This window comes from Scleropages formosus, chromosome 7, assembly GCF_900964775.1.
Source record: "Scleropages formosus chromosome 7, fSclFor1.1, whole genome shotgun sequence".
In the NCBI taxonomy this organism is placed as follows: Eukaryota; Metazoa; Chordata; class Actinopteri; order Osteoglossiformes; family Osteoglossidae; genus Scleropages; species Scleropages formosus.
In genome coordinates this window covers 31,800,839-31,945,017 of record NC_041812.1, presented here as the reverse complement: position 1 = coordinate 31,945,017, position 144,179 = coordinate 31,800,839, and the positions used below count along the sequence as shown (strand labels likewise).

Here is a 144,179-nt window from a genome sequence, read left to right as displayed (position 1 = left end):
CACCCTCTGGCTCTCTGGCTGCTTCCTGGAGAAGGAGTGGGACCTGTGAGTCATGGAGGTGAGCCTGAAGGCAGGGAGTAAGAATGGGTCAGCAGGGTCCAAATGCATGCGCTCGGGAAGATGACTCCATCTTCATAACCTCATGCATCTCAGCCTCATGCATCCCCTCACCCAGGTCCACACTGGGTGGTCCTCTGACATCTTTTAAAATGTTTGGATCTATTCTGCAAGCTAACAGCTAAAAGGGCATTTTTGTTTAGTTCTGGTAAAGAGAGTATATCTTTCAATCGGAAAAATATATCTTTAAAAACGCATTTGTAGATGAGGATTTATAGCATCTGCTTGCCTGAAAGATCCCCTGCAATTTTATTATATGCAGAGGTAAAAAGTTTGTGCCATCTTCTCAAAATGACTTGCAGAAAATCAAAAAAAAAGAAAAAGAAAAAGATCTAAGACCTGTCTGAGCGCGGTTGTTAAATAATTCAGCTTTTATGGAGTGAAAAATATATATAAACATGGGTCAGAAAGTAAGCAAACATTCCAACAAAGGACAACTGAATCTGACCTACAGGAAGGATTGCATGTCAGAGTGGAGACTGCAATGAAAAACAAGGTTACGTCAAATGTTCTCAGATCCAGTCATTTCCATTTAAATATATATATGTGTGTGTATATATCTATATACTGTATACACACACACACACACACACACTGGAGGCAGTTTAGAGTCAAAAATCCACCTAGAACACATTTTTGGACTGTGGGAGGAAACCTACACAGATCGAACCCATTGCACAGCTCACTACAATGGCACCCAGACCATTCTGGTCTTGCTCCTCTGCAACTATTTTCTGGCTTATGCGCCGTTAAGTTCTCGACCCCCATTAGCCCTCGTGTGCTGGTTTCACGTTTGCTTATAGTGACCCTGTTTGGACCAAATGATGCCAACTTGTTTGGTGAGTGTGAATTCGTCTGCATTGTTTTCGTTGATTTCTTTTGCCTGTATTGTTTTGTTTTGTTAATTTGGATTACTTGCTGTATGCATGCGTTGTATGTAAGCATTTGTTAGTTTTCCAGTACGCAATAGTTACACAAGAGCTGAGCAAGTGCGGTGCACAGCCATACAGTATTATGGAGTAATTAATGAAAGGAAACTGCGCAGTTATGTTAATACATGGGTGTCCCCTGTGGGGCTCAGCAAAGCATAAAATTTTCACCAATAGTTATTACTTATTCATTTAGCTGACACTTTTCACCAATGCAGCTTACAATGTGAGGTTTTTATACTAACCTACTTACAATGATTTTACCATTGATACAGTAGGGCATTCTTACCGCACCCATTCGGGGTAAGTACCTTGATCAGTAGTACCCAACACTACAAGTGGAATTCAAACCCGTGTTCTTTGATTACAAGGTAATGATTCTAACCACTATGCTCCCTGGTGGCCCTAGAAATCTTGGAATAACCAAGTTATTAGAGTTATGTCTTCTTACTAGCCAAAAGAGAGCAGACAGCAGACACACACACACACACGTACTGCCACACTAAGTCAGCTGCAGACACAGGTAATCCGTTTAGACCGATCAGACATGCAGATAACAGGTTGAAAACTAGTTCATCCTTGTCAGAATGATTCCAAACTGGATTATTTCACCGGAATTGCTAGTTCGCAGAAGGCTCACAGTGCCGCGACTGCAATACAGACTATTATTATTGAAGATTCCAGTCAGTTGTTTAAAGGGATATTGAATAAGACAGAGTCTCTGGCATGGTGGCCACTGCTTTGTTTGGACACCACTGGCATTCTCCTTCAATGAGTCATCTAACATCCTCAGTCAAAGCCGACTTGTTAAAGCAGAGCGGCAGCAGTATAACATAAACAAATGCTCCCTGACTACAACTCAACGATCTTTTAAAATCCGCAATGAATCTTTTGAAGATGTCTGTCCACATCGGTGACGGGATACTTGTAAAGGTACGGAGGATTGTGTTTCGCATAGTTCCGACCGCAGCCCAACATACAATGCATAAGAGGCGCTTAATGCATGTGTCTAGTCACTATTAATGCTGTTGAACTTTCTTGACCTGCCATTTGACCCGCTTTCAAAAGAGAAATGCAAACCACAGAAACAGCTCCCACCTGGCACCCTTTGACCATCCAGTGACTTCTACATGGATGATCTCTTCTCCGGGGCTGGCTGGGGTCAGGCTACATGTTAGCAGAGCGTGCTGGGAATTGCTTGATATAGACATGTGTAAAGACACAGACTGCATGTTTTCACCAGTAGTGACAAAAACTTAAACTTGTGAAACTCCTTTTGACCCTTGTTAGCCAGCTTGCCAATCCTGGTTTAGGAATGGCATAGGTCCTGGGTTATTTTGGCTCACCTTCACCTTGCTGGTATGAAACACACTTTCCTTGCTGCCAAAAACCTGCTCAGGGCTGGGTGCTCCTGCACTGTACCAGTTGGTTACCTTCCTTCTTATCATCCTTGTGAACTGAGTGGTGGTCAGAGTAAATCCTGATTTTAAGGCTCCATTTTTGTTTATGTGGCACAGTGATGTATTGGGTAGCGGTGCTGCCTGCTGGCCCTTGGTTCTGGGCTCAGGTGTGGATTCGAATCCTGTTCAGTCTGTGAGGAGTTTAACTGTTCATTATATGTACTTGAGAGTTTCCACCAATTGCTCGGTGTTCCTCCTTCAGCCCAAAGACATGTCTTAGGTAAATTGTTGAATCCAAATTGCCCTGAGTTTGTGTGTATCTGAGTGAATGAGTGTGTGTGTGTGTGTGTGTGTGTGTGTGTGTGTGTGTGTGTGTGTGTGTGTGTGATTGCCCTAAAATGGACTGGTATCCCATCCCTCGTGCCCTACCTTTCTAAGATTGGCTCTGGACCACCACAACCCTGACTTGGACAAGCAGTTACTGGTAATGGATGGATGGATGGATGGATGGATATTCATTGTTCAGTGAATTTGTTGAGCTCTCAGGCAATAACAATGGGCTCAGATGGCTGCAGTGCTACACATAATCTATCATCAGTCAATCTGCACAGGAGCATTTCAATGAAAAGCTGGAACAGCCAAAAGTTTAATCTATGTTCTCTTTCCTACAAGCACTCGAAGGGGTTGACAGGCACCGCTGGAGGAGACAGCACATACACTTTAGATGAGCAATGCTCACCACAGTACACCATAGGAGGGCAGACTGCTGAGCCGCTCTTTCTACATCTTTTCTGAGCGCCAGCTGGTCTCCTGACTCGAGGAGCACTCGGGAACAATCTCCTTGTGATGATGACGGGTGGGTAGCAAGGATAGGAGGGTGTTTCTGCATTGTGAAAACAATCAATCAGTAGCAAATCTATCTGAGATAAAAAGGGACAAAGTCAGTCACTTGTTCCTCTTTTCTCCATTCGATCCTCCAGGCTACACAATTGGAATCGTGGCTATCCTCGGATGCTGCAGAAGCCTTTGGCGGATTATGCTGAGTTACGCTTCAACTGCATAAAAAATAAAACTGATGCTTTGATCCACTTGTTGTACAGAGGGTGGTGAATTTATTTTGAAACCTTCAGGACGGCGCTCAAACGGTCTGTATGAGGTATGGGTATGAGAAATCATACCCAAGAAACTCATTGTAAACCCCACCACGACTCTCGAAGCCAAACCTACTTGGGTAACGAGAAAGAGTGATGGTCCAGTTTTTGCGGCTAAAAAACTCAAGCACTTATCCAAAGTGAATGAGTCATGAACATGATTGCTTGCAAAAGGTGACAGGAACCTCCAGATGCATATGTTTTTTTGACCCCTGACAGCACTGCAGACACTTTTCCTCCACTTCACCCCCATGGCTCCATAGCATAAAGGAGGCCTATATGACCTCGGTAAAGTTTAACTTTTAGACTACATCTCTTCATCCTGGGTCAAAGGCCAAAAAAACTACCATGGCACTTTGTTTAATGCCACATCCCGGGCCCACTCAGCACCAACATCCCACAGTTCCCCTGCCTGCTGAAAGGAGTAGAGCAGGGTGACCTCATCATTCTCTTAACAAGGCTCTTTAGCTGCAGTTTGATAGGCGTTTGTGTTCGGAGGCCAGGGAAATGATTCCCGCTACTCGCAGACCACTCCTGAACACAAACACAGACTTAGCTTTCTAAATTATGCATTTCCCCAAAGCCGTCCCCGCGGTGCATTTTTCATGCATTTCAAAGGAAACGAGCAGACAGATCAAACTGAACACCAAGAAGCAAGGAAGAATGAAAAGGAAAGAAAAGGGTGCTTTTAACCGTTCTCCCCTGTACTGCGTAAAAGGAAGCCTCATTGCAAAAAAAAAAAAAAGAGTTTTGCAATTGACAGCTTGCCTGTATAAATGTTAAACAGTTCATACTTAAGTGCTTTAAAAATCAGCTTCAGAATGAAGCTGGTTAACTGCCTAAATGTGCTCCTTTCAGGACAACGTGTTCCTCCATGAATTGGGCCAGAGGCTTTATAGGTATCGATCGGTTTTGTTTGGCGCCGTGAGGAACGGTAGGTGCAGAGGGTCATGGGTACCCGGGTAAGGTCCGCGCTGCACAGCAAGCTGCTTGTGATGAGTCCTGACTGGCAATGTGGCTCCTGTCAGCTCTTTGCAGGCGGCTCATTACGGTGATATCTGTCCATGCGACAACTCAGCAGATACCATGCTGCTTTCACAATGTTTGCTTGCTTCAAAAACAGGTTTATTATAAGCCTGGTTGCGTGTTTACCTTGCGGAGATTGTCACTACGGAGACTAAGTGCAATCAAAGCTCATTAGCCAAAAGACCGTTTGGGTTTGTATGTATTTCTCCTTTTACTGCACAATCCGCTGATAATCACTTAAATATGGCCAAAGATTTTTAAGGTTTAAGAGACATTTGTGCACTGTTTTTCTCGTTGAAGACTTCTGCATTGCTCTGTAGTAGGTTACAGGTGCAATATGCTTAGATAGCCAGGCTCAAGGAAGAGATCCTGGAGCGTTCCAGCCCAAGAGCGCTGTGTGACTAGGGCCAGACGGGCTCTCAGCAATGAACCCCCCGTGGGCGGGAACACGGAGGGAGAGTAGCTGTCAGGACCAAGGGAATGAGGAGCAGGAGCCTAGTGACCGTGCCCCACCCACACATTCACAGGGCTGTGTCTGGGCAGAAGACCTGCATTCGGGATGTCGGGGTGTTTTCCACCTCTTAGTCGCCAATCAAATTCCTAAGGGCTGACACCCTGTGGCTCACACAAGAGCTTTATTTTTCTTGTGGGACCATTATATCCCAGAAAGAGATATGATGTAATGAATCCCTCCCAGCAAAATTAATCCTCCTCCCACAGTTACTTTGTAACCTCGAGCAACTTTATCAGAGGGAACACATTAAAAAAAAATAAAAACAAGCTCCAGATGATATAGAAATATATGTAGGTGGTTTCTCAGGATGACGAGACACCGTGAGGCAAGAGCAAACATAGCGTGCTGACTGGTTCTCATAAAACAGAAATCTTGGCATGTTCCAGCTTTCTTGGAAGCTTAAGCATAGGGCAACAACAGACAAAATGAAGTTATTTCTTTCTGGTCATCCTGTAACACAGCTTTACTTTCTGTCCGGGAACACAGCTCTTCTCCCTCTGTGATCTTCTCTGCAGTCTATCCGATTATGTCACATATATGCATATTCCATCGCCTTTCCACTATTTTGCACTCAGTTTCCAACCAGTTCTAGATAGCATCACTGCGGGTAACCGACCAACTCGGCGAAGGATGGTGGCAGCAAGAGGCCTACCACCAAAGATGGAAGCCCTGCAGCTACAAAGATGCTGTTTAAACGTTGTCGCTGACATTTCAAGTGAGTGCCTCTGGAGGAAAGGAAAAAAAAACTCCAGCATTTTCAAAACACAATGTCTTTGCATGAGGAATGAACCCTACACAGTAAATTGTTCACACCAGGTTTGACACCTCTAATTGCAACATCATTTCAGTATTTCCTCCAGAACCTTCCCGGACACAGTCTAATGCATCATTCGGGGGATGTAACTCCATATGCATATTTCAATTATCCTTTTTACGCTGAATAAGGTTTTAAAGTGGCAGCTGTTGAGTTGCCCTTTTCCCTTGATTTTGTTAAAATTCTTTGGGAAATGAGATTATTCCTTCTCTCCCCTAACATATTACTCTAAAACCTGTACACAAGCAATACTGCTGGCTGTCCAGTGTTTTCTCCAGTGAGCACTACATAATGAAAAAAATGAACTGCTTCCATATTACAGTAAATAACAGTACCAACGAAAGGCTTAAATAAATGTTTAATACAACATCTATCCCAACCTTTCAAACTTTCAAACTAATTTAACCCTTGAAACTTCTCAAGGTGCCAGGAAAGAAGACTGGAAGCACACCATCGTTGGACTTTTAATCCATAGTTGACTCTATTGGCTAGAGAGAATTGGTCGGAAGTTTCAGTCGGTTTTTACAGTCAGCACTCTTGAAGCAACCTAAATCTAATAGAATTAAAACTAAGAGAATTCAGAAAGAATTACTGCAGTCATCCAGATTTTGCCATCCAGCTTTGCTCACTGGTGGCAGCAACCATCACTTTTGAGTCTCCGCCCCTTCTTCTGCCAAATGCCTTGGAGCATAAATTCAGATCAGAGGTGAACAGGAGAGGCCTTTCGGTTCTCCCTAAATGGACCCATTAGTTCAATTGCATCAAAAAGTTAAATGTTAATGGCTTGCCTGTAATAGTAATGGGATTTTGGATGGACCCCATCTGACAAGACAGGGGGCTAATTACTGACCCTTGGCTTGGTCAGAGCCATATATAGGTCAGTATGGTAAATTTGCAGTCAACTGATGTAGGCTGACTTGCTATGGTTTAGGACTGTTGGGTTCTAACCTCTTCCTAAGAGAATTTAAAAATGTGTAAATTACTTTTCAACACTTTATTACGTGCAATGATTCTGAAAAGGTGTCAAAAATAAGCTCAGGCAGTTAAAAAAATTTTAATAGTCCTGGATTTATTAAAGTTTAATCTGAAACAATCACAGATTTCTAAAGTAATGGGTGGGTGTTAATAGACCTAAATGCTTTCATTTGTGGCGCTGGAAATATTGGGTTCCATCAGCACAAAATGTTTCCAGAAGCCCACGCATACATATTCATTTCAATCGAAGGAGAAAATGGAGACGGTTCTCTCTCCAACTGGTCTGAGCCCAGGACCCCTGGGACAGGACTGTATGCTATAATGGCAGACTCTGAGTCGAGGATACTGTACGGGGGTGGAGCCTAGCGTCCTCACCCTCTGCTCAACGGGAAACATCCATCTTCGCTCCACGTGCTCAACTTACGGATGCCCAGTCAGCTCCTTGACCCAGAGGTCTGTCATCGGCTTTCGACAGCGAGAGGAAAAGCAGAGAAGGAGCATTTCCACCTGAGCTGCCACCTCACATCTGTATCCTGTAGCTTTGCCCCAAGGCCATTACCTGCCAGCACCCAGTGAGAAACACAACTAATGCACTCCGTCTTCCACCCAGCTCTTATCTGAACCCCTTTTTAAAAAATTGTTCCATACAAATTTTTAAAAAAGAAATAAATGTGCACATTTGAAAAAGACTGGTAGGCTATCAGTAATGATTGTCTGCAGCACGCGGCCCTCTTGGCCCTCCCGCCATGCTCAGAGAGAAAGCTTCACCCTTCTCTACCTTTTTATTCAGCGAGTACGGATTGGAAGGAAGACAAGAATCACTTGAACAAGCTCACACCACAAAACTCCATGAACAAAAATGTTTCCCAAATAATAGACTGGCTCTGTTGGCTGTGGAAGCATGTCCCTGGCCTTGCTTCACTTGGACCAGAACGTATTCCAAGCACCCAGCAGAACCAGAGCAACAGTTGAACTGATCCGTCTTCTCCAAAGATTACTTAAGGCAACTAATTCTGTCACTTTTTTGCTTACTTTGCTCAAGTTGCAATTGATTCCTAGCACTAGTTGTAGATTTTAAATGCACGAGAAACACTTGTAAGTGGAGGTTTGAACAAACAAGGAATTGAGAGAAGATTCAGCCATAAATGCTGTTATGTGCATTCTTTGCCTATGAAGAAGAGTCTGATGTTGCTTTTAGACTTTCCAAAAATGACAGCATGCATCTCCAGGTGAAATATTTCATTGGCATGACATAGTATCACTGCGTCGACATGTATCTAGAAAGCAACAACAGATATCAGTTAATGGATGGTTATCTTTGTTCATAGCAGATCACACCCCCTCTGTCACTGTGACAGCTCACACATATATATTATTTCACTTAATTTTCAGAGCAGAAGAAACTTAAAATGCAAAGTGATGTTTATTTTTTACACATTCCATTCACATTCATGCCCACAGCTTCAGTGTACGTGTGAAATTTAATAATGCTGTTAAATCATTTGGGTGCCTTATTTTTACCTGAACATATCAATTTATATATTGATGGAACTCTATCACTCATTCTGAGAAATTTTAATAGGCATCCATCTTTTGCTGTGTTTTTGCTGTGTTACTTGAACACTGGTGTCCAAAAGACCAGCACTGTCATAATGCACAAAACAAAAAAATTGACTAAGTACTTGAGTGCATTTGTATTTTGCAATGTGGACAAGCAAATATGAAATAATGATAAAACGTTAACCTTGACGTTTATTTTCTGAAGGCCATCAAAGAGCTCCAGCGAAGGAACACAGAACAAATGTAGTCCATAAGAAAGTTTTTAGCCCAGAAAATCCAGATCTCTAAAGTCACCTCATACTCTGTGCCCAAGTGTTTCCAGATGTTTAATACTGAAAACCATTTTTTTCCAAAGAGAATAAAAAATCTTTACCAAAATCTTCTCTCTGTTGTGGCAAATGTTTCTGTTGCACGCCTGGACTAGAACTGTCGAGTGGTTTGCCAAGACTCATTTCAAACGGGGCCTTCTCTGCGCATTATCTACCTCCACGAATGTACAGGACTTCCTTCTTTTTTGGGATTCCCCACCAGACGGCTTCAGGGAAGCTACAATCACTGCCAGATTAAAGTGTTTCAGCAAAGCAAACTCTGGCAATCGCTGGCTCTAGATGATATTATAATTATTAAAATATAAATCCTATATCTCTTCAACTTTTAACCTCACATATGTTTTTTATTCCTCCCCTGGAGGTGTCCTTTGTGAGCTTTGCAGCAAAAAATGAGGCGGTGTGATTAATTCTCAATGTGAAGGGAGCAGCGGGATTGAGACGCTGAAAACAGTGGGCCCCGGTGTCCTCTGATCCATCACAGGCCAGAGCAGGCGGTGCTGCTCACTGCGGACGGTGATTAATTTTAAAAACAGCAAGAGCAGTCTCGCATGTAACCCCAATATCCAGTTACAGAAAAGAGACCCAGTTTCCAAAGGGAAAAAATGAGAGCATAATAACAGGGAAAAGACTTCTCAGTGTAAAAAATAAGTGATCCGCAGTACTGCATGCTTTCTCACACAATGTAATTCCCAAGGAAAGAAAGCAATTTTTAAAATTTATTTATTAATATATTTTTATTATTAAATTATTACATTTTTAAAGTTGAATTTGGACACAGCAGCAACCAGACTACTAATGCGTTGAACTCAGTGTGGACATGGGGAAAAAAAAAATCACAATTATTGATCAGCCAGTAGGGCATCGAGAATATCTATACTGTTCCCTGCAGTTTAACGCTCTTTAATGTAATGCAATAAAACAGCAGATTATAGTTAAAAACAGGTCTTTAGCCTTGTTTGGCAAAATAAACACGGCAGAAATACTTCCACAATTTGTCTGTCTTCATCAGATCATCAGCGGCAAATAGCTCGTCCCATTTGTAAATGAGAAGAGGCTATTCAGCTCAGGCCTAAGCAGGCATTACAGATCCTTAAATGATAACAACCAAGGGATTTTTATCAGCTTTGAAAACAACCAATGACAGCCCAAAAAGATTCATATCAACACTGAAAAGGCCAGTCACACCCTGAGAAGATTCTTATCGACTTTTCGGAGTGCGGCACTTCCAAAAGCAAACACATGTCAGGATGTCGTGGAGGACCCATCAGTCACCCAGGATTGATTGTGTTACGCAAAGGAAACACTCCTGAAGCAAACCCGAGTCCCGTCCCACAGGAACCCTCCGCAGTTACCTGCCGAAAAAGTCCATGGACAGATGCATTCAGCTGAGAGACACAGTTAAGTGTTTGTCGGCAGTGATGTCCTTAGACGTAGCATCATGCATTGATTTGGTGAGAAGTGTATGATTTAGGCAAAGCATCTCTTCACACAGTATTTCTAGCGGACCAATTCACGTTAAGAACTTTGTCAAGGGTACAAGAGCAGAGCCCTTAAGTAGACTACAGCCAAGTTAAATCTAAATTCTTGATACTTGCGCTGCCTTTTTTGCCTGTAAGTTTTAATCAGTTATTCAATACAGCACACGTTATTAAGAGCATTTCTCTTTTTGTTGTGTGTATAGCTAAGCTGTGTCAAACAACTTGTCAGGTATTGTGGGATCAAAAAATTACTGGTAGTCTTCAGCGGAGTTACTCATAAACTAAGGTGCAGCACAGTATGGGTGGCGCTGGTCTCCCTTCGATCTCAGGCTTCAATCGAGCTCAGACTGTGTGAAGTTTATCGCCATGTTCACACGGACGTCCCCTCACAGTCCGAAGACGAGTGCCTAGAGAATCGATGACACTAAATTGCACTTAACGTTTGTATGTGCGAGTGAATAAGTGTGTCACTACCCTGTAATGGACTGGAATTCTGTTCAGGGTGTACCCTGCTTCGTACTCTATGTTTCTAGGTTGGGCTCCACACCACTGCGACCCTGTGCTGGGCAAGTGGTTAGTTATCCGATGGATGGATGGATGGATGGATGGATGGATGGATGGATGGATGGATGGATGGATGGAAGGAAAAACTGAGGCTTGCTTGAGTATCGGGAGATACATTCCTATGTGGGGAGATCACACACCTATATTGCAAACTACCCTCCGACTGGATATGGCACGTTCAGGAGCAGACTGTTGTCCCAGCCTTCAAAACTGAACAATACTCAGGACCCCAACTGAAAAATAATTGTGACAGAGCGCAGAAATCTTGCGCTTCAGCTCGGCTGCACAGTCAGGAACGCAGCCGTGAAAGTGCGGCGGAAGAGTTTAACACCTGCGCTCCTTCAAAGGGCTCGTTGCGCTGATATCCTGACCTCTGCCTTTACAGATCAGTTCATTTCCACAGGAGGTGAAAAGCCATCTCCAAGCAACGTACCTAAATTCACTCATAGCACACACACCTATAGCCAGACCTTGACTGAGGAACAGGTTCGATTACAGCTATAGCTGAGTGATTACATGCTATCACTAATGAAGGTGTTGTCTCCTCCATACCTCCCCTTGACAATCTAAGAGTAAATCACCGGTGTTCCAAGTTTCTTTGTGTATCTATTCTTAGGCTCCCCTGAGCGGACTGTGTCCTCAAATCACCTAAAAGATAGCGAAATGCTGTGAGATTAAAAAACTGTCCGTGTGCCACCAGTCACAGCGAGTGTTTGACTCGGGGACGTCCCCTGCCAGAAATCCAAAATAGAAACAAAGGAAAATGTTCTTTTCTGTTCCTTGTCTGGCCGAATCAGGAAACAGCAGCTAGGAATATAATTTCATAACATGGGCCCCGGGGGGTTGCCGTTCCGCCTCATTACGTGGGGCTGAGCCTCTCTCTCTCACTCTCCTCCTCCACATTATCTCCGCTGGTGCAGAAACACGGCGTTTAGGAAACGTTTGCAGGGAAGGCGTACTTTGATGCTGCCCGAGCGCATCCAGAGGCAGGGGTGCGAAAGCTGGGAGGGGCGACTCTACGAACCGGAGACCCATCACCGAAACAAAGCCTTGGGATGGGAGGTGTCAGCCTGGCCTGACTTGGTTACTTTCAGCATCTTTGCAGGAGACTTGAAAGAGCCAGATGTACAGGGCATCACATCAGGCCGAAGTGCAGCCAATCTGTGGCCAAACTATAGTACAGGATGTCTAGGTATGGTACGAGCACCGGTTTGATCATCCCCACCAAATAGTTGGGTATCAAGGCATCATTAAAACATATTCCCCTATGGTACGAAGTCCTTATTTCCCAGAAAATCCCTTGTAATGTTTGTTGCAAGTGGCAGAGTTTCCCAGAGACGGAGCTTTTCATCACAGACCATGCACTTCGAAGAAATCTGCTTAATGGTTTTATGGGACTTGATGGGTTTATGGGATTTGCAGGAAATGACACCATGTCCCCAAGCAGACACTGAGTGGTATCGGAAGTTGAGCCACACCAGTACCAAGCCAGGACACGGATGTGGGAATTTTCTTGATGTGGGGTTGAACTACTGGGTTGTGATCACCAATGACTTTCAGCGCAGAATTCCAGAACTAACGTGTTCCCATAGCGGGCACTGGGGAGCCCAGGGACCAAGGAAAGAGACTCAACTGAAAGGTTGCCTGTTCAAGTACAACTTCAGTGGCTTCAGTACCCTTGAGCAGGGTGAAGTGTCCTATCTGAAAGCGTTAGCTAAGCAACGAAATGATTATAATAGAATGGAAATTTCAGGGCTTTGGGTTTGCTTTGATTCAGAGTTTGACTAATTAGCTGTCCAACAAAAGGTCCATCACAGGGAGCCGTTTCGCTGCATTTCTTCATTATGTGCTTTGAAATGAACTACAAAGTGTAGTACAAGTTAACAGTGAGAAAAAAAGATGTGTTACATTTTAATTTTTGCAGCTACACTGAACACTTACTCATGCAAATCAGGGAAAGTATCGTGGTAAATATTGCAGAAGTATCCTCTCGACATGGACCTCCAGCCTCCGAGTTGCTGTTTTTGCCGAGACGCAATCGACTCGGCGGTCGGGGTTTCATGCTAAGCTCATTTCAGGATTCACCGATATAACAAGTCACTTTGTGTGAGCTGAAGATGCCCAAAGCGGCAAGATCTTGCTGACTCAAACAGCTCTCAGAGCCCCTCCAGGTGTGGTGAAGGGGACGGTTATCCAACATGAAGGCGGCTGAACAGTGGCTTCCTGAAGGCAAGGTGTTTGAAGGGTTTCCACCAGGACATTTACACTGACATTTATTTATTTAGCAGATGCTTTTCTCCAAAGCAGCTCCAACGTACTCTATGAAGCGTTATCAGCCCACACACCTTATTCACCAAGGTGACTTACGCTGCTAGATACACTACTTACAATGGGTGAGAAGGATCCCAAATTCCTCCTTACACAGATATGGCCCAGCAGCACTCAGGATGAATTAACCTAGTTGTGTATTGATCAGTGGGCAAAACCATGAGAATTCTCTGCCAGTAAATATAGCCACGAGAAGTGTAGGAACCACAGGGCAGCAGGTGGCATAGTTGTTAACAGTGCCATCTGAAAGACACAGATTCGAATCCCACATCCAGCTGTAATAACCCTGATCAAGGTATCTATCCTGAACTGATATGGTAAAACGTATCCAGTTATAACTGTAAATAACTGTAAGTAGTCAAAAGTGTCAATAAAATAAATAATTGTTTTTGTGTTTGAAGAAATAAATGAAAGCTGGATTTGTAACGAATATGATTTCTGCTTCCTCATCAAGTTGTGGCAAACAGAAAGGATAGCGGTGAACAGTGTGTCACCCTGATCCTTCTCAGACGTTTTCACACTGTGCGTTTCATGTACTTTCTTCAATTGCACCACTTTCAAGCCCCAACGTTCAAACATCCAGCTTGTACCTCCCAAGAGGAGAGGGCTAGAAACCAGCTTGTATCTCCCTAAAAAACGGAAAGACAAAGAGAGTTAAAGACTGATGGTGTAGGATGGGGGGATGGAGTGACAGACAGAGAGGAAGAATCAAATCAAGTCTCCAGGACAAGGTGCGGTTCAGAGCTGTCCGTAGCGGCGAGCTGTAAAGCACACAATCTGAGGGATTTGGACCACAGAGAGGGAGGGATCAGCAGCGGTTCGAGATGCTGTGTGGGGTGGAGAATGAGGAGCTTAGCCAGCGAGGACGCCACTGGCAGTGAGCAGAACGGACCAGACGGCTGGGCCTGACAGCAAAGGGGAAACCTGGCGCCAGGTGGTCGGGGAGGGGGGAGTCTCTCACTGCTCCCTGGCTGGCATGGGCCCAGGAGACAGTGCTAACCCCCAGTCCTGCACTCTGGGGACAATTTGCTCACAGAAACCTCCTGGAGGAGCTGCAGGGGCACTGTCCTGCACCATCCGCTGTGATCTGTAAAACTGTAAGTGTGTTGCTCAGAAAGTTCAGAAAGCAACCAGTTAGCATAAAATAAATGCTGCATCTAGAAACTATCCGTTGTAAAAGGGATAAGTTGTCAACTCCTTTCACAAAAACAGAGAAGGCATCTGAAGTCTGGAGTGAGATTTCCGACTTTGGCCCATGCCGTGACCTTCGAGGGCAAAGATGAGCAACGCAGTTCTCTCAGCAAGCTGCTAGGGGGCAGTAGAGGGATTGGCTCCCAGGTCCTTCCTCATGGTCCAAGAATTACAAAAAATCGGTTCCTGATTTCCCCCAGAGTGAAGCGTGGCTCCCAATAAAGTTTCATTAGCCCCACTGCACAGGCCACAGCACTGCAGCAGTATAACAGAGTGCCGTTTCCATGGAAACCGAGGGTTGACTGGCATGTCAACCCACTAACAGAATAAAACTGTCATGCCATTTGATTTGAGGTCGTCACAACTGGGCTGGCTTTTAGAAAGAGCCCTTGTCATGACATTTCAGAAATACCTGAATCCTCACTCTGTTTCTGCTCTTACAGGTTCTTTAAATACGTGTCAGCGATGCAAAGAGCTTCACCACATGAACTCTGCATTTTTTCTTTAATGTGCAGAACACACCTGGTAATAGGTATGTCAAGTCTGTCAGTGTTTTCAAATCGCCAAATTAAATTTAACGGTTAGGTGATGAAAGGCGGTTCAAATATTTGTTAGTTCAAATATTTCAGCATATTTGCCATTGTTTGAGTGCTGACAAAGTCTAGTAAGGTCACCACTACCTCAGCAGCACCCTTTACACTGGCTGATGGGTGAAGCTGCAAGGAATTATCGCCAACTACCTCCATGTCTTAAAACACTCCTATTGATCTTAGATAGGCTCCAAGAAATGTCGTCATTCGGGGATCAACTTTTTCTTCCTCAGAAGTGTCAGAAAAGCTGACCTCAGCAGAAGTTAAAATCCTTAAAATTTCAGTCCTGAAGCAATACTCAACCTAATTATAATTATACGGCAATATAATTAAAATTAATAATTATAACTGATACTTATTATGATTCTACAATCAGATCCAGTGAAGTAATAAGAGTAATAATGATTGTAAATACAGGGGGCGCAGTGGCGCAGTGGGTTGGACCACAGTCCTGCTCTCCGGTGGGTCTGGGGTTCGAGTCCCGCTTGGGGTGCCTTGCGACGGACTGGCGTCCCATCCTGGGTGTGTCCCCTCCCCCTCCGGCCTTACGCCCTGTGTTACCGCGTAGGCTCCGGTTCCCCGTGACCCTGTATGGGACAAGCGGTTCTGAAAATGTGTGTGTGTGATTGTAAATAGTCTTCCATTCATCCTTTATTAGTAACCATTTGTCCAAGGCAGGGTCACAGTGGTCTGGAGTCTATCCCAAAGCCCTTTCCATAGAGTTAGGCACACCCTGGTCAGGATGCCAGTCTATCAGAGGGCAAACTCACACATATACAAATACAGGCACTTTAGAGCTACCAGCTGACTTGAAACACGTCTTTGGAACGTAAACCCACACAAACACGAGGAGAACATGCAAACTCCACACAGGCTGAGCAAAAGTGAAATCCTTATCTGAACCCACAGCCCCGGAGCCGTGAGGCATCAGCACTACCTGCTGCGCCACCATGCAGTCGAGATTTTAAGTACTGTGGTTTAAATGGTCCAAGTTGTTCAGTAAATATTCAGTAACAGCCAACTCTCCCAAATCGTCAAATCGGATGCTTTTCACCAAACCCTCTGGGGTATGTTTGTACGTGAAAGTAAGCCTCGTGCTCTTAAACGCACTTCTGGTTCTGCACACTACCGAAGGACTCAGTGTTCAGTGTTCAGTGAGGTACAAGCTCATTCTTGTCTTGTGCAATACCAATCCATTCTAGATCAAATATTAGTGTATCGTGTTTCATCTGGGTGTGCAGTTGCCTCGCGAGCTCTTGCAGCACATTGGAAACGGAAGGCCTAGAGGTGGGAGAGCAGTGCAGAAACATTAACTAACAAGAAACTGAAAAATGCTCTCTGCGGTACGCATCACACTGACCTGTCCATGCTTAAAAACAAACACACAATATCGCTGCATTTTGTATCTTCCTTTAAGCGATGCACTGAACTCCTGAGCAAAATGTATACCCTCCTTCAGGAAACAGACCAACTTGTTGTTTATTTTCCCTGCCATGGGAATAGTTATTTTAAGTTTTTTTTTTTTTTTTTTTTTTACAAATAGGCCTCTTCGTACAGACGTTATATAAGCATAGCTGTCATTTTTTCCCCACCAGCTTGCATGTATTTCTTTCTCCTTGGCAACCAGACGACGTGATTAGGAAAAGGCGTTTCCAGACAGCCCTGCTTTATTAGGTGCATGGAACACGATGCATGTGCAGAACACGCCAATCAATCGGTCAATCCGTTTTTATGGCCGAGGCTGTCCAAAGAAGTGCTCTGTATCAATGGGGAGCTGAAAAAGCCATAAAGCCCGCAGCTGACATCTGGGGAAAAATTTAAAATTATTCTTTACAGCCTTGATGGAAGGAGACTGAAAACATATGAAATATCAACATGGAAATATATCAGAAGCACAAGACAGTGGTGGCCACAGCACTTCGGATCCATCGGTTCTGATGGTGCTGAAGCACAGAATGGAAAAGATGATAAAATCTGCTCAGAAAATAATTTTATTGCGATTTTGTGTTAATTTTTATTGTGTCCGAGTTGCTGTTCAGAGGTTAGCGGTTTGAGCCTGGCTCCGGCACTCTGCAGTTCTTTGTCTGATCCGAGTCCACGGCCAACAATAGGAGCACATGGTTCCTGTCTGTTTAGCGCCACCTACTGGTGTCCGTGGCAGAAGGGAAGTTTCTAGGGAAGCAACCCGGCATCGGCCTCTGTGACCTGCAGCAAAACCAGCCAATGGATCCTGTATAATAACTGTGATCCGCAGAGTGGAAAAACGGTGCATGACCACCCATGTGTTTGGGGACAAGTCAGAGCACGATGGGTCAGGAGCAGCGACCGCATGCTGGGTCCGCAACCTGGAGGGTGAAGTGCCCTCGCTACGCCTCTGAGCTACTGCTGAAGCAGGACTGTTAAATCACAGGCAGCCAAAGGTGTAAACTGAGGTGTAAAACTGAGAAGGCTTTAGACAAGACCATCTGCTATGTGTCTAAAGAGTCCAGGGTGAGAGCGACGCTCAGGTTGCTGGAGGAAATCTGGGTCGCTCAGGCGAGAAGAGAGGGGAATATGGATCAGCAAGGAGAACAGTGACAGAACTGTTTCACCGTTATTAATGCAGCTCATTGCCTGTACTTTCTGTGCTTGGTCTGATGTGAAGTGCTCCTGTGTTACGGCCACCTTGTTGTGACGCCACAAAAAATAGAGGTAATGTCACAGACCTGAAAGCTATTATTATTATTATTATTATTATTATTATTATATTTGGTTACTTATGTGTCTTCATATGTATTTTGTACATTGTATAGTGCTGCGACCACTGAGAATTTCCCTCTGGAATTACTAAAGTTTCATTATTCATTATTACTTTTAATTTATTTAACTGATTTTTTTCTTCACAGTGGCTTACAGTGCTAAGCTTTTTACAGTGTTTTATCTATTTATACAGCTGAGCAATTTATAGACCTTTTTACCGTGTCTGCCTTTCTCAGGGGTACTATGCTGAGGGCAAGGATTCAATCCTGGGTCTTTTCGATAATAAGGACATGACTCTAACAACTGCACCACCTACTGCCGTATTTACCAAGTCATCTGTCCCTGTTCTGGTGATACCAACGTCTCAGAGGTTCATCCCACAAATTAATGGTCAGATCATGTAATGCAGGGGCACGGTGTGTGAAGATCCCGTGTTCACTGCTCGGTGCGGTGAGCTCGGCACTGCCCACACACTCACTCTGTCATGGAAGGTGTCACACAGCCTTTCACTGATGGTGGGGGGAGTGATCTCCAGCACCTGCAGCCATTGTTCCCCTCAATCCCTCCCTCCTGTGCCTCTGATCACTTCCTGTGGCAGAAATTTCCCCTCCTCCGCATTGCACTGTAGGACTGAGCGACTCAATTTCCAGCACAGGGGTTCAACCACCCGGAAAGGAGGGAAGACAGTTAGACACAAGCATGAAGAGCACATTTCTTTTCCAAAGCGCTCTAACATCAGCCAGAGGCATCCGACACCTCACAGAAGAAGTTTGTGTAAGATACGACACTGGACACCTTCAGATGCACATTCCTACATTTCCAGGGTGACCGTGGTCAAATGACAGTGCATGGTGGGATGGGAGCTCAGTGGCAGATGGTGAGAGGATCCCCTTCAGTGGTGTCTATTAAACAGTGACAGGAAGAGCCACAGGAGGTGACAGGAGGTGATAGGGGTTGAGGGTGAAGGCAAACTTATACTGCCATATACAGTAGCCCCCCCCCAAAGCCTGGCAGCCAGCACGAGTGCCCACAGTGACACAATCCCATCAGCTGTTCCCCCTTCAATCCCCTCTATGGAGTGGGATCACCCATGGTCAAGACACGCTCACTGCAACACGGTGGCACATCCTGGGTTGTGTGACTAGATATGGGTTTGATCCCCACTCAGGCAGTGTGCAGTCTGCATGTTCTCCATGCGTTTGTATGGGTTTCCTCCAGCTGCTCTGGTTTCCTCCCACAGTCCAAAGATGTGTGTCAGGTGAACTGGTGGTTTTAAAATGCCCTTTGTGTGAGTGTGTGTGTGTGTGTTTCATTTCTCTGGTGTAGAGCTGGAATGTATACAGGGAGTTTAGTGTTGTGTATCTGGTAGAGGAAGTCACCTCGGCTAAGGCTGTCATTTAAATACTGCACAGTAATCATAGCACATCACTGTGGAGAAAATGAACTGAGAGACGTGTGCACAGCATCCGCCGTGACACAGTGTGCTTCCGGCTGAGGGGGTTCTGAGCAACTGTATCCATGTGGGACAGTCCGATAGGAGGACACCATGCAACAACTATTTAAACAGATGCATAACCAGAGATTTTAACTAATACGCAGGGGGGTGATAAACCGGATTTAATTTCAACCATAATTGAAGCAGCAATCATAATTACGAGCAACAGCTGGGGGCTGAAATTACACCTTGTAAAAATACCGCCTTGTACTCCACCGCCGGGCCTTGATAACATCTCGTAACATCAGCAAATCACTGCGGTCCCCGTTGCCCATAAATCATGTCTCGCATTCCTCGGGTCAAGCAGCACGTTTTGGAGACCGTGCTGTAGGAGCATATTTAATCTGAGTTTGCACATGGACCAGCTCTACATGTTAAAAAACAATGGAAACGCACATGAAAGCACTCATTCATCAGAGCTGTCACAGCACTGCCACGTTTTAGTTAATGATTAACATTAACTCTGTCAAACATTAACAAAGAGTGGGAATGTACATAAAAAATCAATTTGTCTTTCATCCTCCAGTGCTCAAAATCATGACATAAATCTGCAAAAGCATTTGAGCGCTCATGGAATCTGTACAGATGTGCATAATGTATGCATACGGGTGTTGAAATCATAAAAATAATTCCAGCAATGAATCAATAATGGGATGAGACTCAGACTGACCTGCAGGTCATGCTGTGCTCCTCAGCGGCATCCAAGCAAGAAAAGTGTTTTGTCATACATGTGCATGCTGAATAAAGTTGATTATGAATTTGATTAATGATCATTGTGTCTCCTGCTGATGGTTTCTGATCCCCATTCACGCTAAAAAAATCAAACTACACTGACCACACTGTATAACACCACTTAATTAAAGGTTTTCCAGTCAGAATTCACTTACTGGTAGCCAGGCATGCAATCCTGAAAGGACTGATGTCATTTCACTAGTAGAGAAAAAAAACACATGCAGCAAAATGCTTACCTTGAATTGTTTTACCACCCCATCATCATTGTGTAAGTCAGGCATTACCATGTAGGTAATGAGGAGGCGCTCATAAAAAGGCATCTGCCCTTTGGATAAGCCACTCATCATACATTTATTTTAATGGCGGCTGTCTGTAGCGGTAAATCTGCAGCACAGACGTGTAGCTGGCCGTATCGCCTGGGCGTGTAGCAAAGAATAGACTTACTTGAGCACCAGATAATGGCACAGACGAACTGCACCATCAGTCCTTGCTGTAGCTTCTATCACCAGCCATGTGTGTCCCAGGCCGTGGGTAACGAGGTCTCCTCACTTAAACTTCTCTGATGAAATGACCCCCCTCAGAACTGCTGAATCCCTCTCTACATTTAAGAAATGGGTAAAAACTCTTCTCTTTAGGACTCACGTCTCCCTTGATCTCGTAAGTGCATGATAAGTGTGTGTTTATGTTCAATAATTTTTAAGAATAATTTGTTTAATGGGGGGTGTGGTGTTGCAGCAAGTTTGGCCGGTGCCCGCTGTGTGGCAGGGCTGGGGTTCGAGTCCTGCTTGGGGTGCCTTGCGATGGACTGGCGTCCCGTCGTGAGTGTATCCTCTCACCTTTTGGCCTCGTGCCCTGTGTTGCCGGGTTAGGCTCCAGCTGGCCACGACCCCATTTGGGACAAGCGGTTGTTGACAGCGACAATTTATTTAATAATTTACACATTCGTGTGATGAACATTGTGCATATGGTGAAAAAAACAAACTAGCTGTACTTAATCACACGTCTGTAACTATGTCTTTCTTTCTCCTAATGAAATGCAAAAAATGGTATTTTCTATGAATGTATAGTGCTGTGAAAAAGTATTTGCCCCATCCTGATTTATTTTGTCTTTGTGTAAATCTCATGCTAAATGGTTTCCGAAATTTAAAACAAAGACAACCTGAGTAAACACAAAATACAGTTTTTAAATGATAATGTTATTTACTGAAGAAAAAGTTATCTAATACCAACTGGGCCTGTGTGAAAATGTATTTGCCCCTGTAGTAGATTTCCCCAAATCTATGAAACTGCATTCATAACGGGGTTCAGCTGGACTAGATGCAACCAGGCCTGATTACTGCCAGCCCTGTTCAATCAAATCAGCATTTAAATAGAACTTTTTGAACAGCATGAAGTTGGTTAAAAGGTCTTCTTACCCAGTAACACACTAAGCCAAATGTGAAAGAAATAGACATAATTCATCATCATCATCATCATCATCATCATCATCATCATCATCATCTTCTTCTTCAGGAGGAAGAAGAAGAAGATGATTGAAATGCATCAGTCTGGGAAGGGTTACCTAGCTATTTCAAAGACTTTGGGACTCCAAAGAACCACAGTGAGAGCCATTATCTCCAAATGGAAATACTCAGCAGAGTAGTGAACCTTCACAGAAGTGGCCGACCTTCCAAAATTCCACTAAAAGCACAGTGACGACTCATCCAGGAAGTCACAAAAAAGCCAAGGACAACATCGAAGGAACTACATGCCTCTCCTGCACCAATAAAGGTCACTGTTCATGACTCCACTATCAGAAAGACACTGGGCAAAAATGGCATCTGTGGAAGAGTGGCGAGGCGAAAACCACTGCTAACCCAGAAGAACATTAAGGCTCATCTGAATTTTGCTAAAACACACCTTGATGATCCTCAAACCTTTTGGGAGAATGTTCTGTGGACTGATGAGTCAAAAGTGGAACTGTTTGGAAGAGAGGGGTCCCGTTGTATCTGGTATAAACCAAACACCAAATTCCACAAAAAAGAACATCATACCTACGGTCAAGCATGGTGGTGGCAGTGTGATGGTGTGGGGGGGGTGTTTTGCTGCTTCAGGGCCTGGGCAACTTGCAATAGTTGAGGGAAATAAGAATTCTGCTCTCTACCAGAAAATCCTAAAGGAGAATGTCCGGTCATTAGTCCATCAGTTGAAACTCAGGCGCCACTGGATTATGCAGCAAGACAATGATCGAAAGCACAGGAGTAAGTCAACCTCTGAATGGCTCAAAGAAAGCAAAATTAAAGCTCTGGAGAAGCCTAGTGAAAGTCCTGACTTGAACCCAATTGAGATGATGTGGCAGGACCTTAAACGTGCAGTTCATGCTTGAAAACCCTTCAGTGTGGCTGAACTAAAGCAATTCTGCAAAAAAGAGTGGGCCAAAATTCCACCAGTGCTGTGAAAGGCTAACCTCCAGTTATCGGAAGCATTTGGTTGCACTTATTGCTGCTAAAGGTGGCACAAGCAGATTTTAAGTTTAAGGGGGTGAATTAGTTTTTCACATGGGTGATTGGTGTTGGATAACTTTTTTTTTTGCTTTAAAAAACAAAAATTAAAAAATGTATTCTGTGTTTACTCAGGTTTCCTTTGTTTTATGTTGTATTTTGTTTGAAGATCTGAAACTATTCAGTATGAGATATAGTCAAAAAGAGAAGAAATCAGGATGGGGCAAATACTTTTTCACAGCACTGTATGTCACTTTGGAGAAAAGTGTCTGCTAAATGAATAAATGTAAAATGCAATGGTAAAGCCTTTATGCAGCTACTCATGTAATGTATATTGGTTCATATGGTGGACTGTGACAAACTGAATGTACTCAAGAATCACATGTCTGCACCCAAATCTCTCCTTCTGTTGATGAAATGCTTTAATTGTATTTTTCTCTGAGATGTATGTCACTTTGGAGAAATGCATCTGCTAAATGAATGAAGGTAAATGTAAGTAAATATACAGTATCATTTATATGTAATAGCAGCACTCGTCTGCATCCGTCTGGAGAAGGTTAGGGTCCTTTGTGTGGCCACAGTGAGTACTGCGCAAAGAAGCTAAGGTGACGCAAGTCGTGCTAATCTGTTTTTTGAACTCAGCAGTGACAATATGATGCTGTAGGCACCTGCTGGAGGACATCAGCGGAACAGGGATTCTCCTCTGTCTCGTTTTGAAGGTAGATGTTTAAGGTCTTTCTACATCTAAACAAGTCATCTGCCATGGAGCACCAGGTTAGCAAATTTAATAAAACTGCAGAATCATTTTCTCCTTGAATATGCAACATGATAATCATAAAAGAGCTCTTTCCACCTAACCTGCTGGAATGCGAAAAATCATGCTAATAGCACTCCAGACATTGGCTTGCAAAAGTAGTTTACATCTCCATTCTGAAATATAGATTGACTGGGTGGATGAGAACGACATCTCGCCATGTGGTGCACTCCTCCTTTCTCCTGCAAAAAAACCCACATCCACGTAAACCATCACACCAGACATCTCAACCACCACAAGTCAACTGTTAGCACCCTACTCTATCACTTCTAACTCCGAGACTCCTGCTTCTGAAGACTTCCTCCAAGCAAAAACAAAGACCTACACTTTCTGGAGAGCAAACAGCAGGTAATGCAGTCAATGCACAGGATTTCTCAGTCTTACAATGTTTACTTTAATTAGCTTCCCTTTCACATTATCGTTCAATCCACAAATCCAAGCTCTACTAGGACATTAGCAGAAACAGTGAAGGGAATGGTTTTTCACACACCACAGTCATAACACATAATAAAGCTAGAGAAACACAATTTAATAGCCAGAAATAACAGAGATAAGGAGAGTCAGACTGGTGTAAGAACAGGTACCAAGTACAGCCACACTGCTTCTGCATTGCTTTCCATTGTGTACAGTGTGATCAATGAGAGCTCTCTTCCATAGCTTCTTGAACCTGTAACGTGCAGAGATAAGCAACAGATGGATAGCAACGGTTCCTGGGAAACTGAGAATATACAAGCTGGTCAGAAAGTGGCCGTGTGGGGACCACATGTAGAGGATCCAAAGCAGCAGGTCCAAGTGTAGAATCACAGCCAGTGGTGTAGAGCTTCTAGTTGCAGCCAGCTGGAGCTTTGTGGAGCACCCATGTGAACTAGACTCACAGGTGTATCAAATACAGATGAGATTAAACAGTTTGCCTTGGTAACATCAGCAAAGTCTCTCACTAGAAGTTGCGTCCCTTAGCCTAGTGTTTCTTTCAGGTCATGGGACAGCAGTGGTGATCAATCACTGTTTGCCTGAAGCAACCATACTAGTTCATCCAGTCTGCACCAAAGCCAGCTTGTGCCTTCCTCTGCCATCTGTTGGACTGGTGTCTTTCTGCCTCGGCCACTGAAAGCTAACTCCCAGTATTCTCCAAGGTGACTGAGCTGGAAACAAGAAATGACCAGGCTTTCCAAGGATGTTTTTGCACCTTCCTTCCCAAGGATCTTTCAGCTCTATGACAATCATGGCCTTGATTTGGGGGACCACATGACTACAATGGGCCATAGATTTCTTTGAACTATGTCTAGCACCTCGAGTTGCTTGTCCAGATCATTGTCCAGTTTGTGCTCAAGTAGCTTTGAAGGATGCCGCCACGTTTAGTTTAGGCTGGGGTTGTGCTCCTTTTCCAAGCCCTGCTAAAACTGATGTTAGATTGTGTCTGTCAAGGTTTTATACCTTGGATTTTTTGCAGGTTCTAGGGTATTGCTGTTGTCCATATAATGAGACGCTTGACTGGTCTTCCCCAAACCTGTATGTAGGAAAGGGTGAGGCAGTGGGTGGGCCTTGATAAACACTACAACCAATCATTAGCTTTTATTGTTCTCTGATATCATGCCCCCAAGTTCCACCCGGGACACCCCACAGCTTGAAAATTACACTACAGTCATTTATGACCCGCAAAACCAGATTCATCTTTTTTCGTCATTTTTGTCTGACACTTATTAGCAGCAAAGAAGATGCAGCAGGGTTTGTCCCAACAGCCCCACTACAGTGCTTATACACAGGTTACTTAAAGATTTGAAACAAATGGCGGACAGCGGGGATTGGGGGAGGTCTCCTGGGGAGACACGTTTTAAAAAAACCACCCACTCATCCAGCTTTGCCTACAGCATGGACCCTGGCACCAGAGTATGAGAAAGCCAGCGGGAAGAGAACATTTGCCGGTCCAACAGAGCAGGCTGTCCGCTCTGATCCAGGAGCACAGCCACCCGAGGCCCATTGACAGAGATCTGCCACATTTCACAGCTCACTGTTAGCTTTGTTCAAATTGGATGCACTTATTATAATTGCATACAGCAGGATACTCGAGTGTATATTAATGCTCATAGTATTTCCATCTTTGGAAAAATATATTGTTAGTGGCACAGACGCCGGCCACAGCTGACAACACCGATTCTATTTTTTGTCCGTTTTCTAGTGTTTTCTACTGTTTCTGTGGAGTACTGTTGCATTTTACCATTGTACATTATCGGCCCCCACTATATTTTCACCATGATGGTTCAGTGAGTCTCTCTCAATGACTCAGCCTTCTGAAAACGCTCAATGAAGTAAAATGGCATATAATGCATGAGTCTTGGTTTTGAGTCTGTAAATGGAACATCTGAGTGGTTCTAATGACTCCACAGCGAGATAACCATAGAGGAGTCAGTACTGAGTCAAAGTAAACCGGATGCAATGGGAGTGAGATGCCAGCGGATGACTGATGAATGACTTGTCTTTGGGGAGCAGCCCCACATGCAATTTCTATGGGCAGTCACCCCCCTTCGATCAAACACACATACACATGCTGATGCCTTTGATTTTACATGTTGATGTATCACACTTAATCCCACTTTGATGGCATAAATGATTTCAAACTCTAATGCACTGAAACTCAAATGCGACAGACGGTTTAACAAACCAAAAAATGTTAATACTTTTCACACACGTCTTATAAGTGGATTCAATTTTTAAGATATAAAAACATAAAAAGAAACAGACAGACGCACACACCCCAAAGACCAAATACATTTCCTAGAACTCTTGTTTCCATGAAAAGAGCACAAATAAATACCACTGTCATAAAACACACATTACCTTGATTTACACCATAGGTTGTAAAATCACTTTGGCACACATCTGCGTTCCTCTGTGGGAAAGCCAAACATTTTCTTCAAAGAAAAAAATGTCTTAATGATGCCAGTCAATATTAATTAACTTTCCCAGCCACAACTAAACCACTAATAAACAAGCATAAAACCATAACCTAACTTACTATATCACTTCATAGCAGTACCTTTAGCCAATATGACTAGAGGGCATTTTCCATTTCCTCTAAGTGCTAATTTTGCCCTTTGATAAGAATCATATGAATTAAAGTTTTTTTCTCCTACTTGCAGTACTCATGATATTACATATTATGACCTACATTGATTGTTGCCATGGCAATGACACAAACTAGAGCAAGTCCAAAGCTTTAAGAGCTTCCCCAAATTTCTCCAGGACAAACACAGAGAGAAGCTTGTTAATTATGTTTTAAAATCATGGATTAGAAAACAGTTCACTAAAGCCCCTATTTATAGCAACTGTTCAGAGCTCGCAGCAGTAAATTATGATTAATTACATCACATTTTTTTTTTACTGGAATATTTTATTCTCGAAGTTGGTACAAGTTTTCAGTTACACTGGGTAAATTCCACGAGACCCACTGTGCATATGTATCTCCAGTCATAAAGGTACTGGAGGGGTGCATCTCCTACCTCAAGTGAAGAAAGTCATTTGGATAAGTAATTTTCTTGTTGAACTAGACTAAATAGATTTTCTTAATGATAATATGAAAGCATTTTATACTCTGGTGCATTCGCATTTTTAAAAATGACTTTTATAAATATATAAACGTGTGTGTGACTAACTGCTAACTATACCAGCTAAGCCAGAGGAAAGGGACGTAGGCAACCAGCAGGGACTCCGGGAATTTGAAGGCGACATTGAGTCACTCGGCTAGCGCTGTGACTGACAGATTAAACACAGGTGGTCTTTGAAAGCACACCCACTCATGGACATGACTCAGTTCTTGTCACATATGCGCCAAGGTGGCTGCACTTAAGGGAGTGTGTGTCTCCTGCAGGTGGTACCCTCGAGTGCTGACATTAAGCTGCCCATGTGTGTCAGTGCAGTGGACGTCTCCTCCTCCGGGGTGATGAGGCTGCATGGGCATCTCTCTCGGCTCTACTGCAGCCCCGTGTAGTGATGGGACTAGACGTTCAGGAGCGCGTCAGCGCGGAATAGCTGGGGCACAGAGACCAGACGTCGTCCCAGGTCAGAGGGACCTCAACTCATCATGGTCTGGCTCTGGATACAGGATGTCAATGGTGACGAAGGCCTGAGTCCAAGGCTTGTGAAAAACAGTTTTCTGAAGCATTCTGCAAAGCCAGTCAAGAATATCTCCAGTCAATCAGAACTTCAGTATGTTGGTCACCTGCCCACCGTGTCTACGGAGCAAGCCAGCACTGTAATTAACACAAAAAAACAACATCATCGAAGCCTTTAAAAATCCTCCCAGGAGAATATCACCAAGGATCTTGTCTTTTTGAAAAAGAATGTGTCTAAAATAACCATCTGTCACTTTCGCAGCACAAATGGGGGGCCTACGCTGTCTGGACTGGCCATCGCTAGTCCTAATGTTCTTCTTCCAAAGCACTGACTTGCCATCACACGCTGCTTCTTAAATGCTTCACATTTTCATTTTTAGCTTTCGACATAATAGCCAGTCATCATTTAAATGGATCTCTGCTTCATAAACTAACCACTTCAGTCTGACAGCCACAAAACCCTGTATTAGGAGAAAAACAGAGATCTGCAGGTTTCCTCTCCTCCCTCGACAAAAGAGTGAATGAAGCTGTTTGATGACCCCCCCGCACACTCACATACATAAACTACACAAATGCAACACACAAAAGTAGCTACAGCCACTCTCTCTGCAGATACAGCCGTGATCAGAGTTGCTGCCATTGGACTCAGGGGTCACAGGTTCAACCCCCACCTCTTGCTGTAGTAAGCAAGGTAGTAATGTTGAGCAATGGAGTTACCTTTAATTGCTCTAGTAAAAATTACCCAGCTGTACAAACGGGTAAATTATGTTTGGCAGCTTAACACTGCAAGTTGCTTCGGAAAGAAGTGCCAGGAATAAAAGTACATCTGATTGCTTCACTGCTGTCACCATGCAACAGAGTCCTACTGAGGTGCTTTGTACTCACTTGTTTCGAGTATCCTTCATCGTATAGGGAAAAAAATTTATTTACATTTAATTTTAAAATTTTTTTTACATTTTAGCTTTAATTCAGTTCCCTGCACATTTTCATTTTTATTTGTTTTAACTTTAATTATATTCTCGTCTTTTTTCTTTTTAAATATATTACTCTTTAAATAGGGGGCGCGGTGGGTTGGACCGGGTCCTGCTCTCCGGTGGGTCTGGGGTTCAAGTCCCGCTTGGGGTGCCTTGCGTCGGACTGGCGTCTCGTCCTGGGTGTGTCCCCTCAACCTCCAGCCTTACGCCCTGTGTTGCCGGGTAGGCTCCGGTTCCCCGCGACCCCGTATGAGACAAGCGGTTCAGAAAATGTGTGCGCGCGTGTGTGTGTGTGTGTGTATATATATATATACTCTTTTAAATATATTGTCTTGTTTGCACAGCCTACAGGTTGTATGTGTGTATAACTGTGTATGTGACAAATAAAATCTTGAATCTTGAATCTTGAAAAGAAAGTATTTTCCATCAAGGATGCTCAAGCTTTTGACCAGGACTGTATCAGCACAAGTGAGCAGATTATGTGCTACAAAAAACCAGAGGATCATAGAGAGCCAAAGAAGCCACTGTCCTAAGCACAAACACAATAACAGCAGCAGTGTGTAACCAGAACAATCTGTAACAGCAGAGTAACAAAAGAGTTTTGGAGGCATGGTGTGCAGATGCAAGAACTCTAGTGACCCTGAACTTTCGCCAGTACTTGCCTTCTTACAAGCACAGTGTGCAATATCTGTGGCCCAGGTGCACTCCCAAAAATTCAAACCTGACAAAATTATGGGGAGTCAATGGAGAAAGACACATTTGTCACAGTCCTACTTTATTAATATTAGAGACCAATCAGACAGTTCTTTGCTATGTTCATCTTGTATGAAAATTTTATCATGATGTACAGCCAAAAAATAGCCCTCCACACTTAAAATGGGACAGTTTGGCTGCCATGATCTCAGAAACAAGCAGAAGAAACTTTAGCACCAAATCTTCTCAGCAACAGCTTGGACCAACCTGACATCAAAAACTGGGATCTGGAAACAGGCTAACCGGGCCAACATATCCTTCCACAGCCAACAGCTAAAACTTCTTAAACACCAAAAGTCACTCGGCAGAAGGAATTAGTTGCACATTGCAATTAAGTCACCCATTTGAAGGCAGCATAAATACTGTAGCGAAAGCTAAACGTGAAGATCTCGAAATCAGACGATAAAACATCTTGATCCTAAGTAATTGTCCACCCAAAAGGTCAAGCAGCTTTTCTTGAAATGGGGAGGAAATCCCTCAGACAACCAACTGTCCATGCATTGGCCAAAAGACAGGCAGCAAACATCTCATAAATAAAAACAAGCCAAATGGAGGTTGTGCTGGCTGGGGCAGAAGGAGACCATGTGGAAAGGACTTGAACAAAACAGTCATGAAGAAGAGGGGGGGTGCATATAAAGTGGAACATGCAGTACTTTGAGTCAGACTGCTGGGAGTGTTAAAACAAACTCAGGTCAAGTAGACAATGGTGCCTCTAAATGGTGCCTGTAGGCTTTCAAGCACATTTTAGAGTACGAACAATGAACCCAAAGTGCTCCATTTCTGTGAGATATGATTCAGCCGGAAAGGCCAAAGTCATACATTACAGTTGCGTTTTGCTGATGGTCCTGGTGACATTGTATATCTGTTGTATTGGACAGGAAGGATAACGCATGCAGTGGACCCTTTATGATCCTGCGCTTAATTACATTTTTTTTCTGAACATTACTCTAGTATTTATTCACCTTCTGATCTGTTTCATGGAAAGAAATGTTGGATCCACCTTTTTCGGCCATGAAATCACACCCAAGCTGGTATGAGGACCGTGGGCTTTCTGGAGGCTTCATATCAAACCTGTTTAATGAAAATGAAACTTGACATTCCATTGCTGCTTTTGTCTTCACGTTGAGCACATGATGGAGGCAATACCCATCATTCTTTTCTACTGTTATAGGTTTTATAACCCTCTACAAACTGCATAATAGGAAATATTACCAGCAAAACTCTTTCCATGGGAGTCATATCATTAACTGTCCTATTTCCATAACAAAAGGACCTCAAAACATTTTACATTTGTTGGCCAGCAGACCTGAGCCAGCTTTTAATGGGCCAATTTTTATCTGTCCATCATGAAAATGACAAAGCTGCTTTTAAAACTAGGCCTCTGTTCTTCAGCTTGAAACCACTGACCTTAAATTGCATGCAGCACGGTAGCTCAGTCTCGTTCCAGAGGTCATTATGCAGCTTTACAACGGCCTGAGTAAATTAACCACTTTGCAAGGCCTGTTCTGAACCCATTTAAGTGCCCAAAGTCGCTCTTCAGCAGGCTGAAATAAAGTATAATCTTGATGCAAATTGACTAGGTCCTACCCTTGAGATACATCACCATATCATGTAATCTGCATGAAAATGGCAAATGTTATCAATGAGTTTTTCCAGTTCATCTCATGTGAATGCAAAGTTACGGTATTTCCACAGTAAAGAAAGGAAGTCAAAAGGTATTTTGTTCTGACGGTTGATGAGGACACAGAAGCCTATAAGCTGGGGATTTGAAAGTATGTAATAACCCAGTATATTTGCTTAATAGCTCTAGCCAGGTATGAATGACAAAAACAGGAATTTATAAGGTAAAGTATATACAGCTCTACCCAAAACCTAGTGCAAGATTCCTTAAGATTTAAGACTCTTTCAAAAGACAAAATAATGTGATAAGATACTGGAGAAACTCACCCAAGTGCAAACTTCTTCTGAAGTAAAGCTGCTAACTTGGTCTTTAACATATAAAGACCATCAACGGGTTTACAGTTGCCTATGAAGATGGTCAACAAAATAAATTAGCAGCACTCAAGACATTATTATTTTATAATGAATTCAATATGTTGCTAAACATATTGTGCAGATTTTTATGCTGTCGCAATGTGTGCAGCAGCCCTGCTTTCAATCACTTCTGTGAAATCAACAGTCCCATGAAGAAGGGTTTCAAAAAGAAGACCAAGGCTCCACCTGCTGGATGTTGTCGTGTCTCAGTGATGTGGTTTGATTCCCGCTGTACGAAGCTGAATGAGAGGAAAGGAACGCTTGTCATAACCAGGCTGCATATAGTGTGGCTAATGTGGACCGACTAAAAAGCATGGAGACCTCTTCAGCCTTTCAGCTTATTTTTCGGGAGGGATCTTACATTTTGTTTGGTCAACTTTTAAAAAGCAGACAGAAGGCAAATTCACTTCATATGGCACTAATAAATACTAGTAAATACTATGATTGTGCCAGAAGTGTGTTCTGTCCAGACATCACAGGCAATTCTTCCATGTCTTTCATTTCCACAGACGGAGAGTATTTGTTAACATATTGGTGATTTTTTTCCCTAGCCAAAGGGTGTTTTTTCCAAAGCCAAGTTTGCGTATTAAAGTTTTCGTTGAAAAGTGTTTTTTATCAGTAAAAGTTGCATCACTTGTGAGCTGTTCTGGCTTATACTTGTTAAGTTTTACTTGTTACGCATTGTATAGGACTGTGTCCTGAACAGACGATGGAAAACAAAGAAAGCCCAGTGCCTGAGGTTACGTCATCGCCAAGATGCTCCCTTGGGCGATGACAGTTTCTTTGCAGATGTTCCACCACACAGGTGATGTTTTAGGTGTTTGTGGAGCGCATGCAGTGATCAAGGGCAATGATCCTGTTGGTGGTTTTACTGCTATCTACCTAGAACTTGCGTATATGTTCATGTGCAAACCATGTACAATTATGTCTTTTAAAAACAATTTACAGAATATTGTTGTTACGAGAGCAGTGCTATCAATACAGTAATTCATGAATACGATTATTGTTGGCTCTTGATGCAACTTTTTTACCCAAAATTCCAAGATATTAATTATGTAGTGCCACCCACTCTTATCCTGACTATGAGGGCGATGCCCTGGGTTCTGTTCTGTAGACTAAAATGTTATAACCCAACACGAAAACAGCGTTGTAACAGAATAAACATTCAATTTATTTATCATTCCCAAAGTTTGCAAATAGAAAAAACCAAATAAGTATTAACCCTAAAAAATTGTGCTGTACAATACACAAAGGTTAATCCAAAGTCCTTTCAACAGATTACTGAAATAAATGCAAATGACTAAACCATTAACAGAAGAAAAGGCTTCACAGCAAATACTTAAGTATTAGAAACAGCAACTAACATCAGTTATACACTCATGCAAACAGAGTCTAGAAGTTTCTTAGAGAACCTTGCCACTCTTAAACCAAAATTACACTGGTATATATAATAATCCAGAATACACACACACACATTTTCAGAACCGCTTGTCCCATACGGGGTGACAGGGAACCGGAGCTTGCCCGGTAACACAGGGCGTAAGGCCGGAGGGAGAGGGCACACACCCAGGACGGTACGCCAGTCTGTCACAAGGCACCCCAAGCGAGACTCGAACCCCAGACCCACCGGACAGCAGGACGGTGGTCCAACCCACTGCGCCACCGCACCCCCTCCAAATAAGTATTAACCCTAAAAAATTGTGCTGTACAATACACAAAGGTTAATCCAAAGTCCTTTCAACAGATTACTGAAATAAATGCAAATGACTAAACCATTAACAGAAGAAAAGGCTTCACAGCAAATACTTAAGTATTAGAAACAGCAACTAACATCAGTTATACACTCATGCAAACAGAGTCTAGAAGTTTCTTAGAGAACCTTGCCACTCTTAAACCAAAATTACACTGGTATATATAATAATCCGGAATACACACACATTTTCAGAACCGCTTGTCCCATACGGGGTGACAGGGAACCGGAGCCTACCCGGTAACACAGGGCGTAAGGCCGGAGGGAGAGGGGACACACCCAGGACGGGACGCCAGTCCGTCGCAAGGCGACCCAAGCGGGACTCGAACCGGAGACCCACTGAAAAGCAGGACCCGGTCCAACCCACTGCGCCACCGCGCCACCGTGCCCCCGCGCTAATCCGGAATATTTTAACTTTATTTTTAACACCCTTATGTTGCAAGCCTGATCACAGCTTGAGGATGTTGAGACGAAAAATATAATGGCCGCTTCACTCTCAAGAGCAAGAGAAAACCTCGCAGTTTACCTCGTCTGCGGTCCATGCAACAACCAGGAAAATTCAGGATAGTCCACTCGCGTTTCAGGAGTGTGTGAGAACTCGAGTGAGGCATGAGAAACTTCACGCATTTCTGGTAGCATGAAACGCTATTGGGTTCTTCTTCTCTATGGCTGCTCAATGTGACGGGCTGGAACCCTCAGTTTTCTACAACAATGACTCGTTGGACACAAACGAATACAAAATGGAAATGTATTTTTATCAACTCTGCAAACAGAACGCACTGCCTGTCATTGCACAATCTAAATAAATATTTTCTCTCTTTGGTTACTGTTGGAGCAACCAGAAAATTTGAACTCCCCTTCGTTTTTGCAACGTTTTCCCTCTCTTGTTTCTGGGGTCTCTCGCTCTCGTTTGTGCTGAACCCTGCAGTCCCAAATTGCGTCGCAACGGTTTGCCACGAACGATGTGCAAGCTGCTCACAAAACTGACTCACTCACTCACACTTTCAGAACCGCTTGTCCCATACAGGGTCACGGGGAACCGGAGCCAACCCAATAACACAGGCAGGAGGGGGAGGGGACACATCCAGGACAGGACGCCAGTCCGTCGCAAGGCACCCCAAGTGGGACTCGCACCCCAGACCCACCGGAGAGCAGGACTATGGTCTAACCCACTGCACCACTGCACCACCGCACCCCCCTGACTCACTCCCTTCTCCTTATACCTCAGACACTACAAGAACACACCCTTCTTCCAGAAGCATCTCAAAGCTCCCTCTCCAGTGTGTTCCATCCCTCCTATCTCTAATTGGTTTCCCTCAAACCAAAACCCAATCAGCCTGTAATCAATACAAGACTGACAATGTCACACGTGTTGTAACCATTCTAGCACGTGTTGGCAAGGCTTTGCGCAAACTGTTTGCTGAAATCATTAAACTTTATTTAAACCCTCAAAAAAATAAACATGCAAACTGGTAACATTACGGGGCTATACTCTTCCCCTTCTAAACAGATTAATGCCCTCATCAAACTTACATATGGTGGCTTTACAAAGATTTAACTATCACCTCAAGTTAAGTGTACCACAACAACAGCAGAGTGCCATAGGGTGACCCCAGACAGTATGGCTGGAACAGCGTCCATGACCTCCGTAAGCTCTGCAACTAATAAGTACTCCTCTGCTCAGAATATCCAGTGGCTGATCTGAAGGTTTTCCAAGCTCATCGTTCGTAAACCGTATCGCTGGTCTTGTCTCTCTCCTTGACCATTCAGGTAATACGCTTTCCTGTACCGCCTCACAAACATCCTGGTCACTTGCTCACTCTTCTAGAGCAGTTTCAACCACAGAGCCTGAAACAGGAGACGCCTCAATCTTAACAGCATTTTTTAAACTGGTAGTGTGGTGACCGAAGGGAAGGTACACCATTCTTTGGAGGTTTTACTGAAACAAAGCACTGGAACACTCAGAGTGCACAAATAAAAGAGTATATTAAGAACAGTAGCTTGTGTCACAATCTGACTTCATATCGCAGAACCTCGTCTCTTCTCGCACGAAAAAGCCCGCGTTATATATAGTGCCGCCAATAACAATTCCCGTTTCACTTAAGAAATAACCAATGACAATTACCCTTTGTCAACTTACACCCTACAGGCTGGCAGGAACCTTTCTTTTATAAAACTCTCAATGATTCATTCTTGGTGTAAAACACCACAGGTAGCATCAGCCCCTCCCAGCTCAACTTCACCTGTGACCCCTGCTAAAGAAGAATTGTGACCTCCATTTCCACAGGGGACCTGGCTCACCCCAGATACACCAGCTAATGGTAACACATTCTCCCAGTTCTGTCCGTCAAAAGTAAAAGGCTGAAAAACAACCTCGGAATCTGAGTCATAAAAGGGTGACACAGTTGTCCTCATCATGGGATCACTCTTCTGCTTGCAAGCCAACTGTTTTGCCTTAGACAGACTTTGTAGCCCAGTTGCTCATCTCTGCAGAGGATCTGATTCATCCATGTTCCATGGCAGTTTCACTAAGCACCAAATGGGAAGTAGATGATTACAGTGAACTGTCATGCTTGCCCCAGAACAACTCTCAAGCTTAATTTGGTACACTGGGAGGTTTTCCATTCTTCCCCACCACAATGTAGGGTAAGGATCTCAACTTACTCTGCAACTTGTGCTTACCGGTAACACCAAAATCCCTCCGTAGTACATGGTCTTCTTTTCCCAGAACCTGCTCTTTGACTAATTTGTCGTGTGCTCTCTTGTTCCATTCATGACTCTTTTCAGTAGCTTTTTTAGCTAATTAATAAGGTCTGCTTAAGTCTACTCTCAATTTTGTGACCTACCGTTGATATTGGACTCCATCACCCTCAGGTGACACACCAAAACACGAATCTATAGGCAGACAAGATTCCCTGTCAAACATCAGCAGATAAGGGGATTCATTTCTCCTGCAGTTATGTTCCCATCATGGACAGCAGAGTCCTGCTGAATCTCTCCGGTTGGGGATCCCCCTAAGGTTGGTAGGGTGTCATGCGAGACTTTCTGATCCCCAATATTCTTAGGAGATCGTGGATCAGCTTTGACTCAAAGTCATGCCCCCGATCAGAGTGAATGCAAGCAGGGAGTCCATAGTGTTCAAAGTACTTCTCAAATAGTACTCTGGCAATGGTTGAGGCCTTCTTGTTTGTCAGAAAGGCCTGAGTATAATGAGTGAAATGGTCAGTCACAGAAAGCATGCTCCCAAATTCCCATGAATCTTGCTCAAGTGACAGGAAATCAGTTCACACCAAACCAAGTGGCCCTTTACTCTTAATTTTGTTCAATGGAGCAGCTCTCTGAGGAGGAGTCTTACGTGCAATGCATCTGCCACAATTCCTAACATACTCCTCAATATCTGCACCCATCTTCGCCCAGTAAAACCGGTCCTTGACGAGCTCTGATTACTTCTCCGATCCTAAATGGCCACAATCATCATGAAAGGGCTGGGGTACCATTGGAACATATATTCTGGGCAAAATGAGCTTCTGTGCCAAATAGCCTTTGCACTACTCTATAAAGCAGATTGCCAATCATTCACAGCTCTGGATCCTGTCTCCGTAATAACGAGATTTGCCAATCTTCACCTTGCACATGAGCAGATAAATGCCCATTCTTGATAGACTCCTTTACCGGGGATATAATGGGTCAAACTCTTGAGCCTTTCCCAGCTCGGTGCTGCTTATCTGTTCCAAGCACCCTACATCAAGAGCGTTGGAAAAGCATAACAGTCCAGAATGGCTCGAGGTGAAACTCCCAGGAACTCTGCACATGTTGGCAAGCCTTCATGTTCTTTTCCACAGTGAATTTGCTTGCAGAAAGGCTTAATGCTTTCAGAAGAATACTCTTGCCACTTCTCGCTCTCCTTGGAGAACACATTTTGTGACAATGAGTCAGCATCAATGTTATGGCAAACTGGTGAGTACCGAATGGCAAAATTATATGTAGAAAGCGCAGCAAGCCAGCAATGGCCTGTAGCATTTAGCTTTGCAGTAGTTAGAATATATGCGAGAGGATTGTTATCTGTTCTCACTGTAAAACTCATTGCATACAAATAATCATGAAATTTGTCCGCCAAAGCCCACTTTAGTGCCAAGAACTCGAGTTGGTGGACAGGGTGGTAGTTCTCCGAGGGGCTGAGCTTTCGACTTGCAAATGCGACTGGCCTCAAACCCTCTGGGTAATCTTGATTTAAGACTGCTCCCAATCCATGGAAACTGGCAACAAAATGCAATATATAGGGCTTAGCGGGTCAGCAAAAACCAGATTGGGTGCATTAGTAAGGCAATGAATGATTTGCTTGAAAGCAGTGGTGCATGGGGGGGACACACAGGTGGAGCAGCGGGCTTGGCCCGGGCCCGCTGTAGTGGGTCTGGGGTTCGAGTCCTGCTTGAGGTGCCCGACGGCAGACTGGTGTTCTATCCAGGGTGTGTCCCCTCCCCCCCAGCCTTGCACCATGTGTTGCAGGGTTAGGTTCCGCTTTGTCACGACCCCATTTGGGACAAGCGGTTGTAGTCATTGTGTGTGTATGCATTGGTGCATGACTCATTCCATCAGTCACTGAATGGCTCACTCACTTTGTAATATTCTTGCTTGTTGATCACGCCAGCAGCCTTCATGCCCTTTTGGCATGGAGTATAGCCCCTGGTCAGCTCGGTGAGGGGTCGGACTATGATGGAAAACTTCTTTATAAAAGAATGGTAATGCCCAGAACCCCAGGAAGGACTGAAGAGATGGAATATCTGTTGACTGTTTCCAGTGAGCTACTGCTTCAATCTTAACAGAATCCATCACAATACCATGCTCTGACTTGATATGCCCCACGTATGTCATCTGTGTGCGACAGAACTGGCATTTGTCTATGGATTGTTTTAGACCGTTCTCTTCCAGTAAGTCTAGAACTTTGAAAAGGCGTTCTTCATGTTGCTCTAATGCTTGTCCAAAAATGATTAGATCATCTAAACACACCACCACTTCCAACAGATGCATGTCTCCCACTGCCTTCTCTATGAGTCTTTTAAATGTCGCAGAGGCCCCGGTGACTTCCTGCAGCATTCTCTCGAACTGGTAGAAACCCAGTGGGCAGATGAAAGCAATCTTCTCTTTATCTTCTTCCGCCATTGAAATTTGGTAGTATCCACTACGTAAATCTAACACAGAGAACCACTTGCTTCCATTTAGACAATCAAATGCATCGTTGATACGTGGTACAGCATACTGGTCAGGGATAGTGTGGCAATTCAATGTTCTATAATCCACACAGTTTTGCAATTGACCAAATTTCTTTCAAGTAATGACTATGAAGGATGCATAAAGACTTCTGGATTCCTTTATGATACCTGCTGCTAACAGTCCCTGTAGATGACGCCGCAAATCATCCAGATCAGCAGGTACCAAACGGCAGGATCTCACTCGAAAAGGCCTATCATAAGTGAGTCTGATCCTATGTTCCACCCCCTTTGCCAAGCCAACATTTCATTCACTCAGTGAAAACACATTGACTCGTTCAGCTAATTTTTGCAATAGCCTCATATTCCACTCTTCAGGAATAGATGAATTTCCAAAATCAAACAAGGCTGGATCAATCTTTGTGGATTTCTTGGTGTCATTATTATTTGCAACAGTCACTGTCTGCGACATGTAAGTGTGTGATAATAGTGCCAGCTGGAATGGAAACGTCTTTGTTTGACTCACTGCGCAACATGACCAGAAAGTTGTCTTTGTCCACAGCTGATGAAAATAATACTGTGGGCTGTACCAGCACACCAGAAGAGAGAGCAAGAGTGGGAGCTCGCTCTGTAATGAGAATGCTTTTCTCAAAAGACTGGGTTTCTTGAATTTTACAGACTGCAATGCACTCACCAGCAACAGGAATGATCAAAGGGCCAGGACTCACCCATATGACATCAGCCATTTTGTCTCCAGCATCCAGAAGGACATTCCCGATCTGGGCTGGTGTCTTTGCTTGATGCCAAAGAGAGTACACATTCAATGAATAAAGGGGATCAGCACTCATACCCTCGTGGGTGCCAAAGGTGAAAGGGCGTACCCTTTGAAAATTAGTGCCCAGCAAAACAGCAATGTTGTCAGAACAACATGGATCTGGGCAAACCAAAAGAAGAACAGTGATGGGATTTACATCAGCCATCCCTTTTTGTGGAAACTCCCAACTCCACCTGCACATATCCCCGATAAGGGTGACTATCAATCAGAGTCACTTAGACCCCAGATTGCTAACCCGCTTACAGGACACAGTGGTATATGTGTCAAATGCTTATTATACCAGCTGTCAAAAATAGTCACCTGTGACCCGTTGTCAAGCAGGGCTGTATAGATCCTCCCCTCCACCTTGACCTGAGCAGTGGTACTGCCAAAGCCTCTACTCACATGAATATTTGAGGGGCTGCCCTCAAGCAAAACACTTGACTCTTGTTTAGTGGCTCTCACTGTGCTTTGTGCAGAAATTAACTTCTGGATCACTTCCTGTGGGTCTTCTGGTCTGTTGCATTTTGCAGCAGAATCCCATCTTCACCACAATGAGAACAGAAAAACCCACTCTGTTGACGACATGAGTGCGAGCCTCGCTGTGGTATATCTGAGGATGGCAGCATGTGATCTGACTTCTCTATGACTGCAGTAGCAGGCTTAACTTAACTTAGAAAACAGATAAAGGTTTTCTTATCTCTTTTTTTAGAGCTTTCACATCTTTGTCATTCTCTGGATGCTCAGTGGAGTCAGTTGTTACCATGCTGGACTCCTGAACCACTACGTGATGAGGTGGCAGCAAGGCGGAACATTCAGATAACTGAAGCTTCAAGGCTCTCACTTCAGCTTGCAGCTCTTGCTGCTCTTGCTTCTGGTGTGTTGGTACAGCCCACTATCTGCATGCGCCACCACAGTTTTGACCTGGACAGGCTTCACTGTGGACTTGTCAGGAAGCTTCATATCCCTTTTCAGTGCAGATCTCACTCAGCACTTGTAAGAAATTAGGTGGGTTGTCTCGTCGTTCTCTCAATCTCAGATTAAAAAACATCATGTTAGCTCCCACAGGTCCCTTAATGAGCTGGTCTGGGCGTCCAGTGTTTGCATCTTTTGCTGCAAGACCTCTGTTCTGTATGACTCTGCTCAAAATTTTCTCCATTCTTGAAAGAAACTCAGAGAGCCTCTCCCCAGGTGCTGACAAAGAAGCCTGAATGCAAAGGAAAATTCCTCACCAGTGTCAGCAGACCCAAAAGAATTCTCAATAGCTACAATATACTCTTCGGAAGACTCGTCAAGGTTGCTAAACCGAACTACCTGGGCTATCTCCACTGCTGGACACCTTAAACTCTCTATAATCTTTAACCTCTTTTCTCTGTCTTGCCTCTCACAGTTATCTACCATGAGACGTACTTGCTCTATCCAGTTTTCAAGCTTTTCTTCACCAGGTGGGTTAGGGACAACTCCTGAGACAGTACATAACCTCCTATACACACTGCTATCCACAGACAGCCTGCCTTGCCTCCCTCAATTCAATTCAATTCAATTCAATTTATTTTTATAGAGTGCTCTTCTCACGCAGTGACACAGAGCGCTTTAACACAGACATAAGGCAAGAAAAAGATACAAACAAAGAAGACAGTCATCTAATGGCTACCATAATAAAGTACTTTTACAGAGCTATAAGTATGCCTACTGGCCACTAGGGAAAGGAACAAAAACTCTCAACTGAAAGTTGAGGGAGAAAAAAAAGCCTCTGGGGGTTCACAGGCCAGTGGTTGCCCACCCCTCCTGGGCATTCTAGATTCAGTAACAATTGTAAGTCAGTGTGTGGCAAGTAATAATGATTATGTTGCTAAATGGCATCTTGGGTCCCCAGCTCAGCATGGAACGTCTCGTTCATCATGGCACATGGACATCATCCTCAGTCAGCATGGGATTCATCTGTTACCACCGGCTGGCCTCCTCAGGTCTTATGTGGCGAGGTAGTGCTCAACAAGAAAATAGAGCAGAGTTAGTAATACACACACATTTTCAGAACCGCTTGTCCCATATGGGGTCGCGGGGAACCGGAGCCTTCCCAGCAACACAGGGCGTAGGGCTGGAGGGGGAGGGGACACACCCAGGACGGGATGCCAGTCCGCTGCAAGGCACCCCAAGCGGGACTCAAACCCCAGATGCACCGGAGAGCAGGACCCGGTCCAACCCACTGCGCCACTGCACCCCCTTCGAGTTAGTAATATGTTACTTAAATTTAATATGCATTTTTATAAAGATGATAAACAACCAAGGCAGGTAAAATTACATTTCGAGGTGGAATGCCTGAGTGAACATGTAAGTCTTTAGTCGGGATTTGAAAACATAAACAGACGGGGCATTTCTGACAGTAACTGGTAGACTGTTCCACAGTTTAGATGCTCTATAACTAAAGGCGCGACTTCCTATTGAGGTCTTATTGATCACAGGTACTTTAAGGTAACCTGCATCTAATGAATGGAGATATCGTCCTGGGATATAAGAGCTAATGATCTCACAAAGGTAAGTCAGAGCAATGCCATGTCCTGCCTTATAGGTCAAAAGTGCATATGATGGCTTTGGGGGAGCAGGCCTGGAGGGGCACAGTGATTTCCTCTGGTCAGTCTGACTCAAAAGATTGTTGACTTCTTGCAACTTCGACCTGTTCATCTAAGACTTATGATCCTCCATGGCTTGTCACTGCCCTCTGGCAACATGTCCAAGGGGATTGCATTGACATTTACCCTTTCACGGCATTCACATAAAGCCATCAGATGTTGAGTCTGGGGGTCATACATTCTTCCCTGGACTCTAACTTGTCCTAATGCTTTGATGTATTTCAAAGTCTCTTCAATGAGATAATCATTGTATCTTCAGGGACATCTTTCACCGGCAGTGCATACTCAGGGTTAATAGCTTCTCCCTTACACCAATTACAGACTTCAGTCTTGCTTCAGTTGTGGTCACTGTGCCTTGCCTGATATTAAACTTGGTTTAACAGCTAAATTCCAAGAGTTCTAATGGGCATGTAAGTTTATTAATGATAATTGATAAACTGTTATGGAACTTTAACACACTAGTTTTCCTTTCATAACCTCACACTGCAAAGGTTACATATTCTATATAAAATTAAACTGCAGAGTCAGTTCAGATATTCTGTTGCCTACTGTAATTATCCAAAGTTAATTTTATCCCAGTAGTGCTTCCATTTCCTGTAGCGCTACCCTCTGTTAACCTGACTAGGAGGGTGGTGCCCTGGGTTCTAAAGACTAAAATATTATAACCCAACATGCAAATAGGATTGTAACAGAATAAACATTCAATTTATTAATTTTCCCAAACTTTGCAAATAGAAAAAATTCACCCTAAAAAATTGTGCTGTACAATACACAAAGGTCAACCCAAAGTCCTTTCAACAGATTACTGAAATAAATGCAAATGACTAAACCATTAACAGAAGGAAACGCTTCACAGCAAATACTTAAGTATTAGAAACAGCAACTAACATCGGTTATGCACTCATGCAAACAGAGTCTAGAAATTTCTTCGAGAACCTTGCCACTCTTAAACCAAAATTACACTGGTATATATAATAATCCGGAATATTTTAACTTTATTTTTAACACCCTTATGTTGCAAGCCTGATCACAGCTTGAGGATGTTGAGACGAAAAATATAATGGCCGCTTCACTCTCAAGAGCAAGAGAAAACCTCGCAGTTTACCTCGTCTGCGGTCCATGCAACAACCAGGAAAATTCAGGATCGTCCACTCGCGTTTCAGGAGCATGTGAGAACTCGAGTGAGGCCTGAGGAACTTCACGCATTTCTGGTAGCATGAAACGCTATTGGGTTCTTCTTCTCTATGGCTGCTCAATGTGACGGGCTGGAACCCTCAGTTTTCTACAACAATGACTCGTTGGACACAAACGAATACAAAATGGAAATGTATCTTTATCAACTCTGCAAACAGAACGCACTGCCTGTCATTGCACAATCTAAATAAATATTTTCTCTCTTTGGTTACTGTTGGAGCAACCAGAAAATTTGAACTCCCCTTCGTTTTTGCAACGTTTTCCCTCTCTTGTTTCTGGGGTCTCTCGCTCTCGTTTGTGCTGAACCCTGCAGTCCCAAATTGCGTCGCAACGGTTTGCCACGAACGATGTGCAAGCTGCTCACAAAACTGACTCACTTCCTTCTCCTTACACCTCAGACACTACAAGAACACACCCTTCTTCCAGAAGCATCTCAAAGCTCCCCCTCCAGTGTGTTCCATCCCTCCTATCTCTAAATTGGTTTCCCTCAAACCAAAACCCAATCAGCCTGTAATCAATACAAGACTGACAATATCACACACATGTTGTAACCATTCTAGCACATGTTGGCACGGCTTTGAGAAAACTATTTATTGAAATCGTTAAACTTTATTTAAACCCTCAGAAAAATAAACAAACAAACTAGTAACACTACGGGGCTATGATTACAATAACAAATTGCAAATGTCTAAGAATTCTATTGAAATTCACAGGTATTATAGAGTGTTTTTACCCAGCCCTCTGTGCTGTGGTCCTCAGTGACTGCTAGTGGACTGAAGGCCCAAGAGGAAAGTTTGTGTATACTCCGATAGCAAAATAAATACAGTAGCTGGCTGCTGCTTAAAAGACCAGTTAAAATGAATCTATTTGTCATGAACGATTTCATTTCGCGCTGCACTAGACCCCCAGTCCCCTGTGCGAAGTCCACACCAAATGTGCCCTGAGGCTGTACCAGGGCTTCAAGATGATACTTTTACCACATCTCACTGGTTTGGAGATCCTGCCAGGCTATGTTTACAAGTGCACAACCGACCAACAACAGCAGTTTTTGTACAGGTTGTCTGCATGAATACACAGTGACATTCATATTTGGAATTCATCAGTCTGCGGGCCACACCTGAATGCTTTCAGAGCTCTTTGAACTGCTTGTGTCCATGAAACATCTCTGACATCATGTGTCACTTGTGCTTCGTCTGAAAGATGATCACCCAGATCCTGGTTTCAAATCACTGTCCCCCCATAATCTACCTTCTCTTACTGCTCTAGTAGGTAAAATATAGTTATTGCTATAAAAAACGTGATTTGCACAGTGCATGCTATATGCATAATATAAAATAATGAAATGTATATACAGCACTTAGTAAATACTGTATTAATGTTTTGAGAGTTACATTTTATAAATACTAAAACATTCTGAAAATGTCACCAACCATTTTATTTTGCATTATGAGCGTAACACACATCTGTATCTTAAGGAGGTTTTGATGTAGACCACTAGCTATGGCAGAAAGGTGCATTTAATAAACATGTTCTTCTCATTCACATGCCACAGCAATATACAATTCTAGCAATACTGTCATCAACCTGCATGCTTCTGGAAGACAGAAGAAAGATATTATACTTACCAAGTGTGAAACAGAGGCCACATTTGAATGATAAATATAAGGTATATGGAAATGTAAATTATAGCATAGTTATAAGTAAATAGTCACAAACATCTACACTCAATGTACAGTATTGCATTTTAAACATGGATTTGTACAGGTTGTATTTTACAATGCACTACAAGAATATAATACACAAGCTGTTAAAAAAAAAAAAAAAAATCACAAAAACACACACACCAAAGCCTTGTAATAGATGTTTAGGAAAGACAAAGAATAAAATCATGGCAATGTCATTCTGTAACATATGTTACTTCTCTTTCCATGTTGGAATTCAGTATAAGTTATCAAAATGGACAGTTCATTTATTTACAAAGGCAACAAAAATTTGAAATACTAAGTATCTGATTTCTGGTACCTTCGATTTTAATTCTCATATTTGCTAAAATGGTCGATCTTCATTGTTACTCATTCATCAATAAATTCATTATGTATATACAGGCAAAGAAGTGATTTGACATGAAGGAGATGGATTTTTATAAGGTGCCAGATCACATTTCCAGGCACTGGTGAGGGGTGTGCCACACCCACCTGGAAGAAAATTCTTATTGAATTACGTGAAAATCCACTATTTTTTGACAGGTAAGGATGCTGGGTTGCAAAGTCTTGGACATTACAGTAAGATTTTATTGGCACTGTAGATGAATAAATATTTATGAATAAAAATCTGAGATGGGGCTGCACTAAACCATTTCTTTAGCGTTGTTGGTGATTCAATCAGATGTAACAACAGTGTCTTTCCCCCCCCCCCATGAAACTTCAGTCTTGGCTGTTCCTGTGAATTGTGGTTCGCCTTTAAACTAAACTCAGAAACCAAAGGTTCACATGTGGTTTTTTCAACATCTACAACATTTAAACTATCTTTTTTTCGATGTAGACCACAGTTTAAACCACTATTTAAACCAGCATAGAACCTGTTTGACCCACAGGGGAGCAACAGCAGTGTAACTTCTGTTTCTACAAATACATGTGAGTGGATGGGTATAACACATGTGATACTGGTGTCTCCTCAGTTTGTGGGGGGGGGGGGGGGGCGGTTGTCATATCAAACAGTCTATTTAGGCCCGTAAGCTGTGATTGCATTTCCTCTTCTACAGCAACTTTCATTTCCTGTCCTTTCTGCTTCAACAGCCGGTCATGAAGGGTGAGCGAAATGCCAGAGCAGCATCTGTGGAGGAGTGTCTTAGCAGAGGAACAACACTGTGGAAGTAGCCCGGCAGATTTCATTACTGTCCCCTCCATCCAGCCACACAGGGAGACCTAGCCAGAACCCATCATGGGCTGATTGGAGCCTCCTCCTGGCAGGTCTGGCAGCAGCGCTGCTTATAAAGGCCCAGGGGGCAGAGCTGGAGCCTCCTCACTGCGGTACAGTAGTGGGTGGAGTCCCTGCAGGCACCTGAAACACAAGACAGCAAAGCAATAAGGAGACCTTCGAACCTCCAGCTTCAGACCAGGACTACCACTTCTCCTCCAGCATGCAAAAGAAACAGTGCTAGAGATCCAGGTAATCACCATCATTCTCTGGGAGCCTTAGGGAACAATATAAACATGTACATTTACATTTATATGAAACATAATGTATATATCACACTTTTACAGGCACTTCATATAAACATGTGCTTTAAGAAGCCTCAGTTAGTGGCTGGTACAAGAACTGTAACTTTCCTCCAGACAGACATTATTTAGTTACAGAAATTCATGAGTTTATTTGAACATGTTGGACTTTTATTCTGTAATATATTATCAAAAAAGCTATCTGAAAAATTTAAGAAGCCAACGAAGGAGAGGCCTTCACAGCATGTGCACACGGCATAACACAACCTGTTCAAATAGTTTGTTCTGGGGCCTGGCGCTGCTGCTCTTACCATCACAGGACATCACATTGCAGTGTTGCCAAGCTATCGGGCGGCGCTGCCAGGCACAGTGCTGGTCCGCCAGGATCCTGCTGGTCCTCCTGTGAACACACTCCACCTTGCGAGACTGGAACCCGCTGCCACAGTCGGCACTACATGCCCGCCACGGCCCAGTCCTCCACTGGTTGGCACACACCTCCCAGGTGCAGTTGCGTGCTGATGCTGGCCTGCAGACACAGCCCCCACAGTGCTGTTTCACACTGCATTGTATGGTATCACACCTCACTGGATGACATCATGCTACATGATATCATACTACGGTTACCACCCAGCTCTAAAAATAACTACCTGATAACACACTGTTCTCTCTGACATCATACCTCCATGCGTGACATCACCCAAATAATATAATGTACATTTTTGAAGTAGATGGAATATTGGGAGAGAGTGAGTCTGAAAGAGGTGTTTTTCCAGACACCTCCTGTATTACCCCATCAAGTACAATGCCCCATTGGGAGCTCCAACCGACCTGGTCCTGTGGTCGCAGTGTGACTCGGGAAGGGATGAGCCATTGGTATGCTGGCACACCACTGGCCGGCTCTGCATGGCGAGGGCGGGGCCAACACACCTCCCGGAGCACTGTGGGAAACAGGATGGTGGCATGTCAGCCTTCAGCTAAGGTGGATGTGGTGCAAGGAGAAGAGGGGTGTGCCCTTACCTGTCCCCATGGGCTGGTTCGCCACACCGCACACACGTGTGAGTGACACTCCTCTCTGTCCGGCGGCCGCAGGGCCGCACCACACATGGACTCAGGCAGGACTCGCAACGTCCCCTGGGCCTGCCTTTGGTGGCACCGCACTTGCCTCTGCCGGAAGCCCAGCCCACAGGAAACAGAGCACTCTGACCACACAGTTGCCTCCCAGCTGCCAATCAGAAAGGGTTTTGTATTAGAACCACAGACTCTGGAGGGCCCTTGACCTATATGCTGACAGCTGGTCAGAAGATCACTGAACTGTAAACAGCCACAATGCCCTCATGCAGCATCTTCTCTGCTCAGCATCGACAAACTGAGAGCATCACTGTGCACCGTGGTATTTAGAGCAGCGCGCGAGGTGCCGTGTGAAACATATTTCTCACCCTTCTGTTTTGGCTTTGGAAACACTCAGAAGACCAGAACATATTTATAACCTCTTCCCACATGGCGTCAAATACCCTCCCTGGAGCATTACGTCTTTGCATCATCACTAAACAGCTTCATCACAGGTGTGCTTGCTGTCACACACGTGTACACACTGTCCTGTAGGTGTCACCTGCTAGTACTGTTGCTCCGCAGGGGGCATTCCGGAGACCCACGTACCTTGTGGAACGTTTAAAAACCAGAACCTCTTTTGGTTCTACACACGGTAGGTGGTAACACTGAGGTAGCATCCAAGACAGGAAGGTGAGAGTGTGTGAAAGAAGGAGTTTGCGCAAGAGAGCAGAAAGATGTGTGTGTGTGTGTGTGTGAGCAAGTGTGAGGGGGGTTCAGAGACACCTTCAGGAGTATGTGAGCAGCCAGGGCTGAGAGGCTGTCGGGGGGACAAAGCCTCGTATTGTGTGAGGAACCCCCCCCACTCCATCCCTCGAGAGCGCCGGCACTGAGTGCTTTCCCAGCTCTTGCTGAGGCTGCCATTACAGTGAGCGTCAGTCCATTGTGGGACCCCAAACTGTATTGCTGACTTTGGCCTGGGCATCAGCAACCGTGGAATCCTGCTTTTATTCACCACGCTGAGTTACGCTTTCTTAATGTTTTAACCTCCAGTGCTCAAAGATTAAATTTGCATTTCAGCGTTGTGGAGAAACGTTACACATCATTCATTTCTTCTGCCCCAGGGCCACCGTTTAGATGGTCCAAATGAGGTGATACACACCAATTCCTCTTCTCTGAATGTTTCCTCTGTCCACAGAGGTACTTCTTCACTGCGGTCCATGCACTGGGCAAAGGTCACAAAATGGGGACAATGGTGGCCTACTCCTCACTGCAGGCCACATTAATGTGTGCAGGGTGTGTATCAATCTGTGTGTATGTGTGCAGTGCATACCTGGGTGGGCAGTCTCGTACGTTGCAAGGCTGAGAGGGGCTGGCTGGACGGGGCAGGTGGAGACACAAAGCAGGAGCCATATCCTGGCCCCCAGCACTGGTGCAGCGTACCCTCCTGGACTGGACCCCTCTACTGCCACAGCTGACACTGCAGGCTGTCCACACACCAGGCCTCCAGTCAAACACTGGCAGACACACAGCACGCTGTTAAGAGTCACACACTCTACAGTCACCCATTATAAATAACACTATATAGCCATGCACCATATAATAAACTGTACAGTAACACATTGCACATTCATACACTCTAGAGTCATATACTATACATTCACACACACTATAGTCACACTGTATAGTAACAAACTGTTTAAAAAAAATGTTCTTTTTTAAACTTTACAGTTGCGCAGCTGCTGATGGACAGTTTCTAAGTCATACAGAGCCAGCTCGCACACTCACACAATTGCACAGCTATACAAAGAAACAGGCACAGTGCTCTCTTTATCTGAAATTTCAGTATAATGGCTCTTGGCTTTTAATGCTCAATTTCTGATTTATGGAATAAAATATCAGTAAAAGAAAATTTGAAAATGAAATCATTACAAAATTCAAATGAAGCAGAAATGCATAAATACACTGTAACTGGTGCATCTGCATCCAAATCTTTCCACCTGCTTAGTGCAACTTAAGAATGTGAAAGTGTTGCTTTAAGAGAGTGGGGTATTATGGGATGTGTATGAAGTTTTGCAGAATTGTCTGTCGATCATATCAAGTTTGTCATTTAATTTAATGACTAGAGCAATTAGCAGGAAAAAAAAAAACGGCTGATGGTTTTATGGATACGTATGCACGTTTTGGCAACAATGCACAGTTTTAGAAAGTTGTTCACAATAAATGTGACGTGTTCAGTGGATCCATGCTTGGTTTATTGCTTATCTTGTGAAGAACTGATCAATTAAAAAGAAAAGTGGCAATTACCCTGGAGCTGCAAGTGTGCTATAGGTACATTTTATATTGTGCTGAAATAATGGGATCATAGTTGTATCCGTGTTTTGCAGTGTTGTACTGATACTTGGGAAAATTGGTTTTGGGGTACCCTGAAATAGCCTGGCGTCCCAACCTGGGCATACCCCTAAGCCTTGCACCCAATGCTATATGGGATACACTCTAGTCTAGATCACCAGAACCCTGATCAGGACATGCAGTTATCGAAAACAGATGGATAGGTGGATGAATGGATGGTTTTGGATGAGCTGAATATAATGAAAATAATAGAAAATAATTTTCTGGCATCCAAAATTTTGCTATCGGCATTGTTTTCAGGAACAGATTAATTCCATGAGCCAAGGAATGACTGTATACTTACAAAATATATCTTAATACCTTCCCACATATATGCACTTTAATTTATTTGTGTTTCATCAGACTGCTAACATGTAACTTACAGTTGTTAGATTCCACTTTATGGGAAATTAATGTACTCATGTTGGAGGAGTCAAAGGCAGTACTCAGTAGAAGACAAAGGAGGCTCCAGGTTCCCAGTGTCTGTGGGTTTGCTGCCGCACAGCCCAGGCCTTTTATTGTCCACAGCGTGGAACGAACCCCCAGCGAAGTATCACAGACACACTTGACTGACACACAAATGGCTAACAGTCATCTTAGAAATTAAACTCTGAGATTTCTCTGTTTTTATTTTCTGCAGCTGTCAGATAAACTCACATACCATGCAAATAATTCTTCTTCGGATAAATCACGGTACCTTTACACATTAAACCTCATCCAAGAGGCTCTTTGAAGTGTCTCGGTGGTCAATTTATTTATTTATCTGTTCACTTATTTATTTAGGGTCTTGGCTGTGTCGCTGGGTGAACACGACTCAGCTAGTGGGGCTTTCAAAGCTGTCCAAATTCAGCCCACCTGCCCTTCCTGCTCTTCAGGTGCTTCGCACATCAGATACTTCAGAGCAGAGGTTTTCACCTTTAAGGGTGTTGTAAAATACCTTAGTAATTCATGCTTAACTGAGACCAGCTAGCTAGGAGCACAAGCGGATCCAAAGCACTCAGAGAATTCCGAGACGACCGTTATTATTCCATCCAGGTGAGCCCTTGGCAATCAAACACCGGTGCCGGAAGGAGAAACGCATAAATAATATAAAATGAAAAAAGTCAGCGCAACCATCACAGTTCTGGGACAAGTCCTAGTGCTGTACAATAATATTCACACTCACTGTCCATAAGTACTTCTCAAGTTCCAGAAGCTCAATCAGCCTTCAGTCATTCTCTTAATATCTCTGTAAATTGTTCCCTGAACTTGGAAGCATTGTTATGACGGAGGGTGACATGCTGGCACAGGGGTAGCACATGTGCCTTATAGCTCCTGGGTTGTTGGTTCAAATATCAGTTCAGATGTTGCTTAGTCTGTGTGGAATTTGCATATCCTTCTCATGTCTGTTTCCTCCTGGTGCTCTGGTTTCTTCCCACAGTCCAAAGAAGTGGTTCAGGTGAACTGGTGACTCAAAGTTATCTATCGTGTGCGATTGCTCAGTGATGGACTGGTTTCATGCCCTATGCTTCCAGGATAGGCTCCAAACCACTACAATCACAAGCGGTACCTGATAAACAGAGTTTTGTTCCCTTTCCTTTACTGCCTTCTGGCTCTTTCCCACATTTGCTCTTTAACTGTATATTGTTAATTAGTTGCACATCCATCTGTTATCTGTTAAGTAATGCCAGTGTTTGTCATTAGGGGCACTTTGTCTTTCTGCGCTCGATCCTCTTGATCTTATGCTAAGCAAGTGAGGAAACTGCGCGGAGAATGGCACTGTTTAAAGATGAACCTCACTGAGCTGAAACACATCCATAGTGAACAAAATGTGGACTATAAAGACCTTCTAGCGTACACATACACACGTATACACACTCACCGTCTACGCTCACGTGGACCCAGGCGGACACAAGCTGAGAGTGAATGGCACTCTGACATCTGTAAATCCCTGCGGACTTCCCAGAGAGTGGGTTCACCTCGAGCACCCGACCTGCAGCCAACACCCGGTATCGAGGGCCCAGGACCTCCTGCAGAGTGCGGTTCTGGAAGGACCAGCTGATGGGCTCTCTGTGGTTTGGATGGATGGGACACCCTGAGGGGGTATCAATAGACTCTGTCAGTTATCAAGGACCCAACCAGGAAAAAAACCCAAATAATAATCACCAAATGTTCTCAGTAGTTTGTTGGGATGTAATTAGAACCCCACACACACACACTCACACACACTATCGTGTTGACAGGTCACGGATGAGAGGGCCTTGATCTACCTATGCGGAGGTGCTCTCCAGGTCGGACGGTGATGTTGGTTCCTAGGTGAGAGGCCATCAGCACCTTTCTGTGGCTCCCATTCTGGTGCTGCAAGTGCCCTCTGGTGGTGGGATCTAGACAAACAAAGTATACAATGCGACCACACTTTTCTACAGCATTCAGATACACACAACACACACAACAGATGCTCAGCACAAAGTCCAGCAAATGGGGGCCACAGCTGTGGGATGTAACAGGCTTAACCCAGCATCTGGACTGCAGAGCTCCCCTTGGACGACCACCAAACATCTGTGGCACTACGTTGAATGTGAATATGCCACACTTACTCCATAATCAAGTGACAGCTTCAGAGTCCTGTGACCCAGAATCTCCCTGGAGAAGAGGATTGATCCTGTCTGGTGTTGTCATGGAGGGCCAAACTCACCATGCTTCACAGTGACTAGTTAAGAGGCAGCTGACGGCTGTCCTGCGGAACAGCCATTGAATTTCCACTAGGAGGTGTGACATCAGCCGGGATTGGAACCTGCTCTGCGACCTCAGCCAACATGCGCCAGCAGTGTGACGGATCCTACCTCCTCGACCTAAGTCAGCCAGGACTCTAATGGATTCTACTGCCTTGGCTAGGGCTGGCTTGATGCAGGCTCCGTTCCCCTCAGACCTGGTCCTGGCTGGGCTCCAGCCTCACCCCATCCCTCAACCCGACACGCCTGCCGGTGCCAGTATCAACACCGCATTCGCCGTCAGTGTCTGTCAGCGGGGCCCACAACTCAGGGGTACTGGGCAGGTCATTACTAACAGCCTCACCGGGAGCTCCAGCATCCATAAATCATGATCAGCCCCGGACCGGACGGGGCATGACGGGACCTACCGACCACATGAACGCTGCTGGAAGCCACAGATGTCCCAAAGGAGTTGGCGGCGGAGCAGGCGTACGTCCCAACATCCCCGTATGAAATGGTGTGGATCAGCAAGGAGCCACCAGGTTGGGAGACTGCATTTCGGGTCACTGGCCCCTCTTCCCTGGCCCAGGTGACATTGGGCACAGGGAATCCTGTGACAGGAAAACACAGGGCCATAACGGCAGTTCATGAGAGCAGCTGCAACCAGAAGGTTGGTGGTTCAAGTGGCTTGATTTCACTTCTTTCCTCAACTACCTTTGTAAACGGGGGAAAAACTGAAAGTCGTTTCAGGTAAAACCACAAGCTAAACAAGGAAATAATGACAATATCAAGAAAAACTACAGTAATAGCAATTGTAATGGCCATCGTTTCACCACATGTGCATCTGAAAGCCGTGCAAAACACACTGGAGCAAAACACACCAGCAGGAGCAGATTTCGGAACAAATTAGGAGGACAAATGAACTTAATGACTCTAAATTGCCTGCGCTCGGCACACCGCGCTGAATGGCCTCCCTGTACACTAATGAGGAGCACATGGCAAGGACTTCGGTCCAGCTGAACCTGGAAAAGACGGAACTTTCCGAATGATTCCGCCAGGCCAAGCGGGAACGGGGCATGTGCCCGTAAACCAAGCTGCTGTCAGACCCGTGTTTGGCACAGAGAGAAATGCCCGCTGGGCAGATCTCGGAGCAACCCGGCAGCACTCCATGGCACAGCAGAAGGGAGCAGAAAGACCCCCCCCAACTGATCACCTGTCACACGGAAATACACTTTTTGTGAACTCTCGACGTCTACCACACAATACATAGATGTATGACAAAAAGGGAACCGACAAGCTGGATAAACACATTTTCACTGACCGTACCAATTAGTGGGAACTATTAATTACTATTTAAACTATACTATTTAAGTCTGTCCCTCAGTGCCTGGACTCCCTTCATCTTGGAATTCATCATCCTGCAGTTTGTATTCTCTATCCATAGGGGGCGCCATTGCAACACATGGGCCAAGGATCCCTCTGAAATATGACGCTTTCAGTCCAGAGAGATGAAGGTGTCCCAGGTTTCGGGGGGCCCCAAAACAAGCAGCACGGTGTGCATGATTCCCATAGCCAGATACCCCCTGGAAGGTGAAAAATGCCCCAGTCTGGACCCCAGCTGGGTCTCCAGTTTCAGACTGAGGTCTTTGTGCCACACGTCTGGGGGAGCACTGAGAGCTGCCCTGCTGTCAGGACCGTGGGGGCCAGTTTGCAATACCCAGGCTGAGGGGGGCCTCCCAAGTGTGTTAGGAAGGGAATGAAACACCCAGGGGCATCTGGTGAGTCTAACTCACACACACTCACAAGCAGACACAAACTGCCACGGTAATGGGAATGCAATATGAAAATACATTATGGTAAAGTTAATATTTGACCATGAATGCTTCTATAATTGTCTGTTTCATAAAATGTCACGCATTGCTCATCAGGAGTGTGCAGCTTAGTTTTACAAAGGCCCACAGGTGTGGTGGATTAGTGAGTTGCGCGACTGCCGCTGGACGGGGGCACAAAGAGTGCTGCGCATGCTCAGCAAGCGAGGAACGGCATGGAAACCCTCCAAGAGTTCTCACAGGCATTGAACCTCACGACAGCATCCATGGGAGATTTAATGTCTAAATGATGTGAGGAAAAGATCAATAAACTTCAAGTTCCGCAGTGACGTTACAGGCCGTTTCTTCCCAGAAATGTCAGTATTTCCTCTTTCTAAATGCACGGGACCAATTGTGGTTATTATACACAAACACTGAACATGTGCCAGGATAGCTGCAGGATGGGACTTTTATTGGCCTGTGGCATCCATGATTACATCATGCATTTCAGAACGTGTGCTGCGCAAGACCAACGCAAACCCACCTGAGACTGGACACAGCAATGTGAGGTTAGCCCCTCGGCGCACAGTCACTCTGCCACCGACCACAGCGTTCAGCTCCATGTTCTCCACATCTGACACGTCCCTCCCAGAGGCAGCAATGGAGGGGGCCTCTGTGTCCAACATACAACAAAATTAATTCATTTTAAACTCCGATCGCACAAAGGAACACTAAAGACATTCTAATCAATAGGTTGTTGGGTCCCACTCCGAAGGCGAATCTTCAGAGTCTGGGCACACAACGTACAGAGTGAAAATGTGGTCCCAATGTGGTAACATTGGCCTCAGCGTGGACATGTTGTGGTCAGGGTGTCATGAGGATCTCACCGGCCAACAGCAGCTGGGAGGTCTGCGTGTCCGAGCCGAGCTCGTTGGTGGCGGTGCAGCGGTACACTCCTTTGTCTTCTTTGCGTGGCTCAGAGATGTGCAGCACTCCGGTCTGGTCCCAAAACACCCTGCAGGCAACAGACAGGACTCATCTCAATCAAGCTTCAAGACCAGAACTCTCATTCCCTGCCTCCAGCAGGGTATATTACACTGTTTTGCACAGATTCGCTTACGGAGAACATGAGACGGGTTATAATTTTCTTTTCATAAAGAAAAATATATGCATTTTCTGTCAAGTCAATCAACCTTTAACAAAACTAATATCCATTGTTTTTGTTTAGCCTTTTTTCTCCCGACTAGAATTTCACTAACCAGTCTGAGCACAGAGGAACAGCCGAGCATTCAACTCAGTGTCTCAGAAGCTGTTTTAATAACATGTTTAAGTGTCTAATTATTGCATATTTATTATTGCTGGGTGACCATACATGATATGATCCATGATATGGGTTGTAGCTGGAGGGCAGCTTCAGGCAGAACGTTTGAGTAAACATGTCAGACAGCATTACGATGTGCCAGGAGAGCTGGCCGTGCACCTTCTGCGCTCTTCCAGGCAGCTCCTCAGCTTGGGAATCCCGACCAAGTCAAATTCACAAAAGGTAACAATAATATTAGGAGCATTTGGTTTGAAGTTTTAAATGAACATTTGGTTGGCAACTTCAAACAATCTTTAAATAACTGAATATCCATTAGCATAAGAAGGGGTCATACCCCGTCACGTGTAACTGGCTGCAAAATCTCATCTCCATCCAACATTCATCCGTGAGCCATTTACAATGTCCAAAGCAGGGTGGATGAGCATGTCGACTTTGACCAGTCTGCCAGGCTCAGGCTAACTCCAGGTCAAAAATAAAAAGAAGTGATGCCAGTCCTGTTCTCTAGTATATACTGGAAGGAGGGTGCATGGAAGGAGGGCAGTCTTTTAACTCGCAGTTCAGCTCCCAGGAGGTGTCCTCCTGTTGTACCCTTGAGTATGGTACTTAATCTATACATAAACTTTTAGCTGTTCTGGATGTAAGTGTCATATAAGCAATAAAACACTTATACTGTTAGCTGGAAACTTCTGTATTCTAAATGTTTTTCAAATGTTTCATGCTGTTCCCGTTGCAACAGCTAGACCCTTTAGCTTCAGCAGAGGAACCATCTGAACAGAGCCAGAGTGGGATATGACATTGTACATTGCACATCCCCAAACAATTACTACAGTTGGCCATTCGGGATTCCAGAGCTTGGGTGTCCCTCAGCTCCGAGTGGGTGTGAGCAATGAGCCACAGTGATAAGGACATGGGTCCTGTAACACCCTCAGGGGTGCTGAGAGTCCACAGTAACCTGGGGGAGTCTCTGGAGGGTGTCCAGTGTGACCTCCAGCCACGTCCATCCTTACCACTATGTTGGGCAGGTGTGGACAGGTTTCACTGTGAGCAGAAACTCTTCACTTGGGGAGGAAAAAAAAAAAAAAAACCACATCTAGCAGTTGCCAAAAAGCAACAAAATTATTTCAAGATATAAGGCAGAAAATGTTTTAATATAAGCACATGAACAATCCAGTAAAGGAAAAGCAGATCCACTGGAAAGATCATTCAATCAAAATGAAAATGCTACATGGATTTGGTTAGTATCTGATTACTGGTGATGATAATAAATAAATAGGAAGTAAATATTAATCCCAAGTTTCAGGATCAATTAAACTCTTAACTGTTATAGGAGGGAAGACATGTTCACAAGACTGGCCACCTAGAAGTGACGTGTGGAACATCTCAGAGGCCACATTTACTTTAATATATATTAACTGGATATCCCCGTTTACTGTCAGCTGAAAGAACTAGGAGTACTAAGTTAAAGGAACAAGACTGCAGCACAATGGACGTGCGCCATGTAATAAATCTCTACCATATGGAACTGAACCAACTGGCACACATGCTGGTCGCCCCGTCACTTTTATGTGGATATAGTGAAATATAGCGTGGACGATAAAACTCAGACCAAGACAAACGAGGCTTAACCAGAACAGTAACTCCACAGTCTTGCTGTTGCACCAGTAGAGTCAAGCATGTATTCGTCCCACAAAATCCTGTGGTTGTTTTAATCAGATTATGAAGTTCAAAGTTCAGCATTAGTATTAGTAGTAGCTCTAGTTCAGAATGTCTAGCCAGTAGCAGATGAGTCACTGATCAGACCTAGCCCAGAGTCATTGACTGGGCCTAGCTTAGACTCACCAACCAGGCCTAGCCTAGAGTCACTAACCAGGCCTAGCCCAGAGTCACCAACCTGGACCTTGCTCAGAGTTACAAAGTTAAGCTTACAGCCACTCAGCAGTGGTCTTACAGCACATTCTGGCAGCTATCAGTCGTGCAGAAGGCTGTCAGCCTCATGCACCTATGCAATTCTCCACTCTGATGCTTTCTTTGGCTTCGGCTTCCAATAAGAGCCAAAATTATAAAACCCATAATGTTGCTGACCACACGTACAGTGGATTCCACATGTCCTCACGGACTACACCAGCAGTCAGTCAATCAAAAGTGAGTCAATTAACAGGACGCATGATCGACAGTACCACTGTTTTTCCAATGTTGAGTTTTTTCATTTTTCTACAAGAACTAACTGGAAAAACCATGAAGAAGCCCAGTCATTCTCAAATAGCATAGTATTTCTTATAATTGCAGTGTGTATTATCTTCATTTAAAAAGTCAAACATCACCCTCTCCCTTAGAGAAGTCTAATATTTTTAAATAAATCCAGATTCCCAATAATCCAGCATTTAAAACCTAACATATATCTGAAACTTGCTTGACTAAAGAATGTTTTCAAACACTGTATGTCTGTATCTTGGTTCTTTTGTGTACTAAAATTACACAGAACTGGAAGCCAAAACTCTGCAAAGAGAGGTCAAAGCAGTCTGTGGTAGCTTAAATTACATGTAAAATTTCTCTCCACCAGGATCCAATAAAGTTCTAATGAACTTCTAAGTCACCACTGTAAGTGCTACAAGTTGTACTTCTGGCAAAAAGAAACTTGAGTGTCATGCTTGGTTTACAACCCCTTCCGAAGGATCAGTGTAAATCAAGACCAGCATCAGAAACAAGGCATGGCAGCAGCAAGGCAGAGCTATTCACAGCCAGGAGAGCCATCTTTTTAACTTAACAAGCCATGTTTTAGCCTCTCTTCAAGAAGGACTGTTTCTGTCTTTCGCAAAATCAGCTGGCAACAAGGTGTTGGTAAACAGCACTGCAGCGTTTATAGGCCAATTGTGTCAGATGGTATGTAGCTCAGGATAACACTGAAAGTTTACACTAATGCTCGAAAGGATTTAAATCATACATAGTTTGGACATGAAACATAAATTGATATACATAAAAATAATGCTGGTCACTCACAGGATTGCTGAGCTAATAGGTTGTCATTATTAGCAGTGACTGTTGAAGTAATAAGGATCAGAAACCAATATTTCAAGGCTGATAATGTAGAAAGGGGTATGAGCTAATATAAGTTAGTAACTAATAGGGTAATATGACATAAGAACCAATCCCATTTAGTGACTGATTATGTAATAAAGGAGAACAAATGCCAGGCAGCGACTGATGATGTAAAAAAAGGGTGAGGACCAATACCAGTTAGTGACTAATGATGTACTAAAGGATGAGGACCATTGCCAGGTAGTGACTAATGATGTAATAAAGGATGAGAACCAATGCCAGGTTGTGATTGATGATGTAATAAAGAATGCAGACCAATACCAGTTAGTGACTGATGATGTCATGAAGGATGCAGGCCAATACCAGCCAGTGACTGATGATGTCATAAAGGATGAGGACCACTGCCAGGTAGTGACTGATGACATTATTTAGGAAAACTGATGATGCTGTAAGGGGCTGCCTACTAATGCAAGTCAGTTACTGGTAAATCAGGGAAAGGAGGGGACTGGACTGTCACTGACATCACAGTAGACAGAACCTGTGTGCATCTGTGAGGGCAGCACAGAGGAGCCAAAGGGAGTTTGAGTTTTGCACACTGAACTCTGAAGAGACTGCCAAAAATTCCACAAGTTTCCACATTGAGTGCTTCTGGCCCAAGCAGACATCCCCAAGGGAAGAGCAAAGAGCATATTTGACGAGGGTCTGGGCAAAGGCCGTTATGAGTAGCTCTACACCAACAATTTCTCAGCACTCTGATGGCTTTCAGGGGCACTGTTTCATCTGTAGACCGTAACTCAACATTACTATCCACTGAGATGTTCACATGGCTGCCCAACAGGAGGCTGGGAAATACAAATGCAGACATGAGCTCCAACAGTGGCACCATAAGAGTATGGAGGCTGGGAGCGAAGGGTGCCAGCAAGCCTAAGATAACAGTATGCATAATCTCATACCATAATGCCACTCTGGAGAGCAAATTCAACTCTGAAAGTGCAGAGGCTACATGCACAGTAAATTAACAATTCTGATCATCGAAAGCATTCCTTATGGACTCATTTGTAAGTCTTAATGGAAAGCAGACACAAGCCTTGACGCTAGAAGTTCCTTTCCCAACATTTATGTTGGTGTTACACGCTAGTGTGTCGAAGTTGATCTCACTTGCTTTGCACAAATGTGAGAGTCTGCAGTAACTCACACAGTGCTGGCAGCCCAGTGCTCTGTGGGACAGGGACAGAAGCATGCATCAATTTCCTGTTTTCACGGTTCCGGAACTACGAGCCAACCCAGAGTGTGAATGTTCAGGGTCCAAGAGCAGCTGTGCTCAACCCAGGTTCTGGCTTTAACAACCGGTCTCCTTTATCCAAACTGTACACCCTCCCACAAATTTTAGTATTTCAAGACCCAGACCTCAGGTTGTTTAGTGAGAATATCCAGATAGATATATGCACAACTAGACACAGCAAGCCAAAAAAAACACCAACAAGGTCCAGAAAGAGAATACGGTATATAGTATTGATGACATTTTGCCATTAAACAACGTGGCTTGTGACTTTTGTTTGAAACGAGCAGTTCCCATTTTTCATGTAATTTCAAGCAGCAATCTGTCAAATCAATTTGTTCCATTTATGTAATACTGGAGGTTGTTTGTTTCAAAAAACTCTATTCATGAGAGAAATGAAGAGGGAAATCAATATGCTATTAACTGAGATGGTATAAAATGTGTCTATTACTCTCTGTCTCTAGCAGTTCAGGCATTTTCCTTGATAAATAAAGTTATCATTATCCAGTCCATTAAGCCAACATGAAGTATGTCCTTAAATTAACTTGGAACAAGTGTCAGTGTTATTTTTTCCTACCTATACAAAGAAAATGTGCAAATTATGAGAAAGTGACAGTCAATTTAATTAGCTGGTTACGGTTGAGAATGAACATCACAACCATTTAATCAGGAATGATCCAAACTGCTGAGAGATTAGGTGTTCACCTGTCTGTCACCTGCAGCTGCTCTCCGTCTTTGGTCCAGGTGATGTTGGGCTCGGGAGCTCCCTGGCTGATGCAGAGCAGGAGCACACTACGGGTGGCATTGGTTAGGATAGCCTTTTGGCCAATGCTCATCCTAATGTTCTCCTGGAAGCCTGCCACAGGGTAAAGCTTCTGCTGGACTATGGCAGGCTTCTTGGACTGGGCTTTACTTTCTGCCAGCATCTGTTCTGATGCATTGGCAGTCCTGTTGAGGAGAACGGTGCTCGGCTTGGCCTCTCCTCCAGACGTGGGCCGCTTTCCAGGGCTCGGTGTCATCTGCTCTTTGGCCACGTTCCCATTCATCCGTTCACCAGCCACGCTAATGTTCCTCAGCAGCTCCTCGAGATGCCGGGGCTCCAGGCTGTGCCCCCCTCGCAGGACAGACAACTCCAGGTGTGTGTCAGGTGGCTGAACAGTGCTTGTCAGGTAGTTATGGAGAACTTGCAGGAAGGCTTCATCGTGACCCTGAGCCTGGCTGTCATCCAAGTAGTATTCATTCTTCTGGCTCCAGTTTTGCCACATGGTGTTCATGTGTTTCCACATCTCCTCTGAGTGGCCCTGGTCCTGCTTGGCCAGAGTGTTTCTGGGCGTCACCTCAATCCCGTTCACTTTTGGTGGGTCAACAAGCCTGTTGTTGTTTCCAATGAGCTTCAGGACAAAGGTCTCAGAGGCCAGGCCAGCCACACAGCGGTAGACCCCAATATCAGCTGCCTCCAGCCCATGGATCTTCAGTGAGCCAGACTTGGTGATTCCTAGGCGCCTGGAAGGGATCAGGCCCTTACCATCCTTTTCCCACCTGATGTGATGTTTCTGGAAGCGACGCACAGGGCACTTGATCACCACAGATGTTTTGGGCAGCAGATAGGCCCTGCCCCCGACAGTGAGGTGGATGCGCTTCTCCTGGCGGGTCTGAATGTAGATGCGATGCAGGCCCAGGATGTACGGTTGCTTGGGCTTCGCCACCTTCTCGGGCTCTGAGGACAAAGCGTTATGCTGCTGATAAGCCAAAGAAACTTTCAGCTGAAGAGAATAGAAAGATTACATCAGGATGCAGAAGCTAACAACTTTCAGTGTGTGTCTTGCTATACCAGTGTGACCTACAGGTCTACAGACAGAAAGAGACAGACCACTTACTGGGGCATGCATTCATACGGCAGGCCCTGACAAGTGGTGGTGGCGGAAGACCATTGCAGGCGGTTTGGGCCAGTGTCACCTGGTGCCCCGTAGCCGTCAGCCTGCGACACATGGGCTCTCTCCGCTGGACCCCAGTCCCACAGCTCACAGAGCACTGCCACGGGACACAGAGTGCACACCACTGGGCATTTTTGAAACATCTTCAAGTGGAGCTCACAGGTAGTATGTCAATGTCGCTAAGCTGCTATATAAACTGTGCCACAGCTGCATTTAAAATGCATTCCTCCTATCTATAAATAACAGTGGGAACATTAATGCCACACTAAATCATATTATTATGCATCTTTATGAAAAGTGACATATATACCTTATATTTTACCCATTTATTCAAATAAGGGCAGATGGTAGAACAATAATTCAGAGCCATTTCCCCTGGACTTAGAGGTCACAGATTTGAGTCCCACCTCCTGCTACAGTATGCTAGAGCATGGTACATACCCTTAATTGCCCCAATAACAATTACCCAGATGTACAAATGGATCAATCATTGTAACATGCTTTAGAGAAAACCTACAGCTAAGAGAATAAACCTAAAGCAGTAAGTCAAATAAATAGTGTAACAATGAGGACCATCCTGGAATTTCTAAATGCAACACTGGGATCACAAATTGAGATGCTTAACCACAGAGTTAATGAGTTACCATATACAGAGTGTCAATACCTTTGACCAGTCTCCACCGGCCATCTGAGGAGGACAGGATGTCCTAGCGCAGGACTTATGGGCCACCGGCTTCACCCCAGGGCAGGATGTGTCTGGAAGTTTCCGAAATCCCCCAGTGGAGAGCCGCTGCTTGCAGTGGACCTTCCGTGACTGTGTGCCTCCCCCACAGGTGTGCGAGCACTGCAAAGGGTGCAGAGTCCGAGCGATAAACAAATGACTCCTGACACCCTGAAGCATGCAGCTCTCTTTGTGGGCCTGGAAAGATCACCTGCTGCCATTCGTCCGTGTGCCAGGCTGCCGGGCAGTCCACCTGATTGCAGGCCCTGAGCACAGATGGTTTAAATTCCAGGCACTCAGCATCAGGTACGGCCACCACATCCATAGGCTTCAGGGACCGCAGCTGCCTGCAATACACGCTCCGGGTCTGGATGCCAACCCCGCAAGTGGCAGTGCACTGGGTCCAAGGACCTGACTCCCACCTGAGGACCAAGAGAAGATGTCCGAGTCTGAGCGGATCCCCAATGGCACCCGTTCCCAGCCTCACAGCACCTGGCTCATTTTTGTCCGCTATCACTTTTCTCGTACACACCACAGCACGAGTCCTCATGTGACTTAAACCTGCAGTGGCTCCACTTGCCTGACCTACGTTGCATGTTTCCCACAGTGGTGACAGAAGAGTCTCTCTCCTCCCTTTTTGCCTTTTATTTCAGCTGAAAGCTCCTAAATCTGGTCCACCTACCCAGCATCCCCCCAGGAGCCCATACCTTCAACGTTCTCACACAGAAAAAAACTGAAACACTGCACACATTGGGCAACAGTGTCACGGATCTACTGTGACTTTTGTGTGAAGATTTTTTTAAAGACCAGGCGCTTCGGTCAATAGCAGCAAGACAGCAGGGTTTCATGGTTGCCCCTTGACACTGATACTGTTAGCACATTATTTGGCAAGAGTCTGTGTATGGCCTCACGTGTGTGTGTGAGTGAGTGAGAGAGAGAGAGAAAGAGCATGCTAAATGTGGAGGTTTAGCACTTAACTTAGACCTCCTCAATCGAGAGTTTGACGCAAACACTTATAGCGGCCCAACAAAAACTGACAGAGAAGCTGGAGCCTGGAGACCACAGCTGCTTCCTGTCCGAGACCCATTAGCACCCGGGACAGCACTAAATCAGGATCCGTATCACGGTCACAAGTGGACCGGACAACTTCTCACACACAGGCAAATAAATCTGGTACATTTAAATTGTGATCTGGGGGAAGTCAGGGTTAACCTGTACTGGTTATCCACTTGGTGGCAGAGGCGAATCATGACAGAGAGGAGGTGCAGAATGGGGTGAGATGCTGAGGTGTGTAAAAATCTATGTCCACATTATTTCAATGCTTTTGTGTCCATTTTTACACCTCTTTTGGGGACTATCTATCTATTCTCTGAGCACCCCCAAAGTGCTTCATCTAATACCATCACTCCCTAGAGTTATTCAGACATGTGAAGCCATTCATACGAGCTTGATAAGCAGACAAACATTTCTGTCTAAAAGCAACAGATACAGTTTGCAGAAGTAATTCTGCTTGAGACCCTTGATCAGTACTACTAGCAGTACTACTCGGCTGCTCTCTAGGGATGTGCAACCTTTGTATCACAAATCCACTTCCTTAACATTGAATAATTTGCCAAAAGTGTTTTTTGAGATAAAACCAAAATTTTGCAGTGGAGCTGGCATAATACAGATAGTGCAGTATGTATAAAATACCACACAATATATCACACGGTCGTGGTAAAACCTTGTCCTTTAGGGATAATAAACATCTGATTCACCACGGTGATTGTGACCGATAACTGACAAAGCTGGATTGTGCATTAATATCGTTCCTTGCTGAAAAAAGAGACCCAAACTCACAGACACACAGTTCTTTCTTAGGTAACAGACAGGTTGTGATCACTGCCACAGATAGTCATTAAAAGCTCTAAGATTATAAAATGTTACCCATAACAGGGCCCACTCCTCTAATAATCTGCCTTATTCCTTGATACACAATGAATGGGAAGAATCATTGCGAAGGCCAAAAAGATGAGTAATATAGACCATAATCTCCTCGTGCACAAAACTATAGCCTCTCCCAAGCACCTAGTTTCACCAACTGAAATCTCCTCTATACCTCAGAAAAACCACTTGATTTACCATTTCTGATTTGGCTCTTGTTAAAGGATGAGGATTGATTTATTGGAAAAACATCATGGTAGTAGGCCATGACTCCTGTCTCTGTAGACTCTATATTTGTGTTGCCGTTGTACTGACCTTTTAGTTATAGCCATGACTTCACAAGGCTTCTGTTATCATATTAGAACGCCTAGGATGGGTGGACAGTCACTGGCACTCAGACTTCCGGAGGTTTATTTTTCTCTCCTTATTTGCAGTTAGGGTTTTTTTGTTTTCCTTTCTTCGGCTTGTACAACTTTTCCAAGCATTATCACTATTTTACGTCACTTTATTGAGCAGAGTGCTCTTTAAGAATAAATAGAATGAAATGGTAGGGAATTGTAGGGAATTGTAGGGAATTGTAGGGAATTGAAGGGAACCAGAGGGGTGAATGGTGGTGCAGTGGGTTTGGCCAGGGCCTGCCGTATAGTGGGTCTGGGGTTCAAGTCCTGCTTGGGCGGGCCTTGCAGTGGACTGGTGTCCTCTCCCCCTTCAGCCTTATGCCCTGTGTTGCTGGGTTAGGCTCCGGTTTGCTGCAACCCCACTTGGGACAAGCAGTAGTGAACATTGTGTGTGTGTGAATGGGAATGGCTTCAATTTTCGGACGGAAGTTTTAAAGGGTGGCTGACTGAGGCTCCTCCGTGTGCCGCTTCTATGGCACGGTCTCCCCCACCTTCTGAGTTGTCACCGTGGACAGCACTCTGTCACAGGAAGTGGCTGAACCTGTGGGCTCTAATTCAGCCCTGAGACTCTGCTTTCGAGAGTTTTTTTGGAACAGGGAGGACACAAGCTGGAGCTGCGGAGGGGATCACTTTTACTCTCCAGGGAGGAGTCACCCAGTCATCTGTTTGAAAAACACACCCAGATAATAACCACCCACCCACACCCTGGTAGTCCCTGACAGGCTAATTGGTCCATCAAAGATACCACTGTGGCTGTGAAAGTCTCACTGTGGAGCATGAAAGACAATCTCCACTACTCCTGTGTGTGGGAGATACCTGCAGAAACACACCCTCTGGCACCAGGCACAATGTGAAGATCCTCAGAAGGTCTAGGCAACTGAGATGGTGGATGAGAGCGTTTTCCCACATTTTATCAAGTGTAGCCCTGACAGAGGTTTATTTACCAAGCAATCCTGGCAGGGTACGAAGCTGAACGTCCCCTAGCACCTTACAGGCACAAACACCTGCAAACATACAAATATCCACACTGAGGTAAATTTTACCTTGGGGGGCATGGATGGGGGTTACAGACTCTAATGGTTGCCAGGGGTCGCCTTGACCTGTTGCAGAAGCTCTCATCCACCGTTTCCCGTGTCTCCAATCTTAGGCACTTCACCATGGCTTCTTGTGTTCCTGTAGGGGGATGGGAAAAGCAAGATGGTAGGAGGAGAACATGGCACTCCTTTGCTCATCTGGCCATACATGTAGGTTTCCAAACCAAAGATCAAATGGTCATAACCACCAGATGATCTTTTTATAATTATTATTTATCAGTGAAGGTTTGCTCATATCAAGATCATGGCTTACCTGCTGCACAGGTGGAGGAGCAGGCAGTAAAGCCCACATGTTCCCAGCCATAGTGTGGCTCTTTCTGGTGGGTTCCAGATATTCCCCCACAGGAGCCCAGGTTGCAGGGCCTTTCCGCCAAGGGCCTGTCCTCCCCACACTCCTCATCTGGGAGGTCCACCTCAGTCTGGGTAAAGGACAGCAAGACCTGACACTTCACCCAGCGGCTCTGCCAGCCTGGGCCACAGGAGGCACTGCAAGGCAGCCACGGCCCACTGATGAACCTGCGCAGAAGGCAGAGAACAAGCTGGAGGTCAGAGGTCTACTCAAGAACCATTGTTAAGGGTGTGGTCAGGGTATAGCCTCTTTTGAGGACCCCAAATAAGGGCGAAGAGAGGTAACAATCTGGTTCACACATCCTACGAAAGCAAATAATTAAATTATAAAACAATAACAACATTTAGGCCTACTCATTCAACTGACACTTTTCTCCAAAGCAATTTACATTTACCCATTTACACAGCTGAGCAATTTTTACTGGAGCAGTTTAGGGTAAGTACCTTGCTCAAGGGTACTACAGATAGAGGTGAGACTGAAACCTACAACCTTTCAGTCCAAAGGTAGCAACGCTGGCAACTATGCTACCAGTAACCCTCACATTGCTTCTTGCTGTAGCCACTGCCAAACTGCCAGGTGCCATTTCACAATACCCAGTAGTTGCTAGTACTCTTAGAATCTGGACACAGTTTTGATGGGCCTTCAAATTAAAAAACGTTTGCCTACATAGTCTTATGTGCAACAACCACCTGTTCCTCCCAGCGAAATTAAATTCTGTTTGCAAGATGGAAAAAATTGAGCATCAGCATGTTTAGGGATTTCTGCATTGCTGGTACTTTTATTAGTTTCAATAGCCTGGACATTAAATTACAGTTATCGAGCATCAATCTGTTCCATTACTTTCAGATTGGTACCTTCCTTAAAACATAAAGTCCATCTTTTCCTGACTGACCTCCAAGATCAAGAGTTGATGCAGTTTTAGAAATTCCTGCATCCTAAGGGCTTGAGCACAATTATCCATGATATTATTATGTCAAAAAATAAATAATTTTTTCTATTTTTTCAATCAAATTTACTGTGCTTATCTTGGCCTGATCAAGGTTCAAAGTTTGAGGTTCTCCATTATATCCATCACAATAAGGCTAAACTGACTAAGACACATCCTGACACAGATAGAGCTTCTGATCAATGTCATTCTCCCATCACTGACTTGATACACATATTTTTGGTAATGTCCCAGGTTGTCAGGCTTTTGGTCTGTTGTATTTAAAGCCCTATGAGAGGCATTTGGAGTAGAAATGCAACCAAATTCTGTAATGGCTGTTTTCAGAGTTTGTGATTGAGAAGAACCAATTGAGGCGGTTCGGGCATCTGATAAGGATGGCCCCTGAGCGCCTCCCTTTGGAAGTATACCAGGCACGGAATGACTAAATCTAAGTTATATTTTTTCCCCTAATAGAAATAAATAGATAAAATAAATAAATATACATAAAGGATATTATATTATAAATAATACGGTGCTGGTGCTTATAGCTCCTGGGCTCTGGGTATGGATGTAAATGGACAGAAGGAATAAATTGATGGAATGTAATATGTAGTATGTGTTATGTGTAACATATACAATGTATATATGTTTTTTTTTTACTTAGCACAGCACTGAAGTTTGGAGATTTTTTCTGAAAGCTAACTATAGATGCACATCTAACTGCAGAAGCTGTGCATCAGATATAATGAAGAAAGTACTATTAGAAGGTACTCAGACCTGTCTTAAAAACATTTTATTCTAGAGTTCACTAGACTGTAGTATTATAGTTTCTCTTCACAATTAAAAACACAAAAGTAAAATGTCACTGAATATCTATCTAATCAATAGTCCAGTAGATTAAAATGTCATATAGCCAGTAACATCAATGGAAAAAAAATTAAGCAATGCAATAAACATTGGAGACATCTTTTGGAGTGGCTGATTAACTATAACTAATGGTTGACAGATGACAGAAAGTGTTGCTGGCAGGAATACAAAAACAAACAGAAAAAGTGTCATTTCCTGAAGGGATTATATCGCCCTTGTGTGGTAAATCAATCTAATCCCGAGGCCGAGGTTGCAAGGTCGTCTGTCCCGCTTGACATGAACGGCAGCTCCGGATATACATTTCATAGGCCACTGAAATTGTACCCGTTTAAGAAACCACACGCTGCAACTCACTGCTGGAGTGTATTTTGAAATGCACCCTTGTGACAGGACAAGGAGCAAGGTCACCTGGACCCATGCTCTGCTCACTCTCCATCCATGGGAGGATCACCTTGGACACGGGCTGCTCCACAAGGAGTGAGAGCAACATCAGGCCACCGGGTCTGCGAAAGTGCTTAAAATGCGTCCGGTGACGAACAACCCCCCCCCCCCATGCACAGCATGTACCCTGCGGTCCTGCTGTGTAAACATTCTCCAAGCTTATGGGATTAAGTTTTATGGGTCCTATAACTCCCCCAAAGCCACACCATGTCATGTTTTGACTAATGTGACCGTGTTATTAAGGGATATCATGCATTCAAGTGAAAAGTCATTGTATGATCGAGGAAACAGATTCTTTAGATTCGGGGGAGTTCAGGTGGACAACAGTAACGGCGATTTGTTTCTCAAGGTGAGAAATGACCAGTCGCACAGATGAGGGCTACAGCAGGTTTGGTCATATGGATTTAGACTGCCCAAACAAGCAGCAGGTAGTGTAGTAGTTAGCACTGCTGCCTTTCAATCTGAAGGTTACTAGTTCACCTGTTACCTACTGCTGTAGTACCCTTGAGCAAAGTATATATCCTAAATTACTCTAGCAAAACTACCCAGCTGTGTAAATGGTAAATACTTGTAGATAGCTTAAAATTTTAAGTCCCTTTGGAGAAAAGCGTGAGATAAATGTAACCGTAGCATCCAAAGGGCATCACCACTGTGATTACTGGGAGAGCCTGTAGCGTAGTGGTTAGAACCAAAGGTTGTAGGTTTGAGTCTCACGTCTGGCTGTAGTACCCTTGAGCAAGGTACTTACCCTCAATTGCTCCAGCAAAATTACCCAGCTGTATAAATGGGTAAATAATTGTAACCTTAACACTGTAAGTCTCTTTGGAGAAAAGTGTCAGCTAAATGAATAAAAGCAAATGATTCAACCAGGCCTTGACGCATGTGGATCAGTCCAGTGGACCAACCATGAGCTGCCTTGTGGAGACTCAGAGAAGATCCAAGCACCCTGCTGTTGAGGGGTTGAGAAGAAGAGTTTCAGAGAGAGTTGCTGGAGATAAAAGGGAAATATCCCTGCCAAAAGGAGCCTCTTCCTCAATTTGGGTGGCTCTCTCAAGGGATAGACAGCCACACAGGCAGTAAAGTTCTGCATGTGTTCAAACTTTAGCGAAATGAATATAATTATTGAACTAAAAGAGCTCATTGATGTTACATTAGAGAAAGGTAGCTTGGGACAGAGGTCTTATCATGGCCGTTACGATGCAAGATCCCTACTATACAGGTCACTCTATTCTCATCATCCCCCTGGTGAACGCTTAAACCCTTTTTGGTTCACATCCCTCTTTTATGAGATTCTGAGACAGCTAACACATTTAGAGCATAGCAGAATGTGCATGTGTGTGAGCATGTGCATGCTTTATATATCGGTCATGTAGCACAGCTCTGGCATGTCTTTCCTCAGCAGCTTTGAAAGGAGATCTGGATTTATTCCCCAGGTCACCATAACTTAACATCTTTTCAGAATTCAAAAAGATAACTAGAAACTGATCAAACCCCGTTATGAAAGTGAAATTTGTTATTTGAAATTTCTTGTCATTTGTCAGCATAGTGGGAAGAACAACTGGTTGAAAGCACCCTGGGAGGTTGCAGGCAGCTCTGAAGAAATAAAGTGGCCGAAGATTACACTGGGCACAAACTATCAAAGTGAGTTGTGGGAAGTGATGCACAAACAGAGGCGGCACCCAAACTCACGTGGGCTCCTCCGATGCAGCTTTGGGTTCCTCCAGCTCCTGGGCCAGCTTCTGCCAAGGCATCTTAGCCTCCACAGGAAGGGTCTCTGGAAGAGCAGAGGGAACGGAGGGCTTGTTTGGTGGTCTCGCAGTTAAACAGCATGAGGTCCCACATCCCCTTCCCCAGAAGGCCTTTGACCCACTGTAAATGCACTTGGGATGCCAAATCAGCTCCAGCTTTACAAGCAATCAGTGACAGAGCAGGTCCGCTACACTCCAACTCTGGCGGCAAGAGCATCACTCCGCTCCCCTACCAAGCTACGTTGGATCTTATGGCAATCTGGGATCACAACATCAGCAACATTCTCCAGCCATGTAGCTGGTTCCTTTCTTAGGCAATTATTTGTCTTTGGGGGGCCCAAGAAGGCCATAAGAGTTGGGAGGCAGCTTCATCTCAGAACAAACTGTGCTGTTGGCCTCCTGCCCTACCGGTGCACTCTCCACCATCCATCTCCCTCACTGTCAGGAGGTCTACTGTAGCTCAAGAACCAGATGACTGCTTTCACACCCTGAGATGACTACCGTCAGGGTAAATCTCCACATATGCCAACTAAATATTTATGTGTTCCCAGCAACAAATTGGATTTGCATCCAGCTATCGCAGCTTCTTTAGTCAGTTGCATGATTCATTACAAACAGACGCCAGCTCTGGCTGCACAAAGTCTCTTCTGGAAAGATCTCATAAGGAGAGGCAGGCAGGCGTGGCTTTGGAGTCTTATCAATAACTCCGGTCTCTCCTAGCATCTCCCAGCGAGATTTGTCAAAAACTGTGACCACATTTGGGGGCTTAGCTTGGCCACCTGCTTGCTGGAGACCACACCAATCACAGATGGGCATTGACCCTTTGACACATGACCCCTCATGAAACACATGGTGCTGAGGGATTTCCAGAGGCTCATAAAGCTTGTGGTGTCATGGGGCAATCAGGTGTCCCATTAACTTGGGCCCTCGGAAACACAAGATGCCTCAGAAGAAGCAGCTGCATTTTTAGAAGGTGTGAGGAGTGCGTGAGTGGTGCAGTCAGCTGGTGTGTTAATGCAGAGAGTACAGTCCACCATGAAGAGCAGATCACCCCTACAGGTCACCCCAGGAACGTCCTCATTGCCAAGGCCTACCTCGGGGCCTGTAGCACGCGACGGGGACCAGGCAGTCCTCTTTGACGTGAGGCTTCCGCCCAGCATCACATCCCCCAGCGTGCTGCCCTCTGTGATCCAGGCACAGAACCACTCTGTAACGCAAGCCACGGCCACAGGTCACTGTGCACTGCAAAACCAACAAGCCATTACAATGCCACACTCCGTGTGTGAACCGCAAAAACAACACAGCACAGGATCACAGTTCTGCTTCCATGACGGGGTAAGGAAGAGGGAAAGAGGACAGTAATGAGGGGACTGGCAGCAGGTGTTTGATGATACGTCCTCACCTGAGACCACTCCATTGCTGCCCACTGGGGGCAGTCGAAGGTGTTGCAGTCCTGATGCTCGGCAGGGCGGCTCGAGTGGGCACACTTCCACTCCTCTGCCTGGGCCACCTGGCCCTGCACGTCCTCCTCCACGCATACTACACTTCTGCTCTGGGTGCCCCCTCCGCATGAGGCTGAGCACATCGTCCAGGGGTTCAGCTCCCAGCTACACCCGGACGACAACACAGTGAACTTCAGTGTGCTTGCAAAGCTTCAACAGGAACCACCAGCAACACCTCAACAGTATCTAGATGGACAGTCACTGGCAACATGGATTGTTCAGTGTGAACCACTAATTGACATTGGTTGGAGTCCAGCCCAAAAACACACTCATGTTACAGGCAGCAACAGAGCGAAAGCACCAAAACGCACAAAAACACACACATCAGAGAAAACACAGTCAGACAAGCACTGGGTTATCCTAGGGGGAAGTTTGGGTACCTTACCGGGGCAGGGGCTGGAACTGGTCATATGGCATGACTTCCTTGAAGCCATCACTATGGGGAGAGAATGTCAAACATCATATCAAAGCCGTTTTTTTCTTTATAAATGTTTCAAATCAAAAGACCTATAATTATCAAGACAAGATAATATGGAATCTTTAAAAATAATCATTGCATTCGGCTTTTTGTTCATTTCCACAGCCACCTGTGACTCTGCTATTCTGCTGATATAAGATGTAAAAGGACCACATGTAGCTGCCTGGTGGAGTTCCCTGGAGAGTGACTTTCTCACAGACCTTTCCGGACAGAAGTCCAGGTTACACTCTCTCAGCTTGGGTTTGGGTTTCTTGTTCTCAGGGTAAAGGTTGCAGTGGTGGTGGTCGGGCACCACACGGTTCAGGCGAGTGTCCACGCATTCGGCTGAGTTCAGCTGGTACCCTGAGGGAAGGAAGGAGGGAAGAAAAAGAGTCACTCATGGTGGCTAACCATAACCACCCCAGAATAAGCTGGCCACACCCACCCCCTCCACAGGTAACGGTGCAGGGGAAGAAGTCTGTCTCCCTCCACTGATAGCGGATGGGCTGGTAGAACATGAACTGGACCAGGGTGTTCCTGGGAGCAGTGTCCTTCACCTATAATGGAAACAGAGTTTGGTATCCAGTGTACAGCATCTGTTTGGAGTCTCGCTGTCTGCAGTCTTAAATACCTTAGTCAACGCTATTCTTTAAAAATAAAAAGCAGTGAACTTAAAGGAAAAAATCATTTGCTAAACATTCTGATGCTAACCTACCATAAAACTGTGCAGTTTGTATGATTCTCACATTTGCAACTGTGATCTCTACCATTTACCTTCAAACCATGTAGCGTCCTGGACTCTTCTCTACCTCAAGTCTCACGGTCATGGGGAACATGAAGCACTCCCACAAAAAAAAAAGACACTTACTACGCTTACCTTGATGATGAAGTCTGCTGCCAGGGGTCCAGGGGCCCGGAGGGTCAGTCTTTCCAGTCCCTTCTGCAGCTCCACGGAGGTGTTACCTATGACGTGGGCCCCTGGGGGGCCGGGGATGTACTCCTCTCTCTGCCCCTGCAGAGTGTGCATCTCCACGACTGAAAGACAGCAGAGGCACAGAGCTGAGGCAGGTCTGCTATCATGTTTTCCGATCTGTTCCCACTGCTGAACAGCAGGGTAAGCCATCTGTGAGCCTGAAGGAGGCCTGTGTCTCTGCAGAGGTGTGGAAAGAAGCAGGTGCTGCACGGAACAGTAAACCTTCAGGCAGACAGCAGTAAATCAAGTGATACTGGAGCATCAAGTCAAGATTACAGATTCAACAACCCATAAGCGAAGCAACTCAGAACTGGACTCAGGGTAAAAGTACATCTCAAATAAGCACCTTGTTGGTGACAGCTGGTAGCATAGTGGTTTGAGCTGTTCCCTTTGGATTTTGGAGGTTGCAGGTTCAAACCATACCCAGAACTCCCATACCCTTCAACAAAGTAAATTGCTCCTCTAACACTATGCAGCTGTATGAATGGGTAAATAACCGGAGGCAATATAACACTTAAGTTGCTCTGGAGAAAAGCATTAGCTAAATGAATAAATAGTCTGGCTTTTCTCCAACTGAACATAATGCACTTAGAATGGCACTTGAAAGGATTCAAGAAAAAACCCACTTCTTGACTGTCTTTCTGCTACAGCTACTCGTCTATGTGGAGACAAAGTTCTTTAAATGGAAACATTCCTAAATGACATTTTCCGTGACAGAACGAAGGATGAACTCAAATCGTTTCGACAAATGGACTGCGTATTTGATGTCTTTTGAAAAAACTGTAGTCGCACACTGACAGGTCTATAAATAGGACCAGTTAAACAATGTTTAAGTTCTGCCACATCATGCAAAAAATCATTCTTAACCCCATATCCTACTGTGGCAATATATGAAGGAAATCAGATCATCCATTTTCTGACTTGCTTCTGATAATATTTAGCTTAACTTCAGTTCATGCATTGCTCCTTTGGGCATTTGGGGTTTGAAATGTGGATTTAATGTTCCTGTTCTCTTTCTGCACTCCCTTTAAACTCTGTTAGGCTTTTCCATGCGTACATCATTAGTCTCTACATAGCTGACAGATGACCTGCTAAAGCAATCCGAGGGTCAGTCCTGACATGTTTCTTGAAACATAGGACAAAATAAACACTATGATGTTTGCCACTAACCCATCACACTTCTGGTGAAACAAGTGGAGGGGAAACAGCTGTAGGCTACTCACTCATGAGATCGGGTCCCTTGGCCGTGACCCTCACGTTGCGGCTTCCCAGGGGGATCTCCACCACCATCTTCACCGCTGCGGATGGGAACCCAGACAGGTGAACTTTTACAACCGTTGAATTTTCATTTCAAATACACTGGCACAACTTTGACACGGTCTTTAAGTTTCTGTGTATGAACTTCACAAAGAGTGTAATGAGTTGAGCATGAAGATACTCAATTTGGGGTTTCTTTTATAGGTGGATCCCAGGTCCCTGCAGAGCAACGGGTCATTAACATCCCCCTGCCAGCCTGAGCATGGGAACACACCACATCACTGAATTATGGGAGCTTTGCTGCGTGATTCTCACAACCTGTCTGCTCTAGACCCTTCACTCCACATACACAGACTAACAATGTCAGCTGTGTACTTTCCAAGAGCAAGAACAGTTCTTTACAGATAGATGCCGATAAAATCCAAACAGCTATGTTTCCATAAAAATGGCAAATTAAAGTTTAGGGGTTACGGCTGAAATGACTGCAAAAATGCTATGAGACTAATCTCCTTTTGTGAGCCCCAGTATGACATCATAATCATTTCTGCCCTACGGACAACTGAATAAGGGAAAACCCCACCTCCTCTAGTTGTGCTGTGATTGACAATGTTTTTATTATGCCCAAAACTAAAGACCCTGGGCATAAGAACATTTTATTGATTAGGAAGCTGATGTGGATGGCCCAAAGGTTGCAGTAGACAACTGCATGGGTTCAAGCTCTGCAAAGAGAAACATGTTAACCTCTGCTATAGGAGCCTTAGGCACCTCTCTTTAATTTCCCCAGTACATCAATGAGTTGGGCTGCATGGTGCAGCAGGTAGTGCTAACACTTTACAGCTCCTGTGCTGTAGGTTCAGTTCATACTCAGTCTGCATGGAGTTTGTATGCTGTTCCTATGGGTTTCCTCTCACAGTCCAAAGACATGTGTTCCAGGTGAACTGGTCACTTTAAATTACCCACAATGTGAATGAGTATGTGTAACCGCCCTGTGATGGATGGACTGATGTTCCCTGCAGGGTGTATACTGCATCGAGTCCTACTCTTCTGGGATAGGCTCCCAACCACTATGACCCTGCTTTGTACAACCAGTTCATAAAAATGAGAAAAAGTAGTTTCATTTATACAACTGGTTATTACTGTCTATTGCTTTGAACAAAGGAACCAGTTAAATAAACAGTAGTATTTGATTAGTACTGTAGTGATAAAAACAGAAATCTACAAAACAGGCAAACTAAAATAAAACTGAGCATGGATCAAACCTACATCCAGCAACCCGCTGTGCCACTGTGCTGCCCAACCCAGGAATAAAAGGCTTATTTTTCATACATTATGGTTTAGAAGTGACAGAGTGAAAAGATGTAAGAATTTATTTGGCTTCCTGGTTGTACATTGATAGATGAAGAAACAGATGCCTTAACCAGTCAATTCTGGGGCCCAGGGAAATATAACCGGAGAGAGGTCCGGCATCCACCTGCATATGCAGTCTGTACAGAAGAGAAGGTCATGGGGTCATGACTCAAACCTTCATTCATGGGTGCGCATGTGTGCAAGCACACAACACTAATAAACACAAGTTCACATGTTGAGTCCCACATGGAAACCCAAAATAACATTTAATAAAGCTTTAATTTAACACACACGTATGTACAGTGTGACATATTGGAATGCATCAAATTTTTCAGCGCCTTGGGTAATGGTGGCACGTTAATTAAAATCACTTTGTAACGAGGCGTTTAGAAAGGGCCTGAGACTAAATGTATTTTTTGGCTCTGCCAAGACACAGCCTCCCCTCTGGCACCAGGCAGACACTGGCGGCGAGCGCTCAGTGCCACAAGAAGGCAAACGTCTGGGTTGTTCTTCAAACAGAGACCTCAGGAACAGTGCCTGTACAATACCCTCTCAAAGCCGTTCAAACCGAGGAGCGTTCTCCAGAAAGGCTCCATAATGAGACTGGCGTGGCTCAGCGCATCTCTCATTACAAAAAGGCCTTCTGGAAGCTTCTGAGCTCCGCTATACACAACAAAAAGAACTAGTGATTAACACTTAAGTAAATTTAACTTGATGTGAATTCCACTACTATGACTTTTCGTTCCCCTCCTGTGGTCTAGGCCTTACAAATGTCCCGGCCAAACCCTTAAACATAAACTGTAACGGCCTGCGTCCTATTACAAGTTTTACAGCAGTGTAATTGTCAGGCGATACGGTGGAACTGTAAACGTTGGAATTTAATCCCGTGCAGCAACGGGCTGACAAGGCACGAGTCTTTCATTCCCAGAGCTGTGCTGGTGTGCCGGTGGTGTAGCGAGCGTCCCCGACGCAGCCGCAACACGCTTAGCTTGGGACCCCCACCAGATCTGATTAAAGCAGTTTTTAAAAAGAAGGGCATATGGTGGAAGAAATCCCAGGGGGAACCAACACCACTGCTTTCCTCCAATCCAGTCTCATCTGGGGGGCTGGACAGGAGGAATGACCCGAGGGCAGCTGGCAGCATCCAGCAGGCCAACAGAACCAATTGGAGCCCCCGGAGACAGAGGTGCACAACGCTGTTTCGCACAAGACCCCGTGTCGCAAAGGCAGCCCTGTGCATATGTTCTGAGTACAGGGGTCAAAGCACTAGGATTGGGGTCACTGGGAAGCTATTCTCAGAAGTGCGTGACTTGCTTCGTTTCACTCAAATGTCCTCGCAGTGTTACAAAACCACAGAGACATATCTGCCTGCTAGCAATGTTTGAATGTTACAGATTTTCTTTCTCTATCTCACACACATATACACAGAGGGAATGTAATAAATTATATGCTCTATGATGATGTGAGATTTTGCCTGGCAAATCTCAGAGTTTGAGGGGAATTAGTCAATCTGCTACATGAAACAGTTCACACGAGGCTAAGAGGCAGTTTACCAAACACTAGACTTTATATTTCAACATTTTATATATTAAGAGACCAGCCCTGTGTAAAAGAAATAAAGTGTACCATTATATCTGGAGAACTGTTATACTTCCAATTATTAAAAATTTATAAGGAGTCACTACTAGACAGCAAATCACAAAGTTCTAAAACTTTACATTTTCACACATCCTTGTTTTAAGATGTCTTGATTTCCTTGAAATGATGAAACAGTAATTGTACTTTCCAGCAAGATGGAAGACACCATCTCCACAGTCTTGTTCAATGAACAGCAGAGTATTTAAAGCCCAATCAAAGCAACATGGTTAGAACCTGAACCAGATACTCAGAGTGTAACCTAACATGGTCAAAACCTCACCCACATACTCATAGCATAACCACAGAAAGTATCCCAGCAGTTGAAGGCACCGGGGGGGGTATAAGCTGGTACAGCTGTACAGCACACGTTCAGAAAGCCCAGTGGGACCGGGGTTCTACCTGCAACTTTTTATTTAGTCATCCACAGGCCACTTGAACTGCGGAGCAGAGACAACAACCCATATCCGCTTTTCAGAAATCATCCGTGAAAAGCTGCACAAATTACCTTCGCGGTAAAGTAAACGCAGTGAGGCAGACCGAGTGTGGCAGCCAGGGCAGGCGCAGAGTGAATCGAGGCAGCTGAGGAAAATGTGGTTCTGTAGACTGAGTCTATTCAATAAAAAGGCCAGTTTGAAATGTTAGTTACTCCACCAATTACTCATAACGGGTTACATTAAAAATACATCTTAATCTGCAAGCAGATAGTAAATATATAACACCTATCAATATACTGATCTTTACTGAATAAATTCAATAAGGGTAATATTTCTGTTAATAGATCACTTTATGACCTAAGGCTTTTCAAAATGGCCAAAGATCAAGGAGGGAAAATACAGGGTTTGCTCACTCCTGTTCACTAACTACAATTAATATCTTTGCGAAGGTTATTATTTTATTAACAACTTGAGCTACAGGTGTTTTCTAGAGTGCCAGATTGTTTTATTTCTTTATTTGATTTTTCTTTCACTATTTCTTACTTTACAAAAGCTTAAAGAAATCCTGTGAACTTTTTTGTACATTATCATTATTAGATTCAAGATTTTATTTGTCACATACACAGTTATATACACATACAACCTGTAGTGAAATGTTAATCTAGTCAGCTCTGTAGACTGTGCAAACAAGACAATATATTTAAAGAGAAAAAATATTTTAAAAAGACAGGGGAATATAATTAAGTTAAAATTAAAGAAGAAAATATACAGGGAACTGAATTCAACCAAAATGTAAAAACTAAAATTAAGATTTAGAGAACAAAAAATGTGCAAGGCAATAGATATACAATATGCAATGTGCAATATGCAATAATAAATTGCAATGTGCAGCACTGATGAATAACATTATGCCACCAGAGTCCTTAAAGTGCAGGATGTGTCCATATTGAGGAGTCTATTATTATTATTATTATTACTATTATTATTCAGCTTCTGCAGTGGGGGCCAAAATTATGCACTCGATACAAAATAACAGCTTTCTCTACAAATAAATTTAAATTGACGAAAGCATTTGGTCTCCACAACTCTTTATTGCACTGTTAATACTACTGAACCTTTGATTTTTGTTTTAAAACTCAGTATAATGCTTTGGCACACCCAAGACTCCATATCTGGTAGCAGAGTCTCAAAGGGCAAGGGTGCCAATATTTTCGGCCATGACTGTATCATTGTTACATAGATGCTAAAAAGTAGAGGAAAGTAATTAAAAATTATAGGCTTCATTGCTCAAATCTGAGTTATATGTGTTTACTACGCAGCACAGCACAGACCCCCGTTAATGCACGTCTGGAACACTGAGCCCAAATTTTACACACACACATTTCCTGAACCGCTTGTCCCACACGGGGTCACGGGGAACCGGAGCCTACCCGGCAACACAGGGCGTAAGGCCGGAGGGGAAGGGGACGCACCCAGGACAGGACGCCAGTCCGTCGCAAGGCACCCCAAGCGGGACTCGAACCCCAGACCCACTGGAGAGCAGGACCAACCCACTGTGCCACTGCACCACCGCGCTCCCCCGAATTTTACAATTACCAACAAATAGCACAGTTATGGGGAAAATTAAAGTTATACATCAAATCAGGTGGAGGAAATGCCCAGTACATGAGGATGATGCACAATCACGTGACGAAAGCACCCAATCATGTGACTGGGCAGAATGGTCTCTGGGAATTCTTTGATTGTGCTCACCTCTAAGACAAACTATTGAAATCCTGCCATAGTATAGTTTCCTGCTCCAATTTAACAAAAGTCTCTTTCTTATATTTGAAAAAATAAATCAAAGGCAGCCAAGAGGCAGTTAAAGGTTTCTTTAGACAAGGAATTCTATCATGACACCCTCAAGCAAACATGAGCGTTGTTTTTCAGCTGCTTGTGGGATTTCTGGGAACTGCCTGAGTCAGATGGATGGAGAACTATTACAAATGTTCATAAAAAAGAAACAATGCAGTAATACACACCTCTAGGCAGCTACAAAGAATGCGTGTGTGTTACTCAGTAGGGTGTATGCATATACATGGTGTCCAGGGGTGTTTAAGTCAAGGTGTACCTACATTCCTCTGCAGAGACATGTGACAGAGCTTGTCCCCTCATCAGCCTGCAGGTGGAGCCGTCTCCCGCACACACTCCGCAGTTGTCTTCCCTTGCATTGCTGCCCAGTTGGTGATCGCAGCCAACCTCCTGCCAAGAACAAGGTGCCGTCAAAAGGAGCTCAACACAGACCACAACAGCCCACTCAGTTTCCAAATCCACTCTGTCATTAGGATCAGTGTCCAGGTCCACTTAGTCTCCAGGTCCAACCAGTCTTCAATTCATGCAGTCCACTTGTCCAGTCAGTCTCTAGATCAGATCAGTCTCCAGGGCCTATCAGGCATCGGATTCAGTCAGTCTCCAAATATGCGCAGTCATTAGATCCAATCAGTCTCCAGGTCCACTTAAAGGTTTTTTCCAACCTCATTCTTCAGGTCAGATCAGTTTCTAGTTGCATTCTCTCAACAACCCTGTCTTTCTGCAGTCACACATTTACTAATCAAGCTTCAGCTGTTTTCTTTTCAACAGGGACTATCTTCTGCTGTTGCGCTTTAGTCCGTCCCACCTGTTTGTTGCCCAGCACAAAAAGACGCACACAAAGATACACAAATGTATTCTACACCACCTTGTACAGCCTTCCTTTTCCACCCATACAATGTAAAAACACTCTTTAAGTCACTGCAGGCCAACATTTGATTAGGAGTGCACGTTCCCTTCAAAAACTGCTCAGTCCTCAGCAGTGAAATCCCACAGATGACGCCCTGGAGCCTTCCTGACTAGTTGTGGAAGGGAGCTGTGTGACAGCAGAAAGCGCTTCTTAATTTGACAAGGTTAAATCCAGAGGTCAAGCTGATGGCTCCATGGCTACAGGGCTGTAGTCACTGAGATCTTTGGATTACACCGAGACTCTGCATTCTCCAGTCAAAATTCCAGAATTTGCCTGCCAGTTCCTGCTCCTCTTCTCTCCAGACTGCCTGATTCAGTGTTTCCATCACTGACAGAAATCCAGCTTCAGCCTCATGCTTCCAAATATAGCGGTAGTAGCCTTACGAGAAAAGACTGTCAACGTTTGCGCTAAGCCTGCAGATCAAACCTCTCACCTGCAGCCTCACCCTTTGTACGAATGTGTGCAATCAAATCTGTGAAACGAACCGAGGGAAAGCAAAAATAAACAGCGTCAACCGTGATACCAAACATCGCGATCCTGCATGTCACTCAGTCTGACAGGAGTTTGGGAAGAGAAGCACTGTCTTTAGTAGACGAGACTGTGAGCGAGCAACACGACGGGCATCATCGTAGCAGCCTTTGAGCGAAGGATCCCCTGCCCCATCCACACTGTTCTCCCCGAATGTGCAAATTGCATTGGGGAACGCTGCCAGATTTCACAGTCCAGCAGCTCACTTCAGAGGCCGGTTAGCATTTAACGGTCTGAGAACGACAGCCAGTGAAAACAAACAGTGGCGCTCTAGGCAGGAGCTCCAGTAAACAGAGGCTTGAAAACAATCAGCCTTCATTTGAGGCAATTTTCTCCGCAGCCTGGTCAATGAACAAGGTCAAGAAGAGAGAGAGAAAGTCTTTCAACTGGTAAAGAACTGAGTACAGAATTGAACAGTACACACACCATCTGAACCACTTGTCCCATACAGGGTCACGGGTAGCCAGAGCCTAACCCGGCAACACATTGCCCAAGGCTGGAGGGGGAGGGGACACACCCAGGACAGGACACCAGTCTGTTAGAAGGCACCCCAAGTGGGACTTGAACCCCAGACCCACCGGAGAGCAGGACTCAGTCCAACCCGCTGCACCACCGCGCCCCCCTCAAAATGAACAGTAGCGCCACCAAAATTAAAATTAGAGAGAATCTTGGATATGTTTCTGTCCACACAGGAAAAAAAAAAACCACAAGGGTCTAATTTGGCCAACAGATAAATAAAATTAATAAAAATGTGTACATTTACTCATTCAGTTTACACTTTCTTCCAAAGAAACTTCCAGTATTAAACTGTTTACAGTAAATCTTACTGGAGCAAGTTACAGTAAGTACCTCAAGGCCATTTTAGCAAGGGGGAGTAGGAGTTTGAACTTGCAATTTCCAACTTCAAAGGCAACAGATCTAACCACTACACTGCCTGCTACCGCCCACTTCCTTGGTAAAAACAATAAAAGTACAAAAAGTAATAACAACAATAACAGGTGATTATGATAAATGTCGGAAAATGAACCATAGTGAGTTCTGAAATTTTCATCTTTAGTTAATAAAGTGAAGTGAAGTTTTCACTGGGCCACATCCAGAACTCAAGGGAGACTAAGCATCATTACAGGCATACTCCACTTACTCAGCCAGAAGTGATCTCTTCCTACTTAGCAACAAAGCTGTACTGTGCCGAAAGAGATGGAGCACTTTCGAAAGGTATGTGTGTGTTGTGTGTGTGTGTGTGTTCACCTTGCAAACCCCATTGATGCACATATCCAATGAGTCAGCTCTGCAGCGTGTGCCATCCAGCACCTTGGGGGCCAGTTCCACCACCAGCCCCTGGCCTCGGGCCTGGCACCGAAGGGTGCAGGGGGCTGCCGGATCATGTGTCGCTGGCAACCACTCATATGTGTGTCCCTGGTACTTCACATCGTTGTGAGCAGAGCACTGCTGGGCTCTAAAGTCCCCTGCGTCCACTGGACAATCCTGGAGAGGACAGAGGCAGCAGAGTAAGGGCGATGAGAACACAAGCACCATCAGAACCAAGACTGTCAATAACCGTCATCTGATTAACAGCACGCTCATCAACACCAGGGAAACGAAGAAGGTCAGAAACACCTGAGTCATCAACGTTGGTGAAATCTACAGCTAGGGTATGAATACCTGTTTCAGATCAGGAAGAGACCTTCCATTGTATCCTTTCACAGGTTAAACTGCTTTATTTCACAGTTATATTCATCAACATGAGAAGTCAAAATTAAATATGACACTCGGGGGATCAAAGTTTTGGCTCAGCTAGTTATTAATTGGCGCCAATAAAACTGTTAGAGTGCACCGTGACAAAACCATACAGATCACTGTGTGAGCATGAGGAAAAGAGAGCAGGACCCCGTGGGACACACGACAGCTTCTCTCAGCCAGACATCTGGTCCAGTCTCTGCTGGTGACCCACACGGCTGCACCACTCCCTCCTCATTAGCCAGGGATCCTAAGCTTCATCTCTGAATTCAATGAATGAAGAGCAACTTCTGAAATGGCTTCATCCCTATGAAAAGGGACACATTGTGTCCCTTGAGCGAGGCACTTCCATGCACTGCAGCAATACCCGATGAAAAAAAGTTTCATCCCCGGATCAAAGAGGAAACCAGGCCTCTAAATCAAGTGAACCCAAACATGAACTCCAACAATTACGACTCTATAACACAAAAAGAGCTCTCTTTGTTTCTTTGTTCCAAGCTCATCGACTTGAGTGAGATGTTAAAAATAACTGGCCTGGGCTGCTTCCCATTGGTCTTGAGTGAAATCATTGCTTGTCCGCGATAAATCCAGACGAAACCACTTCAGTGGCACAAAAAGCGCTCCTCCTTTTGATTAACATGGTGTGAGTATTGCTCCGAGCCGCCCCCTCTCAGCAATATGGGCTACAGGGAGTCTAGGCCTGTCTATAATATGATGGAGATGACATTAGCAGAAGATGTTTCTTTTCCATCGTGTCTTCTGAGGAGGAGAGACACCGATGTGGATTTACCAGATGGGAACACGCAGAAGTGCAAATGGCCACCGGGAGCATTCCTGATGGATCACGTACAGACAGATCTCTTGCCTCATAATAAAGATCTCCACTGCAGAAGATCCATGCTCTACATGGGACCTCTGCCAGGCAGAGACACACATCTAGGGGCGGTCGGAATGGAGAAGTGGCCACCTTCAGGACCGGGATACCAATGACTAAGGAAACTCCAACAGAAGCCCCTCTGACCCAGTATGCAATTTTCACAGAGTGTGCAGCTTTCCAAATGTGAGGGTGGTTCCATGCCAAACAGTGTGCTAGGTTAGCTTTGGTGATGCTCACCTTAAGCACTACCTCAAAACAAAACCAGCTTCAATCCTGTCACCAGGAGTCACCCAAGAGGGATCATATGATCCTCAGGATTAAATAACTTTACTTACCATGTTGCTGCATGTTCTGTATCTGATGTTCCTGCCTTCACAACTCCTGGAAGAGAAAGAGTTGAAACCAACCTTTAATCAAGCAGTTAGGCAGTGAAATTATATTGCCTGGTGTACATTTTTTTTTAAACTTGTCTATGTGACATGGGGTAATAAAAATAAACCTTGACAGGTATTCTGTTCTGAATTATGAGCAGCATCATGTCCTACATACTATAACTTGCTCCAGTAAGAGTTACTGTAAACAGTTTAATACTGGAAGTTTCTTTGGAGAAAAGTGTCAACTGAATGAGTAAAATGTACACATTTAGATTAATTTTATTTCTTGGCTCATGCAATGGACCCTTTTCTGAATGGGACACACAGTAGGTCAACCCTACACTGAGCTCAGACCAGGAGCAGTAATGGGAAGTGACATGTTGGAGAGCTTTGTAATACATTGCTCAGGTCCCAAATCAAAGGACAGCGGAATCAGTGTCCCCAGGAAAAAGAACACCACCCATGAAATGATGCAATTCTGATGAATTTCTTACTCTGAGTTCATTTTGGAGAAAAGCATCTGTCAGAATCCCGTCCTGGGTGTGTCCCCTTCCCCCTCCGGCCTCACGCCCTGTGTTACTGGGTAGGCTCCGGTTCCCCGCGACCCCGTATGGGACAAGCGGTTCTGAAAATATGTGTGTGTGTATGTGTGCATCTGTCAGATGAATAAAGGTAAGTTACCAGCTGAAGACCACAGAGCACAACAATGGAGCTACATGGGCAAGAAGGCACATCTACCACTGTCAGTCGGTGGCAAAGGGACGCTTCTCTTCTTCTATTTACTGCGTCCACAGCTCATCATGTCATCTCCTAGCTTGACAGTGGACCTCATGGGCCACACTCTCTATCAAATGACTGGAATTAACAAGTTAGCTAAAAGTCCTCAACCTGCATTTCTGTATGCTCCTCTACAGTGTACAGAGCACGAGTGTGAATGTCTCACTCACTGCAATCCCTTGTGTTTGCACAATTTCATCATCAGTGCTGCCACTCTGATAGCGAGCAATGTTCTAAAAATTAGAAAGGAAGTGTACACCTTGGTGTATAAGCAGCTCTAATTTACCTCCACAAGGGAATCTCACAGATACTGTCTAAAATCAAGGCTCAGGGCTCCTTCAATTGAAAGGGATATGACTACCTTATGCACTTTGTCAGCGTCTAGCCTTGTGCCCTGTGCTTCCGGGATAGGCTGTGGACTCAGACAAGTCAAAGTAAGGCACCTTGTCTCGGGCTCCATGAGTACACACACCATAAATTCCATTCACTCATTCTTAGGGCACGAGCAGGAATTTATTAAGGGAAGGGCTCTATTTAGAGGTTCATAACATTAACTGGAGAGTTGTGGGAAAGCATGGGCCAACAAAGAGAATCCATGGCACTCCTTCAAACTGCTGCACTCTTCTGCTCCTGCTACACCTGGGAAAATAGGCAGCCTCTTGGAAGCGAGTGATATGGAGAATTAGCCACTGTCTTAACAAAACATTCTCTTCACCCAGAATACATCTGAGGTTGTGGGTTGTAGCTGGAATTTTAGGGCAAACACAGTCATGGAGAGATCTGCATTGGTGCCTTGGGTTGTCAAGTAGATGGATCTGTACATCATCAGACTGCACAGCTTTCCCTTAAAAGCCAGTCCTCACCTTAATGAGTTCTATCAAAATTAAATTTAGCAAAAAAACTGAAGATGCTGAGGGAAGAACGGTCAATGTCTTCTTTTTGAAGAAATTTTAGAAATTGACACCACTTAGTTAATGACACTGAACCACATATTAACACTAGAGTAAAACAGAAAAACCATCAATGTTCATTTATTTAGCAGGTAGTGTAAATATGGCCCAAGAGGACAGAATGGTGAGTCCAAGTAAAAACAAAGTGACCGATACCATAGATGAAGAAGATTTAAGTTGTGAGAATTACTTCGTGATAGTCTGACACCCATTTCTAGAATTTTGCCATAAAATTTTAACATGAACTTGAAATGTATTTAATGTTTTTATCATTCGTTTATGATCTTGACTGTTCTTCCCACTGCGTCTTCTATTCAATCCCACATTTATCACTCAATATCATTATAAGAGTAGCAGGCTGCTGTGTGAAATGCATCACCTCCCAAAATGATACCATAAGATGGAATTTTAAGGTTGCAATCGTGCAATGCTGACTTCCCACACTGACATTTGTCTACTGTCATAGTTTCCCAGGCGCACTGCACAGTTGGAGCCCTCTGGGCACAAAGCTTTCACAATTCCAGACAATATGTAAATGTAAATCTTGAACTGAAATAGACACAAAAGAAAACAGCTGCCACATTGAAATCCAAAGTTGTTAAGCAGTAGCACATGTGGTCAAACTCATGCAGAGATTCAGAAACAAACAGCTTCACTGACCCGCTGAGGCATCTGCGCAGTGAGTAGGAGGCACCGCCTCCACAGGTGCGAGAACAGTCACTCCAGGTGCCCCAGGCATCCCAGCCCACCTCCCGGTCTTCATCAGAACGCGTCATCCTCGATGACTGGACAGGGCGAAACAGACGGGTTACACGGGACTGCATTACTCAAGTAAAAGTTGAGAGTATAAATTAATTTAAATTGTTGTACTCCCATCTTTGAAAATAAGAGAGCAAAAGATTGCAGTGCTGTTTACACCATTACTACCTGGAAGAAATGGGAATATTGTGCAGACGATTTAAATAAACTAGGCTCATGAGAAGACAACTGGAGAAAAGAACTGAGGCAAGACAGTTTTTTTGGAGTTCAGTCATAACCTCATCACCTATTTATTATTGCATCAAGTACCTAACGGGGAAGGCAGTACAGTGAGCAAAACCACACCCTCTGATTCCAGATCAATATTATTCACCTATATTTCTATCATAATATTATTCAGGGGGCGCAGTGGTGCAGCAAGTTTGGCCAGAGCCTGCTCTGTAGTGGGTCAGAGGTTTGAGTCACCTTGGTGAAGAAGGTGTTTGGGCTGATAACACTATATAAAGTTCACTGGAAGTCACTTTTGATGAAAGTGTCTGCTAAAGAAATAAATGTAAATTATTTAATTCAGGCAGAGAGGGATGGCGGGTGCGGTGGTGCAGCAGGCTTGTCCGGATTCCGCTCTCTGGCAAGTCTGGGGTTCAAGCCTTACTTGGGGTGCCTTGCAGCAGACTGGCGTCACATCGAATTGAAGGGAACTGAAGGGGTGAATGATGGTGCAACGGGTTTGCCTGGGGCCTGCTGTGCGATGGGTCTGGGGTTCTAGTCCTGCTTGGGGGGCTGTGTGGCAGACTGACATCCCATTTGGGGTGTGTCCCCTCCCCTCTGCACCCTGTGTTGCTGGATTAGGCTCTGGCTTGCTGCAACCCCACTTGGGACAAGCAGTTGTAGATGTTGTGTGTGTGTGTATTATCAAAGGGAATTTACCATGTTTAGTAATCAACTGTTCAATCATTTTCCAATTTACACTACAGGGTTGTCTCACTATATTAAATTAATTCAGGCTAAGTAAATTGATCAAGGGTACAGCAGCAAGAGGAGCAATCTGAACCAGGAACCTTCCGTTTGCAAGAAAAGAGCTGTAATCCCTACACCAGGTATGGACTATATCTATATTAGACACCTGAAGTGCAGAGGCAAGTGTGTGTGTGTGAGTTTCTGGGATAATACGATATTGTATGTTTTCATTGCTTGGCTGCACTACACAGAACTATGCCTTTGCGTTTTATTTGGTTGTTTAACTTTTGGCTCTCACCTGTGCTATTTTATATGTGCAGCAAGCACAGCGGTTAAGGAGCTAGAACTGTAAACAAAACATTTCAAACATCAATTTGTGGGTTCAAATTGTAACAATGTAGCTGCTATTGGACCCTAGAGAGGGCTATTTGAGCTGAATTGCTGCAGCAAATTATCCATTTGTCTACACTGGACAGACTTTGGATAGAAGTGTCTGCTAAGCTAATTCTGAAATAAATAATAATGTCCTGTGGCAGTCTGGTCTCCTTTCCACAGTGCAGCCTTGCGGCCCACGCCTGCCAGGAAGGCCCTCTTCTCACGGAGACCCTGGCCAGGGTAAGTGGTCTGGAAAATGGATGGATGGACGGATAATGATGTTAGCGGTAAGTGGTATAGCTAAGAGGCTCCAAAAGGAAGTGTTGAACACTTTGAAGAGTCCGGGGTGGCCAATTTACAGCTGCCAAGGTGCAGGTTGTGAATTCATTGAGCTCTGGTTCAGTGCATAGCAGACCTCGGTGTATAAACACTTCAAAGAAAACCTGTCTTCCCTGGGTTACTTGCACCCATCCCAGCCACATCTCACGCTGCATATTAACCACACTGGACTCTTGAAAATGCTCTGTGATGGAGCCCAGAGTGTTAGCTAGGCTCTGGCTCTTGGTGGGGGCCACGTTCGGGCCTGCAGTGCAGGCCGACTGTGGGCTTTAACCAGCAGAATGGAAACCGTGATTTTGCCAGCCTTCCAAGGACAAAGAAATCCACTGACCCAGAACAATCAAAGGGTTCCGTCTAACAGCTAGCTATCAGGGTAATAAGGCCCCGAGAAGACAAAACACATTTAACGGACATTAAAGAAAATATTGACAAAGAGGCAAAATTGTACTTTGCAGATTGTATAACAGATGAAAGGCAGCTAAACATTATGACAGGCAGAGAGCATCGTGGGTGAGACTGAGGGAGTGGTTCCTGTGAGCTGCTCAGCACTGTGATCTCTGAGCGGGGCATGCAGGGAAGGACCGGGCAGGAGGGTCTCGTCTGGCGCCCAGCCATAGCAGGAGGTCTGCTGCGTGGGAGGAGGGTCGCCCGATCCTCTGGGTGAGCTAACAAAGAGCTCCTGTTTTAAGCTGACCCCTGGTCTGTTTTGAAGTGCGGGTGAAGGAACTTAGGCCAGAAGAGCAGGGCTGACGACTCTCAGTGTCATCCGTGCCATCGGACAACGACTAGTGTCAGACCGGACGTACTCCTCCATAGACACCGAGAAGTCGACCCAGACTGAGGATGGGACCACGAACATAAAGTACCACTCACACTTGCAGGTGTAGTGCTGCCCACACAGGTCTGTGCACCTTTATGAAATCTTTAACTTTCAAGCACAGCACAAACTGAGCCAGAAGTATGTTTTCCTGGCTCTCTCCTTCCAACAATAGGAAAATTGGCCTCCCTGAGCATGTGATGTCAACATCTTCTGTGGTGCCAGCGATCGCACACGGTGCCATTTTTAATAAAACTTGAGAGCAAACCAATACCTTTACTGGGACCTTGTAAAAGTCCCTTTTGCTGTGAGATTTATTGTCACTGGTTCAGAACACTACCTTTAAATGAAAATCAAGGGCAGGTATTCCACTGTTTCCATGCCAACCGCACATGTCCACCTGGCATTTTCCGAGCACCACTCAAAGGAGAGCCACGGGCATCTCCCTGGAGAGGTTAACCTTCATGGGTTCATCTCAGCACCTGTGGCCTCACCACAATGGGGAACTTCTCTGGAATGCAGGCCTCTCGAATGGCGATCTCTCCAGTGCAGGAATATACTGGAACAAGCAAACAACTTTCCACTGAAACTCTGATGCAACAGCAGTGCCTCGAATGGAAATTAGATCGCAGCCGGAGGGTGGGGGGGCTCCACTCCAGCAGTTGTCGGTGAGTAGTGCAATGTTCTGCCACGGTACACATAATGCGTCGCAAAGCAGCAGCACCCTTTGCTCGCTACAAGTACAAATACTTCCATTATCACTGGCAGGAAAAAAAGAACTACAGGTTCTCTGAATTCAGTTCTCCCAATAGACTCTACCCACCGCAATGCAAACAGCGCTTGTGTTTCACAGAGGAATCTAGAATTCTTTCAGGTAAAGGGAGGCGGCTGCCAAGAGCACCACGGTTGCTGGCGGTGCTGCTGTTGCATCAGGTATTTGTTTTAGCTGTGCATTTCCTCCAGTAACCCTCAAAATAGGACTACCGAGAAACCAGAGTCATGGGAAATCGCTCAGCTGGCAGCGCAGCCACAAGAGGCCGGAGCAGTGGTGGAGTCAGAACTTCCACAGCCCGGAAAAGAATGACGTATGTTTACAAGCATGTGCTTGTCTGTTTTTGTGTGCGTGTGAGCATGCACATGTAAGTGTATGCAGACGTGTGTGTATGAATACATAAGTGTAAACACAAGGGAGCCTGGGTCCCCGGTTTTGGACGAGTACTGCTGAAACCTAATGCCCCGCCCCGCAGGGAGGTTAGAAACCCGTAGAGTCGGGCCAAAGGAAACATCCGTGCAGGCTAATTCCGTTACAATCACTGGGCCTTGCAGCAGCCAGGGACTGGGGGGCTGACCGACACCACGCTCGCCTCCTCCCCAGCGGACACTGGGACTTCCAGTCTCCATTACTGCTGTGAGACGGCCTGCCGCATCCACATGCCCCCCCTCCTTCTCTCCCTCCCACAGTTACTGCACTCATCCCTGGGTCCTTTCCAAGGGTGCTCCAGTTCGGATCAAAATACAGACAGCACCTCGATCTAATCCACGCTGTGACCTTCACGGTACAGAACAGTCCTTGTTCTCAGTGTCAACTGGGGGCAGCTTTACTTCAGTTGTGGATGGACCGTTTGAATCAGCCCTTCCAGACTGCATCCTCAATGGTTTGTGAGATATCCAAGGTAAAGTTCACCCTCTGGGCTCTTTATAACACTGACATGGTTGCGTGTCAATACTTACACTGTTTGTTGGAAAATAAATATTTTAATCAGCTTAGGTAACCTAACAGTCCCCACAAAACTCCGTTCAGTAGCGAAAATCCGTGTTACATTCCTGAACAACCATTGCCTCCCATGACTGAAATTGTTCTTGAAATGAAATTCTCTGCAATATTTTTCTGACAAATTATTTCAGTAGTTCAGTCTTTCCTAGTTTTTTTCATTTTTGTTTTATAATCCAGAAGGTGATGTTAAATCAGTGTACGATGATGTCGTGATGGCTCTTCCATCAGACAGGAAAAGAGCACATGGAAATTCCACAGAAACTCTCAAATTTGCACCTAGACATTTACAATTTGCAGTTAGAAAGAATGCTCCTAATATTTTATAGAAATTAAACATTAACTAAGGTGTTTTTATGAGGAAGGAGAGAAGATTTTGACTCAAGTGTAAGAATTCTTGTTGAGGGTTTAACTGCTGAAGACAAAATTAGGAGCCATGAATGACCGTGACAGCACTGGTGCAATGTTTATTGCAACTGCCTTTTTTAATAGGGACCCTGACTGTACGAACGCTGATTTAACACCGGCTGTAATTTCCATTACCTGAAGCACTATGAAAAAGGAATTATTGATGCAAGGCTGTATAGTTTGTCAACAGGAGCATAGGGTAAGGGCTGAAGTGTTTATGAGAAACAAGCTGAACTCCCTCGTTCCCAATGAGATGACAACAGCCAAGTAGTGGAGCAGCCAACATGCTCCTCCACGGCCACCCGACCCCTAGGGACACGCAGCGGGGACTCTCTCATCCGTCAAATTTGAGCTCCAGATGTGAGCGTGGGGGCGGAGGCCGGAAGAGCTGCATCCCGCTTCTCACTGAACAGAAAATCACTTCTTCTACAATGCCAAACAGGCGATCATGCTAGAGTCCAGGCAAAACATGATTAATAACAAATAATGTAATTCAATTTCAGATTTTCCTGCTACGGAACATCTCAAGCAAAGCACCCAAGAAGACAAAAAAAATAATTGAGATTTCGGTCTTCAAAGCCTGGATACTGTAACAGTCTATCAGCAGGCTCATTATCGAAAGTACTCGGTGTCCTTCGGATCCTCCCGGTGACGATACCTCCTTTCAACCACAGATCTGCAGTTTAATCAATACCCACAGAGCCTCCAATGAGCTCTCTGACAAACAGGAATGAGCGTGAAGTGTGGGAACCACAGGCCGATCACAGCAGGCCTCCAGCCACACAGTACTGCAACCAAAGTACCTGACTGTTGATCGAAAGTCCATGGAATGGACCAAAGGGGGCAACACCAGTACAGCCATATTCTCTCTCTATCTTTTGCTTCCTCTGAGCAGCCCAGGAACCTTCAAATCCATGCCTATATCAATCTGTTATTTAACACTTTCAGTCAAGGAGTGTGGTCAAGGAGCCAATAAACACTTTGTTCACTGGCGATTTAATCTTGACAAAAGTAAGGATGAGGAAAAGGTACTTCAGTTCAAAAACATACGGACACGTACGTTCTTAAATGAACTTCCTGACAAAGGCATCAGAATGGGATATGTTCTCGGCAAATTGTTTTCCACAAATATCTCACTCCTGCTTGGCCCGTGGTGGCTGGTTCAAGAGATTATGGTATATTCTTTTTATAGATACTGTTTAGAAACACCATGCTAGTCACAGTAACAGCAATGAGAGCATACCTCTTTACAGCAGGTTCACAGAAACAATGGAAAATACAGTTAAGAGGACATTTTGTAAACTGATTGAGCAACTTCATTGAGCAGATGTAGGGCTGAACACATCATATAAGCATAAGAACCACACACACACACACACACACACACACACACACACACACACACACACACACACACATTTTCAGAACCGCTTGTCCTATACAGGGTCACGGGGAACCGGAGCCTAACCCGGCAACACAGGGCGTAAGGCCGGAGGGGGAGGGGACACACCCAGGACGGGACGCCAGTCCGTCGTAAGGCACCCCAAGCGGGATTCGAACCCCAGACCCACCGGAGAACAGGACTGCGGTCCAACCCACTGCGCCACCGCGCCCCCCATGCATAAGAACCAAACGGAAAAAAAATTGAAGATAAAGTAAAAGAAAATAGTCCAAAACGTTTCTGTCCCCGTGGGCTTTCTGAAGGCTTCACATAGATGCGGCTGTCTACAACAAACATGCTGAGTCCACCGGAGACCAACTCAGACCACTGGAGAACAAGGTTTTGAAGGGGGAGACCTGCAGAGGCCAATGCAGACAAGGAAAGACCAGCAGAGACCACATGAGATCTACAGAGGCCTAAAGAGACTAACGTGGTGACACCAGGGTCAACTAGGTCTGGCTGACTCAACCAGACTACAACAGGCCTCTTCTCTGAGAAACCAGCCAAGGTAAACACTCCCCACTTACAGGTATACAGAGCCACAGATTGCTCAAATTATCCTTCTCTCTTTACAGCCAAGTCGACCAGGGAAACCTTCACAAGCAGAATTTATATATAATTGTACACGCGGAGCATAATTCTAGTCTGGTGAGACTGTCAAATAAAAGCAAACTGGTTGGAGCGCATGGTAGGAGACTCAGCACGCTAATTTTGAACCCCCATCACTCCACTGATGTCATGGAGTGTGCAAGGAGCCAGTGCCGGCAGACTGCCGCTGTGCCTGCTTCTCCAACCCATCAAGTAGTCAACCATCCAACAGGTCCGTTCTGCCCAAAAATGGCGCACATGACTCAAAACCACAACACTTTACAACTATTATTACTTTCCAAAAATTCTTAAGTATGAGAAAGCATACATTTTATGTGCTGTATTGAAAATGGTATTTACAATAGCTTGTACAAACATCTTAGTGTTTCATTCAGATACAGTATCCTCAAAAGCTCCATAAGTTAAGGTGAATGAGAGAATAAATCAAATAAACAAATAAAAATGTGGTATTAAAGATATATGAGGAATGTGACATCAATACCGCCTGCCTTAGGTTTCTTTTGACTATTTCCCCGTGTGGAACAATTGTAATGAATGCAGACAGGAATGAAGAGGGCTGCTATGCGCACTGACCACAGACTGGCAAGCCACAGAATCCGACACGCCTGCCGCAAGGTCCCGACCACTGAACGACCGACGAGGACCTGTAAGGTCACAGAAATGTAGAGACTACGGGCGGTGCTCTACATCATTTTCTCGTGCTCAAAAACAGTCACTGAGGAAAGTTTTATCAGGAATATAAACAGCAATGAAGTAAAGCAGACATATCAGATAAGCAGTACGGTGGCATTGTGGGTAATGTCGTGCCGCCTGCGCTGTTCATTTGTGCATGTGTTGTAACCCAGTTCAGGGTGTGTGGTGTTTGCATTTTTGCCCCATATTTGTATCCCGAAAACATACACTCATCAACCACAACATTAAAACCACCTGCCTAATACTGTGTAGGTCCCCCTCATGCCGCCAAAACAGCTCTGACCTGTCGAGGCATGGACTCCACAAGACCTCTGAAGGTGTCCTGTGGTATCTGGCACCAAGACGTTAGCAGCAGAGCCTTTAAGCCCTCTAAGTTGTGAGGTGGGGCCTCCATGGATGGGACTTGTTTTTCCAGCACATCCCACAGATGCTCGATCGGATTGAGATCTGGGGAATTTGGAGGCCAAGTCAACACCTTGAACTATTTGTCATGTTCCTCAAACTAATCCTGAACAATTTTTGCAGTGTGGCAGGGCCAGTGCCATCAGGGAATACCGTTGCCATGAAGGGGTGTATGTGGTCTTAAACAATCTTTAGGTGGTACGAAGTAACATCCACATGAATGCCAAGACCCAAGGTTTCCCAGCAGAATACTGGCCAGAGCATCACACTGCCTCTGCCAGCTTGTCTTCTTCCCACAGTGCATCCTGCTGCCATCTCTTCCCCAGGTAATCAAGGCACCCAGCCATGCACATGATCTAAAAGAAAACGTGATTAATCAGACCAGGTCACGTTCTTCCATTGCTCCATGATCCAGTTCTGACAGTCACGTGCCCATTGTAGGTGCTTTCAGCAGTGGACAGGGGTCAGCATAGGCACTCTGACTGCTCTGCAGCTACGCAGCCCCATACGCAAAAAGCCGTGATGTACTGTCTGTTCCGACACCTTTGTATCAAGGCCAGCATTAAGGTTTTCAGCAATTTGTGCTACAGTAGCTCTTCTGTGGGACTGGACCAGAGTGGCCTTCGCTCCCCACATGTATCAATGAGCCTTGGATGCCCATGACTCTGTCTGTTGTTAGTTCACCGGTTGTCCTTCCTTGGACCACTTTTGGTAGGTACTAACCACTGCATACTGGGAACACACCTCAAGACCTGCTGTTTTGGAGATGCTCTGACCCAGTTGTCCAGCCATCACAATTTGGTCCTTGTCAGAGTTACTCCGATCCTTATGCTTTGTCCATTTTTCCTGCTTCCAACACATGAAATTCAAGAACTGACTGTTCACTTGCTGCCTAATATACCCTACCCCTTGACAGGTGCCATTGTAACAGCGTTATCAATGTTATTCACTTCACCTGTCAGTGGTTTTAGTGTTGTGGCTGATCGGTGTACAGTGTTGCTTGAAAATATGTGAACCCTGTAAGGATGGTCTTTATTCTTGTATAAAATATTAAAATAAACTTTAAAACAACTAAATGACTAGGCTGCAACTTCAGTGTGTTGTCAGTAGGCATGTTGCAACCTGTTGGGTACCTGGGTTACAGAAACAAATCGTACTTAGTAGAACAGCACAAATATTGGGGGACAATGGATTTAGATCAACATTTGTGGGGAGATCCCTTCCAGCAGTTACTCCTATGGTTGTCAGTGTCTGAGGCCCACATTGCAAAAGCATCACATGAGACAGCTGTTCACATACATCTACCTACATGTCCCCCTCCCAGCCACCCCATGAGAAGGTGAGACCCAGCCAGGCTGCACAAACACAGGCCGGAGGCTGGAACAAATGAGAGCAACAGACTTCCTCACCATAGAACCAGCAGCCCGGCCTTTTTCCCGCTGATGGCAGAGCAGATACTGGACTGCTGGTTATCGCCACATGCCCACCGGTTCCCACCGGCTGCGACTTCACAGCTTGAGGTGGGTGTGGGGTTGGAGTGTCGTGTGTCCTGCTTTGATGAACTAAAGACCGGAGTTGATCTCGGGACACTCCAGCCCAGCAACCAACTGTGATGCCTCCTAAAACCCTTAGAAGTCAGAATTCAACAGCTGTTACTGAACACAGTAATCAAGAATTGCTTGGTTTATTCTGTCTGTCACAGAAGGGGAAATTGTGGATGTTGGGGAAAACAAAAATCCTGAGTTTTTATTCTAAAATAACTCTTCGAAAACAAGACAGAGAAAGTGTTCTTTGGACAAAAATGTGTTTTAGACAACACAGTCAAAAATACTTTTGATGTTGCCACAGATATGGAAGTGTCCAGGCCATCATTTCATAATCGGTTTTAATAAATGGCACATGTACAATCTAATATATGACCAATGAAGAGTGAGGCTGAGCAACGTGCAGGGAGAGGATGAGGACATCCAAAGATGAAGACAAGACTCTCTGTGTAATCAGTCCCCCCTCCCCCTACCAGCAGTATCACCCTTTGAACCCGTAGTCGAGACACTGGCTGATGCCATATCCTGTTAATGCTTTATATTTATGGGCTCAGAAAATGGGCAAATGCTGATGGAGTCTCCCCACCAGTGGCGACAGGGACAGCAGTGGCCTCCACTGCAGGGATAAATTAAATACCAACCTTTGCAAAACAATGTTGGATGGTAATCAGGAAAAAAATGGAGCTAACATGCAATAAAAGTGTAGTCCCCACCTAATGCACATTTCAGAAATGTATGCAATTTAATAATCCAAAATGAGGTTCTTGGAGCAAACTTTTTTGAACTGAAAAAAGCCAGAGGTTCGAGAGATGAAAGGCTGAGGAAGGCGGATTTCCACATCCCATAGGAGAAAATGGTCCCACAAAGTGGATGAAAGGAAAAGGCAATCAGGCAGAGGGCCCTAGGGATGGAGAATGGCGCCGGAAAAGATGACATCGGGGCCATTGGCTGAGCAGCGACCATGAGGGAGGTGGCCCGAAAACAGATGCAGCTCAAGTTAAAATAAACAGCGGCCCCAGGCCATCTGAATTACAAAGTCCGTAGGGCAGCTATGGTCAAAGGGAGAGGTTCCTGATAAGGAGAGGGCAAGCCGTTCGCTCTCGGACAATCATTTCGGGTAGAGGCAGTGCCTGTTCCCACTTTCCACGCCAACACCCTCAGACTCCCTACTGCTAACATCAGGATGCCACCCAGGCCAGCCCACTGTCCGGCCGAGGTGTCCCACCCGAGGGTCGGCTTTGTCATACAACATGGAACAACCCCATCACATTGCCAGCTGCCCAAAAGGGTAGTGTCCGCAAGCTGTGCGTACCAAAACAGTGTCCAGTGATTTCGTGAACCTTGTATCTTTGCAACATAAACACCCGCGAGCCAAATTAGCACAATGTCGTCGTTGTCGCCGTCTGTTGAGTACCCTGCATTGTTGTAACGCCGGGGCTGTTTGGGTGTAGGTCTGAATCCAGCTCAGTCTGTGTGGCGTTTACATGTTCTTCCCATGCCTGTGTGGGTTTCCTCTGGGTGCTCTGGTTTCCTTCCACTGCCCAAAAACATGGAGTTCAGATAAATTGGCAATGCTAAACTGTGAATAGTTTGTGAAGGGATGAGTGAGTCTGTGTGTGTGTGTGTGTGTGTGTGTGTGTGTGTCACTATCTGGCTACCCTCTAATGAACTGGCATCCCATCCTCGGAGATCCCCTCCAGTTGTGCAACCACTGATTCCAGGCCATACTGTGGACCACCCTGACTTGGACAAGAGGTTAGTTATCTGAGTGAGTGGGTAATTTTAAATTTAGCTTAATAATTTAATAAACCCAATTAATTTAATAAAGGTGTACAAAGGGTGTATTTGCAAATATAGTGTAAATCTCAAACTTGCTTAAAAATGTCACTGTACTTCCTGGAAAATAGGTTTCCTGACTGCATTAAAACCTTCGGACTAGTATTAGATGGAAGTAAGTCTTAAGTAACATATTTAAATATACACCGAAAATCAACCTAAGAACTGAAATATCTACCAAGACCATTCTTATGTCAGGTCACAATACCGCAGAGGAAAAAAATAAACAAATTTCAAAGGTCCGTTCTGAACTCACAGGATTTCCTCTGACAGTTTCAGGTTACTCTGTTCATTAGCCTTAGGTTCTCTGTGACCCCAGGGGAGGACAACGCTGTTTACAATTCGGTCGTGAACCAAGTCATTAACATGCCAGAAGAGACACAGAAGTCCTACAAATCCCTTCATAAACAAGGTCAGTCTACGGCTTGTTCAGGCAAATGAGGAAAAAACACGTCACACTGCCCAGTCTCTCTGCAGGCATAAATTGGAAAGGGCAGAAAATGTCATAAAGCTGTGTACCTTTGAGAAAAGTACAGAACTGTTTGCTGAATTGTTAGAGTGTCCAGTTGGATATAACTCGGAAATGTAAGTTGCTTTGGTCGGCACAGTAGAATATTATTTAAATCTGCTTTCCCCCATGAGCTTCTGACATTGTCATTATGGTGGCAGAAGGCAGATTATGCATTTCCAAAAACCAGGAAATAAAACTGAACTGTACATTTTCACCATGGTGTACTGCAGATGTCTCAGCTTCCAGACGAGTTAATAGAGCTATAAAATTCTCACCACTGCTTTCAGAAGCATGGAAAGGATAACAAAAAGAGGAAAGAAATTACACTGAAAAGTGCTGCATCCTCCTTAGCTTGTGGACCTGAGAGCCAGTGCAATGACAATGTGATCACATTGTCAGAGTTACTGTGAAAGGTGTGCAAAAAACATAGTCATAGCAACTGCAAGCAGGACCATCACTCTCCGATTCAGAGACATCAAAGGCCGTCAGCAGCTAAGGTCATCCAGTTGAATAAAGACAGCTTCTAGTCATCGGTGTCATGACATCATCATTCAAAACAAATAGAGCAGTGAAATCCAAGCCGTTGCTATGGGTGACAAGAAGGAAAAGGCTGTGCTTTGGATAGTGGACCTGGCCCAGTTCTGGCATCTTCCTCACTGGCTAAAATGGGGCTCATCTGAAGTTGAGGTGCTTTACTGGCTTAGCAATGAACACATGAACCCATTACCACTTAAGTTAGAAATACACAGAAAAATAAAACTCCATTTCATGCTGATGAGAACATCTAACAAAGAGAAGTTAATTTTATGGCAAATCCTTTTTTTCCTTCCAGATGAACAGACTGGAATGCTCTGTGCCTTAAAGATAAGAAGAACACATGAGTGGAGCTCAGCAACCACATGACCCGTGTTTTGTTTTCCCTGTTTTAATCTGATTTGCATGCTGAAGAGTCATTGCATGCCGTCCCGTGCTTGCACACAGCCAGGCTTTCAGACCTGAGTCTGGCCACTGGAGAACAAAGCTGAAAGGCCAGTATGGAGACAGCAAGCCAACCAACACACATCAGATCACTCCAACTAGGCCCTCGCCGTGACAAGTACATTCACGGTAAGGCCATCCGAGGGCGCACTCACGCATTGCAACTGCAGGCCCCTCAGCAGCACAAGCAGCCTTGCAAAGAGGACCATGCCACAGGTACAGCACTACCCCATTCTGATCGCCAACTAGAACATGGCGCCTCGCTCGTTAGGGAGGAAATGTAGTAAAGCACCACGGTTTCCCAGAGAGAATCCTGGTGCATGATTCTCCACATGAATCTCGGTGGCAGAGAGGTACGCTGGACAAATAAACCGTTGACATTCCTTGCTCCTCATGTACCCCGTTCCTCTTCTTTATGGCGGGGGACCACCTACGAGTTGGAGTCATTAATTACTCTTCACACAGAACTCACACAAGAGGAAGCAAAGGAAAGTTAAAAAATCAGGAAGCAATAATAAACTTAGCGTGGGAGGGATCATTCATTCCAGTGAAATTGCATTCCGTTCAGACTCTGGGATGTCAGTAACTGGGAGAAAGACCAGGTTCTCTCACCACCGTGTGCCAGCACAGTGTTGGGTTGTCTAATCAAACCCCAGATCTTGTTGGTTAGGACACCAAACCTGGACCCAACCCAGAGATAGAACCTCACAGAAATCGTGGATGAAACTCAGGATGAGGAATGCAGAAAAACAGACCCACAGGGATCGAGAGACCTTCAAAGGCAGCTGCAGTTGTAGGCCAGCACCCTAGTGTAAAATCAGTAGAATTTCCTGTGATCTGCCCTGTTACAGTGAGGCAAGGAGTGAGCGTATTAAGAGTAACTCTTCCTAAGAAGGGACAACAAATCAAGGTTCTACACAAAGCAAATCTCAGCAATTCTACAGACAAAGCAAAAAAAAAAAGATTAAGGGATTACACCAGTCTGGACTTCCTTGTTCAGCAAATTCACCTCCAGATAGAGTTGGACTTAGAAATGGACTGGCCAACTAGACAGAAAAAGTGAAGAACCATTAGACCAAGTTGAGGCGGTTAGGACCTGCCGAACACACATGCTCACATCGAGGGAGAACAAGGGGGGAAGATTCAGTCTGGATTCCAAACTGGACGCCTTTCCCTCTGAGCATGTGGAAGCACTTGCTGGACGGACCTCTTGTATCTCCAGCTAGGAATCCGCTTAAGCTATTTTGGTTGAATTTGTTTTGCAGCCCTGCGGTGAAAAGGGGAAATTTGTACACTTAAGATGAGAACTCCCGACCGGACGGAGGCGGGGAAAGGAACTGATGGGCTGCATGTATTATTTATATGAACATGACATGCCTTGCTGTATGCATAGGTTTGTTTCATACTGAACTTCAAGCCTCACTGCACCTACTCTGCTGTGTATGTCAGTTAACGGGGGTGCTTGTGTCTGGAAACATCCATGTAATTACAGGCTGCTTGGTGAATGCTGAACAAGATTACTGTAGTTCACATTGTGCTGAAGCTGGCTGCCGTTGTGGTCAGGGATTTCGTACAGGAGAGGTCACACAAGTGATGTGACTGTGCAGCAGGGCTCTGCTTTGGACCTCCAGAGCAAATTCACAAGGCAGAAGAATGGAAAAAAATCAGCACGCTGGATCAGAAGTGGCCAAAAACAGTAAATTTACATTTAGACCTACTCATTTAGCAGATGCTTTTCTAAAAAGTGACCTACATTTCAGAGAAAAACAAAAGTGCATTTTACCAACAGATGGAGATAGAGATGCAAAAGTGATTCGCAAAGTATTCGCAATCTCATAGTCTGACACCACTGTTTTTTGTCAGCATACATTATTGTATATAATTGACAGGAAGTAATTTTTTTAAAATATATATATATTTATCATAATAGATAATTTAATGAAAGTACAGTATATGGAGTTCATAGGAGAGGGAAGAACTGGGCCAAAACAGCATGTTTTGAGACTCTTCCTGAATGATTAAAGGATTCAGTAGCTCTGAGTGACAGAGGAAGCACATTCCACCGCACTAGAGACAGAACTAAACTGTTTTGAACTCACTGCCATTAGAGTTGCTGAAATGAAGTCTTACCACATGGGAGTCACTGATCACCCAATCAGAGCAAATCCTGAACAAAGATTCTTAGGAGAGACCCACTGTATTTACTGTATGTATTTAGTTTTTAGTAAAAACTTTGTCACTGCAGCTGCTGCTGCAGGCTGAACGTAGGTGTAGTACCATCACACTTTCCAGCACCGTACAATGTCCCTACTCTATGCAAATTGTTTGCAGTGGAACAGCTACATGTAAATTTGTGAGTTTCCTGTTACAGAAACACTAAGGACTGCCAGGGTGCGGTTGGTCTTGTACAGTGTGTTGGGAATGTAGCTTTGCAGTGTTTCTTTACCTGTGTGTGTTTGGTTGTTCAGTGTGTGCACTCGTGTGTCTTTTTTTATTTAAAAAAATCTGTTTATGTGGATACAAGCAGGACTAATTGTGGTGGTTGACTGCTCTCTTTTTACATAGGCATTGGATGGAGATGAATATTAAATGGCAATAATACTCTTACATGTATAAGACAGTTAGGATTCAAATACCACCCAGATTGTTAAATGATTGCCCAGTTTTGTATGTGTCCAATTGCAGATGTCACTGAAAATGAATTTAGAATGCAAAGCATTGTTTTCAGAAAATAACTCAGAACAATGTTTAAAACTAATCTCTGTCCTCTGACAAGTCTGTCGACCCAGTGTTAGTACAAACAAAAACACTGGACACAGAATCAAGATTGAGTAAAATAACATACTTTCATTGCAAGTTTCTGAGCATGCTCAGTTCACTCACAAGGCTGACAAGTAAAACTGCCTGCAAGTGTGGTAATCTCAGAGCAGCCCGGAGTAGTGATTGGGCTGGGGAGGTCAGTCAAGGTGCAACTCCTCATGGAGAGACTAATCTCAGCCTCTGGCAGGACTGAGGTCTCCTAGATCTTAGAAGGATGCTTCATCACGTGCTAGTAGCTCTTTACCACTGGCCTCACAGACTATCTACCCCTTCACCCTTACTTCCACTCTTTTCTGGATATCCCTTCAGAGATCTGCTCCCACAGCCAGTCATAGACCCAGCAGATGAAATGCAGAAGCTGTGGCTGCGTGTTAGTGACAGTCTGCAGGCATCAAGGGTGACCACCCCAGGTACACACACTGACACACACATTCTTAGCTTTTCAGCAGCACACAGCTTTGCGGAACTAAAATGAAACGACGACACATAGGAGGGCTACAATGAACGATCCAAGAAATACGACCGGTTGCTGGCAGTTGAGGAAATAGCACAAAGTACACACACAGCCTACTAGCAGCCATTGTGACTCAAGAAAGAGCACATAACTCACAGATATCACCTCCTGCTCAGATAATGTCAGAGTTGACAGCAAATGCATTAAATTGCCTCCAGACTGACTTAGTGCCATGCAAGATGAGAAAGCTAACATTTGAAATGAGAACCCTGGTAGCTGGCCCTCAATACCACTCTAAAGGTGCAGTGATATCAGCCGTTTGGTTTTGGAATGTGACCTAAAATGTGTTCTTCAAGGTAAGGAGTACCGTGTTCTCACACCGTCTCAGGAATAATCTTTGTGTAATTGAGACAGATGATCAGCTGAGTCTACAGAGATAACTGCTCTTGTTTGCATTAAAGATCCTAGATCTAGCTCGTCTATCGACATGGCTGGATTACCGAGGGGCCACAAAGCAGCCCTTCGGGGAAGTCGGACGTATTCTGAGCACTACCTGCGAAAGCGACAGCTGTGTCGGCGGAATCTTTAATCTAAAAACGTCCTGTAATTGAGTTACCCCCTGACAGCATTTGGGGGCCCTCCGCTACCAGGGAGGTTATTCCTGTCTTTGCCGCTTCCTTTCACAGCGGACAATGCGACCTACAGAAGAGAAGGCTTACAGGCAAACTTCACTTCTCTTCCCCACCATGTGAATGGGTAATCACCTTTCTCAACATTACAACAGCACTAGATGAAGGAACATCAGAAGAACTACCACCAAAAAACTGAGCATCAACAAAAAAAGATGTTCCCAAATCTCCATTATTCCAAAAACTGCACTGCTGGTTTCAGACAGTAAGCAACCAGTAGAAGGATGTGCAACACGTTGGTCAGGGGAAACTGAATTAGTATCTGTTCCGAACACATGAAGAAAACCATACAGCTCGCAAGATTGTAGCAGCAGTGGATCCATCCAAAGGGAACTGAAAAGGCAAATATCTACAATGCAATGCCAGTCTTTTGTAGAAAGTGGGACAGGACAAATATTTCCACAGCACACTGTCTGAGGTCTTTGCATTGAATAGAAGTTGGGCTTTTAACTATAAAAGGCAAGAGCTGCAAGTCATTCACAAATATGAATGTTTATACAACGTCACTAGCGCAGCTGGAAACAGACATCGACTCCGGTCCGACATTTCTGAGCCGCATATCTTTTGTCTGCTCAAGTATTTTCGGAGTCTTGTGTAAAGGACACCGTGGGCCAAATGACACATGTAGTATGAATCTGCAGTGCCGCCACCCCCACCTGCCCCACCCCTTTGTCAAGTCTATTTCCCCAGCAGCGGTTCTCCGGAGCAGTTCACAGAGTCAATACATGAGTGCACAAAGAAAGCCAGCAGCAAGGCCCACGGGAGCTTGGCCGGACGCTTCCGAACAGTCACAGGCCACAGCACCTGGTCGCTCAACCAGCCTCCTGAGTCGTACCTAGCCCATGACCACTCCTCACAGTATCCACTGGGCCACAGCTCTCACAATGGCAACCAGGTGCTCATCCATAATACATACATGCCTACCTCTTTCTACCATTCATTCATTCCCATCTACACTATCTATGTCAAATGCAAACAGAGAAACTTTGAGCATATTTTGTTTCCCAGAATCAAATAACCAACAACAACATGTGATCTGAAGCATGTTAAATTAAGATTGAATTGTTTGGAACAAGGAATTACTATTCTGACAGGAGAGCTGCTCACATGAAAGACACCGCAACATGACAGACAGACATCTCTGGATCAACCCAACTTTTGCTAACAGCCTTGGGGAGATTTTCACACTGCAGTCATGACTACATCTTTCCCTATTCCACAACTTTCTTTACCGGAGAATACAATACAATACATGCCAATCGAAATCATTAAAAGCCTTGCATGCTTAAAGATTATTATTTTTCATTGCATTATTTTCTAAAAAGTTGTCTTTGGAATCATAATAAGATTGTGGTGGATACTAACAAAGTGGGTATGGAAATCCTCATAGTAATCACTATGAAGAGCACAAGTCCACCCCTTGCCCTCAACTCCTGAGCCCAGAGTAGTGCTCTACATGCTCCAGAGAAACATTGTGCTGCTCTTTTATTGTGTTGGATACAAGGGATCTGTGTGCAATAGTGAATAATCGCCTAATAATTTAAGCTCTTTTGACCTGAATGCTGAATTCGAGGCAAGCTGCCTTGAAACAGTTGGCGCTTGCATCGTCTCCTAGGACAGCCTTTCAGCAGATGTTTCTCTGAAGCTTTGCATTAGAAATGTCCATCATACAATTTCCAGACGCTCCATTCAGCCCCTGTGGATGGAAGTCATGGACAGCAGGTAGTGCAGAGCTTAAGGATCTTCAAACCAGAAGGTTGTGTGTTCTCAATTGAAGATTGGCTCTGCAATTACACATTAAACTACGATAGACAAATTAGTCAGTTTATAAATGGGCGAAGAGAAAAGTATGCTGTGCAAGTGTTTTGGACAAACTAAATATGATCAGAGTATGGGAGGTTATGTCTGTCGCTAAAGAATGGTATAAAGACTTAGAGTTCACAGGTTTTCCAATTACGGCTGCTCCTTAATATCACGTTTCGCACGGACTCTGTCCTTTTGACAAACAACTTAGGATTACGATGCAAATGCTTCCTGTTTCTGGACCAGGGGATTTTCGGTCTTTATTCAATGCGAGGTATTGTTTGAATTCTCGGAGGAAAAATACAAAAGCCAGCGCAATGAGAACGCTCAGCGGTTTGCCAAAAGGACCGAGCACAACTGCAGCCATCTGATGTAGTTTAGCCACAAGCAGAATTAACTAACAGGAGTCATTTTTTTCCCCTCCTGTGATTTTACAAATAATTACAATTCTACACATGCCGGTGTTTCGTTACACGTCGTCAATGGAATTGCTGAAGGCGGAGGAACGGCTCTCGTTGAGACAAAGCAGGTACGCACGCAGCTGCTCCCTGAGGCTTGCTGAAAACTGAAGGTAGTGACTTTTCCCAGGATAGGGTAATAGAGCGGAAAATCTATGCATGGTGCTCTTTGTCGCGTTGTAGGGCTAATCCATTTAAGCCACGCCAACTGAAAGTCAGCAACCGGTGCCTGCAACCCCGAAGCAACCACAGCCGACAGATTGCGACTGCGTGCTTCCCTGGAGCCCGGTAACCATGGTTATCTGCCAGGGCACCACTCGATGGCCAGACTAGTAAATCACTAGGTTTGTATTCCAGGCCTTTTAAAGAATCCATGTGACACTCCTCTTTGTACGGAGCATCATCGTGCTGTAGTCAGGTCAAGAGGCTGTAAAGAACATAGTATGGTACGTTGGTTTTAGCAACAGCTTGGAACATGAAAAGTTGCCGTTGTCTGCATTCTCCGGTCTATTCATAGCTCAGACAATGCACCCAATCAGATTTTGTCAAATTCAAAACACCTTACTGTCACATAGTGCCATGGCTTGAAATAAGACAAGGGTTCTACTAGCTTTCACCACTTCTTTTTTCTTTTCCAAAAATTGCTGCATTTCACAATTAGTCACTGGCAACCACCACAGCTCACTCACAGGCTGTCAAATTCTTGTTGTACCCATAAAACAACACAGATTAGTTTGAGAAAAACAGTTCTGACATGTGCCATGAAAAGATCTGTTCCATGCTTGCAGTAAGATGGGCAGATGGCCCACAGTGCAACAGCTAGTGATCCAAAGCTGAGGGTGAGGGAAGAGATAGCACTCACTATAGATACTCCATCCAGCACTCAATGGAATAGTTTTGACAAAGCCAAACCCTGCTTTAATAAAACAGACATCAGTGATGCATGACATGCGCAGACTTACAGAGAAGATCCAATCCCTAATATTTTGATCGAAGCTGAGCTTAAATTTTCAGCCACATAAATCTGCAGGGAAAGGACAATATGTGCGATAAGATGATTTCTGTCTCTGGCTCTACTTTTGCCTAGTAAAAGTGTTGTAGCAGCATGATTTGCAGGAAAGCAGTGCGAGGGCTGGCCATCATTCAAATGACAAGCCTCTACTGGGGTTAAGCTCCCAACTCTCTTTGCTTTCAAGTTTTCCTCAAGACCAAGCCACACCTTTACTTTCCTATAGGCCTTAATAACAGCAAAAGCCCGAGGCGTTTGCATATCTCAACAGCAACAAAACCAAACCTTCTTTTCTGTCATCATCTTGAAAACTATTAAGCTACACCCTGTATGTTACAGTTAAGCCATAGTAAGAATTGAGCACCTTAAAAGTCCTCTCACAGTAACAACAGCACAATGGCCTTTCCTTTCAGAAGACCTGACCATGAGCCAATACTTTCTTCTAGTTTCAAGTGGCTTGTGTCTAAGTGAACTTGAAAATTTTTATATGACATCTCAGGGCATACTCTGTTGTGTGGATCTCATTCCCAAGTCACTTCTCTAGCTGACGGTGGTACATCTGCCTGAGAAGTCAAAGTGGGCTTTAGTTAAGTTCTCTGGAGATCTCCGCACTCCATTAAGGAAGCAAATGAAGTGTGAGTCTGGAACATTCTTATCTGGCTGTAAGTGGTCTGCAGGTTAGATACTTGTTTTCTGCTGCCCCATGTGAGGTCAGTTAAGAAGTCCCACCTCTGAGATTCTTGCTCAAGATCATCTCAGTCTTTGGATCACATGTTGTATGCTCTTGTTGACTTCTTGCTACACCGTAAAGCTATAGGGACACATGTAGCTGCTTCATCCTTCTATTCCCACCTCTTCCTCAGAACTGAGTTACGTTTCCACATTCAGAGGTCACAAAAGCAACTGCTTTTCGCAGCTCGTTGCGCAATGTGCTGAAGCCACTGCTCTTCCAGGCCTTTCAGACCCATATTAGATCACACTCTAAGCCCACACTCTCTTCTGCTCAACGAGCTGCAATCTTCCCACATCAAGGTTTTGGTTAAAAACTTTTGAAACCCCATTCTTCTTTGATTTTGTGTTTTTATATCAACTGCCTTAGGGGGCCTGTTTTTGGCAACTGAATTAGAATATAAAATTCAAGGGCAATTTTCTATTGTTGCTTTTCTCCTGCTCTTGTTATTATTGTTGGTTCTTTTATTTGATTGGTTTTGTAAAGAATCTTCAGAGTCATTGTGGTTGGCTTTCTGGCCTGGCTGAAGTACACTTTGAATTCCGTGGCATAGGCTAAGGTTCGTGTCTGAGTTATACCATCCATCAGCTGTGTGCAGTCAATCTGTCAGCTTTGCAGCAGCAAGAATATAAGCAGTATCATTCAGCTGGGCCCAAGTCAGCTGCTGCGTAAGCACTTCCCTGGAATGCATAGGGTGCCTGCAAGCTGTGTACTGCTGAGAGATGCACTGCTCCTTCACATCAGTGCTGTTTTTTTTTTTTTTTCTGCGAGTTATCATGTAACACAGAAAGTGGTGAAGAGTCATCAGCTGACAGGAAAATGCACTGTATATAAGTGCCTTCCACCAGCAAACAGGTGTCTGATTTGTGTCCTCATGCACAGATATTGCCAAAATCCATCACTAACATGGACGAGTGACAAACACATTCCCAAATGACCTTCACACCATCTAAAAAGCATCTTCACACATGCACACATTGTCAGCAGCCCACATGGTGAAGAAGTGCACTCACGTCAGTTCCACGGAAGCCATCTGTAGTCAAATGGATCATGTGTGATGATGGAACCAATACATAACAGACATAACATTCAGCTGAGCTTGCCTGCCATGACTGCATACCTCACACCTCAGAGGGAAAATGGGGAATACAAGTGAAGCAGAATTATAGGACAAAAAAATTGGTTTTCATATGTCCCTGCATTTTTCCCCTTCTGTCCGACACATTCCTGAACGATAACTGGTATCAAGAATGTCAAGGGACAACTGGAGATTTTAAGACTTTTACACTCCCATCCAATGTATGTCCAGGTAGTGTGTATTTGTAACTGTCTGTCATGTGTGTGTTCTGCACCTTGCATATGCAATGAGTCTGAAACCTGGTGGAGTGCTTCTTCCTCACAGCTGCAGTGAAAATATGTTTTTAAAGGGGCTTTGAAATATCAGAGAGAAATACCCAGTGGTCCTAGATGATGAAGGGGGAAAAAAAACATTGCCACCATGTCACCCATTATAATACTTCATTTCATTTAACAGCTGACCTTTATTTGGAAAAGTTTCTACTACATGTTTAAACAACCTTAAATAACAATATTGATATTCTAAGGGGTCTTCACTCAAAGTGACCTGTGGTTCAAGACAAGCAGATGCAATGAGGTCACTGGGGGTCATGTTTTCAGTGCCATGGCTGAGGCATGAGTCATGCTGAGCGAACCTCATGTAGAAGAGGGGTGATTAATGAAATGCACTCCTGAATGAAACACAGCAAGAGGTTTGTGTACAATGCGATCCATGTCAAGGAGAGTAACAGCGGAGCACTAATGCAAACTACAGTGGGTGAGCACCAAACATTTCAAAACAGAAGGCAAAGACCCAAGAAAACCATCAGCCACCATGGCAATGACACACCACACAAGGCAGGAACGACCTCCCGAATAACAGCCAGCACAACCATTACTGGCTGAGATTTTAAAAAGAGAACTTAAGGTAGCGTTTGCAACATAATCCTATATCATTCCAACCATGGGTCGTTTTTTTTTACAAACCAGTTTCAGCCTAAGAGTCTAAGTAAACTGAGATTGCTGTGATCTGAATGACAGTTTTATGATCTTAGGCTTTAAAATTCCAGGTTCTAACAGATTTTTACTGTCTTTAAGCTTTTATTATTTAAAAATGTATAATTTAAGACACCTAAAGTACAATATTGGCAAAACCCAACGGACGAAGCAATCGTATTGCAGAGCCTCATTTTTAATAGAATGTTCGTTAGGACCTGTAATTCCAAGGTCTCCTTTTATTAGTAAGACTGAGGCCCCCAAGCCGACTGGCGCCTAGCAGCAACAGACAAAAAAACAGAACTTTGCTGGATTCATTAGGCGACTGACAGTGACGAGCGGCATGCAGGAGCCAGGCCACGGGAGCAAGAGCGTCTTGTCATAGCGGATAACGTTCCCTGTATGTCAGAAACAGGGCTCTCTGGTGAGCAGCTGGGCCATGACCCCATTCACATTGAGATGAGGAACTCAACTGTGTCACCAGCGCACTGGACTAACCCTCACGTTGCGTGCATCACTTTCCAAATAACCCGTTTAGATACTGACTATAAGAAAAGTAAAAATGAGCAATGAGTCCGTTTAAATGTGGGAATGCCACTGAAATGACACCGCATTTTTCACACAGGACATGGACATCCAACACAACTGACCACTCTCCAGAAGTGAGTTAATGAGATAAGGCATCCCATGCAAAATCCCATGTGAACAAAACACTCGTGTCAAGATCGGGAAACTGCTGTCAAAAAGTGTTGAAGTAACCAAAGTCTTGACTGTAAGCTACTACACGGATTTACTGTCATGAGTGCAGAGGTCTGAAACACCATGCCATACCTTACATTTATTTAGGTAATGCTTTTCTCAAAAGCAGCTATCTCCAAAGCAACACTACCAGCTATCCATGGTGTTTGGTGAAGCGTTTTCTCTTAAAACTACATTTGTTTACTCTGAAGGTTATTTTAGCTCATTCTATCCAAACCAAATTATGTAAAATGTAAAACTGAACTAATATGTAAGAACAGATATGAGCGTTTCAAAGGACCATAGAGGAGACAAAATAAAATATGGACACTGGCCCTAAGGAAAAGAAAAACAAGAAGTGGACAAGAGGACCATAGTGCAGTGCAGGGAACTCACGTCTTTTGATAGGTAACCAAGCATGGTAACTCAACTCAACTTTCTTTTCCTGAAAAGGTTTGTACACTAGTACAATACACCAGAGATGGTGTAAGGACACAGTGGGAAACGTGACTGGCTGAAAACAGAACTTCTGGCACTGTGCAGGACCTGGACATTCATTGAAGGGCTTTAAGGTTGAGTGGCCAGCTGGTACAACCAGATCTCCCAGTCACAAGCTTGACAGAAACCAGCATGGCACCTCCTGAGGAAAGTGAACAGAAACAGCCAAGGCACCTTATTAAAGTACACCACAGCCTGATACAAACTGGAGTGTGTACTTCAGCCCCAGAGCCAATCGATACCCAGGATTCATGAGCAGCTTCCCTTGGTGTAAGAGAATGTAGGTACAAACAAAGGTCTTGAGGATGGGTTCTAGGACTAGTTCTAGTGAGACAGAAGGTAGTGTAGTTGTTGGAGCCACTGTCTTTGGACTCAGGGAACTCATTGTAAATCACAGTAATTTACTCTGGAGATCAGCTGAATGAGTAAGTGCTGTTCAATATTAAGCAAATGAAGAAAAGAAAGGTTGCTGCAACGCATTTAAGACCTTTGCAGAGTGTGTGTAGGCACGAACAGTGTCAATGAATAGGATGAAAAGAAAATATAGCTGTACATGCTTTTATGCTCTTAAGACCACCAACAGAGGGGTTGTAATGGTCTACTATAGAGCACCAAACTGGGATCCAGCTTAAATTAAGCACAATAACAGAGCCATTCACAACATTATAGCCATGAGTTAATAGCAGAATCGAGAAAGGATGATATCTTCACCCAGAGGCGACTCTAGAAAGCTACTTTGAGGAAACCCACACACACCTGCGAACCCAGTTAGTTGAATGTGCCTGCTGTTTAGCTGACTCACTGGGCATAATGTAATCAGGGAAAAGCTGGGACAAACATGGAGTGGAATACACAACATACATTGGCCACCTTGTTCCACTGCAGGGGAGTGTGAGATGGCACTGTACGATATGTTTTAGCTTCAGCCCAAATTGTCGTGAAACCTTTGCCCTACCGATCAATATAAGAATGCAACTCACATGCAACCTGTCCTCTTTCAGCCCTCATAAAGAAACTATTGGAACCTAATGGGGCAGATATTTGGGCTTTTTTTCCCAGAATGTAAAAATAACATCAGCCAGCACTAAAAATTCTATGTGAAAATCACAGCAGCGTCATTATGTTTATAAAAAGCATGTGGGCAACTTATTTTTGGCAAAAAGTGCTGAAAATGACTGATAGGATCTAATTGAGGCAGATTTTGGACCAGGAGAACACAGATCCCATCAACATGAGTAATATGCAGTCTTTTATGGACAGCTATAAACAGGGCACCCAGTGACTGGGGCAGCAGGCAGCTCAGAGGTTCAAGCCATCACGTTATACTCAAAGGACCTGGGTTTGAATCCCCCCCCCCGCTGTAGAGTCCTTGAGCAAGGTACTTACCCTGAATTGTTCTGGTAAAAATGATCCGGGTGTATAAATGGATAATCATTGTAAGTAGTCTAACATTTAAAGTCACTTTGGAGGAAAGCATTTGCTAAATAAATTGAAAAGAATACAATGATTCATTATGGTTATCAAGGTAATGTCATCATAGGTGAAAAAATGGTAAGTAGCTTAAAAACTACTCAATGAGTAAGTACGTCACACCTGTAAAAGCTTGGTGGTGTTTCTTTCCATCAAACCAATGACTAATTTTTAACTAAACAAACAGATTTGGTGTCCCCAGCCCTTATATTGTTGCTGCACACCCCAGTTCCATTCGATCATCTCCTCCGTTCCCACTGGAATATCCTCCCTAGGCTTTCGCTTACTGCACACCTACCTCAACCATCCGAATCACCCAGAGCGGCAACCAGGCACCTGCTTCACCTCTCCCCATGGCCAGGAACAGGGTTATACAACAATGACAGCGACCCGCGCGCAGACGATCATCATGGACCCCGAACGACCTGGAGAAACAGCTCCCAGTGCTCGTCTCAAATGTACCTGTGAACCAACTTTACGAGAGGACCAGGCCAGGGCGGCGAGCTGGCAGCAATGCAGGGCCCTTCCTGGTTTGAGCAATCCCAGACTGCAGCCGTTCCAGGAGCTCCCATTAAACCTGTCCCCAAGTCACCTGCATGGCACGGTTTCAGCACTAGGGACTGGTCTGCTCAGGCCTACGGTGTCGGCTTCCGCACAGACAGGAAAGAACCTTAAACCGTAAACGTATAACAGCACCAGTATTAAGATAGCTTGTTATAACTTTAAAAACACTCCAGATTTTTGTACAGTTGGGTTCCTCTGCTGTTGGCAGGAATGAATTTCACCAACCATTAAATAGTGAGATAATTCAAATTTGATAATTAAAATTGCCAACATTTCACAGACTGTGTGTTTTTTTCTCCCCTCAGACATTCAGCATATTTAAACATATAGGTAGAAACAGGTTCCATCACAGAATTCCATTTACTTGTAAAGGGAAGAAACGTTTTGATCGATTCCATGACAAAAACAGGCGAATCACTTTTCTTAAAAATAAGGGAAATGAATCAGACGCCTGGCCTTGTAACACAGGACAATAAATCCAATTTGTCCCTCACTGAAATTTTCTATTTTCATTTCCAAATAATTTAATTTAGTCTCAGCCCGCCCCCAATCCAAGCTCTCCATTTCAAGCAAAATTTACCACCAGCAGGCACCGGAGCTCCAGCTGGTCGGGGACATGGTGTCTGGGCTGCTCAGGTGGTACCGGCGAGACCCGCGATTGACAGGCCAGATAAACCCATAGAGCTTGAACACTCACACACAAAGGCGTTCTTTTAGTCCACGTCATCTACAACCACTGGAAGGAAAACACTTTGCTAACCTCTTTGTAGAGAGGAGGGCCCACCAACCCCCTTGCCCTGAATTTTAAGACCCAAATGGAATACAGGAGTAATGGATCTCTTGTATGCGAGATGAGACACTTTGAGCAATAAAAATTCATGCCCTTGTTCTTAACAAAAATATTTCTGCTGTCTGTGCTGCTGGCCACTTGGGGAGGTATCTCACGGGCCAACCGTTGGAATGACAAGCGCAAGGCCAGCACTGAAAGGCCAGGCCTAAAGCCCACACTGTACTGTTTGGCACCATCTGCCTCGTGATGGCTGGACAGATGGTCTCCCCTTACAGTAACGCCTGCCAACAAACGTTCTCCCTCACAGGTCCATAATCGGACAATGGACAGCAACAGCCGGTGTCTACAGCCTGTACACTGTTGCATGGCCTGAGACTTCTCCACTTCATCCATACCAGACACTTACAGGGAAACCTTTAAAAAAACTTTAGAAAATCACAAGCAAATAGCGATATGCAACAGCTTGCTGGTAGCAAAGTGGTGAGAGCAGCTGTCTTTGGACCCAAAGGTTGCGGCTTCAAATATTCCCTCCAGGTGCAGTATCGTTAAGCAAAATGCTTAAGCTGCTCCAATAAAAATCGCCCAGCTGTATAAATGGGTAAATAATTGTATGTTGTTTTGCAGGAAAGTGTCAGGTAAATGTAATGCAGCCTGAAAGTAAAATGTTTCCTCCCAATTTGTCCCCATTGCCTTCATTTAGTTTAGTATTTTCAGTGTTTGCAATATTACTGAAATTCAAAAATCTGAAAATAAAAGTGAGCTAAATTCTATTTATTTAGGGTTTATTATTATTATTTTTTTAAAAAAGAAATAAAAGCATATATAAAAATATTACATAAAAATGCAGTAGGTGGCTAAGGAGTAAAATTGTTGTCTGGATTTCAAACTGCTGTTATGACAGAGGGTTGCATGGTTGGACTGTAAGAGTGTTGGTTCAAATCCAGCTCAATCTGTGTGGGCTTTGCATGTTCTCTCAGTGTTCATGTGGGTTTCCTCCCTCAGTCCAAAGATGTGTGTTTAAGGTAAATCAATGGCTGGGGGGGGGGGGGGTGGGCTACCCTGTAACAGACTGGGGTCCTGTCCAGGGTGTACACCTCCTACACTGGCAATTCTAGGATAGGTGCCAGACTCCTGTGACCCTCACCAAGACAATAAAACATCCTCAAGTTTGCTGGATGACAAAGCTCTTTTTTTATTTGGTCAAATGAAAACGGTTAAATATGGATTGCAGGGTTTCCTTTAGATGAGACCTCTGTGTCACTAATTGTCTACACAGGACTCAGGAAACAGGAATCAGGAAACAGGAAGCTCCATTTCTGACACACACAGCACCCACTCACTGGATCACAATGTTTGTCTGTATGTGTGTTACATGTGTGGCCCTGCGAAATCAACTTACCTCAATCCTGTATAGTAAGCAAGCAGCTCCCTTACAGTAGTCTCTGTGTGTGTGATCCATTCATCTGATTGACCGATTGTCATGCCAGTAAATGAATGAATGAGGTTCCATATTTTCCAACACCCGTGTGTTTGCATGTGCGGTCACCTGGTCATCATGGCGGTAGGTGAGCAGCCGCTCCTCGGTCGTATCCTCCTGGAAGCTGCCCTGGGGGGACAGCGCAAACTCAGGCAGGAAGTAGGCACTCTGCGATGGCTCCTGAGACCGGCTCGCTCCTGCCTACGAGAGAAGCTGCATTTCAGCAGGGATCACGGGTTTCAATAGCAGCACTGTATCCCATCAAACCTCTTATGTTTCATTAATGTTGTTAAAACATATCAGACTTAATGCAGCGCCCAGATAAGAAACATATCCCAGATCTCTTCCCATTAGGAACCAGGAACTGACCTGCCACCTGGACAATGGCCCCATTGTATCTGGGATGTTAGAGAGGTACGGAACTGTAAAATGTCCAGTGCAGACTGATTGAGCTCACAGTTTCAAGTAATTTATGAACGTCTGGAGAGCATTAAACCAGAAGATGAGGCTGGTCTATTCATCTGGTGTGCTGGAGAAGGTCGTCAGATGAATAAAAAAGGAAGAATGAGATTGTGGCAGAAGCAAAAATGTTAATATCATTAAGTCCGCAACAAACATCTATGTGTAAAGGCATGTGGAGGTATGCTACGGTAGTAACTAGGGACACACAGAGGAAGGTATGAGTCCAGCCAGCCCTTGGAGATGTATTCATTTTAAAGCCCTTACAGTGGGAACCACAGATCCATCTGACGGGTTTCAGAAAAGGTGCTGATCTTCAGGAAACCCACGTGCTAATGCACACCACTTCCATTTAGTAACTGCCGGTTGACCTTCACTGATCCCTCGTACTAAGAGAGCAGTAACTGCTGGCTGACTGTTTTATTGCACGGCAGTATGGTCCTTTCAGTGACGTGCACCTTCTTTTGTTCTAGCTCAGGCATCTGTGCTTATCCTTCACAAGTGCATGCTGGCTTCTTTTAACTAGGTTACAGAAAAAGTGGATTTAGAGGGGCTGCATGAAGAATCAGAGGTAAAAGTGCCCACTTGTGCTAACCTAGAGAGGAACCCATTAACCGTGAGGAGGAAGAGTAGGTTTCTTGACAGCAGCTCGTCAGTTATGACGGCGGGAAGCAGCTTATCGGCTTTGTAGAAGAGGATAGATGTGGACAAGTCACAGAGAGAAACTAGTGGAAGTGAAGAGCAAGTGACTTGTCAGCTTGGGAGAAGTGGAGAGTCACAACTATGGATTTTTCAAAGTGGAGAAGACAGGGTCAGTGACGAAACTATTCCCACGCACATCCAAGTGTCCACTGCATGGTGTTCATATCAATATTTGCCTCCACACTCCTCCCCAGTGGTATCCGACTATGTCAGACGTGAAACCTGTCGTACATAAACTGTCATCTTCCAATGTTGTCGGGCTGACTAGAACAGCCCAGGTAACAGCTACACTTGAAGACATTGACATTCACCAGGTTCTGGGGTGGGGGTTCACTGTATACGGTAATTATTGGGTGCAACACAGAGTACTTGTGTAGGAATAGCCTGGCACGGTAACCCTAGACCCCCCCTGACCTGTAAGTGTGAAATTCAGGGGGCAGGTCATTGTCATTGCAGCAAAATACTCCATCGACTAAATTTCGTCCTTAGAACAAAAGCAAACCTCTGGAGTCCGTTGGACTCAAGAACTTCACTTTCAGTTGTGCATTGCAGGAAAAACTATTTCTTTATCTTCTGTAGAAAACAGCGGGTGGACCTTAGACAGGGACCAACTGACAGCTGGACACCCCTTTGACCATATCAGCACCGGACCAACAGCAGATGACCAACTACGATGGCCGTAGCTCTCTGGGTGTGTGCGCAGTATCTTTGTACGGTCTGTCCATCTGTGTGCACTGTCGACAAGTCCAGCACAAGCAGATGGTCACATCTGGCACACACTTCTCATGCGGAAATAACAGGATAGTCACACGCGGTCTCAGCAGAGGAAGGCGCCAACCTCCCACCCCTCCCAACACCAAAACCTACACCAAACATCTTGTCTCCATTGGCCACAATGCTCGGCCAAAGCGAGAAACCCTGGCGTCCTTGACGTTCAGCATATGCGTTTCATCAAAACTTATTTTAAAATCATTTGTTATCCTCAAGAGTTTTTCGATCTAAAGAAACATATTTAAGCGCGACATAGACTTTATCTGTAAAATTGCAATTACAGGCAGGTGTGCAAGAGCAGGGAGGGAGCAGTAAATAAAAGGCAGGAGGCCCTGCAGGTGTCAGATATAGGAAATTGCTATGGTAATGGAGGAAGTAAAAAAATTTACACAATCATGTGTAAATGCATTTTGTTATGGAGAAGGGGCTATAAAATTTGAAGAAGCCAGACTTAAAAAGCCATTCCAAAAAAATAACACGAGTAAGAAAGTGCAGAAGTAATAAATTCGCTACTGAATCATAAGAATATGCCAATCTTGAGATAAAAATCTAGGACCTAGGTAGCATATATCTTTCAGTAAAACATGGTCAGAATCACTTCTTCTCCTGATTAAATTTTAATCGTTCTCCAGGGGAACAGAGTTTCCTTTTAAAAACCTGCACTTAGAACGGAGGACATGACTGAGGCTCCAGGCGAATTTGTTATCGGCTTTGGAAATCCAACGGTTTCAGATTTGTAAGCGATTTCTTTGGCCCGCCTCATAGTTTCGCCACAGCTGAACTTCGAGTTGGGTTGCCTGCTAAGATGTCAGATTCTCAACGAGACATTTCCCTTTGTCTAACGCCTTCCAAAACTAAAACCCGAGACACGAAAGCTGTTGCGTGTCACACTTGGTGTAAAGAAGTGTTTTCACTGTGCACCAGCAGCCTGGAGAAGGCAGCGTGACATGGCCCCATCTTCAAGAGCAAAACATCAGGTGCCCTCTAAGACCACAAGCGCAGAAGGTGCCCCGAGCCTCATCAGCAATCTCAAAATCCACCGGAATACAAAAATCCATAAGCATCTGTTTCTTGCTCTTTGGGGGAATTTCCAAGTGTTTCTTGAGAATGAATATCCACTATGCCAAAACCACCAGTAGGAAGACGGCCCAAATCACGCCGCTAATCTGTATGCCACAGAGCTGATCACGTTTTGATCTATGAGCCAGTAAAGGCTGCTGAAGACCTGGGTGGAATCTGCAGTTTGGCAGCAACAGGCCTATCCATCTTGTCAGATCCAAAGCTGAGCAGATGACGGTTATTAACGTCTTGCGGTTCAACTCCAGCTTGTTCCATCACTGTTGCATTTCTGCCAACTTTCCCATTAGTCTCCACAATGGCTTGCAATGACTGCCTGGAGTCTAATGCACAGGTGTCCTGTGAACAAGTGAAAACCAACACACCCACTCATTCCCACCCAGCTACAAGGTAGGAAAGACCCAGACTTCATGTTCGTACCATGCACCACGACAAAGACACGACGTAATCTAGTCAGATTTTTGGAAACACCAACCATGTCCTATTTGAGCTGGAAACAATAACAATACATTTATTGGGTTCCATCTATCCATCCAGTTGCAACAACTGCTTCTCCTGATCAGGATCACAGTGTTTTTTTCTTTCTTCATTTGTGCCGTTTGTAGGGGGGGGGGGGGGGGGGTCAGCTTCATGGAGCTCGCATGGCAGAGGGGGCTACACCCTGGACAGGACACCAGTCCATAGCAGGGTAGTCACTCACACACTCACCTATTCACACATTAAGCTAGAGTCACCAACCTACCTGAACTGCACCTCTTTGGACTGTGAGAGGAAACCAGAGCATCTGGTTCTATTTTACATAATTGTTTAATAATAATAACTGTACACAAGGGTACAAACAGTCTGCAGTATTGTATTCATTGACCAGTGTCTACAGAAGCTGGAGCTGGGCTGTAAATATGAGCTCCATCCTCTGCAGCTGTGGCCCATTATTGCAGCCACTGAAGGAGCGGTTGGGGGCCCCCTGCAGTAGTGTGTGTGTTTTGTGAACCCAGCTCTATTTAGAAGTGCTAAAAATAAGCACACCCAGCCCATAAAGTGCAACAGCACAGAACACGCCATGGGCCTCGATAAAAAGGTGTTTACTTTCCATCAGAGGAGACGCATGCCCTGCTGAGGCCCCGCCCCATCCGTAGATGATTGACAGCTACCTGCACGGCTGAGGAGAGGAGAGCCACAGCCAGGACGAGTTCCCAGGGGTGCATGCCACACCCGCCTGCTGCCATGGTGCCCGATTCACAGCGCTGACGGCCTCTCGTTGCGTCTCGGCCTGCGGAAGGCAAAGACGGGGAGGACGGGCACGAAAAGTTTCAGCACAAACACATCACACCTGTCGCCTCGACCACCTTGTCTTTTCAGAAGCATTTCCAGATGTGAATCTGCCTTTGGAACCACGGCAGTCAGTGCAAATGAAATAAAAGGTCTTTCTGATCTGCACTCCTAATTTGTGAACTCCACAAGCACACAGAAAGAGATGCGGTACGTGTAAAGGAAAACGTGAAAACTTGTAAAAGGACCATCGAAGCCTCCTGAGTCACTAGAGTCCTTTTGTATTGGAAAGATTTTTAGTCTAGAGGTGTGTGTGTGTGTGTGTGTGTGTGTGTGTGTGTGTGTGTGTGAGAGAGAGAGAGAGAGAGAATGTGCGCTTGGTCATTAAGTTTTTCTGTCTTTATTTTTGTCCTTTGTGCCTCTGCAGTTAAGGCTACCTTGAAAAAATAACTTTAATGAGTTCCAAGTTCCTTGCCACTCACAGGTCAGTACAGCACAACCATCTGGTCCCCCAACCTTTCGTACCCGGGCTTAACACGAGAGCCAAACATGAGCCAACTGAACGCTGGAAGGGACCAAGTGCCAAGGTCCAAAAGAACTCATCCGGGCCAGTTCAGCCAACTGCACCATTATTACATTTGCATTTACTTCACCGACACTTTTCTTTAACCACACCTTGCAGTGTGAAGAACTATTGACCCATTTAGTAGCTGGGTCATTTTTATTTGAGCAGTTTAGAGTTTTACCTTGCTCAAGGGCACTACAGCAGGAGCGGTGCTTCAAACAAGGCAGCAGCAGGGGTTAGCACTATTGCCTTTAGATCTGTAGGTTGCAGATTCAAGTCCCACATATTACTATAGTGCCCTCGAGCTATGCGCTTACCCTAAGCTGGTCATGCGAAAGTGACCCAGCTGTATAAATGGGTAAATCACTGTAAGTGGCTTAACATTGTAAGTTGCTTTGGAGAGAAGCATCGATGAGCCGAGTAAATGTATGTACCCATTAATACAGCGGGGTGTTCTGCATCAGTTCTGTCTTGATCAAGGGTACTACAGCAGGAATAGGGTTCGAATTAGGAACCATCTGACATTCCCTGACACTGCTGCAAATAGGTGGCCCACTGGGTGAGTCATGGAACCGGGCTGTGATGAGAGGTCCAGTTGCGAAATCAGCAGCAGAGTCCTTAAACTGATGTGTTCACCCAGCTGTCATTCAATGCTGCGAAATGTCATCCTTCCATCCTGGGCTTTAATAGGACTTTTATAAGCAAAGCGGAGCTGTCAAAGAGTTAACGTCACAAGTTCAGTATAAAATAGAAATATTTAATAATCCAGGCACATAAACTGTCTGCTGCAGCCATACACTGTCATAATGCAGCGTTCATTTCCATTTCAGAGCTGTTTCAGATCACTCTGAGTAACTGGTATGATTCTCCAGGACTGAAATAGACACAGTCGCCCAAAGCATATGTTAGTTGCATTATAATCATAATGAGCAATGAGTGTCATCGAACCCTGGCATTGCACCAGCACTTCTGCAGGACCTGCCGTGTGGGGCAGCTCTCCTTGGTCAAAAGAGCTGTGTGTGAAATGAGTGTCTTGCCCCTCTTTCAATAATCCCTTGCAACCTGTCCTGCCGCACCTCATGATGAACATTTTCTTTCTCACCACAGCGAAGGACTCCGTGCAAGCAGTTAAAGCTGCACCTCACAGCAGCATAGTAACTGTCTACACCTCCCTGCCCTGCTACCCAAAGTCTCTCTCACAATATCTCACTGTGTTCCTTAACCGTGATTCTTTGTAATAGCTAGACTTTGCCTTTGACATTTTGTCCTTGTCTTGTTTAACTTTCTTTTGTTAAACAACTGAGTCTCTCTCGTGACCTGGCGAGCACTTTTTTGCACAGACCTCACACTGTAAATCTCCTCGAAAAGACCTCAGATAATAATAATAATAATAATACATACATACATACACACACACACACACACACATACTTACTTTTTAGTTGTGCCAGGGGTGCATATTTAAAGAAGCCAAGGCTTTTGCCCAAAAATCCTGACAGCCAGTGGTGGGTATGAGATCCACAGGAACACACATGAACACCTATGATTGTGATAAATCGGATCAGGAAAGCGGCGCAAATCTCACACACACGTTGTCCATACATGCAGTCCAGCGCAGTGCTGTTCGCTGCAGTGAATGAATTACCTCCAAAAATCATACACAAAACAGGCAAAACTGCACCTAACAAAAATTTTAAAAATTAAAAAGTGAAATATGTGACCATCCAAAGGCTGCATATTAAAACTGATTAAACCTGCTGATGCTGCACACAAGCATCATCTGTCACCCAGATGTGTTTTTATAAATCATTACAATGACAACAAGCATAAAAGTGGAACTGCCAGCATTATCTTTATTCTATTATACTATCATTTTAATATCTGATTATCTGAGGGTGGCCATATGATCATGGAAATAATACTACATAATGCATACAACTATATATAAAATACATTACATATAATTATAACTACAATGCTGATACGCATAGGACACCAAATAAACGAGAATGTTTAATAATGGTAATGTTTAAAAAAACAGCCTGTTTTTAAAAAAAAATAATAATAATTTCTGGGTGAAAAAACTGACAAAAGTTCCGATCTGCAACGCTGTGAACGAAATGACAGCCAGCAATTAACACCGGACACCTTTCAACCGTTATTTATTTCTTAATAATATGTGACCGTATCGTATGTAAAGGCTGTTCTTACCTTCACTCTCGTTCATCCCATGTACATCATGCCTGCATTTTCTATTTAATACCGAGGTAAAATCCCCAAACCCAGCCAGCGCAGCGGCACCGACGCCGGAGAGATCATAAATAAAATTAAAAGCCCGAACCTGCGACCCGGGGGCTATTTTCTCTTTAGGAGACAAGCGCTCTGGGGTGGGCGGGAGGGGACACTTTTTTATTCAGCCCCTCGTTTCGTTCCCACCCGTCCGTTCCCATCAGTGTGTTTCCACCGGTCTTCCGAGCCGCTGCTGCTCCACCTGAAGCTCAATCCACACTGATGAAGCCCGAGTGCGCGGTGCGCTCTGGGGACGCGCTTCACACCCGACCACTAGGGGGCGCTGCTGCAGAAATGCGCTTTTTTTTTATTCCCTTTACATTTATTCATTTAGCAGGAGCTTTTTAGCTGACCAGCAGTGACTTACACTGATTTACCCATTTCCACAGACGGCTTTTATTTCGCCTCAGTTTATGGGAGCGAACCTTGATCGTGAGCACTAGAAGAGGCCCCTGTTTTAAACCAGAGACCATCATATGAGAAGCCCTAAACCACTACGCCATTTACTGTGCAATACAATAAATAGTCCCTCTAAAATACTGATTTTCTAAAGAAAGTATTTATTCATGCAAGGAGCAGCAAAGTTGTAAGCAGCTGCAACAGACAGAGGTCAAGTGTGTAATTACGTTTTATATGTTCTTTTTATTTAACCTGCTATAGATAATTACTGGAGGCTATAACTATTTTTTCCCCAAAAACACAAGCATCCTTTTGACATTTGCGGTTTAAAATGGTTCTCGTTCTGCAAGTTTGATCTGTTTGTATCCTCAGCTTTCCATCCTCTTGTGATTTATCTTGGACTTCAAGCTCTTTCGCTGTGAATCTATATATGTAGTTTTTTTGTCTTTTTTAATTTAATGTCAGAATATATTTGGGATTCAGCAGCAAATGGTGCCGTGTGGTTTCTCTCACATTTAATCACCAGACATGAAAGGTCCAGCCCCCGGGCTGTGCCAAGTAGGCCAGGCCGCTCGCTTTATTATCAAGTGAAGAGTAAATCCTGGCAGTGAAAGCAGGGGTCATTTTTTACTTTAATCACCTGCATTTCCAGCTCTGGCCATACAACAGCCCCCCAGCACTGACTGAAAGCACCCTGGTGCCCAGAGCCAAAGGGATGGGGGCTTTTCATACATCTCACCATCTCAGCAATACACCTAATTCTGTTAACATTATAATGTAGTCACAGTTCTTATAATACTGCATAATTTTATTATAGTACCAGCTATGCACATTTATGTTAAATACTGAAATAATTTCAAACTTGTAATGCCTTTTGTGAAAGCCCTGGGGTGCACAATTTATGCTGTAGTTTACTTTTCTGGCACAGATTCATGTGTCGTTACAGCAGCATGGATTGTAATTTCAATCCATCATCAGTGACCACTTGTCCAGCGCAGGGTCACAGCAGGTCAGAGCCTATCCTGGAAGCACAGGCTATGACGCAGAGTTTACCTTGGGCAGGACTCCAGTCAGTCACAGTGCAGATGGTCTGTTTTTTTACCTATAAGGCAGTACATGGCATTGCTCTGACTTACCTTTGTGAGACTGATTCTTATATCCCAGGACGACATCTTTGTTCATTGGATGCGGGTCACCTTAAAGTACCTGTGATCAATAAGACCTCAGTAGGAGGTCATGCCTTTAGTTAGAGAGGACCTAAACTGTGGAATACTTTACCAGTTAGTGTCAGAAATGCCCCATCTGTCTCAGACTTCAAATCCAGACTAAAGATTTATATATTCACTCAGGCACATCACCATGAAATTTAATTCTGCTTGGCTGTGTTTCAGCTTTTCCCAACCTCTGTATCAAAACGTGTTTAAGTTAGAAATTAATTTCTTCTTGTTGAGCAGTTTCCCTACAATAAGAGCTGAGGAGGCCGGCCACCCATTACAGAAGCACCCCATGCTGACTGCAGATGATGACCAACCACCATGATGGACGGGACGTATCTTGCTGAACCGAGAAATCAAGTTACCATACAACAATGCCATTGTTACCTGTAAACTGACTTAGAAGTCTTATTTAATCTAGAATGCCCAGGAGGGGTGGGCAGACACTGGCGCTTGGACCCCCTCGACTTTCAGTTGGGAATTTTTGTTCCTTTCTTCCGTGGCCAGTAGGCATATTTATAGCTTTATAAAAGCATTGATAAATGTATTTTACTAGTGTGTAGTCAATTGTCTTTGTTTTGTTGCTCTATGCCTGTGTTTTTTGGTAAATATTGTTCCATTTCTTTGTTAGCCATGACCAGCCTGTGCTCAGTGTTTTACCTTAAACCCCAGGATCTTGAACCTCACCTCCTTCTGATTTTTTTTTTTTTTTTTCTGTGTCCTGGGATCACCCCTGGTCCAGCGACATTCAGGGAAGGTGATGAAAAAAAAAAAATTCACCCAAGTTTTGTTCCAATATGAAAAACTACAAAAAGACAAACAGTTCAATGCAGTGGGGAGGGGGAGTATTTCACCAGTTCATGAAACAATGGTACAGCGCCCCCTACTGCAAATTCACCTCATCTTCCTTTCACTCCAGAAGAAGTAGAGGGTATTCAGTTCCTTCTGGTACTTCCTCAACTTTTAGTTATTTGTAACAACTGTTCTTCTACAGATGGGAATGCTTTGTTTGCAGCTAATTCTATAAAATTTGCATAATAATGATCTGCTTAAACTGCTAATTCGTTAACATGTACGAGATGTACGTTGCTTTGGATAAAAGCATCTGCCGAATTAATAAATGTAAACACCTGAATTCCAGGAAAGATTTTGGTGAACACTAAATTATATTTGCTACAGGCGCACTAAACATTTTTTGAAAATATACAAATGATTTTAGTCTTTATGATCACATCACTACCTCGCTTTAGGGGAGGGCATCTCCTACTTGCAAAAGCTCCTCCAATTTAGCATTGCTGTTACATATGATTAACAGAACTAAGAGTAAAATTTCTTATGAAGCACAACTAGATGAAATGACAAGGGAAAATGCCAAAAATGCACATTCCTGATTCCTTTATTTGGCATCTGCAAAAGTGTAATTAATCTGAATCGATATTTCAATCAGTTTTATTTGGTTAACTTTAATGGTTACTTTAATGGTGCTTTTTATACAGCAACATCAGGCAGCGTAGGCAAAGAACAGTAAAGGTAAGATCTAGAGCAAAAACACGTGTAGAAGGTGGCAGTGGTAACAGTATCTTCACTGTAACGTTACGCATGCTGCTATACTGTAACAGTCCAGCGCTGAGATTACATTCAACATTTATATCATTAACACTTTCTCGCTCTTGGTGACAAAAGGAGTACAGGAGTTCAAGGTCATGTCAAAGCGAGAGAACCTGCGCCATGCGCTTTTCACAGATGTGGAAATAATTGGGTTTATTGATAGTCATTGCTTGACCAGATGTCATACCATTTCAGAAGGCTCTTGTGCCAAATGTTTGAAGTTAGGAAGGGATCCCACAAATGCCGAGGTTAAGACATGGCAAAGTCATTTGTGCGTGTCCTCAGTTGCAGATGATTTCCATTCACAAAAATGACATAACTAAACATAATTTGTTAAATATTACACCAGCCAGAAAGCCAGGTTGCTTCAGTTTTCCATTGAAACTGAACCCTAGGTAGACAACTCTTTTACTAAAGGCACTGATTATGAATCTTATTCCCTGCCAGTCTTGTAATTCCTTCACTGCAAGGAGATTTTTTTTTAGATTACCACTTACAATCCTGTGTACAAGTAAAATTAAAATGTAATAATCTGAGACAAGACGGATCGGTGCGGCGTCCGCAGTAATGCAGTCATTGTACCGGTCTGTTGTGGTGAAGAAGGAGCTGAGTCATAAGGCGAAGGTCTCAATTTACTGGTCGATCTACGTTCCTACCCTCACTTATGGTCATGAACTCTGGATAACGACCGAAAGAATGAGATCGCGGATACAAGCGGCAGAAATGAGTTTCCTCCGCAGAGTGGCTGGGCGCACCCTTAGGGATAGGGTGAGGAGTTCAGTCACCCGGGAAGAGCTCAGAGTAGAGCCGCTGCTCCTCCGCATCGAGAGGAGCCAGTTGAGGTGGCTCGGGCACCTGTTCCGGATGCCTCCTGGACGCCTCCCTGGTGAGGTGTTCCGGGCACGTCCCACTGGGAGGAGGCCTCGGGGCAGACCCAGGACACGTTGGAGAGACTACATCTCCCAGCTGGCCTGGGAACGCCTTGGGGTTCCCCCAGAGGAGCTGGAGGAGGTGTGCGGGGAGAGGGAAGTCTGGGGAGCTCTGCTTGGACTACTGTCCCCGCAACCCGGTCTCGGATAAGCGGAGGAAGATGGATGGATGGATGGATGGATAACCTGAGACATTCAGGATTCACGGGGCAAGATGTTAAGCCCATGCTTATATTACAATGGCTGTACACAAGGACCCAGTCCAACCAACCTCACCATTAAGCCACAGAGAACAACATCCAACATTGCTAACACACATCTCCATGACTTGAGATCAAGTAGTGTGAACTTCCTTCCCTACCCAACACAACCACAGGGCACCAACATGGGTATTTCATTGAAGTTGTCAAGAGGCACCTCCCTTCATAGGTATACTGTTGAATTAGGCTCACGACACCTCCGGAAAGTTCAAGAGTACAGCCTGGCATCCCAGACCCACCCCCCTTTACACACTTTGATGCCCTTCACCCTCAACAAATACTGCAACTCCACACACTCAACTACCCCAATTAAACCACAGTTCCAGACATACTGGCAAACACCCCATCTTCACAAAGTCAAACCATCATGGATTACCTCCATACCTGCCAGGGGAAAAAAAAAATAAATAAAAATAAAAAAATAAATAAAATTTTTTTAAAAAAAAGCAAGTGCCCCACCCACAAGCAAATTACTGTAACAAGGCCACACCTTAATTACCACCAGGTGTCTCCCATTACTAGCCACCTGACACTAATTTTACCACCACTACACACCTCCTTCCTACCTGTAACCCCAACTATCCTGCTCTCTTCTCAACCACAACCACTGACTTGCCTTCTCAGCTGCCTCAGACAGCTCCTTCACCGTCTCCTTTAACAAGCAGCCTCTAACATCAAATTCTGCCAACAACGACTTGGCCAATTCAGCCACAAACCCCCCAACACCTACCTCTTCCAGTCTCACATGAGCTCCACAGCCTCTTGCCTCTGTCGCCAGATCTGCATATTTCAGTTTCCGCTCATAAGCCTCCCCAGTAGCATCCTTGAACAGTACTGTTAACCCTACAAATTAGACAATCCGCTCGCACTCCGAATATAACACCATGTCTGGACGCAACGAAGAAACCGCAATGACCTGCAGAACCTGGAGCTGCTTGCCCACATCAGCGAGCAGCTTCCAGTCCCGCACGTTACCCCACCTACGAGGGCACGTCCTCTCTTGTAGAGTGTTACCCTCTCCTGCCTGCACAAAACCGTTTCATCTCTACTGCAAACAGGCAAAGAATTCACCACTTACCGCTTGCTCCCAAAATGCCTGCTAAACATGTAAGAACTTGATTATGGTGCCAAGTATAGCGCCCCTGCACCAAGCTATCTTTACATCCTGACAAAAAGCGCCTCAGCATCACCACACAACTTACAAGAACCATCACCACCTGCCCACTGCTTAACATTCATGGCGTTGGCAACAGGTTAAAAGTTGTTCCAACAATGAACTTAAGGTGGCTCCCCTCCATAGCCCATACATCTTGCTAGAGTAATTTCCTGTTCTCCACACCTTCCCTGTTCACCCACTGACTCTGGGTAACTAACGTGATCGCCTTCGCACACCTCACCTCCTCTTCCTGCTCAACAACCAGCCACCGTTTGCTTCCAAGGCAACACTCCACAACCCCTACATGCGGCCAGAGCCAAACCCTGTCTTCCCTCTCTGGACATGTCCAACCACGTTTGACAGCATCAGCGGCCCTTTTGCACTCTGGACCGCATGTCAGGGGTTCTACTCCCCTACCCGTTCTCACCGATGGCACCACTTTGTCACAAACCCATCTTTTGATTCTGCTAAAGTCAGCTCCAAACACACCTTCACACACCTGTGCTCCTCAAGCAAACTTGTCACCGGCAGTTCCAACATGCCCTTACCATATGACACTACATGACTTAAACGGTGTGGCACTCCCAGCCACTTTCGTACTGCCATACTAATAACCCGCTCGAGCTTCTCAACCTCCCAGACAGAAAGCTCATACACCGCAAGTGGCCACCTAATACGTGGCAAGAACCCAACCTGCAGACAACACAACTTCAAATTCCCAGGAAGGAGGGATCCATCAATGCTCTTGATACCTTCCACAACCACCTCCCTTAGTGCCATAACCTGCACCTTATCACTTAACATAGAATTATACCACCTGCCCAGGCTCTTAACTGGCTTTTTTAGAATGGATGGAATTACCTTCTCATTAATACAAAACTTCTCTTGCACCAACTTCCCACCAAAGAGAACTATTTTCTTTGAACTTACAACCTATCATTCTCATATATATATACACACACACACACAGTATATGGGACAGTTGGTAGAGTAGAAATTAGTGCTATAGAGGTTGTAGGTTTGAATCCCACCTCCAGCGATAGTACCCTTGAACAATGTACTTACCCTAAATTGCTGCAGTAAAATTACCCAGCTGTATAAATAGTGTAATTCATGCAATTATGACAGTAACTGCAAGAAGCTCAACATTGTCATAAGTCCATGAGAGAAAAGCATCATCTTAATGAATAAAAATATATTGTTGTGCTTGAAAGCCTTCAGGGATGGTCATTATTCTTGTATAAAATGTTAAAATAAACTTAAATAAAAGAAACATTTTATTAAATAACCATTTCATGGCAAAACTAAGGGAATGTATAATTGCACAAGGGATTCACATATTTTCAAGCAGCACTGTATATATATTTTTTTTCCCTATTCTTTGATTTCAGTCAGTCAGTGTTAAATTAGTGTCCATTTCAGTTAATACTGAATAATGCAAGACAAATGGCTGGGCCAAGTCTGATGGTACAGAAGGAGGGAAGTTCCCAAGAAGAGGGCAATTTGGGGTTTTCAGACAAAACCAAAGCTGCTGAGGGGCTGAATGTGCTGCTTCAACAGCAGGCAAGAGGGTTCAGCTTCAGGCTGATGTCAGCCAACAATCCCAGAATCATCAGCAATTAGAAACAAGTTATGAGTTCTTACCATGCCTAGAGTTTGATGCCAGGCCACTGGCCAACCACCAACAGTATCATTCTTAGGTTTCAATCCCATCAGCTGGTAATGAGACCTAAATTGTTTCCAGACTGGTCATCAGCCGTTAATGAAGGCGTCGATCTTTTATTATTGGCTGTGCTTTTCACAAAAGCCGAAACTTTAGCTTGATTTTGGCTGGGTGAGAGAAACATGATATTGCCCAAGCAAACCATGCTGAAAATCACTGAAAGTCTCCCTCTAGTTATAATTGGAGGACATTTCAGATATTGAAAAACAATTTAAAATGTAACAGAACCAGCCTTAAAGATTAAATCTTTAAGAATAATTTGCTGCCCTGACCATGCTTTTTTTCCTTGCCTTGATCCCAAGTGGTGGACCAAGATGCCAAGGGACATTAGAGCTGCAATGTGTTTCTTCAGCTCTGGTCGCTCTGTAGAGGAACAATCTCGTCACCTCAGTGAGGAGCTATCAATCTTTTCTGCTCTTCAAGGACAGATTTAAGCCTAGTCTTCAAGCAACATTCTCCCATAACAGGTTGTGTCATCAACCTGCCTAGTGTATGGAGTGAATAGGTCCATCTACAACACAGCCTTTCCGAGACTGAGATCCTTCACCTCTCAGCAGGTCCATCCACCCATCAGGAACTCTTTGCCAAAGTGGAAAATTGGCTTATTTTATGGACTTCATCAGTTGAGAGACTGGGACTCTGAGACTAACAATCCACTGAAGTCTCTGCTTCTCCCAGCATATTGAACCTATAACTTGATCCTACAAACACCTCTAGGATAACATTTGTAGGATCTGTCCATATCTCATAGTGTAACCTACACAGCTCCTGGTTCAAGCCATAGTCATATCCCACCTGGTCTACTGCAAGTCCCTCCTGCTTGGTCTTCTGGCCTCTACCATAAAACCTCTCCAGCTGATCGAGTGCTGTGGTGCAAGTTCGGTTTGACCAGCTGAAGAGTTCCTATGTCTCCCTTTGCTTCATCTCTCCCCATGGCTTCCTGTTGTTGCCTGTATCGAATTCAAAAGTCAAGTTATGGCTAACAAGACCATCAACCCATCTGTTGTCCGATATCCACAGGGCTCGATCACTCGCTAAGCTCCAACCACACTGCTGTACCCCTCCACCTCTGGCTGCTTGCTGGTCCCACACAGAAGAGGTCCAAAATCATAAATCTTAAGGTTAGTGGTTCTGCCTCCACTGTGATGGAATAATTATCCTCTCTCCCTCAGGACTACTGAATCCCTGTTAACATTGAAGAAGGATGTCTAAACTCATCTCTCTTTGATCTGGTTCTTTCTCGGTCACCTGTCTGCTCCATGAACTTACCAGGCACTCTCTCAGTCACTTACTTCACTAAACCACTTGTCAAAGTCTGGATTTAAATCTATACCCAAACAGCTCAGGTGCTATGAGACAGCAGTCCTAACTGCTGCACCACTGTGTATCCATTATAAAAAAATAAAAACTGTAGTCTCAAAGGAGTGGAGCAGTGGGTTTGGTGGGGTCCTGCTCTCTGGTGGGTCTGGGGTTTGAGCCCAGCTTGTTGGGGTGCCTTGCGATGGCCTGCTGTCCCATCTTGGGTGTGTCCCCTCCAGCCTTGCGCCCTGTGTTGCCGGGTTAGGCTCCGGTTTGCCATGACCCTGCTTGGGACAAGTGGTTTCAGCCAGTGTGTGTGTGTGGTCTGAAAGTACTGACAGTATCTGTATCCCTCTCATCTGTTGCTAGTGCACTTTTGATGACTCTGAGTTATGTGTTGCTTTGGAGAAAAGCATTTATTAAATGAATAAATGCAAACGTCACTCATTGCTTCCTTGGCCACATTTGGTGCTCACATGGTTTCCCAGGTGCAGCTGATAGTCCAGGAGGTGGGGTGTGGTATACATCCCTGCATGGTACACAAAGCAACCTACAAGAATCCTCCATCTCCGTGAAATGGTGGAGAAGAGCTGGGAAGACGGCCGATCTCCTGCACAGATTTGTTCACACTTTTCACTGGTACCATACGTGGCGTTATACCTCCATGGGGCACTTTAACAAGAATCTCTCAATTCACACGGAAAGTTCTTGTAACTATAGACAGTTTGTTACTCTGTTAGGATGTTAATTTTGTTAGTTGTGAGTAGAGGAGATAAGGCCCACCCTTGCTTTCATTGCTGCACTATGTGAAGTAAGTCTGTGTTCATACTGATGAGTATTTACACATTCATAACCTCGCTTATTTGTGGCTGGAGTTACTAGGACCAGGAGCAGACAGATGTTTAGACGGACACCGTTGTGCAGCTTGACATGTTGCTTGGAGGGCCACGCAAACACACAACTCCCACGGGTCTTGCTCAGCCACAATGACCTGCCCTGGGGCCACATTTTCTCAGCACTTTCTTTTCCCGTATGGTCAAGGACAATATTTAGCTCACGTTTGGAGCTACTTACCGCGGTAACAGAGCAGGGAGCATGGGCCTTAGAGAGACATGGGACAGAGTGTTAATTCCGGGACACGGCGTGGACAACACAGTCTGATGGGTACGGTGAAATCCAGAGGCCAAGGAGTTTTTTCACTCAAATTATTTTGATCAGAAGCAGAGTCGAATTTATGGCTCCTTTCACATATTTCAGACAAATTTTACAGTTTACTTTTGCATGGTGATGTGAATTACTTTCATGTGGCTCTTTTGAGTGGTTAACCGAATAGCTCTGATTTTGATGTAGCTCGAAACAAGAAGTGCTATTTGTTTTCTTTGGCATTATTGAAATAACGGGAAACAAAATAATTATGGTTAATGAAGAATGGAGGACATTCTAAGACCTTTTAAGGGCATTGGGAGAGTACTTCTAAGTCTTGTTTTTGACAGATTTTTTTTTTTTTGGCATAATTTCCTTAACCTCTTGTCCTGGTCAGAGTGACAGCAGTCCGGAGCCTATCCCAGAATCAATGGGCAGAAAAGTTGGGGAGGTTCGCCCTGTATTGGATACTAGTGCATTGAAGCACAAAAAAAATTGCCTTTTGAAAAACATGTATAATTGCTAAGCCAGCAATTTGTTCTTATACCTTTATCCACACATCTTTTATTCCTTTGAGTCTTGATTATTTCAAATTCAGCTGGATTTCATTTCACAGGGTTTCTAAGTGCATCCTGGGGGAAGAGTACAGAGCTCTGTCCTCCACATCTATCTTGGGTTAAACTGAATCAGTTCCTGCACTTGGAACCTTGAGACATCTGCAGGGGTACGACCCATCCCTGAGGACCAGGGGTCTGATTGACCGCCTAGTCAACTGACATGGGTTAACCTGGTGTTATAGCATATTGTAATGACTAAAAATGACTTGCAGATTGCAGGTCCTAACGGTGAACTAACTGTCATACGGGAGTAGATATAACAGCAGGGAGACCTGTACGTCCCCACGTCCATAGTGAAGGGGACAGGTGTTCCCTTCTGGGCTGCTGCTTATTGTTCTGCAGCTTTCCCCCCTCCAATCTGAAGGCTCTATGTGTAAATTCTGTCAGACCTGTTCTGTGCATCTTCAGTATCCTGTTGAGTGGCTTTGAGTTTACGCCTCCTCTGCGTTTCAGTGATGGAACCGGTGAATAACATCAATAATGTCAAACACCTGGGCTAAACCTAAAAGGGCATCCCCAGATAGAAACGAAGCAAAGCTTAACACATGTGCCAGCAAACAAGTCCATAACCAGGTTTAGATTTATTTATTTACATAATATAAATTATTTTCATTTACAACATCTACAGAACACTTCCTATGTGACTTACAGAAAGAAGCGAAAGCTCTTTGACGCACGGTCCCTTCTCCATAACAAATGCTAAGTTCCAACCTTCTGCAAAAAACAAAAAAATACATAAAATGTGGACATCGTCACAAGTGTCCACTAGCAATAGGTACTTCATTTTTATTCTTCCACACTTTCTTGGACCAATGCTTGTTTTCGGCATGGAATAGCATATGAATTGCGTCATAAGACCTGTGCTGTCATGAGTGGACGACCGCATCAGAGTCATTCTTCTGCTGTCCAGCTTGTTTTAACCTGCAACTCTCCGTTACTTTAGAGTCAGAGTAAAGTCCCCAAAAAAGTGCAATTTCAATACTTCAATACTCCAAACTGCAGTAGTACAACAGTATGCTGCCAGAATTGCACAGTAAATATACTTTTAATTTTTTACAGCAGGTTTAGCAATAATAAACATCATAATTGAAATTAAAACACTGTAAATTAATTCTTCATCTACTCATCCTTTCCATATGTTTACTGAAAACACCTCTGGTATGCAGAATCATTAGGTGTATATACAGTACACCTACTGTACTAGCACTATATCCACAAACTAATTTAACTAATTCTACATCATTCAGGGGTTAGACATTTGACCAGATTTAACCAAGATCACTGCATGGAAAGTGCAGAATGGCTATTGGGGGTGTGCTGCTGCGGGGCCAAGAACACATCATTCACGCTCTTAAAATGAACCACGGTTGGCCTGATGTCACATGGCAGGTAATAAACCCTTTTAATGTACAATTCAGATTAATGTATGCATTTTCTGGCACAGAAAAATGACAGTACACATAGAGACTTTGTCTAATGTGATTCTTCTCATCATGGAGACAAAAGTGCAATGTCAAAAAAATTAAAATCACACAAGTCAGTCCCAAGGGATCAGTGCAAACAAACGGGCAACATTTAAGTACTTAAAGGATGAATTACAGGGTGTTGAGGCTGATTAGCATTGGGTTTGTTATACCTCTAAACAGAGAGGACATTCACAGAATAACAGTTCCCCCCCATTGACTCATGGTCCAAAACATGCTTCAGATGCGCTTAAGACCACATGAGGCGGGTTACGGTCTGTTTCGTGTCAGGAGGGCTATAATCTATCTCACGCTGCAGCGGAAACATAGAGAGACAGCAGAAGAATACAGTGACGCACAACAGCATATCTCCAGTACGAGCACACCAGGCAAACCTTGGGCCGAGAACTGGTCCTGGGTGTCGTGGGTAGAAGCACACTCGTCTTCCAGCTGACCATGAGCAATATACAAATAAATAGTGAAAAATTCAGTAATCTAAAAAGATCTGTGGAGCTGCAAGGCTTCCACTGAGTTAGGTGATGGTGGAACATCCTGCCGAAGGGTTCAGTCGGAACCGCAAGGCACAGAGCAGGCATCACTGGGGCAACGGCACAATCACCTCCACGTAACTGATGGGGAAGAAGCCCGACTCCCCCTGGAGCATTCCCTCGTACCAGTTCTCATCGATCTGGTTGGTGAGGATGATGAGGTCGCCCTCCTTGAAGCCCAGCTCACCCGAGTTCTCTGGCTCGAAGTCGTAGACCGCTCTGCAGCATGGCTGATCCAAGGGTGCTTCAGACTCTAGGGTGGACAATTGGGGAGGAGTCCATTAGCCTCTAAACATGCAACACCTCAGGTTCTCCACTGATTCACGTCTAGGAACAGGGAGATACTGGATTGGACACTTCATAACACAAGTAGTGGCAGCAGGCGTCGCAGTGGTCAGACCAGTCAAAGCACCCTTCTCTGAATCCCATTTCCTGCTGTAGTACCCTTGAGTCAGGTACTTACCCTGAACTGATCCAGTAAAAATTACACAGCTGTATAAATTATCGGAGAACAGCAACTGCTACATGAATAAATGGACATGTAATTTTCAGGGGGGCATGATGGCATGAATTGGGAAAGGGGCATGATTGCAGGGGTATACTCACGGTCATCATGTGGGCTCTCTGGCCATGCCTGTAACATGCAAGAGCTTGGCTCATCTGGACAAGACACAGGGACAGGAAGATGGGGATGATATAGGTTAATGGAAGTGGACATGACATGATAGTTATTATAAAAATGCATCATAGTTAGTTATTGATTTGTGCTGGTGGTTACAGTTTTGCCCTTCAACAGAAGAACCTGCAACCACCGGGTTCTGCTGTGAAAAGGCTGCTGCTCTTAACCGTATCATTTTCCAATACCGTTGTATATAACTGATCAAAAGAGGCCATGAAGACAAAATGTTTCTGTCTCAAGAACTGTCACAGTGATGGTGACTACGGCAGCCCCGACACAATCAGCGCTGTTCTAAGTGACGGGAAAGGAACCATACGATACTCATGAGTGCTTTACACTGGCTCTCTATCTGATAAAAAATAGCTGAATGATCACTGCACAAAAAACAGCTGCCAGGAGGACAGTATTTACTAGAGCATATATGTACAAAAGTCCTACCAGCCCAGACAATAAACAATGAGGTACCTACTTTTTCCATTTACAGTGTGGTCGATCAGGATACCTGCAACAAATAATTAATAGATTAGCAACAAAGCAGCTCCTGTTATGAGCACCGGCCAGAGAGAAGTAGGTCTCCAAAGGCACAGTGCAACCAGCAGGTTGGCACCATTATAATACAGTAGTTACTTGGGAGGTTTTCTTAAAAAGATAAAATTCACACCTTAAGGTATGTCCATCAATGACCTCAGTGGTAAAACATCTGCTCTATGCCTCACAACTAATTCTATCCTAAAATGTCTCTTTGAAGCTCTAACAATAATGGGATTTCACATTAGCCACTTGCATTGATGAGAATTTGGGAAAAGGACTTATCGTCCCATCTAGTTCGTATGAGGAAGATCCACTGCAGCTTCGGAGTCTTAACCATCTGGTTCTGGTCTGCAGGTCTCACTGCTTCAAACACTAAATACTGCTGAAAAAAAGTGAAGTGGCTCCACCCTGAGGGTGATTGAAATCTAACGCCAACGATCAGAGGGTGCAGGTGAGAAGGTAATTGCAGACAAGATGTGTCTCCTGTGGACTGTTCGATGGGACGGAGCTCACACGCAGAATGGAACACTGAGTACTGAGGCATGACACAGGAGCGAAGGAGGTTCTGTGATCAAATAGAGGGAAACCATGAAGATCTTGTGTTCTCTTCCACCGTTGTAGTTTGGAATCGTGGGGCGGAAATGCCATACCTGAGGATTTGAAGGATGAGCTGTATGACAGTCCATTCTGCGGTGGGGATTCAATGGACTCCAAGCTGTTCATTATGGACTTTGGTTGAAACTCCTTCTTGGGACGTGCACCTGCTGTGGAGATCCTGGAAGAGGTGCAGGAGCACAGGGTGAGAAATGGCTTCACTACTGACTGATGGAACACCTCAACTATCCTTTTACACTACTTACAGGGTATTATGCTTGCATGCCCTCACCTGCTCTGCAGCTTTTTGTTCAACTCCTCCAGGATTTCAGAGGACTGGCGGTGGTAATCCAGGGCTGCCTCCACCAGGGCTACCAGCTGACTCACCTGCTCCACCTGGTGAGCAAAACGGCAAAAACATCATCAGTCACTTCAGTGGCCTGGACATCTCTTACATTTACATTTATTCATTTAGCAGACACTTTTCTCCGCAACAATGTACATCTCAGAGAAGAAAACAAGAAATGCAAATACAATATACATCTCTTGAGTGACAAGGTGCAAAAAAAGAAGACAGCAGAACTAGGTAGGGTCTGGTACTTCTGGAAAGTATTACAGGAATGAACACACACGCACACGCATTTTCAGAACCGCTTGTCCCACACGGGGTCATGGGGAGCCGGAGCCTACCCGGCAACACAGGGCGTAAGGCCAGAGGGGGAAGGGGACACACCCAGGACGGGACGCCAGTCCATCACAAGGCACCCCAAGTGGGACTCGAACTCCAGACCCACCAGAGAGCAGGACCCGGTCCAACCCATCGCGCCCCCCGTCCAGGAATGAACATTTGAATGAAAAAACATTGTACACTGCCTGGCAAAAAAAGTCACCACCTGGATTTAACTAAACAAAGAGGTAAAAGCCTTCCACTGGATAATGACTGCAGTGATTAATATGTTTCAGCTGGCAACAAGTTATTTAACCCTAAATGATGCAGTGAGTAGCTTCTCATTTCTTAAACAACCATGTCGGAAGACATATCCTGTTGTCATGAAAAGATGTTACTCTGTTTCAGAAGGGTCAAATTTCTGGCCTGGCCTGCAAAGAAAACAACTAAGAAGATTGCTGAAACTACTAAAATTGAATTAAGAACTGTCCAATGCATTATTAAAACCTGGAAGGATAGTGGTGAACCATCATCTTCGAGGAAGAAATGTGGTCGGAAAAAAAATCTTGAATGACCATGATGGGAGATCACTTAAACGTTTGGTGAAATCAAATCGTAAAAAAACAACAGCAGAACTCACAGCTATGTGTAACAGTGAAAATAAGAGCATTTCCACACGCACAATGCGAAGAGTACTCAAAGGATTGGGACTAAACAGCTGTGTAGCCTTAGGAAGACCACTCATCAGTGAGGCTAATCGGAAAAAAAGGCTTCAGTTTCCTAGGGAACATAAAGATTGGACTCTGGAGCAATGGAAAAAGGTCATGTGGTCTGATGAGTCAAGATTTACCCTGTTCCAGAGTGATGGGTGCATCAGGGTAAGAAGAGAGACAGATGAAGTGATGCACCCATCATGCCTAGTGCCTACCATACAAGCCTGTGGGGGCAGTGTTATGATCTGGGGTTGCTTCAGTTGGTCAGGTCTAGGTTCAGCAATGTTATGTGCCCAAAAAATGAGGTCAGCTGACTACCTGAATACTGCATGACCAGGTTTTTCCATCAATGGATTTTTTCTTCCCTGATGGCACGGGCATATTCCAAGATGACAATGCTAGGATTCATCAGGCTCAAATTGTGAAAGAGTGGTTCAGGGAGCATGAGACATCATTTTCACATATGGATTGACCACCACAGAGTCTAGACCTTCTTCATCATAAACACCTTTGAGAAGCTGCTTTTAAATCAGTTCAAAAAAATAAAGATTATTATAAATGAACTGTGATGGACTAGTGTCTCATCCAGGCTATAACCCCCAGTTTTGTGTCCAGTGATTCCAGGATAGACTCTGGACCACCGTAACTCTTACCAGGTCATGTGGTTACTGAAAATGAATGAATGAATGAACACACACTTTTAAAAATATTGTTTGTATAATTAGTTGAAAGACAGTGGTTGGCAGCTGGTATCTGCACTTACATCATTCTCCAGGAAGTTGAACATGCTCCTCTCAGCCAGCTCTTTGGATTCATCAAACTTCTCCACTGCCTGCCTCACCTCTTCATCTGGTATCTTCCCCTGACGCTTCTTCTTGTAGTCCAAGTCAAGCCGCCGCCCCTCCAGCTTTTTCAGATGATGCTGAAGAATAAGATACAATGAGTGTGTTGGACAGACACATGATGGTTAGCAGAAAACTGGGAAGGTGTAACAGTGTCTGCATACACTTATAATCACATTTATTCATTTAGCAGACACTTTACTCTAAGCTACATACAATTCAGAGTAAAGAGATGTGTATTTTACAACACACAAAGTACAGCAGATTTCAATTTGCGAGAGAGGTTAAAAAGCAGCAAATGAGGCTTTACTGGAACTCTTAGTATGGATGGGATTGATCAGTAATGATGCGTTGCCCCATTAATCACATTTCCACCTCTCATTATTGATCTAAGGCCTCTCTACGCAAACCACTGCAGCTGCTCTTAGACTCAACTCCTAAAGCTCATGTTCCTGGGGGTCCAAGACCTCAATTCATTTGGAACAATGAAGATAGGGGTGTGAGGGTGTAGACTGATCAATATCTAGAGGTGGTTAAAGTAAACAAAGGGGCTGCTGTTAGCTGGTCATTAAATCTGCTTATAGCACTTGGGTAACATCGATATGCCCATTCCCTCCGTTTTCCATAAATCGCTTGGTTTATACATTGGTGATGAAAATATTATTTCCATATTGCCATAATGGACAGTAGAAGAACAGAGCTGGGGATGGGGTTCAGTGTGGTGCGGTAGTATTTGAGCATTCCATATTACAGGCATGCCTGTCCACATGCTCAGCACGCTTTTAGACTATATGTATAATGTTGCACCTGGACCAGAGCTGCGTAAATTACTGCAACGTCCAAACACGGATGTGCAGGGTGGTGATCTCAACAGCAGAGTGATATACAAGTGCCCTCCTGCTTGCCTTTTATAACCTGTTCTGCGATTAGGAACAGGAGCACTGATTCCTGCCAGATGGCTCAAAACGGGACTTCTGGTTCTTACTGCAACTGCTGCTCATAACAACATGACTGCCCTGACTTGATTTGTGTAGGGAAGCCCTGCCCTAACCCCCACTTCACTGTGTATCCACACTAGGGCAGTAAACAGTTGGCTGCTCCAGCCACAGAGGATGTACATTTAGGTTTATTATTGAACAATGGGGGGGGTAGGTGCAGTGGTGTGGTGGGTTGGACCGGGTCCTGCTCTCTGGTGGGTCTGGGGTTTGAGTCCTGCTTGGGGTGCCTTGTGATGGACTGGTGTCGTGTCCTGTCCTGGGTGTGTCCCCTCCCCCTCCAACCCTTTGCCCTGTGTTACTGGGTTAGGCTCTGGCTCCCTGCAACCCCATATGGGACAAGCGGTTTCAAACAATGTGTGTGTGTGTGTATGGAACAATGGCCACCTGCTGACACAAATGAGCACAAAGCCCAATGAATAAGATCTAACTGTGCACTCAGACTACTGTTACCCTGCCCATCATGCCATGAAAGTGCTGTTCTTAGGCCCTAGTGAGGGCTGGGGCTTTGAACTATGCTGCCAAGTCATACCCCAATCTCCTTCAGCTCCTTGTCCTGAAGCAACTGCAGTGGGTCAATAAAGTTCTGCTTCACACTGATGTCCAGGGAGTCTTTCACCTCAGCCATCAACTTCATGGCTTCACCCACTTCCACCAGTGCACAGCCTGGGAGGAACACATGGGAACAGTTAGCAGCAAAGTAGAGCGGTGGAGATGTCACAACACACCTCACCTTTGATTAATCTGCCACGAGCAGCAGATGGAACAGCGGTTAAGGTCAAAGATTTTTAAGGTAAAGGTTGCTGGGCCACTGATTTGTTTCAGTAAAATACCCAGCTATCTAAATGGGTAACAACTACAAGCTATTTTGAATAAATTGTTAGTTAAGCAACTTTTACATTTAGCTGATGCTTTTCTCCAAAGCAACTTATAGTGTTGAGGTTACAATTGTTTACCCCTTTATACATGTGGGTAATTTTACTGGAGCAATTTAGGGTAAGTACCTTGCTCAAGGGCACTACAGCTGGAGGTGAGGGTCAAACCTACAACCTTTGGGTCCAAAAGCAGTAGCTCTAATCACTATGCTGCCAGCTGTCCAATTAACTTTTAAAGTAACAGTTGTTCATATCCTTAAGGATAATCATAAAATCACATTTTGATTTAGAACAGCAGCTCAAATAATCTTTGAGGCTGTGTATCAAATTGATCATTTTTGGCAAAGGAATGCAGTATTAGTGACCGAAATAGAGTAACTTGCACAAATCAGGCGGAGGCATTTATGTGAGAGTGAAACCTGGTCCGGCCACCAGGTGGCAGAGTAACTATGGAAAAATTAACATGAAAGAGAAGGTTTCTCCCCCACTGCACCGTCTTGGTGTGTGTGTGTCTGCGTTCTGCAGATGTCCCACACACTCCCTGCCAGGGTGCTCAGAGCCCACTTACCAAAGCACGAATCTTCACCCAGTTCCCTGCCATAGCGCATCATGACATCTCCCAGAATTCCCTCCGTCTGGGGGTACCCCATGGTCTTCACCTGCCCTCGCATCTTGGAAACCGTGTTGAGCATGCCCAGCTTGGCTCTGTAGGCTGCCGGGAAGCAAGTTCAGCACAGTCACGTGAAGTCTGACAGCTATTTAAAGTCAGAAGATTGCGGAGGATTGTGTTAGATGCGAAGTTCGGGCCCTCAATTAGTCCAGCGCGGCACAGGTCAGACGTACAATTGGAAGTAACTGCATCTCAAATGTTAGTCATCTACACTTTAAACACAGCCTCCGCAGCAGCCCGAAAGCACAGTTCACAAGGGTACGAATTAACATAGCGCCGAAGGGCTGATATCATACCTGGGTTTGGCTGGAGGTATTCTGTGGTTTTGGACAAGAGCTCAAGAACAGCTTTGTTGGTGGTATCAACTTTCTGAAAGAAAAAATCATTTCAAAAGGCTGGAGCAAACTCCGTGCGGCCTTCAGCGAAGTAATATGTCCAGCGGGGTTCTCTGAGAGAGCGACCGGCGACCGTCCCCACGCCGCCACGAGCCGACCCCAGGCCGCATCTTACCCTCTCCATGTCGGTGAAGTCATCGTCAAACTTCGTCCCCTCTGCCCCACTTATCTTCTCGCTGAGCAGCTGTGGGACACACAGGGGAAAGGCATGAGGGACACGCTGGAACCAGGAGACACAGCGACGGTGGCCTCGTTCTCGAGGAAGCCCAACCGCGCTGACCTCACGTCGCACCTCCCCCCCAGCCCCCAGCGCACACAGAGTGTCTCTGAGGACAGCCTGCGAGATGCAGGACACGCAGCCTGCAGCAATCATCAGAAATGAATACGAGGACATCCAAACACCAGGAGAGCGCACAGAGGCTCGAAAAGGACGAGGGGACCGATCAAAGTCGAGAGTGCGTTGTAGAGCCAACGGAGCATCACTCTGGCAAGTTTCTCCAAAACCTCCGCTAGTTCGGAAACAGGTCCGTGACACTCCCCTAAAACAAGACCCATCACTCACACCTGACCTGAGTTCCACTACCGAAGGGTACAGTGCCGGGTGTGACGTTTTTTCTGTGAACGAGCATCACGCGCCATCGCCGCCTGTGTGGGGACCCGGCGCAAAGGTGGACGCCGACCTGTAGCTGGAGGGCAGAAAAACTCGCTGGTGAAGCTTTGCAAATGTAGCACACTTTCAATGAGTGGGAAATGGGTGTGTTCCGCTCAGCGGAGAGGCAACTTCCACTAAGAACTCGCAGGTAAACAGCACTCACACACACACCCCTCCCCCCCCACAGCGCAGTTCATTAAAAGTAACTGCTGTGTGTGTAAAAGAAATCCACTCGTTCAAAAATCAACCAGAACGGAAGATCTCGAGCACCCGAGAGTGGGTCAGCGATGTGGGGCACCGCACACTCTGACGCAGTGTGTACGGACCCTCCGAGGGACTCTGAGTTTACTCAACCTTGCGATATGGCAAGGGCGGAAGTGCGGTAAATGAAGGGGTCGCTCTCCAGGGCAATTAATGTCTCGCTTCCCTCAGAGCGTTCAGAAGCGATTGGATCCACGGCGCAGGAACCTTGCCGAAGACCTGCACGCCACCAAAAGCAACGAAACGCTCATTTTCTGTTTGGAAGCCTGCTGAGCACCATCTGTTCCCAGCGAATGTCTCATTCAGTGTCCATTTCAGAACCAGCTGGGCAGCACAGCAGGCAGCACTGGTGCCACACAGTGCTTGGGCTCTCAGAATCCAGCTCGGTCTGTGTGGAGTTTGCATCTTCTTCCCGTCTTTGCGTGTGTTTCCGCCGAGTGCTCTGGTTTCCTCGCACAATCCAAAGATGTGTTTAAGGAGAACTGTTGACTCTAAGCTGCCTGTATTGTGTGCGTGTCCATGAATGTGTGTGATTGCCCTGTGATGGATTGGCCCCCATCCAGAGTGCACCTAGCCTCACACCCTGTGTTTCCAGGATAGGTACCGGACCTCCGCAACCCCACATTGAAGAAGTGGTCATCGATGAAGGGCGGATGGATAAAACACAAATAACAGGTTAACAGGCCCGGGTGGATGTCTAAAGGAAGGAGGATCAGCCCCAAAGCGCAGGAACAGTCAGGATCACAGCAGTTTGCAGCGGAAAATAATCTCTCCAGAAACTTCGGTGGGCTGGAATTTTCACTGCTCACACTAAGGGACATCCATGGCTGCCCATAAACAAGAGGAGCCCCGCCCCCCTGCCCAGCCAGCCCCAAAAAATCATTACAGCTACTGGGAGGAGGGTGGAGGGAGGAGGGAGGTACCACTCAGCCAAGGAGGACCTAAATTTAGAGGCATAATAAGAAAGACACCGCAGAGATGTGCTCCACTTAACCAGAGAGCGGAGAGGGGCGTTCGCAGCATCCCGCAGACGGGCCGGGCGCTTCGATACCGAGAGAAATCCGATCTGCGGTCCCAGCCTCCCTCCTTTTCCCTCCACACACACACACACGCACACACACACTTGCGCCTCCACACACAAGGGCCACCGCAGGGTGAGCTCTCCCCACGGAAGCAGAAGATGACCTGTAATCTCAGCAAACGTCACTTATCCACCCAGGGAACAGGCAGGAAGGCGGGGGGGGGGGGGGGGGGGGGGTTGTCATTTTTCATAAATAATTTCAGCACCATAATCCTACAGCCACATGGAGTGTTTTGCACAGATTTATCATCTGATCTACTTAGCATGTTATATGTATACCTGCAGAGTTGTTAGCTACCCGAGCGAGTGACTGAAGAAAGCCGAGGGATGGGCAGAGTCCTAATGACCCAAGGGAAAAAGGTCACTTACACCAGTCTGTTCTCTGATTTAGGCCCTTGAGCCGACAGCTCTTGTGCTGCACCGACACTTTCGTCTTTGCACTGTTACAGTTTTACTTCATCGCTTCAGGGTAAGGACCTCCCTCAGGGATACTACTGCAGAAGGAAGGACTTGAACCTTGGGCGTTCGAGTCCAAAGGCGACAGCTCTAACTAGATGTCTGCAAACATGGGTGAGAGTTCAGAAATTGTTCAACTGCATTCTCGGTGTTTTAAGGACGATGGACCATTTGGACGTAATGGTTTCATCTCCTTGCTAGAAAAAAAGTAAGCAATAAATAAGAAAATGAAGAAATGACTGCGGAAAAGTTCTGCTAAAATGACTAAGCTCAGCTGGGGTTTTTGCGGTCTGTGTGTGTTCGCAACTCCTTTCACAGAAACACACACACACGCCACACCACAGTAAAGGTAAAATATGCTGTTTCTGCACCGGGGGATGGCAGCTGCAGGGGACGAGCTGGAGCCTCGCAAAAAGCGGGAGGGGAAAGCACCTCCTGGCAGCATCACCTTTCGGCCCCGGAGCCGAAGCTCTGCGGCAGTGCAGGGCCGCCTGCCAGCTGGATCCCGAACTGAGCAGCGACATGACATTTCCCGTGTCCCGGAGGAGGGACTCAGCACTGCAGCAGCGTTTCCTGAGAGACACTGCGATGCAACACCCCCCCCCCACCCCCACAGCCAAACCCCTTATCCTACACCTGCAACTCCATCTCTTGGCTCCGCCCCCTTAAACCATCCCATTGCACGTTCCCTGACCAGAGAGTCCACCCTCTGCTTTCTGGTCCCGTCTCCTGTCCTCCAGCTGAACACCGTGCAGCAGAGTGTTTCATTGTGCTCGGCCCCCTCCCTCAACCCCC

At 44.8% G+C, this 144,179-nt stretch overlaps 2 protein-coding genes across 4 annotated transcripts in view; both read right to left on the bottom strand.

Annotated features, from left to right (window-relative positions):
• Positions 1 to 45,385: 45,385 nt before the first annotated feature.
• LOC108941985 (ADAMTS-like protein 3) lies at positions 45,386 to 121,815 on the bottom strand. Of its 3 annotated transcripts, XM_018764970.2 has the most exons (32): positions 121,537 to 121,815; positions 120,761 to 120,865; positions 118,643 to 118,761; positions 114,552 to 114,683; positions 86,151 to 86,275; positions 83,725 to 83,770; positions 82,024 to 82,260; positions 79,604 to 79,730; positions 74,037 to 74,111; positions 72,718 to 72,875; positions 72,286 to 72,397; positions 72,062 to 72,203; positions 71,769 to 71,819; positions 71,284 to 71,488; positions 70,976 to 71,123; positions 69,823 to 69,907; positions 65,805 to 66,067; positions 65,501 to 65,630; positions 62,348 to 62,558; positions 62,080 to 62,259; positions 61,359 to 61,512; positions 60,187 to 61,198; positions 54,733 to 54,860; positions 54,390 to 54,518; positions 52,466 to 52,648; positions 51,597 to 51,710; positions 51,209 to 51,421; positions 48,290 to 48,473; positions 46,927 to 47,131; positions 46,738 to 46,847; positions 46,221 to 46,435; positions 45,386 to 45,751 (listed from the first exon to the last, which is right to left on the bottom strand). In XM_018764970.2, the coding sequence occupies exons 1-32, from the start codon at positions 121,550 to 121,552 to the stop codon at positions 45,630 to 45,632; spliced, it is 5,436 nt and encodes a 1,811-aa protein (XP_018620486.2). In that variant the 5' UTR covers positions 121,553 to 121,815; the 3' UTR covers positions 45,386 to 45,629. The 3 variants fall into 3 exon arrangements, with proteins under 3 accessions (XP_018620486.2, XP_018620487.1, XP_018620488.1); XM_018764971.2 differs by lacking the exons at positions 45,386 to 45,751; positions 46,221 to 46,435; positions 46,738 to 46,847; ... (11 more) ...; positions 65,501 to 65,630; positions 65,805 to 66,067 and having other exon boundaries at positions 69,819 to 69,907; XM_018764972.2 differs by lacking the exons at positions 45,386 to 45,751; positions 46,221 to 46,435; positions 46,738 to 46,847; ... (12 more) ...; positions 65,805 to 66,067; positions 69,823 to 69,907 and having other exon boundaries at positions 70,982 to 71,088.
• A 10,722-nt stretch (positions 121,816 to 132,537) lies between these two features.
• Positions 132,538 to 144,179, bottom strand: part of LOC108941983 (endophilin-A3-like) — a 20,130-nt gene continuing 8,488 nt past the window's right edge. Inside the window, exons 2-11 of the mRNA XM_018764967.2 lie at positions 141,050 to 141,118; positions 140,836 to 140,908; positions 140,438 to 140,581; positions 139,527 to 139,660; positions 137,921 to 138,079; positions 136,070 to 136,173; positions 135,834 to 135,958; positions 135,122 to 135,154; positions 134,580 to 134,633; positions 132,538 to 134,226 (exon numbers count right to left, since the gene is read on the bottom strand). Of these exons, the coding sequence (XP_018620483.1) occupies positions 134,021 to 134,226; positions 134,580 to 134,633; positions 135,122 to 135,154; positions 135,834 to 135,958; positions 136,070 to 136,173; positions 137,921 to 138,079; positions 139,527 to 139,660; positions 140,438 to 140,581; positions 140,836 to 140,908; positions 141,050 to 141,118 (1,101 nt within the window). The 3' untranslated portion in view covers positions 132,538 to 134,020. The remainder of the gene's footprint in view (positions 134,227 to 134,579; positions 134,634 to 135,121; positions 135,155 to 135,833; positions 135,959 to 136,069; positions 136,174 to 137,920; positions 138,080 to 139,526; positions 139,661 to 140,437; positions 140,582 to 140,835; positions 140,909 to 141,049; positions 141,119 to 144,179) is intronic.

Excerpts from the sequence above, each read along its gene's own strand:
- LOC108941985 (XM_018764970.2), bottom strand. Across the intron at positions 72,204-72,285 it reads CACCGTTACCTGTGGAGGGG|GGTACCAGCTGAACTCAGCC; the intron begins GTGGGTGTGGCC and ends TCCTTCCCTCAG. Across the intron at positions 47,132-48,289 it reads GTACGAGACTGCCCACCCAG|CTGGGAGGCAACTGTGTGGT; the intron begins GTATGCACTGCA and ends TCTGATTGGCAG.